General features: G+C 34.7%; 1 protein-coding gene, 1 long non-coding RNA gene and 1 pseudogene across 3 annotated transcripts; 2 read left to right on the forward strand and 1 right to left on the reverse strand.

Annotated features, from left to right (window-relative positions):
* Positions 1-11367: 11367 nt before the first annotated feature.
* LOC127545527 (40S ribosomal protein S29-like) lies at positions 11368-14125 on the forward strand (annotated as a pseudogene).
* Positions 14126-22509: 8384 nt separating this feature from the next.
* Positions 22510-120849, reverse strand: TMEM245 (transmembrane protein 245). 2 transcript variants are annotated; one of them, XM_051966966.1, is made up of 18 exons: positions 118287-120849; positions 111000-111117; positions 109932-110033; positions 97099-97218; positions 94037-94255; positions 92957-93126; positions 90977-91000; positions 84302-84406; positions 83282-83364; positions 81153-81243; positions 73532-73630; positions 72056-72187; positions 65366-65488; positions 61614-61759; positions 42841-42941; positions 37098-37272; positions 31873-32067; positions 22510-29851 (listed from the first exon to the last, which is right to left on the reverse strand). In XM_051966966.1, exons 1-18 carry the CDS (start codon positions 118980-118982, stop codon positions 29818-29820), a joined length of 2733 nt encoding a protein of 910 aa, XP_051822926.1. In that variant the 5' UTR covers positions 118983-120849; the 3' UTR covers positions 22510-29817. The 2 variants fall into 2 exon arrangements, with proteins under 2 accessions (XP_051822926.1, XP_051822934.1); XM_051966974.1 differs by lacking the exon at positions 90977-91000.
* Positions 67766-71503, forward strand: LOC127541755 (uncharacterized). Its single transcript, XR_007948464.1, has 2 exons — positions 67766-67932; positions 71327-71503. It is a non-coding gene; the product is annotated as an uncharacterized LOC127541755 (long non-coding RNA).
* Positions 120850-130427: the final 9578 nt, after the last annotated feature.

Raw genomic sequence — 130427 nt, forward strand, 5'->3', positions numbered from 1 at the left:
TTTATTTCTGGGGAAAATCATACCCTCTGGCTTTTCAAATACCTTTGTTATACACACCCTAACCGGGGCTGAAGGAAAAGTTATTGATTCACTCATCTAACAAATATTTGAACTCCAAGGGTGTAGGAAGGAAAGAAAAAAAAAGGAGAGGAGAGAGAAGGAAGGAAAGAAGGAAGGAGAGAGAGAGAGAGAGAGAGAGAGAGAAGAGAGAGAGAGAGAGAGAGAGAGAGAGAGAGAGAGAGAGAGAGAGAGAGAATAGGAAGGAAGGAAGGAAAAGGAAGTAACGTTTATTTTTGTAGACTAGAATAATTCCTTCGCAAGCTGTTTATTATAAAGGTGTTGGATGGAATTATCTTTAGAATCTCTTCTAACTTGATTTAAGTCGAGGTGGAAGATATTTTTGGTATACCCACTTGAAAGGTTGGACCTGGAAAAGGGGTGTCAATTTCTTAGACTGAATCCCTGTAATCCGGCAACTTCCCTGTAAGAGTAGTTTCCCTACTGCAAAACAACTTGGAGAGCAAGAGGCAGCGAAGTGGAAATGTGAATGAAACACTTGTCCTAAAGTGAGGAAGACCTTAAATTGAAATATTGCCCCAGACACTTACTAGCTGTGTGATCTCCAGTTAAATCCCTTAACTTGGTCAAGGATCCAAGGTTTTAAACAGCAAGCAAATAAGTACAGTACACTTTTACTTAGTAATTTTTATTTTTTATTTTTAAACTACCAAGTCAGTCAGTTCTAGAATCCGAGTTTCTTTTAGGTTCTTAAATTATATGTGCATATATTTGTTTTAATCTACCAAAATCTGTCTTCTCTTCCTTTTCTCCCAACTCTCTTACTATAAAGAACACAAGAAAATCAAAAGTTATTACAAAAATGTAGATTCAATTAAGGCAAATTTCCACACTGCCTACATTAAAAAAAATATATATATCATGTCTCAGTCCTTCACCTCTCTATCAGGTCGTAAGTAGCCTGTTTTTTCATTAGACCTCTGGAATTTTATTTGGTCATTACATTGCTAAGAGTTTAGCACAATCATATTTAAATACAAAATAATAAATATATTCCATGATATTTAAATACATAATTTATTTATTCAGTCTACAATTTATGTGGACTTAGATTGCCATTCTTTTCCACCTCAAAAAGAACTATAAATATTTTTGTGCATCCTTAGAATTCCCTTTATCTAGGATCAATCTCTCCCTTAATTTACCTTCCCTTTAATTTACCCATCCCCTTTTCTTCTATTTTCTTGTTTAGTGAAATGCCTTTCTGTATCCACCACTGTGTGGGTATAGTCTTCCTTTTTTTGATCTGTTCAGATGAGAGTGAAATTCAAATCCCAATCACCTCCTTATTTGTTTCTATAGATACCTATATGTGCACCCTACTTATTTGAGATAATTTCTTGAATCTTCCTTTCCTTTTCTTCCCTTTCCTTTCTCCCCCACATCAGTATATTTTTATTCTTAAAATCATCAATATATAACTATTTTCAAGCCCTCTCTAATTGAATCCCCTGTATGAATTCTGATAATGACAGGGATCAGAGGGGACACATGTATCATTTCCCCATATCTGAATATAAGCATTTTTTGCTTGTTTAGCCCTTTATTATTGTTCATTCATACTAACTTTTTATATTTCTCTTCCCTCCTAGATTTGAATGTCAAAGTTTCTCTATAGCTCTTGAGTTTTTATCAGACACACTTGGAAGTCTTCTATTTCATTAAAAATCCACTTCCCCCATAGCATTATACTCAGATTTGCTGGGTAGGTTATTCTTGACTGTAAGCTCATAGCCTTTGCCATCTGGAATATCATATTTCAAGCTCTCTACTCCTTTATAATGGTGGCTGGTAAATCATGTGTCGTCCTCACTGTGGCTCTTCAGTACTTGAATACTTTCTATCTGGCTATTAGCAGTATTTTTTAACTGAACTGGAAGCTCTGGGTTTTGGCTGTCATATCCCTGGGAGTCTTCATTTTGGAATTTCTTCTAGGTGGTAGCTGATAAATCCTTTCTATTTCTACTTTGCTCTCTGGTGTAAGAGATCCAGGCAGTTTTCCTCTAAGATTTTCTGAACTAGGGCAGCTAGATAGCACAGTGGATAGAGTACCAGCCCTGAAGTCAGGAGGAATCTGGCCTCAGACACTTAATACTTCCTAGCTGTGTGACCCTGGGCAAGTCACTAAACCCAATTGCCTCATAAAAACAAAACAAAACAAAAACAATAAGATTTCCTAAAACATAGTCTACTTTTTCTGTCATGGCATTCAAATAGTCCAAAGTTTTAAAAAATTTTTCTCCTGAATCTGTTCCCCAGGTTTTTGCTATAAGACGCCTTATATTTTCTTTATTTTCTTTTCCATTTTTTTGACTTTGTTTAAGTTTTGACTTTTGTTTTGGTCTTTTGATTTCTTGTTGCTTCATGTAATCATTAGCTTCTTTTTGATCCATTTGAATTTGGGGTTAGTTTGTTGCTTGGATAAGGTCTTTTGAATCTCTTGTGACAAGCTATTTATTAGTTTTCTAATTCTTTTATAGTACTTATTCCTTTTACACTTTTCCCCCTCAGGAAGTTAGAACCCCTGGGGTCAATCATGGACACAGGAAGATTTTTTTTAAAGGTCAATGAGAGGATATAGATCAGTGTGGTGGGAGAGACCCTACATTGGGGTAGTATACTGTCTGACAACCTGCAATAACAGTCATTGTCCTGAAAATGGCAAACAATGGAAAAGGGGAATCCTACAAAGCAGTGGTAGAAAGTATCTGTAGTGTAGCACCTAAAATGCATACCCTTGATGATTTGATTAGATGAAGAATACAGAGAAAGGAATGACCAGATGATTATAAGGGTCATGAGGCAGAATGAGGATCTAGAGTAAATAAGTAATGGTCTAGCTCAGGACAATTTTCAGCAAAGTTAGCCAGGATATTTTGGGATTTGCATTTGTAGCACAGGGATTTGTCATCAATTAGACTGTGGAAGGCCTGTTAATTTTATAGATGAGGAAATGAGGTTCTGTCTGATGTATTATTGTAGCTGCCAGCTCTTATCTGGCTAAGCATTAGTTTACATCCTAATACTTTTGTTCATTAGCAAAAAAAAATATTTTGTCCAATGATACAATAGTTCATGGAATATTAGATATAAAGGAATAAGAGCAGGTAGGTTTTTTTAATACTGTCCTATAGTATCTAACTATTTTATGTAATAAACTTCACTGATCATTATGTTTGGCCTCAAGTATAAAATATTCTGTATTATGTGATAGCAAAAACTTCTGAGTTGCCATTATAAATGCCTTTACTTTAAAAATAAAAAAAAATCTGTGTAACTCAAAATAAAAAATTAAAAAAAAATTCCCCCTCAAATGTTTTCATTCCATTTATAAACACATTAAAAAAAAAACTCTTGCTTCATTTTTTCCAAGGATTTCTAGTTGAGTTTGTATCCAAGCTATGTTTTTCTCTGTGGCATTGCTTTTAGATGTTTTAAAGTCATTCTCTTCTTCAGTTTGTATTCTTATGCATCCCTGCTACCACAATAGCTCATTTTGTTGGGATTCTTCCCCCTGCCCCCGCCCTTCACATTCTTGCAGCTTACTTTCTGACTTCATATTTGATATTAGAGTAAAGTTATGCCTCACTTATGGAGAGATGGGCTAGGCTGGCCCTATTACTACTTTATTGTGTATTGCACTATTACAGAGTCTCATGGACAGCAAATTTTCAGTACTCCCAAAGTGGTCTGATTCAGGATAAAAAAAGTTTTCTATTTTCCTAGTCTGAGCTCTGCAAATTCTTGAATTGGGTTTGGGTCTGTGCAAGAGTAGATTGCTATTGGACTTTGTCCCTATTAGCCAGCTGGAAAGTTTTGTTGGTTCAGACTGGCAAAATTGTAGATTCCTCTTTGGTCTGCAGGTTATTGCAGGTTATTCTTGGTTATTCTTGTGCATGCTGAACTAGATTCTGAAAGTGAGACAGGACTCTACTCTTAGTCCAAGAACTCAGCCCTATTTTGGTTACTGTTGCTTTGGCTTATGAACTTTCTCCACTGCCAAAGGGCTCCCTACCCAGGAATGCTATTACCCTGTACAAGTCCCCTGTGGAAGAATAGAGAAGTCTATAGTGAGTGAATGTCAGAGCTGGAAGAGGAATGGAGTGAGCATGGTTGCCTGGGTACTTCCTTAAAATGGGGAACCTTTTAGGAGAAATTTGCCAAACAATGGAGGGATAGAGAGTAATGGAAAGATTTTTAAGGTTGAGAAGATTGAGTATGCTTCTTACTCCAAAAGTGAGAGCTGCTAAGACATAGAGGGGAAGTCCAGAAAGTCAAGGATAGATCTGAGAGAAGAGTAAATTATATCTTGAGTTAGCTAAAGATTTTTATAGAAGGTATTTCATGGACAAAAATTATGTGACTGTTGAGGAAACTTGCTGTAGGAACAGAGGATTATGTGGAGGAATAATAGGATCAGCTTGTCAGAAGAAGAATTTGGACTTAAACTTATGTTACAGGAAATCATCATGGATCTTTAAGCAGTGAACTCAAGTTCTCAGAACCATAGCCTGAGGGTTCACAGTAAGACATTCTTTAAGGTATACAAAACTATTTCCTATCTAATTCATAAATCTGTTATTGTCTACTTGTACATAGTTTATATTTTCACAAATCTTCATCACTAGTGGTGATTTTTTTTTTAAGAGAATGGTCTGTTGTCATTCTGATAAGTTAATAAGAGGAAGGGGTTATAGCTCTAGATCCAGGAAAGGTCTCAGATTCCCTCTTGTTCATAGCCTGCTAATTTTATAGATGAGAAACTGAGGCTCATGACCAAGGTCACAGAATTGGAAGCCAGAGCTGTCTGATTCCAGAAACAAAATTCTTTCTACTATACCATGTAAGGGGAAGGTTTATGTTTTGTCAAAACCACATTGTTTAGCTATTTGTCCTATGTATATCTTATATTGCAATATTATTTCATCTGTGTAATTCTTGTCTCAATAAAACAGCAATTTCCATTTTTTCTGGTCTTACTGCTTCAAGTCTCTTTTCACCTCAATCCCTCCTCCATTCATCTATCAAAATGACCTTTCGAAAGCACAGATCTAACTATGTCAGCCCCTTTCTCTAGCCCATTCAATAAACTCCAATGATTCCCTGTCACCTGAAGTATCAATTTAAAAATCGTGTTTGGATTTAAAGCCATTTATAATCTGCCCCTTCCTATCTTTCTAGTCTTTTTTAGCCTTACTCCTCTACACATACTCTGATTCAGTGGCACTGACTCCTTGCTGTTGCCTCTCACATTACACTCCATCTTCTTACTACCTGTATTTTCATTGACTGTCCCTCAGGCTTAGAATTTTCTCTTATCTTCTCCTTGTTTCTTTGGCTTCCTTCAAGCCTTAGATGAAATCCTTTCTTCAAGAACACTTTTCCCAATCCTCCTTCAAATTAGTGCCTTTCCCCTAGGACTACCTCTGTTAGATTATCATCTCCTTCAAAGCAGGGACTCTTTTGCCTTTCTTCATAACTCCAAGACTTAACATAGTCCTTGGTAGATAGTAGATATTTGCTTGTTCATTTGAGTTGAGGGTAGGGACTGTGCTTTAACTATTGTTGTTTTAATATCAGCTATATACTTCTACCATAGCCACAGCAAAAGAACTCTATTCCCTTGAGAAGTATCAGGGAATTTATTGAGCTACAAAGTTTCCTTATCTTAGTAGAATAAAGCAAGCAACCAACAAGTAGTTATTAAGTATTTACTATGTACCAGGCACAGGGAAAATAAAGACAAAAATGAAACAATTGTTACCATCAGGAACATATTTGTTGTCATTTCTTCAGAACCAATTCTTTGTGACTCCATGAAATACTGTCCATGGGGTTTTCTTGCCAAAGATACTGGAGTCATTTACCATATTCTTCTCCAGTTTATTTTACAGATGAGGAAACTGAGAAAAACAGGAGTAAGTGACTTGTCCAGGGTTACACAATAAACTCATCTTCCTGACTCCAAGCTTAGTACAATATCCATTGAGCCACCTAACTGCCTCCAGAAATATATTACATTTTATCATAAAGAGGCTGTTTTAAAATGTTTCACTGAATAGCCATCAGTTATAGTTAGTGAAAACTATGTTAAGTCTTGTGGAGAAAACTGTCTCTTTTCTTCTCCAAAGTATTCAGAACTCTATTCTAGAAAAACTCTATTCTATTCAGGTAGATTTAAAATGTCCAAAACAAAATCAAAGTCAAGACTTTTTAAAGAATGAACCTCAGTTTCCTTATATGTAAAATGAGGAGTATTTGGATTAAATGATTTCTGATACATACCTATGATTTGATGATTTTATGTTCATGTGATAAGAGTTAAAATTAGAAGTATATCTCTGGCAAGGTCTAGCTTGTAAAATTGCAAAGCTTATTAAAAAATTATTCTCACTGTAAATTAGGCTTTGATGAAAAATGAGCTGTTTGCCTTAGAAGAATGGTTGCCAGAGTAACCCTTTCCTGATTAGAAAAATGTCATTGTGGACTTTACACAGATCCAGAGAAAGTTATATGACATAATCTTTCTCTATTTTTTCTGCTTGGTTATGAAAAGGAAAAAATTATTATTAATAATAGCACATATATATACATATATATATATGGAACACAAGTTTTTGCAAAGATGACTGTTGAAAACTATCTTTGCATGTATTTGGAAAAATTAAATATTAAAAAAAGAAAAACAAAATCTTTGCTCTAAATATGTTTAATTAAAAAAAAACCACTTTTCTACTTTGGATATGTTTGCTGTGATATAGTGCAGTAAGTGGATAGAGTGGCAGGCCTAGAATAAGGAAGATAAGTTCAAATATGACTTCAACACTTACTAGCTGTGTGGTCTTGATTTAATTTAACTTTAAAGTGACTTAACTTCTGTTTGCCTCAGTTTTCTTGACTGTAAAATAAGGATAATAACAGAATCCAACTCAGGTCCCCCTTTTAAACTATGGGTAATTCCATAACTAGATTAGAAAGAAAATAAATAGTGTGCTTGATTTAGTATGTTTGGTATTAGCTGAGTAGTAATCAGCCATGGGAAAGATAAATCTGAAATATGATCAGGAGTTGTATCTATCCCCTGTGCTAGTGCTCTCTGCAACAGTTTTTTTCCTTTTTCTTTTTTTAATGGTATTTTATTTTTCCAAATATACGCAAAGATACTTTTCAATATTCACCTTGGCAAAAACCTTGTGTTCCATAATTTTCTCCCCTTCCTCCTCCTTTCTCCCCTCCCCAAGACAGCAAGCAAGTGTTTGCAATATTTTTCTAAGCCAACCTAAGATGATAAGTAGGAGAAATGAAAGCAGAGAAAGATTTATAATCTAAAACCATAAATTTTCCCTAGGTCATTGTTGCTGCAAGCCAGAAGTTGATAATGAAGAGGGAGAAGAAAATATTTTTGTCATATGGACTATCTTCTGTGTTTTGCTATCCACTTCCTTCTGTTTTTGCTACCTAGGAGGTGTATCTGTGCTACATAAAAAAAGAAAAATTGAGAGAGAAAGTACTAACTGGAAGGATTATGAAGGAGGTGACCCTTGAACTAAATCTTGAAGAAAGACAGACTTTGGGAGGCAGATGAGAAAGGATGCCATTCTAAGCATAAAGTGTGCTTTGTATGGATGCATGAAGGCAGGAAATGAAGTATTTAACTTGAGGAACAATAAGCAAAATATTTCTAGTTTGACTGAAATGTAGAGTTCATGAAGGGCAATACAAAGAAATAGAATTGTAAAGGTATGTGGAAATCAGATAACAGAAGAAACTATAAAATTTTTCCAGTCTGGGAGACAAATTAGGAGTCTATTACAGTAATTTAGGTAAACATTGATATGTGTTTAAACTAGAATGGTAGCTATATAACTGTAGTAAAATATAAGAGATATGGAGATAGAATTGACAAGACATGATAACAAATTTGATATGGGTGATGATGAACATGGAAGAATGAGGGATAACTCCAACTATAGGAATCTAGGTGGTTGAACCTCAATAAAAATAGAAAAGTTTGGAGAAGGATAAGGAGGAAGATGAGGTCAGGAGAAGGGGAAGATATTTCCAGGTTTATTTTATCTAATCTCAACTGAATCTTCATGCATGGTGAGCCATTTACTCTTCCTTGGTTGACTCTCTGTCCCACTCCTCATGATAATCACTTCAAACTCTTCTCTGCTGCTCCTCCTCCTTTTCCCCCTCTTCTTCTTCTTCCTCCTCCTTTTCCTCCTCCTCCTCCTTCTCTTCCTCCTTCTCCTCCTTCTCTTCCTCCTTCTTCTCCTCCTCTTTCTCTCCTCCTCTTCCTCCTCCTCCTCCTCTTCTTCTTCTTTTCTTTCTCTTCCCCCTCCTCCTCCTCCTTTCTTTTTCTCTTCCTCTCCCCCTTTCTCATCTTTAGCCTTTTCCACTGACTTCTCTACTGCCTTCAAATATGTCCAGGTTTTGCCCATCCTTAAAAAAACCTTTTTTGTATCTTAGCATGTCATATCTTTTCTCCCTTCATGAATAAACTCCCAGAAAAAAAAGAAGTTATTTGTACTTGTTGCTTTTACTATCTCCCATTCATTTCCCAGCTCCTTACAATCAGCCTTTCCTTCCCAATGTTCTCTCCAAGGCCACCGATGATATCTTTATTGTTAAATCCAATAGCTTTTTCTCTCTTCTCATCATAACTTCTTTGTAATGTTTGGTGTTGCTGACTACCTCCTCCTTCTGTATTCTCTCTTCCCCATATTTTTGTGACACTGCTTTGTCATGGTCCTCTTCCTACCTGCCTAATGATTCTTCTCAGTCACTTCTATAGCAGCATTATCCATGCCCCATCCTGTAGGTATATCCCAACCAATTTCTTGGGTCCTTTTTTCTCTTTACATTCTCTCATGGTGATCTAAGCAATTCTTATGGATTAAGTTATCATCTCTATACAGATAACTCTCAGAACTGTATGTCCAGCCCTTATTTTTATGCTGAGCAGGACTATATCTTTAGTTACTTGTTACTTGTTAATAATCTCCATCTAGATTCTCATAGGTTTCTCAAATTCATCATGTTCAAGACAGAACTCATTATCTTTCATCCTAAACCTATTTTCTCCTAATTTTTCTATTTATTGAAGGTACTGACATTCTTCTAATCACTCAGACTTGGAATAATTCCTAACTTTTCACTCCCACTTATTACCATCTCCCCACATCTAATCCAATCAATTACTAAGTCTTATATATTCTGCCTCTTTACCACTTTTTACATCAATAATCCTTCCTTTCCACTCACATCACAGCTATATTCAGACCTTCATTTCCTATTACTTAGACTATTGACTATCAAATGAAATAACTGTGGTAAAGTACTTAGCACAGTTCTTGGCACATAGCAAATGTTATATAAATGTTTTTGTTATTCAGTAGGTTTTAGTCACTTCTGACTCTTTATGACCATATTTCAGGTTTTAAAAGTTTATTTTGTTTTGTTTTTGCAAAGATAACTGGAGTGGCTTGCCATTTCCTTCTTCATCTCATTTTACAGATGAGGAAACTGAGTCAAAGAGGGTTAAGTAACTTGCTCAGGTTCACACAATTTTTAAGTCTTTGAGGCCAGATTTGAACTCAGTAACATGAGTCATCATGACTCCAGGCCCAACACTTTATCCACTAAGTTACTTAGCTATTACCTAAGAAAGGCAGACTATAAAGAGATGGGAAATTAATGGGAGATACAATAGTAATATATAAATATAAATATTAGCTATTATCATCATTATTATTCTATTTGGTTTTCCTGCATCCAATTTTTAGCCCTCTTTAATTTAGGGCTTCTTAAACTTTTTCTACTCTTGACCCCTTTTTACCTAAGAAAAAGTGTGTGTGTGTGTGTGTGTGTGTGTGTGTGTGTGTGTGTGTGTATGTGTGTGTGTTTGTGTGTGTATCTATATATATATATATGGTATCTAGGTACATAAACCAAACATTTGCTGACAATAAAGCATAATTTTATAACCCCTACATTTTATTATAAGACCTTATATGGGATCACGACCCACAGTTTAAGAAGGTAGACTATAATTTATTTTTCATAAAGCTGCCAAATTTATATATCTAAAGCACAGAACTGACAATACCTTACTCCTCTGCTCAAACTGCTCTAGTGCTCTAGTGTAGAGTGCTACAGACTCCTTTATTTGACCTTTAAAGCCCTTCACAATCTAGCTGAAGCTTATATATATCACCAGGCTAATTACACATCACTGGCCCTCACAAACTCTTTGATATATAGCCAAACCAGTCTGCATGCAGGTATCAGGGAAGCTGCTTGAGGGCAAGAACTGTTGGTTTGTTTTTTTTTTTTTTATACCCCAAGCCCCCAGCACAGTGCCTAGCACCCAGCATTACTGACCTAAGCAGTAGAGCTTAATGTCTTTGTTTGCTAAACACATTATATATATTAGCTCATTTGATCCTCACAACAACCCTGAGAAATAAGTACTATTATCCTCATTTTATACTTGAAGAAACTGAGGCAGGTTAAATGCACTTTTCCCTGGGCTTTGTATATGCTTGTGAGGGAGTGTCACAGATTTGTAGGGGCAATATCTGTAACAAATACATTACTTTAGTAACACTTTTCTGGAAGCTAATTATGTCTGACTGATTGAATCAATTGATACTCATGAGGGAGGAGAAGCACACCAGAGAAGGTTCATTAGAAAGATATCTCAACTCCCTCAAGGATATTCTAGAGCCAGATTAAGACTTAATAGCAATGCTCTGGAGCTTTGACTCATCAGTGTGAGTTGGGATAATACATGCACTATATCCCTCTTTCTTCTTGTGCTTCTGATCTTATCTTTGATAAGAGATGATTGACTATGCAAGACAACTGACTCAAGGATAACTCCTACATGGAAGAGAATGAAAAAAGCCTTCATTTAACTGTTACTATGTGCCAGAAATTGTGCTAAATTCTGGGGCTACAAATAGAAAATTGAGATCATATCTGTTCTCATGGGACTCAATTCCTAAAAGAGTGAGACATCACTTGAAAGAGGTTTCAGTTTCATGGTAGATTGAGAGGTCAGAAAGTACTTAGATTTTTCAGTCAAAATATTAGGGTAGATTTCCAGGCTCTGAGAATTTTGGGGAGCAACATCAGGACAGATGGTTCTTGACTAAGGGGATGGTGAATCTGATGTTACAAGGAAAGAGGAGTCACATCCTTCTCCTGAACTTTTATACCATCTGAGAGATATAAGGACAGAAAACTGACAGAAGTAAAGAAACCCTTGAGGCTAGGATTACCATGACAATGGTAGCCCACAGCAACTCGTCCCTATTTTCGGGCTTCTTAAATAGCCTACAGTTAATTATGCCCTGACAGGTACAGAATCACCAAGTAAATGGCACCTGTGCCCTTTTTTGCTTTCCTGCTTAGTGTTGGCTTTGTAACTTATGTCCTTGGCTCTATTCTTTGACCATTTTATGGTAGGTCATAGAATGGCAAGATGGATACATTCTAAAACAATGCTTGGAACCTAGAAGGTACTTAATTAATATCCTGTACTCATGCCTTTTATAACTCTAATTTCCTTCCAGTCCCCTAGAGTACTGGTAAAATCCAGATCCACCAAGTTCTCCTTTAGGACTATAATATTTACAAAAAGAAATCCCATTGCAAACACATGAGTTTATCAGAACTTCCATTTATCCAGCACTGTTCTAATTACATGTTGTCCAGCAGGGACAAATTATAGGAATATAGATTTAGAATTTGAAAGGATCTTAGAGGTCATCTATTCTAATCCCTTTCTTGTGTAAATGGAGAAATTGAGACTCAGAATATTTAAGTGACTTGTTCAGGGTCACACAGTAACAAGATCTGAATTTAGGATTTCCTGACTTTAAGTTCAGTGTTCTATCTAACACACTATCATCTGCCAATCAATTATCACCTACAAACATATCAGAAACCAATATGATTTTATTAATGGAAATGATACTAAAGAAGATACAGTATTATCTGTTTTGCAGCTGCATTCTAAGGACACCTTTCCACCCAACTTGTAGATGAAGCCTATATGTGTTGTTTCCCTCATTAAAATGTGAGCCCCTTAACAGTAGGGATTGTCTTGTTTCTCTATTGTTATATCCAGCACTTACTACAGTGTATAATAATTATATAATAATTACATATAATAAACACTTAATAATGTTCATTTATTTGTTTTTTTCCCCTTCCTACCTACAAGTGCTTTTATAAAAGCCTGGAGCTTCTCCAATTGATAAATGGTCAAAGGATATGAACAGACAATTCTCAGACAAAGAAATTGAAACTATTTCTAGACATGAAAAGATGCTCCAAGTCATTATTAATCAGAGAAATGCAAATTAAGACAACTCTGAGAGACCCCTACACACCTGTCAGATTGGCTAGAATTACAGGGAAAGATAATGCGGAATGTGGAGGGGATGTGGGAAAACTGGGACACTGATACATTGTTGGTGGAATTGTGAACACATCCAGCCATTCTGGAGAGCAATTTGGAACTATGCTCAAAAAGTTATCAAACTGTGCATATCCTTTGATCCAGTAGTGTTACTCCTGAATTTATATCCCAAAGAGATCATAAAGAAGGGAAAGGGACTCCTTTCATATGCAAAATGTTTGTGGCAGCCCTGTTTGTAGTGGCCAGAAACTGGAAACTGAGTGCATGCCCCTCAATTGGAGAATGGCTGAATAAATTGTGGTATATGAATGTTATGGAATATTATTGTTCTGTAAGAAATGACCAGCAGAATGATTTCAGACAAGCCTAGAGAGACTTACATGAACTGATGCTGAGTGAAATGAGCAGGACCAGGAGATCATTATAGACTTCAACAACAATACTACATAATGATCAATTCTGATGGACGTGGCCCTCTTTAACAATGAGATGAAGCAAATCAGTTCTAATAGAGCAGTAATGAATTGAACCAGCTACACCCAGTGAAAGAACTCTGGGAAATGAATATGAACCACTACATAGAATTCCCAATCCCTCTATTTTTGTCTGCCTGAATTTTTTATTTCCTTTACAGGTTAATTGTACGCTTATTTCAAAATCTGATTCTTTTTATACAGCAAAATAATTATATGGATATGTATACATATATTGTATTTAACATATACTTTAACATATTTAACACGTATTGGTCAACCTGCCATCTGGGGGAGGGGATGGGGGAAGGAGGGGAAAAATTGCAACAAAAGGTTTTGCAAATGTCAGTGCTGAAAAATTACCCATGTATATATCTTGTAAATAAAAATCTACAATTAAAAGCCTGTAGCGCATATACTGGACCTCCAGTTGGACCACAAACTAAGGGGACATTGAAAGTTGTATGACATACAACAAAATCTCCATAATAATAAAGGACTTGAATCAATGTTCATAGGTCTTGCTGCAACCATCAACAATTCATCAGATGATCAACTGTGATGGCCTTGGCTCTTTTCAATACTGAGGCTATTCAGGCCAATTCCAATAGACTTGTGATGGAGAGAGCAAAAGGGGATTGGGGGGAGGGTTGTGGATCACAACATAGTGTTTTCATCTTTTTTGTTGTTTTTCTTTCTCACTTTTCCTCTTTTTGATCTGATTTTTCTTGTGCAGCATGATAAATGTAGAAATATGTTTAGAAGAATTACACATGTTTAGCCTATATTACTTTTGTCTAATGGGGGTAGAGGGAAGAGAGTGAGAAAAATTTGGGATACGAAATTTTGCAAGAGTGAATGTTGAAAATTATCTTTGCATGTATTTTGAAAACAGAAAGCTATTATTAAAAATAAAAAAACAAACAACAAAACAATTCATCAGAGCCTTTTGCCTCACATCTTTGGTAGAGGCACCTTGGAACACCAGCAGCTCCACTGGAGCCACCCTCAGCCAGGAGACTCAGTCATGCTGTGTCTGCCTGAACTGGCACGGTCAGGTCCAAAAGTACGATCTGAACTCATGTGCTGCCAGTGCTTCCAGCAGCACATGAAAGAAATCTGCTTCATCAAGTTAGACTAAACTGTATTTATAGACTCACTTCTGTGATTACTTTGATCAATAACTGTTTTACTGGACTCTAGACAACCATCTGATCTATCCCTTAAAGGTGGATCCTATTGTGCATGCTATGCTAATTTACATATGTAATTTTAAAATGTCATTCTCAGGTGTGATTTAAAAAAATTCATCAGAGATAATATTTCATCATTTCCACTGTGGATTTCTCAATGCCCCTGATGCTGAATGAGGTTCACCTCTTCACCAAAATGGCACCATTTATCACAATACACAGATTCCAAAGGACTCAGCACATGTATAGCTGCATGCGGCTTTTACTTGCATGGGTTTTCTGAAAATTTCCAAAGTCCACATTTACTTTGAGCTTCTGGAGTAGGATAGGATGTGTGTGTATATATATATATATATACACATAAATGTATATATAGAGATACAAATATATCCTCCTCTTACCCCACCCCTATATGTATATTTGTTTAAATATACTAGCCACAAGTGAGTGGACAGATGGATAGAGTAAATCAGATGCTTGGGCTTCCTGAAGGTGTAGGCAGGATGACTGGTCTTACAGAAATTTATATAATATTTCACACATACCCTTCATAGTTCCCTCACCTCATTACCCCCTCCCCCCTTTACAAACTACAGTTTTCATCCTCCAAAGTATCATGTCTGATCTCACAGAATTACTCATGTGGCAGAGCAAGGAAAAGGTGTGGCAAGCATGCTGGCTTACAGCCAGAACCTGTTAAAAGAACACCGCCTCGGGGAAGGAAGTTGCATCAGACAAAACATTATTTCACCAACACCTATTGATTCCATTTTAACTCCCTCAGTCTCAGACTACCATTTTGTGTCCCCTTTCCCCTAGATTAGGCATTTCCAGTACTCTGGTATGTCCTTTCATTTATCCTTTCTCAAATAATGGTGTGGACCACATCCCTTTTTCCCATGAGAGGATCTTTCCTCTGGTGCTGGTGATTGTTTCAGTAACTGTTATTTTTTAACCTCTTTACTTTGTACTCACCTGTCTGAGTCAGGAATCTCATATATTTTATTCCTTCCATCTGGCCCTTTATTAGTTATTGCTGCTGTGAGTTGTGGGACATTCATTCAAGACTGATCCAACAAATGGAAAAGTGAAAAAGACCTATGTAACACAGGCCAGTTTGCAACAAGGCTATGGTTTTCTTTAAGAAGTATTGTCTGGCTGTCTCCAGAAGGATAGTGACTCAGGAACTCAAAATATGAATCCTGCCCATGACGTCTTTGACTACAACATCAGATTCCACTTGAAGATTCCTATAATAGGAAACTCAATATTCCATGAGGAAGACCATACTATTCTTGGACAGCTTTAATTGTTAGGACATTTTTTTTTCTTTCTGAGTCAGAAAGGAATACTTCCCTGCATTTTCTACCCACTTTTGTTAGTTCTTCCTCCTGGATTTAAAAAGAATGAGTTTAATTCTTCCAAAAAACAAGCAACTATGTCCTTCTTTAGTCTTTTTTTAGACTACCTATCCTAGTTAGGTGGTACAGTGAATAGAATGCTGGGTCTGCAGTCAGGAAGACTGAGTTCAAATATGACCTCAGACATTTACTAGTTGTATGACCCTGTTTGCCTCAGTTTCCTCATCTATAAAATGCGTTGGAGAAGGAAATAGCAAGCCCTTCTAGTATCTTTGTCAAGAAAACTCCAAATGGGGTAATTAAGAGTTGGACATGACTGAACAACAACTTAGTCATTATAATTATTGCGAAAGTAGCCTTTTCCATCTGTACGACTGTCACTGCTCTTACACGGTAGCTTGAAAAGGAGTCACGATAAACTTAAGTGTGGTTTGTGGATGCCTCTTTTTTGTGTTTCTTTGGCTGATTAATGAAGATTCTTTGCAGTCTAGATTCTGACTTCATCATTCAACTTCTGGTAACTTCAAAGTTACCAATGATTTTTTAATTGCTAAATTTAGCCTTTTCTGAATCCTCATTATTCCTGACTACACAGCCTCTTCTCATTGATATTCTCTCTATGTTTTTGGGACAAGGGTTCCCTTTGGGACCTGGACAAGCCAGGATTCAGAATGATAACAAAAAGCACTCGAAATCTCCTCTGTGACTGTTGACTTGACTGAACAGTAAGCCTAAAATGGATGTGACTGGGCTTGAAGGCAGCCTTGTGAATGAGAGTGTGAGATCGTGGGTCCTCATTTGGTGATGGTTACATTGTAGCAGGCATCCTTTCTATATCCATTACAGAGGACTCTATTATATGGAGGAGATGGCATGAGAATGAGCCCAACCTTTGGTCTAGTTTGCCTGAAGATATATGGACATAGTGGGAACTATTTGGACTGTGCAAAGGTAAGGTGAACTGCCATGTTCCATTTCAGTAGTTCCACAAATGACTGTTTTTATGGTTTATAAATAATTACTGCTGCTTCTTCAAGGCATCTTATCAATATGTGCTTGAGAATGTTTATTATTTCTTTGTGTTTATTATGTTAAGATAATAAACAGTTGTCCTATACCAAATTTCTACTGACCATTTTATTCCCCAATTTTAGGAAGATTATAGCCAAATGTAAATTTTAAGTAATTTTTCCTGAAGCTTTGGATTCTAGAGTGTGATGAAAGGAGCTTAATCTCTCTTTATGGACTAGGTGTAGTCCTAAACCTAATTTGGGACTATTGAGTGTATCTGCAAATGTGTGGGGTCACCTACCAGAGACAGAGAGGATAAAAATTTGAGGGCCCTTGAAACCAACAGCAATTATAATTATATAACTAAATTGTATAAAGCTTGAAGTATAGTAAATAATCCTTCCTTTATTTTAACTGAATTTGTTTCCATGTCTTGTATTATTTTCAGGTTAGAAAATAAACAGTTGATAATACACCTTTGAGGTGATTGTCACTGGCATCCTGTTTGTCCCAGGTGCCATAGCTCTGAGACTCATACACATGTGTGTACATCTGTTATGTACACACAAACCCGTATACAAATGTACATTAATTATAATCCAGCTGTAATTTAAATAGATTCATTTTTTGCCCCAGAGGTCATCATGATATGCATGATAATGTACAGATACACAATTAAACACACACACACACACACACACACACACACACACAACTTTAACCTTCTGGGATAAACACATGTTTATTTATATATAAATATAAATAATATATCTCTAATATCTATGTCATCTAAATACATGTATATATACTTATACATGTACACATTCCTATTTAAATAGATACAGATATATAGATATGGAGAGAATTGGTTCCAGATTTCCTCATCTGAAAGTTCCCTATTTTAGTGCAATGATAGATCTAGGCCCTTTGCACATCCTTATACATACTCTCCTCCCAGCAACATATAATGTATATAATAGATATGCTATAGATATTGCACATGTTTATATATGCATATACATAATGCACATGCATATGTATATATATATATATATATATATATATATGGTATGTGAATGTATATGCAGATGCATATAGATATGTCCAAACCTGTGTATGTCCTCTTTCTCCCCATTTTTTGTACATAATACAACATACACATACACACATACATTTACGTGTGTGTGTTTGTGACTGCTCACCTGGACCTGTTACTACACTGGGATAGTGAATTTCCAGATAAGGAAATGAAGAAATCTGGAACTAATTTAGATAAGCTCCATCTATACAATTTATAGCACTTGAAAGCACTCAATAAAATTAAGAAGTCATCAGCATTGATTAGATATTTTCCCAAAGTCACAAAGCCAGTATATATTAGATGCAGGAGGCGTAGCTAGAATGCAGGCTCCAAGGGCAGATTTTTGTTTACTATTCCATTCTGTTTCTCTCTAGAGATAAATACATATAAGTATTTACTTATTTTAGGTCTATTATAAATATACTGTGAGTTAGTAGGCTGAAAGTTCTTCTCCACTGCCGAATGCCATTTGGATAATGTTAGACTAAATCTTACTTCTGTCCATTAAAGTGAATATCGAGAAGATTAGCAACTTCTTTTGGTGTGATTTTTAGTGCATGGATACTATTTACAGGAAATGAATCATTGGAAGAACAAGCCTTACAGAAGTCATAGGACAGAGCTAGAAGAAAGCTTAAAGATTTAGTCCAACCTCCTCATTTTACATAGTTTATAAATGTTCAAGAATTCAAGAGCTTGGAATAGTTAGAAATAGCTGAACACATTTTTTTTCTTCTCTTCAGAACAATTGTTAATTGTATGTCAGAAGAAATACTCTACAGAAGTGCTTCTAATAGCATTGAAAGAGGCATGTGGGAAGCCAGTCCCATTTTACTCATTAAAGGATCCTTTTACCATGGCCAACTCTTAAAAATGACAAGCATTTAAAAGAAAATATAAAACAGCAATAGGTAATACAACAAAGTTATTGTTGTAGCTGTGAAATTTGACTGAAAGCAAGGTTTTCAAATTCTAAAGGGGTCACGATTTCCATATTTTAAGATGTAACTATTTTCATCAAATAGCAAAGCCACTGTAATTTTATGTGAAAGCTGTTCTATTTTCCTTTACAGTGTTCAACAGGAAAAGTAGCAATGTGTCTAGTCTCTTTAGTTAGGCTGAATAGGGAATCAACAGTTTTAGGTTTGCCATTTAGGGTTAGTGCAGCAGATAGACAAAAATATAGGGAGAGGAGGTCTTGCAGACTCGGTCAGACAGGATCAAAGGAAAGTCAGTTAGCAACAAGATGAACTAGTGTAGTTCCTATGGGTTGAATAACTTAGGTTTCTTCCAACTCTCAAACTTTGATATTCTTCAGGGCTGAATAGGGATTTAGGATGATGTAGAGGGTCCTGGTTTGCCAGAGAATATGAATTGGTAGAAAGTGAGGAACCACTAAAAATTCTTCAACAGAGGGGTGACCGGGTTAATATATCAAAAGATTAATTCAGTAATATGAAGGATAGTTTGGAAACCGGAGGCAGTGAACAGAAGACATGGTATGAGGCTACTACAATTACCCAGCTAGGAAGTGATAAAAGCCTGTAACAGAAGGAAGCGGACATATGTGAAAGGGATTATGAGGTAGAATAAATTAGGACTGATTGCTATAGCAGATAGAATGAAAACTTCTTGAGTTTGAGTTTAGAAAGGAAGATGCTTGCTTAGTTTCTCTTGTCACTTCAATTTCTTTATTTGCAGTAAAGAAGTCATCTATAAAATCACTAGGAAGATAAAGGCTTGCATAAGAGTTATGTGTTAAATTATTTTTTATTAAAATATCTTATGTACAGCCTGAACAAGGCAGGAAATGAGAAGGGGATGCTGTAGCCTTCAAATCCATGTCTAAATTGGAGTGCTGACATGATAACTTCAAAGATGGCTTCCCAGATTTCTCTTTTTAATACAAGAAAAATCTCATTTCTAATCATTGTGAAGCAGAACAAATCCTGTTCAAATCTTAACCATGCTTTGAGATTTTAAATTTGCTAATGCTTTCAACTATTTCTAAATTATAAAATCATTAAGAGCTGATATTCATGAGTATTTTACATATATTATTTAAGTTTTAAAATAACTTTCTGATGTAAGTAACGTGAGTATTATCAACTCCATTTTAGAGAAAACTGAGGCTCATAAAGATTAAGCCTATGGTTACTTAACTAGTTTCAGATGCAAGATTTGAAACCACATTTTCTTGCCTCCAAATCCAGCACTCTTATTGAATACCACTACAATTGCAATGCTCTAGTCCTGTTTCCTTTCCTTTGAGTTCAGTATATGTGTGTGTATATACATATATATATATGACATTTAAAAATAATTTTTTTTTGGTCTAGGTCCTCAAAACGTATGTTTACTTTTATACTTTGGTTCCATCATGTCTTTGGAATTATGGTGGGCCATTGTTTTCATCAGAATTCTTAAGTCTTTCTTTAAAGTTGTTTTTCTTTAGTGTTTTGATGCTGTATAAATTATTTTACAGATTCTGCTACTTCATTGTATCAGTTCATATCTTTTCAGATTTCACTGAGATTATGCCTTTTTATCATTTTTATATTATAATATTCCATATATTATCCACAATATATTTAGCTTTTTTCCCTTTGTGGGCATCTTCTTAATTTCCAATTTTTCTTATAGTAAAAAGAGCTGCTATATTTTTGTAAATATAGGTTCTTTTCCTTTTTATTTGATTTCTTTGGGATATAGGCCTAGTATCAGTTATGGAGCATAAATAATTTAATGACTTTTGGGGCAGTTTTTTTTCAGTTGAATTAAAATGAAATTTTATATTTTCCCAAATTACTTGTGAAGACATTTTTTAAAACGTTCATTACATCTTTTTTGTTTTAATTCTAAATTTTCTACCTCCCTTATCTCTCCCCTCCCTGAGATAGTAAATAACTTGATATATGCTGTGTCTTGCTTTCTAGAGTCCTCTCCCCCTCCCCCCCTCCCCCCGGGGTGATTAAAATATCCCTTAATAGTGGAGAAGTGATGAGGCAGGACTCCTGAGGATAGTGGAAAAATGGAGTCAATTTATTAAAAGGACTTTCCTTTTTTTATAATGTAACAAAAACAACTCTGAGCACATGGGACCACATGAGCAACTTGCTATTGTACTTAGTTTGCTACCTTGTATCACTTCCATCTGGTATCACTCTGCTTCAATCTCAACAAAGGTTGTCACCACCCCAACTTCTCCGGAAGGCTGAGAGTCCTAAGGGGAAGATGGGAGCCAAACCAGACATTGTCAGCAGGTTCCCTCTGGGTTGGAGGGTCTTATATCTTACCCAGAGTTTCCCCACTGTCTGTGACCCTCTACAGATATAGGTTATACGTGGGGTGGGGAGAGAGGACAGTTTCAAATTGTTTTCTAGAAAGGCTGAAACCAATTTAAGCCTCTAAGAAGTGTACTTATTACCAAATCCTACCAACAACTGTCATTTTCCTTTTCTATCATTTTTGACAGTTTTACAAGTGTGGAGTAGAATCAAAGAGTTTAAAGTGTATTTCTCTAATTCATAGTGATTTGGAACATTTTAAAATATTCTTACTGGTGGCTTAGACGTCTTCCTTTTTACAACTGTCTGTTCATATACTTTGACCACTTATTGGCTATTGAGGAATGGCTGCCATTTTTATACATTTGAAACAGTAGAATATGAAACTTCAATCAGAGAAACCTGGTATACAGATTTTGCCCATTTAACTATTTCCTTTCTAATTTCAAATGCATTGATTCTGTTCATGCAAAAAGTTTCAACTTTATTTAATCAAAGTTGTCCATTTTATTGTGTTGAACCCTATCTTTGATCATGAACTCTTTACCTAATTTTCTTCCTTGCTCCTCTAATTTATGATGTGACCTTTTATGTCTAAATCCTATATGTAAAGAAATTATATGTAGTGTGAAATCCTGTTCTAAAAACTCTAATTTTTGCAGACATTTTTTCTTGTCAATAATTACCCCAGTAGTCGAAGGCCTTGACTCTACTACACTATGCTACTGTTTTATTTGCTTTGGTTTGCTGTTCCATTGCATGGCTATTTTTTTTTCTTTTTGCCAGTATAAATTATTTTTAATCATGGTTGCTCTGTAGTTTGAAACCTAGTACTGCCAGAGTTGCCTACACTTCAGTGTCTTGGATCGCATGCTTTATTTTCTCCCTTTATCTTTTGCATCGCAGCACAATACATATATGCACCCTGATGAACAGGTGCTATCCTAACCAAGTTACTGTGTTGAATGTGCTTTGTCTGATTTCTGCTCTGAAATGCTTTCTTCCCCAATACCCATTGAAATTCTAACCATTCTTTAGTTTTTCCATGAATTGCTACTTACTGATGAAGCTAGAGAGCCAGCTCAAGATTTCAAAAAGGAGTCCTTTAATTTACATCATCACAGGTTGGTTGCAGGGTAATAGTTTGGCTGCAACTGACTTGCAGAGGAGGTACAAAAAGCAGACATTAGTGAGACCAGGACTTGAAACTTAACAAGTCTTCCTTTAATAGACTAGGCTTTTTTTTTTTTGGGGGGGGGGAGAGAGATGTCTTATCTTCTTGGGTACCTAATTATAGTGTGGTGCTATACACTCAAGAAATGCTTAAATGGAAACCCCAATTTCTCATGAGTTTCCTCCCTTCAAACACCCCAAATCCATCCCCAAGGCTTTCCCCTTCTACAAAGTCTCTGCCAAAGTTCTTGGACTACATACATGGCTTTCTTAATCCTCATAACCTCCTCCAAAAGATTTCTATGTTAAAAAAAAGAAGTCATTTCCAATCACTAAATATAACAAGAGTGTTGGTGGAGTGGGAGATAAACAAGATGAAAAGTCAACACGGGGCTAAAAAAGACAGAAAGACAGATGCATTTGTTTTAAGCTTTTCTTCATTATCCATATTAGAACGGAGTTCTTTTTTTTTTTTTTTTTTGCCACTTGATACAGATACAATTTCATTTAAATCACTAATCGTATTTTAAACATTCAACACTGATAAATTTATTTCAAAATATAGTTTTCATTTACAGAGAAATGACATTGGCACCTTGTCAAAAGATGAAAGCTAAGAAATTATCATCTGTGTAAGAAAGAGTGCTTTTGCTACCTCCATTCTGCTTTTGTTTCTAATTTCAGACTATTTCTGCTTTGTTTTGAAATATGCTGACTCAGTTGATATTTTCAAGTTGTTACATATGCCGTTGCTGCTACATATCTTGATTCCAAAACCAAATGATATGTATGAACATGAAATACAAGGGTGTCATTGGAATGGACAACAGATTTGCTGAAAACAGACACAAGGACTGATACACATACTTGGTCACCAAAAAATTGGGAATTCTGATGAACTAACTGCACTTGCGATTGAATTCCATGCCATTTGTGGGCCTTTATTTGGAGATGAACAAAAGAATAAAGTATGCTGGAGAGGTATCATGGTATAGTGTAAGCCGTACAAAATATTAAATCAGATGTCTATGTTCCAATTCTAGTTTAATTCATTAGTTTATTAACTTTAGACAAGTTATTTCACTATTCTTGTTTCTTCATCTATAATATGAAAACATAATTGAATCAATCTAACTCATGGGCTTGTTATGAGACACAAATGAAACTATGGACATAAAAGTGCTCTGTAAACCATGAAGGTTCATAGAAATGAATTATTCCTAAGCAGCAGTGAGCACAAAACTATTTTATTAAAAAGGGCTGAAGTGTTCAAGTGTTCAAAATTTTAGGAGGTTACAAATTTCTTTAACAACGTCAAGAGGAACAAATTGAAAAAGGACAGCTAGAAACAGAAATAAAATATGTAGCACCAATATACAAACTTTCTTCTGGGTAAAATTAAGGATTCTGCCAATTGTGGTTGCTAGTGGTGAGGGACTGTGTGTGGATATCATACTACTTCACAGGAAACATTCTCTGTCGTCACTATTAACAGTATTCATATGGGTGGGCCCGTTTTCTGCTCTTCTATGTAAAAGTTACATGAATACATTCCTTCTAGCTCTAAAATACTACTCTATTAGTATGCTAATAGAATTTGTTCCTTTAAGACACATAAGATTATTCAATACTTGTAAAATCTATAATGTCATACTTCTAGTCTAGGATTCCTAGACATTTGGGGGATTCTCAGAATAATTTCTAAAAATTCATAACTAAAAGATATTCTTTATTTCAATTAGAGGTTCATTAAAAATGGAAGATATAATAAATTCATAACTAAAAGATATTCTTTATTTCAATTAGAGGTTCGTTAAAAATGGAAGATATAATTTTTCTTCCTATCCAAGTTCATGGGGATTACTTGAAACCTATCCATGGAGGTTTATGGATCCCAGGTTAAGAGTCCTTATTCTAAATAGGCTTTTTTTGTTTTTGTTTTTAAAATGTGGAAACCTGTGTTTAAATCTGATTGATTCAGGTATTCTGGTAGTACTACATTTTAAGGGAGCTTTCTGTAGTTATACACAGATTTAACTAAATCTTAAAAATTAAATTTGATGTTAAAAGATATTTGTTAACTTTCTTTTATCCTTTCTTTTAGAATTTATTCCAGTTTGGCAGAGAGCTTCACAACCATGCATTGCAACCAAATATCCAACTATCTTTCCCCCCTCAAAAGTTAGCACTAAATATAACTTAGTATGTTTTCTTACCCTACCATCTAAAATAAAAATCTGTTATCTCCCTAACCTGGAAGATCATTTAGATAAAGACCAGAGAGACAAAATTACTAATGTGGAAGACTTGAGTGGACTGTTAGAAGCTCTCTAGAGTAAGGGATAAGTTTCTTACTTTAAAATAATTTAAAAATCCACATTGATATTCTATATATTTTAGTTGCATTTTCAAAAGGAAAATTCAAATGTTAAAAATGGAGATTGACTGTCAGAAGCACTCTTCAGTTTTAGTAATTTATAATGAGAAATTCCATTATATTTGGTGTTTTGGGATACCATATTTCACCAAAACAATGATAATTTTACTCAAGAAAAAAAAAAAAACTAATAAAAACCCACAAGGTTTAGGGTGTTGGTAGGGCGAGAGGTAGAATGTCAGCTGTCCACAGATTAATAAGTGCACTGGTAGACAAGGCAGCAGCAGAGTGTAATGGGCAACAATACTGGACAGGGAATAGGCTTTGGTCCTAGTTCTGGCACTTAGGCAAGTTATGAACTCTGTAAGGAGAGATCAAATGGAGATAATGATACTTGCCTTACTTGTTATGAGGAATAAATGAGATAACTAATGTGTATAAGTGGGATATAATAAGTTATCAAGTTCACATGGTAGGGTTATTGTTAGGCAAAAATTCAACACTTCAATAAAAGTACCTTGCATATAATAAAGCAATTGTCCTTCATAATAACTTAAGGATCTAACAACCAATATGAAACTTAAATTATCACCTGTGAAATCTATGAAATTTACTGAAGAATTAATATATCATAGTAATGTTTTCACTGACTCACATTTCATATATATATCTCACAAAAGCCTGATAAAAGCTTATTTTAGAAAGATACAAGGCATTCAGAAGGAGATGTATTTTGGCTTAAAATAGTTTTGATTATTTTAAAAAACCTAAGCAAAGAAAGTATTTATTAAATGCTTAGTATGTGCTAGAACTAGGTATCTTGATAGTTGGAAGGGACTTTCAGAGGTCATAATGGTAAAGCCCTTCTACACACTGAATCTTGTCTAGATCACCTCCAAAGAGCATGTCACACAGCTTTCTCATGAAAATCTACAATGACAGGAAACCTACAATTACATAAGGCATCCAATCTCATGTTTGGGCAGTTCCAATGTTTAAGAAGCTGCCTACTTAAGAGATTCTTTCTATTGGTCTTATTTCTCTTCTCTGGGGCCAAAAAGACTCTCATCCTTCTATATAATAACTCTTCAAGATTTTTTCTTTGTTATACCTTATTGCTTGGTTTTAAGCATCCTCACTATCTTGACTACTCTCTCCTAAGCACTCTTCAGGTAAAATGTGGTCTGAATATGGGAGAGTTCAGGGAAGTAATCATCTTCTTTGTATATTAAAAAAAGAAGATGCCTAGTGGTTTTAGATACAATATATTTTCAAATAATTACCTTCAAAAGAAAAAAAAACATTTATTAAGCCTAAATATATGACATTAATTAAAAATAAAATTATAAGGTTATTCCTCATTAGCTGTTACCTAAACTACAAAGCACTGGGCAGAAGATACTTCCATTGGAATACAAATCCTAGCATTAGGAAGGTTTAGCAGGCCCACAGAGGGATTAGTTTATGATATGGACAGAACACTGGGTGCTTGAGAAGATAGCCTATCCAGAAAATCAGAAGTGGAAGCCCATCACCTTTCTTAGAATCTAATATTAAGAACCAGGTATTGAATATGTCCATATCTTCTGATAGGTGGGTAATTCTGAAGCTTAGAGTAAATTAGACATAAACATGGAGTTATTTTAAAAAATAATATAGTGGATATAGTTGATAAACACATTTTTGGTATTTCTGGATAATCAAGAAATAATGGTCACTATGAGTTAAACTACAGCAATAATAATAGCAGTAACAATAACAATACTAATATTGTATATCTGTAACAGTGCTTTACAACTTATAAAGTGCTTTTACAAATACATTTTTCATTTGAATCTCATGAAGACCCTCAAAGACAGAGAAGGACTAGCTTTAATTTGTAGATAAGGGATCTGAGGCTCAGAAGTTAAATAATTTTGCCTAAGTTTTGCTTTGGAGCAAATGACAGACCTGGGATAGGAACTTCATTTATAATTACTGATACTTCACAGCTATTCAGCTCTCTTGAAAGAGGATTTGGAAATTTTTGATAAAAGTAAATGAAAGTCTTATGAAAATAATAACTAATAAATTATTAGTTAATGTAGAATAGGGCTCAACTATTAGAAGATGGGCCATATTTACTTAATGTGGGGCTGAGCACAAAGGTATTCATCATCTTCTTCTTCCCCAAGCTACCATGCTGTATTAGAACTTTCCTATCTATCTTGTTAGAACTTGTATTATACGTCCTTGTGTACCAGTTTTTCTCAAATTGTAAGCTCCTTGAGGGTAGAAATGTGTTTTAATTTCTGAATTTAGCTCAACACTCAGTTCAGTGCTCTGTAGACACGTGGTAGGAACTTGATAAACAGGTAGACTGGTGCTGTGATCTCACTGGTATAGAGATCTTCCAGTTCAGGATGATGTCTTCTTTGTAATTTATGGTCTCATGAAAATTTAAAGAACACTAAGTGATTTGCTCAGGGTCCTTAGAGCATAATACCAAAGGCGACCTGAACCCAGGTCTTCCTGGCTTCAAAGCTTATTGTTTCCTCACTATGCCAGGATGCTTCTTAATAAATGCTCAATTAATATAACCAATGTTGTGGGGGTAGCTATTGCCATCTGTTTTATTAGAATTAAATGAAATTGAATAAATCTTAAATAGTAACAGAAATTGTTTTTGCCTAATCTCTGGTTGTACATGTACATGTGTGTTAATCACCATTACAGAATCATCTGTAGTCACTGAACTAAATATTTGTGCTTCAACCTTATTTGTATAGAAAAAAAAGTTTGTCATGGAGAAAGACTACTTTTAGATCAGAAACTCTTTGAGGACAGTTACTTTTTATTTATCTTTGGATTTTTTTATCCACTAACTCAGGCCATGCACTAGCTGAGTTTATTCAAAAACAAGTTGGAGCTCATTAAATGAAGAATGAAATGTGAAAGATGAACAGACACTGAAAAGACTTTGAGGAGATTTCTTAAAATTTACTCATATCAAATCAGTGTAAAGATGTGTGAGTGTGTGTGTGTGTGTTTTTCAGAGTAAAAATACAAGAGTTGAAAAGCTCCAAATCATATACCTCAAAAAAATGCACACCAACAACTTTTGGCTGTTTTTAAGAAAATTAAACAATTTCTTTTCTGCAAAGCATAAAGGCATGTTTAACTGCTTCTTGGTGAGTTCTGATATATCAATCATGCCATCATTCTTATTTTAAAAAATTTTACAAGGAATTCACAATACTTTTAAAAGTCTGTTCTTCTTTTATCTTGACATAAGAACACTGAAGACATATTTTGGGCCACATATTAAGGAGAGAAAAATGCCAATTAAACAGCAGAGAATCATTGAAACTAGAGATAAGAAATCATATGATTAATTAAATTACTTCATTTTACAGGAAGTGGAGATTCAGAGAGGTAATATTACTTGCCTCAGATAATGTAGGCTATAAACAAAAGAGGCACAAATAAGAATATGAAGCTGCAGTCAGAAAGATCAGCCTACTTCTCCTATAGTTGGGGACCTCTAGACAAATCCTTAATGTAACAGAAATTGTCTATATCCTAGTTTTGTGCAAATTTCAAGACAGCAAATGAAATACTTACTTGAACGGTTTTTATTTTGCCTGTCATTTATTTGATAGTTTACTTGAAGCCTAACCCACTCATGACTGATGTACTAAAGCTGGATTACCTTTTGTGATTTCTGTATTCAATGGAATATTATCTAGCTTGGAAAATAATAGCCATCTAATGAAATCTGGTTTAATGCTGATATCAAAGGAGTAAATGATGAAGCAAGAAAAAAATAACCACAGGCTTTATAAAATAACTTAAAATATTGTAAAAATGTCCTTTCCTGAAATCTTCTACCTTCATTCCATTATGGTAAGGAGATGACCCTGACTCTGAAAGGCTATACAAATGGAAGATAAACTCTGAAAGGATTTAGCCAAACAAAGACAAGCTCAACTAAATTTATAGGGGTTGATCATCACCAGAAATTTGGCTTCTAGCTAATTAAAGTTTTATGGCTATAATTCAGGAAACTCTTTTAATAAAGACTAAGGTGTAGAAGTGTTATAAATTTGCAGGAAGTATCCACATTAATTAAATTATAGATTTGGAAGCATTCACTAGGCAGTGTGGTACAATAGAAAGTACATCAGATTTTTTGCGTCAGAAGACCTGGATTCCAATCCCAACATCACTACTTTATCACACATGAGAGGTTGGGCATGCCATTTAACTATTCTGGATCTCAGCTTAAATGACTGAGATCTCTTCTAACTCTAAAATGATGCATAAGACCATAATATTCTAATCGGCAAAACAGGGACAATAATACTCGTTCAGTCTGTGCAGGTGAAAAATGGTTAACAATAATAACTTTAAAAAGTTAAATGTGTCCCATAAACTTAAGGCATTATTATTAAAAATAAATAAATGATGTGAGCAAAATTTCAAATGTGAAGAAAAGCTGGAATTAGAAATCAAACCATTATTGTACTTGACATCTACACTTAAAACAAAGGGGGGAGAACATGTAATTGTGCATCCTATTTTTAAAAATAACTGCAGGGCTAGCAAAAGCAATCAAACAAAGTAGTTCATTTCAATGTCAGGAATGTGGCTATGTTTTTATCCTTAGGAATGTCTTTCTGGGTCACCCAAGGGTAAAATCTAAATTCCAAGTCAGCTGTTTCTATACAGTTTGTTCTTTCTTAACAAAGGTAAGAAAGCAGGAAAAGAGGATGGAAAGATCATTATCCTTCTTCATACAGTTGAATACTGCAACTCTCTTAAGTTTCTTGAAAGCACTCTTCATGGAAAAGTAGTTATATAAATATGTTAAAACAAATTTTTTAAAGCAGAATAAATTAATTATATGCACTTTTAATAACAGGTACTTTAGAGCTCTTAAAATTATTGTAAGCACATATATCCTTCATTTTCCTGGACACTTTAGGAAAAAACAGCTATGATTTTGCCTGTTTCAAAGCTATTTGAACAAAACCGATTACCATAGAGGAAAACTTCCAAGTCAGCTGTTCCAACAGGTAACAGTCAGTGAATAACTTAAAACTTTTCAAGGTCATTTTCTAAAAAAAAAAAAAAAAAGTCATGAAACAAGTTTCTCTGCTGTAAGGTTGCATATTAATATACAAATCCATCAGCAGCATTTGTTCTTTCTTGCAAATCAAAGTGCTCCATATGTAGGCCAGCAGACACATTTTCTTTCCAAAATGCTACTTCACTGGGCCTTTCTTGATCATTACAGCTGGAAGGACAGAAGTCCATCGCTGTTCTAAACTCATTGGAAGGAGAATTTCTTAAAGAAGTTGGTACAACATCACTCTGTTGATTTTGGATCTTCAGAAATTCCTCTGAAAGTAGTAAAATAAGAAAATGTTTTTACTTAAAGGAAAATAGCTTATTTTTTTCATGAGAAAATCTAATTGCAGGGAAAGAAAGTCACTTATATTATTACACTTACATTTACCTAGCCAAAAAATACCTAGCCAAGTTTCTGCACCTATAAAAATATAGAGGTGGATTGAACATCTCTTCATCTCTGAAATTATGAATCAATTAAAAATGTATAGTTCTAAAGAGTATTAAAAATGGCAACTTTTAGATGGGTAGGGGGAGAATTTTGAGGATGTACAGGACTTCTTGTGACTTTAGGAAAGGGTTAACTTGCCCTTAGCAATCATTCTTAGTACAGAGAAAGCATTTGTATACTTGTTGCTACTTGTCCAATAGTCCTTAATGCCCTCCCAGCACAGCTGGTGGCATTTTCAGCATAGCTCCATTTCTTTGCCTACCTTCAGGTAGGGTGAATATGCTACCACCCAAGGATCACAGTTCTGATTTAATGTTAATATCCCTAAGATCCTCCCCTGACTGAATTTTGTATCCTTTCACATTTCCACATTCTGAAAAAAAAAAAAAAACCCTAGGAAACTGTTCATGTTTTGGGAAAAAAAAATCCTATTTAAAGAGTTCTATTTCTGTAACTAAAAGCAAATCTACTTAAAAATTCTATATGGATTTTGGGGTACCATATCTTTGGAGAGCTTAGAGTAACACCTCTTATTATCAATGGCATTTCTAGATAAAAGCACTTTTCAGGCACTCTTACCTTTGATGCCTTTTGAAAATTGTAATGAAATTGAACATAGGTGTTAATTTTGACATTCACAGGTATTCCATTTGTCTAAGAGATAGATAAAAAAAAATCCTGTTTGGGGGTAAAGATGTAGGAAGAGATTGATATAAAACATAAGAGACTTCATCTAGGTCATCTGACAATCTTTTTGGAAATATTAACTTATAGCTAAGCACAAAAGGTAGGTGAATAAAACATAGAATATTAAAGGAAGGAATTTCCTAAAGAGGAGACTAGAGGGAAGATTCTTACTCAATGTCATTCTTGGTAGAATCGTGACAAAAACCAGTTCAATATTATTTTTCCTTTGCTACTTCTTCCAATATACTATACTGTCTTTCATCCCTTTTACCACTACAGAAATTTGAAATCAAATTGAAGCAAACTATTAAGATAATTTGACCTAACTTCAAATTCATTCTCAAGGAGCTATGAATACTCAACCTAGCAACAGCACCCTGCTCAACTTATTTTTATGCAAATTAAATGCACTTATCAGAGCAGCCAAAAAAAAAAAAAAAAAAAAAGTGTGGGTGTGGGAGTGAATGCCTAATTCTTAAGAAGCAACTAGATAGTAGATTTCATGAATTTTTAACTCTTTAGTTAAGTTACATAGGTAAGCTGATTAAAGTCTTTTGCAAAATTATTTTAATTTCAACCCCAAACTTAGATAACAGCGTTTTAGGTGTGTTTTTGGGATTTCACTTGTTTGACCAAAGCAAAAAAGACAAGATTTATAATTCTCTTAAATGGGAAAAAAAAGCACATCTTATTTTATTGTCACTATGAAGAGGCAAAAGCAACAAAAGGACCAGGTGTGAATTAAAGCAAGAGCTTTTTGACCTGAATACTTCCTTTCTTTTCATTCTTTTAAAAAGAAACTTCCTGTAGAACCAAATCTAAAGCTCTAATGCAAACTGCTACCTGCTACATACATGGGATCTTTACACACAATAAACATAAACAGACATATATACATAAAAAGAGCACAAATTTAAGAAGATTTTAGAATAGCCTCACAACAGATCTGTCTGGTTTGACTGTAAATTCCTCAAAGGTAGATCTTGACTACACAGTTTTCTCATATTCCCTACAACTCTGAATACAGTGTAGACACTCAAATATTATTATTTACTATTTGACTGACTAAATCAAACTGCATGGAAAAAAGGAAAAACATCAGTTATATTTTAACATTCACACTCAATGTAGAGACATTTTTCTCTCTTAACTTACCTTTGTGTCTGTAGACACCAAAGTGTCTGACTTGGAGTGGGTGTAGGGTTTGTAGGACTTAGTAACATGGCACTATAGATATTGGAGGCAACTACGAGAATACAGAGAAGTATGGGACCAATGATGGCTCCTTCCAGGCCTAGGTAGTATGCTCCACCAGCTACTGCTAAACCAGTCAAGTAAGGATGGCCTCCTCTGGAATAACAACACAAAATTATACATTATTATACATGAAAGAATATATTTGTGACTTTTAAAAACTTGACAACTGAAATATCTAAAAGCTGACAAACTGTTAAAAAATCAAAATAACAATTTCTAATCAATAAATGGTCAAAGCAAATGAATTTTTTAAAAAATGGGCCATACTGATGATTACTAAAAAAAAAAAAAGCTCAACTTGATTAATAATCACAATAATTCATATTAAAACTACTCTGAAGCATCACATCACTCATCAAATGGATAAACATGCTGGCAAGATTGAAGAGGAACAGATATACTTATCTACTGATGTTCTAACTTCACATTTTAAAAATCTTTTTGGACAGAAATCTGGTAATACATAATATAAGTTACCATATTAATCAAACTTTTTTTTAGAAATAGCTCAAGTGGAAATGTTTTGCATGTATGATGGGTATCAATGAGTAGGGGAGGAGGTTGAGAATGGGAGAGAGTTTGTTACTGAAAATAAAATTAAAAATCACATTCTAACACAATAATTCCATGGTTGATAAGATATCTTTACAGTATAATAAAAAATTAAAGAACAATCTTTAAAAAGAAAGATTTTCATAGCAATGTTATTTTGTAAAGATAAAAACTAGAAGTAACTTAAAAGTCCAAATGGTTAAATAAATTGTAACACATTACACAGTGGATATTATAATACAGTGGTTCTCAAATGGTGCACATGAAGTTTTAGCTAGGTGTGTGGACATGCTTAAGTCTTCTGACTTCCATATTGTGCTGTGATTCCTATGATCAGTTAATCAATCAATAAATACATAATAAACATATACTATATGCCAAGAAGTATGCTAATCACTGGGGATACAAATAAAAGAAAAAATCCTAATGGAAATTAATACTGTGCTTTGAAGAAAAAAAAATTTTAAACCACTGCTATAGAGTTTATGTACTGAAATTAATTTAAATCTCAATAGTTTAGCTGGTTGTAAATTACTTTGACTTTATAAGTTTGAGAAGTTCATCATTAGAGAAACTGATTATTAACTCCTAGACATTATTTCTATGATCTGGATCCTTAATATCAGAACAAAGAGTGGTGTCTGAGGAATATAGTTGCATAGGCTAATGTGTCAGTATAACAATTCCATTATATTATTGTTAATGGAAAAAGATACAATAATGACCCACAGTCCAGGCAAGTCTTTAAGGTTGTAAATGAAGAGCAGATATATTATTAGAGGGAGTTTATTCATTTGAAATTTTCTATGCTAAAGAAATTGCAGGCTCAGTGCATTCAAAAACAAAAAAACAACCTCCACCAAAAAAAAAAACAACAAACAAGTAAAAACACCCGTGTCCCACTTTTTTGGTGATCAGACTTCTGGCAATTTGAACCATTCAGGATCAAGTAATGAAATTGAAGCTAAGTGTGAAAAAGTCTTCAATGTAAATGACCCAGTACTAAAAAGCTCAAGTAATCTAAGAAGCTGAGGTTTGCCTCCAGTGAGTTACTCAGACAGTAAGTGACAGAGGCTGGATTTGAATCCAGGTCAAATCAAGCTTCAAATCAAGGGCTCTTTCCAGTGGCAAACATGGCATTACTCAGGTATGAGCACTCTTCCTGGAGCATTATTCCAACAAAAGTGTGTAAAATAAGTTACGAATTATGACACTTGGCCACACAGCACACTGAGTAAATAGTGGACAATAGAGAGAAGGAAGAACTATGGAAAACATTTTTCTGTAGGTTTCCTATCTCACTGGATCATGCCAGTCTCTTGTAGGCAGTGTGGTGAGATAGAAATCATAATGAACCTCAGAGTCAGGAGCTCTAGTTTCCCATTTTAATTCTGACAGTTAATTCCTAGGTCATCAAAAACGAGACAGTGCATTGCTCTGCACCCTAGTTTCCTCTTCTGTAAAAGGATAATTTACTCTCACAAAACTGTTGTGATGAAAGTTCTTTTTAAACTGTAAAACACTCCTACAATATGTCTACATCTTTAGAACAAAAAGTTGAAACAATTTAAGTAGGCCTTATGAACCAAGAAGATACTACTATATAGTAGAGGCAACTTGTAGCACAGTGAACAAAACAATGGAATCAGGATGGCCTGAATTAAAATCTGGCTTTAGACACTAGCTGTGCAATCCTAGGCAAGTCACTTAGTTTGTTTCAGTTTCCTCCATTAAAAATAAAAAAAGATATTATCTTATTTTGTAGGATTGTTGTATGGATTAAATGACATATTTACATATATATGTATATATATATGAACACACATATGTATAAACACCCTTAGCACAATGCTTGGAACAGAGAAGGTACGATATAAATGCTTATTTCCTTCTTGTTTCTTCCCTTCCTTCCTCCTCTCCAAGATAGCAAGCAATCTGATCTAGATTATATACGTGTATACACACACACACAAAATCATTTTAAGCATATATTCATGTTGTGATAGAAAAATTAGAGCAAAAGGGAAAAACCACAAGAAGGAAAAAACAAATAACAAATAGCATTCAGTCTCCATAGGTCTCTCTCTGATTGTGGATGGCTCTTTCCATTACAAGTTTATTGGAACTGTCATAAAACTACTGTTGTTAATGCTAATCTTTGAGGTATCAAAATAAGATTATATTTAGTATACTCTATATGAGAAAGCAAAGTTGTGTGTAATGTACATTTTGTATAAAGATTTTCATGAACCAGAGTGAAATAGTGCTTAAACAGTTGAAACTGGGAGTCAAGAAGTCTATATGTTCAAATTCCATCTTTGTCATATACTGACTGTGTGACCTTGGTGTAAGCTGCAACTTCTCAGTATCCCAGGTAATTAAGACCAAAAGCTAGAGGTAGGTTAGCCATCTGCATAAGTAGGGGGAGTTTTCTTATACTAATGAAGTTACAAGTGTGGAGTAAAAAAACAGATTTCCATCAAAAATGGAAATTAAAAAAGACAGAAAGCTCGAAAGAATATATTTTAATTACACAGAAAATTCATACATGTAAAATACCTCATTCCCCAATACTAGCCAAATGAGATTTTATTTTAAATATCTTATTAAAATAACAGAATAGGTATTTACTATTTTCTAACTATAAATCATGTGATGCAAAATTAAAAGTAAGATTTGAGGATATGTCAAGGTAAAAATGAAACATCCTTTCCCAGTATATTTTACCTATTAAATATCATTGCTACCATTTTAGTTCTTTGTATTTTGTTGTAAATCTGTGACTTCTCTTGCTGTGATCTTTATTAGAACAATTTAGCAGCAAGAGTTTTGATTAGTTTATTTCTAACTTCTTGGAAAGAAGTCAAGGGATTGATTTGCCTCTAGTTTTCCTAGCCAGCTTGGAAGACTCTTAAATAGGCATCGTTTTCTGGCCTTTATCTTAGGAGAAAAGGATTCTTCTTGTATTTTCTTTTCATGTTCCTTAGATATAAAGAGGATTAATTATAATTGTGTATGCACATACATAGACAAGAAGTTGTGTAGGCCTCCAGATGAAAGCAAAACAAAGTAGCAGTCTTTTTATAATCAAAAGAGCTGTTTCTCCATCTTGAACATTACATCAGTTTTAATCAACCCCCTTCTCTCTGATTAATACTCAATTGACATAGGAAATGTTTTCTTTGTTATAGCAGATTTCAAAAAGAATTTACAGCTTGCCATAGACTTTTGAGATAAAATACATTAGAAGTTCTCTGCCTTAAAAAATCCCCATATCTTAACATTTACAAACACTGAATAGGAAAAAAATTTTTTGAGACACATACACACACATTTTTTATATTTCTTTTTCCTCAAAAGGTACATAAAGAAGAAAATGGGCTGAAGTGAAATTGCTACAAAGGTTTATGTTGAAACCAAGATGCAGAGTGATATAATCAATAAAAGACTAGCCACAGAATAAGGGAACACTTGGGGCCTTCCTCTGTGACATGAGCAAACTACTTAACCTCTGCTGCCCTGGGCCCCTCTAACACTGCAAGTAAAATTGCTGCTCTGCATCAATGGAATTCCAACATAGCTATTTCATCACAAGTCAGGACCAAAATCAAACAACAACAAAAAAAAGATGAAATTATTAGAAAACACAAGGAAAATTACTTAAAGATGTAGATATTTGATTTTTGAAAGCTTCTTTTTTAAATGCAGAAGTTCTGAAATAGAACATTAATTCTTTATTTTGGTACATATCTACTAATATTTCTTTCTCCATATAAGATACCACTAAAACATGTGTTTGCTTGAATTTTATTTATTCTGAAATTCAGTAACATACTTCCTTAACTTTAATTCTTCAGTGGATCCGTGATCACACTGATGTATGTATTGAATGCAGATCACAACTCATTCCCATCTTTTAAACTGGACAATTTATATCTGTATCTTCCTTTACAGAATCCTTATTGTATGCCTCCTTCCCAAATTAAAGTTGTTCCTCTGGGTCTTTTAACATTTTATAGGTTAATGGTTGTACCCAATCTGTTGTTTCTCACTCTTGGCACATGGCTGGCTAACTTTGCTTTCCAATTCTGACACAGAGTCTGGCACAGAGTAGACATTTAATAAATCCTTATTGGTTCATCATACAGATCCTCAATTTTTTTTTTGAGGGAATTGGGGTTAAATAATTTGCCCAGGCTCACATAGCTAGGAAGTGTTAAGTGTCTGAGGCCAAATTTGAACTCAAGTCCTCCTGAGTTCAGGGCTGGTGTTCTACCATTGTGCCTCAATGATTTTTTTTATGTCAATTCTGGCACATCAATAAGCATTTATGTGCAGCATACTTATGCACCAAATATATATATCTCTTCAGTAACATAAACCACCTTATTTTATGAAATCAGTTTTTATTAAAGTTTTACAAAGGCAAAAGAACACAAAGACTGCTTGAGTAAGAAAGCCTAAAAGAACTATAAAAGTCAGCCAAAAATGATTTAAATTTTTTTTATCAAGATATTAAAACATTGATATAATTACAACTAATACTGCTTATAGTTTTGTTAAATACTTACCCTGATATATCAGAGTAGATTGCAGTATCTACAAAGTAGGTTGGCAGGAGGTGAAAAACCAGAAGCAAGATGGCTTTACATCCTTCTCCTTGAGTAAGCCATAGGTCCAGGACTGCAGGTATTGCTGCCCAATATGTTCCCAGAAATGGTACTGCTCCAAGTATTGCTGCTAATGCTAATAAATTAAAAAAAACTTTATATCATAGAAAAATAGTCAACAAAAGTGGTAATTCTTTGCAATAGTAACTCCTCCCCCCAAATTCACATACAGTAAAATAACACAAATTCACTGGAATGTTCAAAGAATGTTGTGTACTGGCTTAATGGATTAAAAAGTAAGTGAAGGTTAAACTGATTAACTGAAGTCAAGCTTCAGTGAACTGGAGGAATAGTGTTTACTGAAGAATTCCCACACACAGAACCTGTTGAAGTGGAAAGAACACTTGGATTACATTTTAGTCTCAGCCTTGACACTAAATCACTGTCACCCGTGTAAGTAACATCACTTCTTTAGGACTTAAGTTTCTTCCTCTCTGAAATAGAGACAACACTCCCTGCCATATCTATCTTAAAAGGCTTTTGAAAGAATCCAATGAGAGAAGCACTTCTGGGACTTGTAACAAATAGGAGAGGTGTCAACCATAATTAAATGGCAAAGACAATTTTTTCAGCAGTAACTTCCTGGCCAAAGTGCTTAATGACCAAGTTTCTTCCCTAGGCCTAGAGGCTGCCAAGTAGGTAGATGGCACTATTCTTTCACAAGTGACCCCAAACTAATTTCTGACAAAGGTGAAGATATGTTCAGAACATGGAAAGGCCCAGGCATCTCCTCTTAAAAGTAATCCCCAAGAGCTACCTTGTCTTTATTTACCTGGGGATGTAAGGGAACAGAAAAAGGGTCAGGACTGGGGTCCTGTGTCAGTCTGAAACTGGGAAGGTAGAATGTGCTTTTAAACTTTAAGCCAATGTGGAATTTAAGGTTCCGTTTGGAGGTGAAAGTTTATAGCTCATCTAATTCAACTTTCTTATTCTACAGAGAAGAAAATGGAAGCTCAGTGATTGAAGTTATATAGACTCAGGAAATGAAGAAAGTTTGGCACTAGACAAGAAGTTGACCTAGGCTGCAAGGATGAAATGACTACTAGACACCTGAAAACTAATTACCAAGCTGTAGTATATCTGGTGTCATGCTATGGTCCTAAGCAAGAATTTTTGAAATGTTTAGTTCCATGTGTCCAAAGGGCTGTCAAACTGTGCATACCCTTTGATCCAGCAGTGTTTCTACTGAGCTTATATCCCAAAGAGATCTTAAAGAAGGGAAAAAGACTCACATGTGCAAAAATGTTTGTGGCAGCCCTGTTTGTAGTGGCAAGAAACTGGAAACTGAGTGGATGCTTATCAGTTGGGGAATGGCTGAATAAATTATGATATAGGAATGTTATGAATATTATTGTTCGGTAAGAAATGATGATTTCAGAGAGACCTGAAGAGACTTACATGAACTGATGCTGAATGAAATGAGCAGAATCAGGAGATCGTTGTACATAGCAACGTGATTTTATGATGATGAATGTGGCTCATTTCAATAATGAGGTGACTCAGGCCAATTCCAATTGACTTGTGATGGCAAGAGCCATCTGCACCCAGAGAGAGAACTATGGGGACTGAATATGGATCACAACATAGTATTTTATTGTTGTTTGGTTGAGTTTTTTCCCTTTCTCATTTTTTCCTTGTTGATCTGATTTTTCTTGTGCAGCATGATGAATGTGGAAATATGTATAGAAGAATTGCACATGTTTAATATATATGGAATTAATTGCTCTCTGGAGCGGGGTGGGAGAAAGAGAGGGAGAATAATTTGAAACACAGGGTTTTGCAAGAGTGAATGTTGAAAATAAAAAGTTATAATTTAAAAAAATGTTCAGTTCCATAAATCTGATTCTGTTTTTTCTGATGGCTCCTCTCTTGGTTGTTACCTTTCCCCATCCATCAATTCTCATTCTCTCTAATCTTCAATCTGTCCATATCTGTTGGAAAACTTCCAGGCTGCCTACACAAAAGTACAGGGTTCCTCCATCCTTATAAAATTCTCACTTGAATCTATTGTCCCCTCATGTTATGTTTCTTTCTCCTCCTTTTTATAGCCAAATCATCAGAAACCCCTAATTTTACTCAAAGCCTCTTCTTCCTTTCTGAATTCCTTGTAATTCTGACCTTATGATTTTCATCACCTCACAAACTTCTTTTTCCAAAATGACCAATGACAGCAGTTACCTTTTCTCAGTCATTTTTCTTGATGTTTTTGTATGAAGCATTTGATCCCAAAGACTATTCTTTCTCTTCCTAATTTATCTCCTGATCTTCTCCCCTCTGTGTTTTCAAGATATTCTCTTGCAGTTCTCTTTCTATCTATCTGGCTGCTCCCCCACTGCCTATATGTGTAGATAGTCCCAAGTTTCTGTCTCTCAGATGATTTTCAAATCTGTATGTACAATCTTAGCCTCTCTCCTGAACTCTAATCTCTCACATCACCAGCTGACCACCAGACATTTCCAACTTCATGTCCTATGGACACTTCAAATTTAATATATCCCAAACTAAACTTATCTGTTCTTCTCCCCCCAACCCATGACTCTTCTGAACTTCCTTATTTATGTCAAAAGCACTACTATGCTTCTAGATATCTAGTTGCACAATTATGGAGTCATTCCTAATTGTCCCTTCATGCCAAATGTTCACTCATTTTTCAAAACCACATCTCTTGCATTAGTCTTTCTTTACTTTCAAGGTTGTCAAGCTAGATCAGGCCCTTATCACCTGTAGCTGGAATACTCCAACAGCCTTTTAATTAATATCTCTTCTTCAAATCTTTCTCCTCTGTAATACAGTTTTATGAACTGAAGTGGTATTTCTAAAGTTCAGATTTGACTATGTCATCTTCATGTTCAAACAAAATGTCCCTCTCTTATCTCTAGAATAAAATACAAACTCCTCTGCTTAACACTGAAAGTTTTTCACAAATGTTGCAAAATTATAAATAATAAGACTGGCTCTAAAGAAGACATATTAGAAGACACTCCCACCTCACCTTTTGCAGAACTGGGAGGTACCCAAATGTTGCACATTGAATATATTCTCAGACTTTTTCAATGTATTGTTGTGCTGATTTTCTTCACGCTTTTAAAAAATACTGTTTGTTACAGGGAATGGCTCTTTGGGAGTTTTAGAGAGAAGGGTATTGAAGGAAATTATGGCAATGTCAAAAAACACGTCAATTAAAAACTTTTTTTTAAAAAAGCAGCTTTTTTGTAATCTGGCTTTGGTATTTTCTAGGAATAGTGCACCTTTCTCCCTGCCACATCCAATTTTGGTCAAATTGATCTTCTTGATACATATGATATTATGTCCCGTCTCTGTGCATCTGTAGTCTGTCCCCATGTCTGAACAGCACTGTTTTATTTTTGTCTTTATATCCCTAATACTTAGCACGTAGTGAGTGCATAATAAATGCCTGCCGATTGATTCTCCTCTCTCTCTAATCTTCTTTTGAGTTTCTGTCTATTTTCTAATCTCTAAATATGGATTTTCCCCAAGGGTGTATTGTTGGTCCTCTTCTACTTCTATATATTTAATCTATCCTTTCAGCCCTGACCTCTCTTTATGAGGCTCAGGTTAACATTTCTGGCTGCTTTCAGATTAACTGGGCCTAGATATCCTATGGACACCTCAAGAACAACACATCTAGAAACAAGTTTTTTATCTTTCTAAACAATGAAGTTATGAACTTGCCTGTGAAAAAAAATATTCTGATGACTACTTCGATACTATTATTTTTTCAGCTGTTCAATCATGTCCAATCCTTCTTGATCCTGTATAGAATTTTCTTGGCAAAGAACTGGAAGGGTTTTCCATTTTCTTTTCCAAGTAGATTAGGCAAACAGAGATTAAGTGGCTTGCCCAGAGTCACACAGCTAGTGAGTGTTTGACACTGGATTTGAACTCAGGTTTTCCTAAGTCTAGGCCCAGAGCTCTAGCCCTGAGATACCTAACTATTTCCAAGGCAAACAGAGAGGATGGATTTGAACTGAGGTCTTCCAACATTCTACTCACTAGACCAACCTAACAACACAATATAATTCCATGTATTTTATTCATTTAAAAATATTTTCTTTACTAAAAGAAAATATTTTTTCACTAGTGAGTAGAGTACTGGCCCTGAAGTCAGGAGGATCTGAATTCAAATCTGACTTCAGACACTTAATATTCCTAGCTATGTGACCCTGGGAAAGTCACTTAATCCCAACTGCCTAAGCATAAATAAATAAGTTCCCCCCCACCCGGAAGGGATATATAGGTTTCATCAGACTGCCAAAGCACCAAGAAATAAAACCCCCTGACTTAAACCTATTTTTCATGTATATAATCTTAGGGTGACCTTTTATTCCTGTTCCATGTATCTTTTTTTGGATGTAGACATCCATGCATCTCTAAATATAATCTTTTCTAATTTTTACTCTTTCAGTAATGGAAATTATTACTAGATATGGTAATATTTCTAAGTATTTAGCACAAAGTGAGGAAATTACTATTTTACCAGTATGTGATTATAATTTAAGGTAATGCCCTTCTTATTAAAGAATATTAAAATTAGATTACTATGAAAAATAAAATTAATAGCCCCTTTTAACTACCAAAAAATCAAAAGGTTTCTTGATCAGGATCTCTCTTCCAGGGTTAGAAAGCAAAGATCAGAGCAGGATAATACAAAGACTTGAAACCATGTCACAGGAATACTGGTTAAGGGAATGGGAATATTTTGTTTGCAGAAGAAAACACTTGGGACCGGGACATGGAAATTGTCTTCAAGAAAAAGGTCCTTGATCATGTGGCTCCCGAGGGAACAATCACAATCAACGAATGGAAGTTAAGTAGAGGTAGATTTTGATTTAATAAAATAATTTCTTAACCATTAGAACTGCCTGGAAATAGAATGAACTGACTGATGAGATAGTTGAGTTCTTAGTTCTATGTATCCTTTGGTTAAACTAAGATGGAGTTATCAACCACACTGTTGAGTATGGATAAATAGGGAAAGAAGGTATCAGTGACAAGGCAGCTCTAGGCAACATCTCTTCTGGATGACAAATATCTACAGAAAAGAAAAAAAACCTATGAGAAGTGAGATAAAAAGCTAGTGAGGATATGTGGCATAATGGACAGAAATTCAACTGGGAAATCAAAAAAGGTTATAGTCTCAGTTCTTCCACTATCAGGTTATATATAACCTCATCCTTCTAAGTCTTAGTACCCTCATCTATAAAAATGAAGGGCCTGAACCAGATCATCTCTAACTTTGTAACATACAGAATGAATCAGAAAAGAGTTCAAGTACAAAGAGGGTGCTAACTGGTTCCAAAAATTAGAATTCAGAGAAGATATATGGATACTTCAGGTAGCAGTAGAGAAATTCTGGTCCCCCCAAAATAACAACAGTAACAACAACACTCTGTATAATATTTACAAGGCTACAAAAATGTTTGCAATAATCACAACTGTTTTAAAATATATGTCAAAACACACTCTGAGTCCAACTCTCAAAAGATTTCTGAATCAGAATTAGAAAAAGTAATTCTTCAAACTTGGGGATTAACATATGTCCCTAACCAAAACATCAATTTTCTATAAAATATTCTAAATATCTTTAAAAAGAGTACAGCTGTGTTTATGGTATGATGGTTACCTGATGGGATGAAGACAATATTGATTCCAAATATGGTATGAGTCAACCAAGTATACAATCCATAGAACCCAGCCATTTTCAGGGAAGCATCAAACACACCTCTAAAATGACCAAAAAGAAAGCACAGTAGATAAAAACACTCACACTGTAACTTGGAAAATTCAATCATAATTAAGGTTAATGCCCTTATTGTTAAAGCGTGTCAAAGCCACATTACTATGAAAAATAAAATAACCCCATTTAATTAATTTAAAGAGTTATCTAGGTAATAAGATGGATTTTCTAGATACAGGGTTTGTAGTTCTTATTCCAAGATTAAAAGTCTTAATTACTCTTCTTCTCATGTATCAATGGCAATAACTCATATTGTTGTCCAAATACTTGATATTATTTTCTAAAGTCCAAAGATTCATGTTTATTAGATTGTTGCTGCATTTTGTTTTTTGTCTTATTTTTTGGCAACTTTACCTCATATGTGAGGTTAACTCTTCTTAAAACTTATGGCCTCCATTCTGAAGATCTACTCTTTTGCATCTTGTGGTTTATTATTAATTTCATATAATGTTTTCTTATAGGCTAGGTCATATTCTTAGTATGAAATGAAAAATAAAAACAAAAACAAGGAAAAGATTCAACAGGGGTTTGGCAGTAATTGGTTCTCTGCGGCTACTGGTAAAATAAATCTTTACAGCTTCTCTAGGATCTTCTACCTTAAATTCTACCTTGGGTTGCATTACCTTTGACTTTTGGATTATTTTGTTTTGAACATTTGTATTTTGGCACCCCAACGTGAACACGGATAATCAAAAGTTGGCATGAAGAATCAGTCAAAGGATGCAATATAGAAGACATAATTTCTTATTTTAGCGTTATCATTAATTACCAGCTAAACATTTCCCATAGCTCTCTGGGCTTTCTTATTCTTAAAATTCAGATTTCTCTGAATTTTTTCTATGTTTATATTTTTAGATGATTTTGTTATGAGGTCTCTCCCAGTTCTCATAATCCGTGATGTAATGACAAAGAATCACCAATTAAATATATTGATTCTTTATACCTAATTCACTTACCTTGTTTTCATCCCAGCATTTATTTTATTGCCAAAATTATAATAAAATTTTTTAATGTGGGTAACGATGCTGACGACAGAGATGATCCTAAGGGATCCAGTCTGCAATATGTTACCCAAAGCAAGGAAAAAGATGAATGACACTTAAACATTTCTCCTTTTATTATCTAACTTTGCCCACAAAATTAATTTAGGTTAGAAAACAATAAAGTAATTGTCTACCAAGTATAAAAATCACGTGGAAAATAAGGGAAAATCTCATGAATTTAACAGATTAATTGAAGTCAGTCAGTCAATAAACATTTTTTAAACACTTATGTACTGGGCAGTTTGCTAAGTGCTATGGAATACAAAGAAAGTTCAGGGATACAAAGGATAAAAATATGGTCACTGCCATTAAGGAACTTATACTTTTAATGGAGAGACAATGTACAAACTAAATATGTGCAAGGTAACAAAGTAGATGAAAGCTAATCTCAGAAGGTTTGAGAAAGCACCAAGAAAAGTCCCTTGCCAAGGGTGGGATTTAAGTTTAGTTTTGAAGGAGGGAAGAGGGAAATAGAAGACTAGAGAGCATTCTGGAAATAGGATACAGCCAGTGAAAAATCATGGAGTTGGGAAATAGATTTTTGTGTGGAAGGAATAACTAGGCCAGTGTACCTGAATTGTAGCGGTGGCAGAAAGATAGAATGTAAGACTGTAAAGGAAGAAAAAGGCCATTGTGAAGGGCTTTAAATGTCAGAGGACCTTATATTTCATCCTGATCATGACAGGGAGTTATTGGACTTTATTGAGTAGGAAGTGACATGATCAGACTTAAACTTTAGGAAGATCACTGTGGTAGCTGAGTGGACGATGGACTAGAATGGGGAGAGCCTTTAAGAGCCTCATCCTAAAACACAGAATTATGGTTTGGACAAACTGGAGCAAAAAGCCCCACGAACTAAAGTTAGAGAGACCGGTAAATCAGAGAAAACATTCAACAGTAATAAAAATTATTGCAAATTTTAAAATCCCCCAAAGAGTAACTCATAATAAGTGAAAATAGAGACTAAAGGAAAAGTGGATTTTTTACAAGGATTTGTTGTTGTTCAATCATTTCAGTCATGTCTGACTCTTCATGATCCCATTTGGGGTTTTCTTGGCAAAGATTCTGAAATGATTTGCCATTTCCTTTTCCACCTTCTCATCTCCTCCATCATCAACAGATTTAAGTAACTTGCCCAGGGTTACACAGATGGTAAGTGTCTCTGAGGCTAGAGTTGAACCTAAGAAAATGAATATTCCTGATGCTAGAATTGGCACTATTTATTATGCTACAAAGCAGTCCTCTATAGGGATTACATGAATACCTAAAAAAACGAAGCAAGAGAAAATATGAGGAAAGAGTTGGGAAGATAATAAGGAGCTTAAAAGAGAAAAAATGATAAACCTAATTCAGTATTGGATTCCCTAAAAATCAGAATAGACCAAACAAATCAGTAATGGATTCCTTAAACAGATCAAACAATCTAATGACTCTCTGAGACAGCAAGAAATATCACAACAAAAGAAAATGACTGAGAAAAAATCGAGCTGCTATGAAAAACTGATCTGGAAGAAAGGACAAATCATTAGATTATCTGATAATCATAATGAAAGAAAAAAAAAACATGAACATTTTCTTTCCAGAATCATAAATGAAAACATATTAAATATAATAGAATTTGAGGAAAAAGTTAAGATAGAAAGATTCCCCAATTACCTTTGAAAGGAACTCTAAAAAAAAAAAGTCCCAGGCATGTTAGTCAAAGCCTCCGTGGGCTCCTTCCCACATCCAAAAAAAAAAAAAAAAAATCGCAAGCAGCCAGAAAAAAGAATTTCAAATAGGAAGGGACCATAAATAGGATAATATAAGCTCTGGAAGCTTCTACTAAAAATGAATGGAGATCTCGTAATACAATAATCCAAAAAGCAAATGATATAGACTTATAAACAGGAGTAATTTATCCTGAACAATGGAATGTAATCCTATAGGGAAAAAAATTATCTTTAATTGAACAGAGGACTCTGAACTACTTTCGATAAAAAGACCAGTAGTGAGTAGGAACTTTGAAATGCAACACCAGAGTCAAGAGAAACCTGGAAAAGTCAATGTATCTAAGTAACTGGTAAGAGTTGTATAATGATATGGTACTAACATTCTAAGACAGAAGAAGAAGAAACAAGTATTGCTTTAGGACCTTAAAAATCTTCAAAAGGTACTGAGGGAGCTAAATTTAAAAATTACGAGTTAAACGAAAAAAGAAAAATCCCACCAGCCATTTCCTGGGAATAAGGATTTGCCACAGTTAATTCTTTTCCTTGTGACAGAGATCAGAAGTGGAAAATCAGAGGATTTGAGCAGCAGCTGAGCATCAATGAAAGAAATTTCAATGAAGAAAGGCATGAGATAATAATGGAAGGGAAAATAAGTCTGTCTGATATTATTGGGCAGTAGGAAAAGAACAAACCAATCCCTACCCTTTGCCTCCAAATAGAACACACCAACTCCTGAACTGCTTCATTAAGACATACTCATATCACACTCATTGATAAATACCTTCAAAGTATCCTGGGAGAATAATGTGACATAAAGTTTAATTAATCTTCATAGCAAATCATGGGTTCCTAACATTTTCCTGATGAGAAACAACTTACAGAAGTACCATCATGTAATGAAAAGAATGGCAGATCTACAAAGTGACCTGGACTCTCTTCCATTTATTTCTTTTGTCACTGAACTCATGAGCTCATCCTCTGAGCTTCAGCTTGTTCATTCAGAAAAATAAAGGATGGGCCAGGTCAGAAGTCAGCAAACTACTGTCTGGGCCAGACTGGCCTTTATCCTTCTGTAAGGCCTGTCCCATTTTCTCCTACAATTGAATTCCTCCTTCTGGGACATTTAGACTTCCTCTGAACTTCAAAAAATCATCCCCTTCCTTCCTTTTCAAGAGCCATCTTCCTCTTTTAGAACCTGTTGAAGATAGCAATTATTTTTCTTTTTGCTTTTATCTGTATCTCAGTGCTTGGGACAAAGTGAACATTTAAATAAAACAAGCACTTATTAAACCTATTAAATACTTGCTAAGTATGAGGTATTGTGCTAAGTGCTGAGGATACAAAGAAAGGCAAAAACAGTCCCTGCCCTTAAAAAGCTCACATTCTAATAGGAGAGATCTCATGTAAATGACTTGGTAAGTGCATGATCAAAACAGAGTGGAGAAGGGCCACTTTCTGAGGGAAGGCACTGGCAGCTAGAAGGATGAAAGAAGCTTCCAGGAAAAGCTTCCAGCAGAAAGTGGGATATTCTCTAATAGTTGGAAAATTCTTATTTTTGCTAAATCAAAACTTGTCTTCTTGTAGTAGAAAATTTACTACTAGATGAAGTAGCCCATTTCATTTCTATGTAGCTTTGTTATAAAGTTCTATTACTTATATGTTAAACTGATCTATTTTACCACGACATCCCACTGTTCTTAGTCATGCCTTTCTACTATGGCATACTTGCAAAGATGACTTCCTAACAAGGAGTATATTAAAAAAATCAATCAAGAAATGGAGTAGAAGAAAAGGACGGTTAAATAGTGTGGGTTGAGAGATAACATATGGAAATGCCAAATATGCGTATGTACTCAAGGAAAATTAAAAAACTTAAAGGAAGGCTCCTATCACACTAGACTACAGTAGATTTAAGGGAGGACACATAAAAGAAATGCACATTAAAGCGTAGATGGATTATGATCTAAATTGTTGGAGGGATCACACATATTAATAGGATCATGAAACTCAAGAATATTAGTAATGAGATGGAGGACAACTTTATTTTCTTTAGAAAATATACTAATGTTTCACAATATTGTAGTCTATTTAAATTCTTCTTAGCACCAACTTTAGTAGTTAGGAAAATATTATATTTACTGATCTAATTATTTTAAAATAATTTCACTTCATTAATTTTCCCATATTATTAAGATTTTTATACTATTCCATCACTGTTAGAAGAGATACTTGTTCCAATGAATTGGTGCCTATTTCCTTGCTGTTTTAAACCTGCCGTTTACATTTCAATTTATCTAAACTTTACCTAGTATTGTGTTTCCTAAATTTTTTAAAATGAAAGCTTAATTTGCCCTAAACAGAAAGCAAAAACCTTTATTTCCTATCCTACACTAAATGCATAATAAAAACTAAATACTCTGACTCAGAAATGGAAAAACAAACCCAAACAATAATTTTTCAAGTAAAAACGTTGTCTTAACAACATTTATATTATGTAATATATATTTCTGGTAAGTTCCAAAAGTTACAGTATAAATATTAACCAGAAGACTATACAATGCTTTAATTTGATTCATATAAGCAAATTCCAACTCCCCCAACAAAACCCAAAAGCTACAATAACTTTAAGCCACAGCCATACCCGTGTGCATGCACTCATGTGAAAATATCACACATACTAAATTGCACTAAGGCCGTGACAACATGCAACTTAGTAATGTGCAATATCTCCACTAGAGCAAGCAGAATGAGAACATCAGGGAAGAAGGGCATGGTATGCACATTGAGGACAATGACATGCTTCTAGGGGAAAGGAAAATGGCACAGGCAAAGATGTACATGCCGCTAATTCAGGGAAATCCATGAGCTCAAAATCAAATATCATCTTCATTCATTCAGCAAACTAACAATTAAAAAAATTAGAATAAATTAAGATTCAAGATTCTATGAGATTAGTGAGTCTATAAAATAAACTATGTACTTCAGAATGGAAAGCTTGAAGTATAAAGAGCTTTCAATATCTGGTAATGCTATTAACTCCCAATAATAATCCATTCCACTTAAATTATTATTGGCTTACAAATAATTCAGATTTTTCTACTTTATTAAAACATTAGGATTAATAACTGATTATGCACATCTGATTTTACATTCTAAAGCCAAATTGTATATTGGAGAAATTACAATGTTAATTATCTACATGATGTTTTTAAAGTCATATTTCAAGAGTTCTTTTTCCCCAACTTAAAATGATGCATCACATAAATGTTTCTATGAAGGAGAATTAGATTTCTCTTGAAAATGGATCTTCTTGCTATCCTGGCCACAAGAGAGTTGTCAATGGTATGGAAGAAGGTGGTTCAGTGACACCCTTAATCTTCATGACACTGAAATTTTCCTAAATTTATTTTGTTTGTATAGCCAGTGAAAACATTAACTTAAAGTCTTAAAGACTGCTAAAATGATTTTTAATTACAGTTCTGAGATTTATACAAACTTGAAAAATCTGTCTTAAATTTTTTTTAAAATTATTATCAAGATGCCCAAATTTTACAATGCTTTCTGAATAACACAGATATATCTAGTATAAATGAACATCATTAATTTAGGGAAATACATTTGGTTATATTTTAAATGTTTATTAAAAGTGAACTGATCAAAGCATCAGAGGATTTTGCTTTGATATAACATGTCTTGAATATAGGTTAGTAGAGTTAAACTTCATTTTTGGTATATGTAATTGTATTGTGCAGTTTGGATAAATTATTTAGCATTTATAATATTACTATATTAATTGAAAAGAATTAAAAAAAATCTTATTTGTCCCTTGTTTCTCATCTGAAGGGAAATCTCTGGAAAAACATGGAATCTACCAGAGAAGGGAGACTTTGCACTAAAAAACTAAAATACAGCTTCATTTTGAAAAATAATGAAAAAAGTTAAAACTTCATTTTCTACTAACACAGTACTACTTTTTAATAAACCAAAATTTTAGAAAAGGTCATTAATTGTTCATTTCAGCTTAGTGAGTAGGATAATCTTTGGTTTCCAAATTTTCAAGCTGACTCTTAAATGTTATTTTCATGTAATCAAAATGACCAAATATCTATCACAAAATATTGTATGCAACTAAAATCTTGCTTCAAGATCCTTATACAGAACATACATTTCAGTGAACCTGGCTTTTCTATATATTTAATATTTGTGATGTGCCCTATTTCCTCTGTTTCATTTATCTGAATCCCATCTTTTATGTCAAGGTCTATATGAATCCTTTTTTCATGCAAATTTCAATCAATTTTTTTTTTTTCACTGAGATCACCTATTGAACTTCTACTCAGTCTTTGAAGTACAATTCAAATTCTACCTCCTAAGTGAAGCTATCTCTAATTTTCCCCACTGGTAATACTGTTTTTCTGGGGACTGTACATAAAACTTTTTTTCCTGTTAGATACTCTAATGCAGTCTTAATGTGATATCTTATATTTAACTACTTATATATAAGGGTTATGGAGATAGAGACTATGTATTATATAAATCTGCATTTCTTCCATAGCTTATCATGGTGTTTTGCAAACAGTAAGTGATTAATAAATCAATTAATAAAACTAAGCACTGCCCCCCTGAGGAAACGTCTCCCACATCTCTGATTTGATGTTTGGCTGTATGGAGTAGGAAAGAGGAAAGAATAAAAAAGTTACTTTGGGGGAGATCAAGAAGACTCATTCAATTAGTAATAACTGATGCTCTAGCCCCAGCCCTTTTCAGAGGATGTATTTGGAATCCTCCTCTCTTCCTTTGGAAATTTTTGTGGCAAAACCTACTGACAAACATCTCAGTCATCAAATCACCTTAAGAAAACTCAGCCACCAGCTCTCCATTATGAAGGACTGTCTTGGCTGATGGAAGACAGATAAATGGTAATAGACTTTCATATAAGGGACAGAACCCATTCTTCCTGGTGCCTGCCACTATTGTATTAAAAAAAAATGACCTAAACCAATCCATGACCTCTTCATAACCACTAAACACTCAGGTTCTTGCATGTGGATGGAGGAGGGAACTACAGCTAACACTCAGGCCTCTTATCAGGAACTCAGGAATACACATGCAATCCTAGAAACTCTCAGAGTCTACATGTGGACACCAGCTTGCTCAGGAATCTACTGCCATATTCAGAAGCACAATCTTTTTCACCTTGCTTTATCAAACCATTGAATAATAACGTATCAGCTCTCAAGAAATGGTGAATGTCCATGCTGGGCCTTTTGTTGTCAAGGTCCCATCCAGGACAAGATGTTGTACATCAGGTCCAACTAATTTGAGAAATAAAAGGAAGAAGAGAAGGAAGGAGGAATGAAGTAAAGGAGGGAAGGAAGGAAGGAAGGAGAAAGGAAAAGAAGGAAGAAAGGAGGGAGGGAGGGAAGGAAAGAGGGAGAGGTAGAGAGGAGAGGAGGGAAGAAGAGAGGGAGGAAAGGAGGAAGGGAAAGGAAGGAAAGAAAAAGGGAAGGATGGAAGGAAGGAGGGAGAGGAGGAAGGGAAGGAGAGAGAGAGGGAAGGAGGAAGCGAAGAAAAGAAGGAAAGAAGGAAGGAAGGAGGGAAGGAGAGAGAGAAGAAAACCAAACCCAAGAGTTTGGCATTGAGTAAGAAGAATTCCTTTAGATCCAAGCACTTACCAAAAATTGATGCAGGATCTTATGCCCTGCTGCCTGCCTCTAATCTTCTGTCCACTTTTGTGTGAAGAGAGAAAGAATTTCATTCCTCTGCTATCACAGGCCCCCAGGGAATAAGATCCTCAGTCTCTTGTATAGTCTTATGACTAACAAACTCCCCCATTCTTCATCCTTTATACATGGTACTGAGAGGCAAAATTATCTTCCCTGCTACCATTCCTTGGCTCTCCTTCTCTGTCTCTTTCTCTTATTCTATCATTAACAAACTCTTTTCATCATCTCTCTTCCTTTGATATCCTTTCAACCTTGCTTTTTTTTTGGTGTGTGTGTGTGGTTTTTAAAATTTTATTTTATAATAACTTTTTATTGACAGAATCCATGCCAGGGTAATTTTTTTTTTACAATATTATCCTTTGCACTTGCTTCTGTTCTGATTTTTCCCCTCCTTCCCTCTACCCCCTCCCCTAGATGGCAAGCAGTCCTATATATGTGAAATATGTTGCAGTATATCCTAGATATAATATATGTTTGCAGAACCAAACAGTTCACTTGTTGCACAGGGAAAATTGGATTCAGAAGATAAAAAATAACCCAGGAAGAAAAACAAAAATGCAAATAGTTTACATTCATTTCCCAGTGTTCTTTCTTTGAGTGTAGCTGCTTCTGTCCATCATTCATCAAGTGAAACCGAGTTAGGTCTCTTTGTCAAAGAAATCCACTTCCATCAGAATACATCCTCCATACAGTATCGTTGTTGAAGTGTATAATGATCTCCTGGTTCTGCTCCTTTCACTTAGCATCAGTTCATGTAAGTCTCACCAAGCCTCTCTGTATTCATCCTGCTGGTCATTTCTTACAGAACAATAATATTCCATAACATTCATATACCACAATTTACCCAGCCATTCTCCAATTAATGGGCATCCATTCAATTTCCAGTTTCTAGCCACTACAAACAGGGCTGCCACAAACATTTTGGCACATACAGGTCCCTTTCCCTTCTTTAGTATTTCCTTGGGATATAAACCCAGAAGTATCACTGCTGGATCAAAGGGTATGCACAGTTTGATAACTTTTTGGGCATAATTCCAGATTGCTCTCCAGAATGGTTGGATTCGTTCACAACTCCACCAACAATGCATCAGTGTCCCAGTTTTCCCGCATCCCCTCCAACATTCATCATTATTTTTTCCTGTCATCTTAGCCAATCTGACAGATGTGTAGTGGTATCTCAGAGTTGTCTTAATTTGCATTTCTCTGATCAATAGTGATTTGGAACAGTTTCAATTTCATCATCTGAAAATTATCTGTTCATATCCTTTGACCATTTATCAATTGGAGAATGGCTTGATTTCTTATAAATTTAAGTCAATTCTCTATATATTTTGGAAATGAGGCCTTTATCAGAACCTTTAAATGTGAAGATGTTTTCCCAGTTTGTTTCAACCTTGCTTTTAAAGAATATCTCTGGAAGATACTACATCCTTGGTCATCCCTTAAAGCAGGGCTTTTTAACCTTTTTTTTCATATTCAACCCCTTTTTACCTGAGAAATTTTTATGTGATCCCAGGTATGTAAATAGATAAAATAGATATATAAATCAAATATTTCCTGTGCAACTCCCACATTTAGTTATGAGACCCCATATGAGGTTGCAAACCACAGTTTAAGAAGGTGGGGACACAACGGAGTAAAAAAGGACAATAGTATGCTCCTCACTGTCAATTTCCAGAGCTTTTCTATAACTATCATTTCTCTTTTGAGATTCATCAATCTCTGTCTCCCTGTTTGGATCATATTGTACTCTAGTGGCCTCTGGATCACTCTCTTACTCCTCTCTGCCAAGTCTAGAATCCAATTTTCATTTTCTCTTTCCATCCCAACTCCTAAAGTTGTAATATATACTAACATTCCCTAAAATACTTTGGTTTCCTAGTCTATTAACCATTAATCTGTGAATCTGAACTTTGAAATTCCTTTCTCTGATCATAATGTCCTATTTTCCCTATCTCATTTCTCCTAAACCTCTTCTTCACCCATAACATGATTTCTAGCACTCCATTCCTATACTCTCAGCTCTCCTACTTTTTGTCATATTAGAGGTTTATTTTCCATTCCTTTGAGCCCCAACCCTGTAACTGATTAGGTAAACTATATATTGACTCTTCCTACTCTTGAACTCCTCCTGCCTCTGCAAGTACTCCACAGAGTTCTTGTCTTGGGTCCTCTTTCTCCTCAAAGCTGTCTCTCAGTAACCTGGTTAGTTTATCTAGTTAAAATCATCTCTAAGCAGATAAGTCCTAGAATTATGTATTTAACCTCAGTCTCTCCCTGGAGCGTCAGTCCAACTGTTAAATGGGCATTTCAAAAAAGTTCATCTTAAATGCAACATGTCTAAAACAACTTATTAGCAACTTTCTTAAAGTATTACTTTATTTTTTAAAGCATAGTGACTTTTTAAAATCCTTTTTTTTTTTCAATTTCAAATTTTTTCTCCCTATACCTTTTCCTACCCAATGAGAAGGCTAGAAAACTCAAACCTATTACAAATATGTATAAATCATGCAAAATAAAGGCCCATTTTAGTCATGTCCCATCCTATTCCACCCCTACCCCCCCCTCCAAAAAAAAAAAAAGGCTAGGAAAAATATGCTTCAATCTGTAGTCTGAATCTATCAGAGTTCTCTCTCTGGAGGTAGAGAGTATGTTTCATCATGAGTCCTCTCAACTTGTGATGGGTTATTATGGCGATCAGAATTGTAAAATTTTTAAGTTGATTTTCTTTACAATATTACTGGATTGTTCTCCTGGTTCTGCTCACTTCACTTTGCATCAGTTTATAAAGGCCTTCTCAGATTTGTCTGAAGTCATCCTCTTCATTAATTCTTATAGCATAATTGCTTTCCATCACAGTCATATATCACAACTTGTACAGCCTTTTCCCAATTGATGGGCATCTCCTCAGTTTCCAGTTCTTTGTTGAAACAGCTGCTGAAAGCATTTTTTGGTAGATAGGTCCTTTCCCTCAATTTGTTCTCTTTAGGGAATAGCCCCAGTATGGTACTTCTGGGTCAAAGGGAATGCACAGTTTAAAATAGCCCTGGTGGCATACAAACTTGTTATCTTTCTCCCTAAACCTCTTCTCTGTTTAAGAAGATTCTCTGAATAAGAAACCTTATTTCTTTTTAAGGCACCAATGTCCTACTAATTTCACAGGCTTATCAAAACTTGATTATTGTTCTTGACTCCTCACTCTACCTTACTCTCCATATCCCATCTTGCTATGTCTCCTGTTACATCCCTTATATTCAACTCCTCTCTCTTTATACAACTAGCTACCACCTTGTTTCAGGCCCTCCTCCCCTCTGATCTAAAGTTTTACAATAGCCTCTTGGCTCAAGTTTCATTCTACTTTATGCTAAACTCTTCAGCCAAAGTAATTTTCCTTAGACATAGTTGTGACCAGGTAACTTTCCTACTCAATTCTACGGGTTTCCCCATTGCCTCTAAAATAAAATATAAATTCCTCTGATTATCTTGTAAAGCAATGAACAACCTACCTACCTCACCTACCTTTCAAAACTCTCTGACACCACTTGAACAACTTCAATCTGCAACCCAGTCAAGTAGCCTGTGTTCCTCACTTACAACACAACATTTCCAAACTCTGCTTCTTTGTACTGGGTGTCCTACATGGACATGCAATCTTTCCTTCCTTCTGCCTCAGAATTACTGTCTTCATTTAAGATTTTGCTCAGACACCATTTTCTGCATAAAGCTTTTCCTGATCCCTTGAACTATTAGTTCTCCTTTCTCCCAAGATAACTTTTATTCAACTATTTGTCTCTGTAGAATATATTTATTAACTTTATATTTATGTTAGTTATAGTTATATGTAGTCAATCCATAAGCATTTTATTAAGTACCTATGTCAGATACTCTGCTAAGAGTTGGAAATACAAAGGAAGTTTAAAAACAATCCTTGCTCTTAAGGAATATGTAGTTTAATGGGATATGTATAATTTGTTTCTTCCATTAAAATGTTAGCTCAATGTGTAGATGTGTAGAGATGGTTTCTTCTTCTTCTTCTTCTTTTCTTTTTATACTTGTATCCCTAGTACCTGACAAAAAATGCCTCACACATACCAGGCAAATAGATACTTGACTGACTGTTTTTGTTTCCTACTCCTATTAGCATTTACACCTTAACCCAAAACTCTCAGTTACTTCTTCTATCCATTTTCTCTTATCCTTGTTTTGTATGCTGTTAAATTGTTTTGGAAGAAGTCATATAATGACACTAAATGGATCTACTATGAAATTATGTAACCAAATAGCACCTGGATCCTCACTGATACATAACAATGCTTAATAATTGACTGACTATCACATTCCTCCACACAGCTGCTCCAGATCTCCAACAACACCATTTTTACACCATCTCCTTTTTGGTAGGATGCCTTACCTACTATTTTTGTGAAGATTGAGACAATCTACTGAGTGGCCTTTTTCCTACTCCATACCTCAAAATTCTTTTGTATCATTCTGTACTATTTCACACCTCTCATATTGGCTATGCTGACAGGAAAAGAAAATAATAAGTGTTGGAAGGGATGTGGAAAAACTGGGACACTTAATAGATTGTTGGTAGAATTGTGAACTGATCCAACCATTCTGAAGACTATGTGCAAACTATGGAACTATGTCCACAGGGCTATAAAACTGTGTATACCCTTTGATCCAGCAGTGTCTCTTCTGGGTCTGTATTCCAAAGAAATCATAAAAGAAGAAAAAGAGCCCACATGTGCAAAAATGTTTGTAACAGCCCTTTTTATAGTGGCAAGGAACTGGAAACTGAGTGGATATCCATCAGGTGAAGAATGGCTGAATAAGTTATGGTATATGAACGTTATGGGATATTATTATTCTATAAGAAGTGATCAGCAGATGATTTTCGAGAGGCCTGGAGAGACTTACATAAACTTATGCTAAGTGAAATGAATAGAATCAAGAGAACTTAGTACACAGAAACAAGAAAATTACGTGATGATCAACTGTGATGGACTTGGTTCTTTTCAATGAGGTGACTCAAGGCAATGCTAACACATTTGTGATGGAAAAAAGCCATCTACCTCCAAAGAGAGGACCATGGAGATTAAATGTGGATCAAAGCATAATATATATTTTTTTTACATTTTTGTTGTTTGTTTGCTTGATTTTTTTCTTTTTCTCCCCACCCTTTTGATCTGCTTTTTCTTGCACAGCATGATGAATATGGAAAGAAGAATTGTACATGTATAATCTATACTAGATTGCTGTGTAGGGGAGGGAGAAAAATTTGGAACACAAAGTTCTGTATTCACACAAGTGAATGTTGGAAACTATCTTTGCATGTATTTGGGAAAATATTTGGAACATGTCTCCTTCTCTTCATTTATATAATCACTATTATTAGTAGTGCATTATGTGGTGATCAGATGTCCAATGAAATAGTGTTTCTTGTGGCTTCTGAGCACTGAATAAAATCCAGTCCACAAATTCTTTGCTTTGCTTCCTTAAAGACTGATTACCCATGAGACCTACTTCCATTTAGCAATTCTTCCTTGTTTTAGTATGATTTATATTAAGAATATCAAGAATATTATTATTGACTTCTTTTAGCAATGTCTGTTCACTCATCACTGAGCAAGGACCTCACAATTCCTTGTGTTTGGAGTATCAGAAGGCAAAGTAAAATTTCTTGATTTAAAAACTAATTCTTGGCATTCTCCCACATAGTCAGTGTCACCATATAAGTGAGTGACTCTAAAAAGCTATCCACTAATACTTATCCCATTGTGGGATAAGAATGTGACCCTGAGTGCTCATAAAGTATTTATGTGGGGCATAAGTTGAGGTTGGTCTTGTAAGACTGTAAAGTCTTTGAGTATAATCCTCACAACAGTCTGTTTTTTGAGGAACAAGCAAGCTACTAACTGTGAAAAGGCAGATTATAATAAAAATAAGGGTAGTTACCTGGTGATAATTTTCTTTTATTTTTCCCCCATAGCAACTCATGCAACAGAAAAAACAGTAAAGAGCTAACTGATATTGTTATGTATAAGAAATTAATTCACTAAAACATATACTTTTCCTTAACTATGGAATGTAATAACAGTTCATTGAATAGAGATTCTAAGATAACTAATAGAAATTCTAAGATAACTAAGATTATTTGTGAAATCCATCAAATTTTTTGTTATGGAAATATGGAAAATGAACTCAGATGGAAACAAAGTATCTATGTAAAGTTAGTTTCTTCCCTCTATGTTGAGTAGCTTTCTGGCTTCCATTGGCTATGGGAGTAAAGATGTCAAATTTAAGCACATGCGCTAAAGAGGCTTTTAACTTCATCTCATGCATGAAAGGATTAACAGAAATAGTGACAACATAATAAAAGATTTACCAAGAAGAATATCAACATAAAAGGACAATTTGCCAAGGATTAGTTACAATGTAAGCAAAGAACTGAGAAAGCTCTATTGAAGCTTGGCTCTGTTCACCTTGAGACCTGACACTAGGTTGTCAAGAAAGAAATATTTATACCAACTTGTCTTGCCTTATACATTGTGAAACTCATGGTCAAATTATCAATACAAAACATATAGTAAAGATACCCTAGCAGAGATCTGAAGTAATTATATATAATTTAGTTGTTTAATATATATTTCAGAGGGGCTACAATATGAAATGGATATATATGACTGAGATTTTCATGATAATAGCCTTGTTACCTAATGCTCACTGTTGCATACATAAGCTTTTATTACAGAAAGACATTGGAAGTGTGTAATTATTGGTCAGATTTGATGGCAGTATGACTTTTTCATTCTACTCACACTCTTGAAATTAAGTGTCAAGACCCTGTAAAGTTGTCATAAGGGTTGCCACAGATCCTGGTGAAGAAACGAGATGCCTGTTTTTTTCTGTATTTTATGCATCACTCTTCTAACCTTGTACTTCTTTCCAACCAATTCTTTTCTTTCATCTCTTGTGGAATATCATAGTTAATAAAAGAGCCGAGTTAGGGGGAGATTATAATGAGACTCACAACTACTTTTAAAATCTTCCTCTTTCACAAAATGTTTCCAGAAAGACTTTAATCTTTTAGCTCCACCTGTCTAACTCCTGTTTATCCTGACCTTTTCTGACTTATTTACCCTGAAATGTCATCTCTTTCACAGAACTGTATTTATGTTTATTAATGAAGCTCACATTGTTTTATATCACAACCATTGTATAATCTTATCTCTCATTCTAAATTGCAAATTCTCTGAAAGCAAGAATCATGTTTCTTTATCCTGTATTCCCCATAATAACTGGCACATGATGTGAGTACTCAACTCCACAGTAATTTAATCACACACAAATATAAGCTTTTACCTCGTAGTCAGGACAGAATAGTCTAATTGGCCTAATATTTGAATCCTTCTATAATATGTACATCCTCTATCTCTTTAACATGGCCTATTTCCCTATGTGAAACCGCTATTTAGGCAAACTGGCCTATTTCCTGACTCCAGAAATTGTCCCGAATGCGCAAATCTCCATGTCTTTGTTCATGGTATTCCTCTAGTTTGAAAAGATCTCTTGTTCCCTTTGCTTATCTAAGCCTTATCTTTTTTCCAAGGCTAACACAAGTTCTAGTTGCTACACAAAGTGACTAAAAATCCATTGGCCTCTTTTCTGAAATTCAATAGCCTTTATTAATTATAATTACTCATTTGGTATTCAGTACTGTCTATCTCATATTGTTACTTCTCTTTTCTATCTTTATCTCATCTTCCTCTCTGCTCCTTGAGGGCAGAGGATGTTGTTCAAAAGTTCTCAATAAATTATTTATTGTTGATGTTGATGGAGAGATCATGACCATTACATTCTCAGGTGACATCATATTAAGACACTTCTATCTTGCACAATAAAATATGAATATAAATGACCTTCAGTGGAATAAATTGTTAAAAGTAAACATATTAAAAATACTATTTGGTTGTTTGGGCATAATTGAAAACAATTTATAAGTTATAAGAAAAACTAAGCTGATCAATTTGCCTCTAATTTTTAAAAAAGTAAATTTGATAGTTTGAGAAGATAATGACTACTATAGTTAATTTTGGTAAAAATCTTAGTATAAATATCAATGTCCAATTCTGTGTTCCCATAAAGGCTTAAGGAGAGCAAAAAAAAGATAATCAAAAAGAACTGACACATAGAACTAAGAAGGAGTTAAACAACTGAGGTTTCTTAAGTTGAAGAAAACTCTGAGGAATGACTCAATAATAAATATGGAAAAGATGTGAGCTATCTGTTCCCTTCCTATAAATACAAAAAAAAAGAATAGATTATAGAAAGAGGAATTTGGATGTTAGGAAGACATTTCTCACAGTAAGAGAGTAATAACAAAATATCCTGATTTTAAAAAATGAAAATCTAGTGTATAAACTATTTGTCAGGGAATTTGGCTTCCACTATAGTGGCAACATTTTGGAATGGATTACTTTAAAATTAGTTTTTTAAGTGACCTTTTGTGCTTTATATCACACTTTTTTTTCTTCCTTGACAGTCTTTTGTGTTTTCCCCATAGACAAGATGGGGAGGTCAAAGTTAGACAAAAAGTACAGTTTGTTAAGTTTAGAGCTGACAATGACTAGATTAAAAACAATAGACACAAATTGGGTGAATGTCAATTTGGAGAAGGTCCATAAAAAAAATTTCCTTAACTATGCACTAATCAATTTTTCCAAAATCAATAGTTTAGACAAACATTAATGGAATACTTATCAAATATGTAGAGCATAGGAAACAAGGAAGTATAATTAATAAGTTGGATGACAGAATAAGGATTCAAAATATTGGAGCATACATCATAGGACTGAATCAAATGAAATTGAAAAGAGAAAAATGTAAACTTCTTTTGCTTGGGTTCAAGCAAATAATTTTAAAAATATCTGAGAACTTTAACGAACTTCAAGATTAGTATGAGTCAAAATTATAATACGGCAACCCAAAATGCTAATGCAATTTGATAAAGTATCAAGAAAGGCATCATGTCTGCAATTTGAATGGTGATATCCTTAATTCTTTGTTGCCCTAGTCAGACCACACCTGGAGTACTTGTTCAGCTGTAGGCACCCTATTTCAGAAATATTAAAAATTGGGGAATATCCAAAAGAGGACAATCAGGATGATGAAGGAGGCCATAATGTATGAGTAATAGGTGAGGGCACTACAGATCTTTACCATAGAGAAGAGTCTTAAGAGGAAAGGAAATCAAGAGAAGAAAAGACTTAAAAAAAACTTTTAATGATAATTTTTAAATAACTGAAGAGTGGAAAAAAAGCTAAACTTGGTTTACTTGGTTACAGAAAACACAGAGATAAAAAAGACAGAAGCTGCAGAGGGGAAGATTTGAGTTTCATACAAAGAAATTTTTCCTTAAAATTAGAGCTACAGGAAAGCAAGATAGATTGCCACAAGAGGTAATCGATTTCTCTTTTTCAGAGATCTTCTAAGGAAGAATGGATGACCACTCAGATATATTGTATTAAGGATTCTTGTATACCCTTTCAATTCCATGAAATGGCATATTTAAAAAAAAAAAATTATGGTGCTTTCTTTTTGGTAACCCTTTAAAGACAGGGCAGATTCTCATTTGTCTAAGAGCTTCAGACAAAAGAATATTCTAGATGATTTGTTTACATCCCTAATGTGAGTTCCACAAAGGCAGGGATTGCTTTCCATTTTTGTCATTGTATCTCAATAAGCTAGGGCATACTCTTGCTCTTATTGTCTGTTGAAATGAATACTTATCTCATGAAATGTTAATGGCCTTCACCCTATCATGGTGCTATTTACTTTCTGAAACTCTATTTTCATTTTCTTGTTAGACAAATGTTAAAAAAGATAACTTTCTTCTAATACAATGTTCCCCATTTTTTTCAGTATTAATGGCAGAAGTAGCTAATCTCTTGACTAATTAATAGCAAATCTAGCAGAAAAATGAATTGTGCCAAACTTTTTTTTCCATTAAAGTTTTCATTTCTCATTCTATTCTTTTACCTGAATGATTTTGTAAATACAGCATAAAACTGCTCAATATAAGAGTAATAATAAGACAAAGTAAAATAAAATGAGTTTCAAATGATTAAGTAGTTTTTGAATGTGATGAGAAAAGCAGATATTATCTTCCTTACCTTATGGCTTCTTCCACAGATTGACCAATTATGTTAGATGAAGGGCCTGGCTGAGACAGTGGTGTCAGACTAATTACCCATTTCACTGGTTTATAATATTCATCACTGGAACTTAATAAATAAAATAGTGTGGTCAAGAAAATTACCTGTAAAACAAATAAGAGTTTTTGAAGACACGATGAAAATAATAATATGAAAATAAACAGACCACTTAAGAGAGTCAGGAAATGTCTATAATGTAACAGCCATTTAAAATTATATGCCTCAAAGGATTTTTGAGCCATCCTAATGAATTCCTTTCTCTATTCTTTCAGAGCTATTAACGAAAAAAAATGCAAAGAACTTTTCAAATCTCAAATATTGTGATTATATGAAATTAAAATAATTATGACCATCATATTACACACCCAACAAATGGGCAAAGATGGAAATTGTCAATTCTGGAGAGGCTGTAGGAAGAGAGGCACAATAAAATATTGTTGCTGAAGTTGGTCTAATTATTCTAGAAAACAGTTTAGAATCATGTAAGGAAAATTACTAAACTTTTTTTAATTCTCTGAGTGATTTCACTACTAGACATAATCCCCAAGAAGGTCTGTGAAAAACAGAAAAAGTTTCACATATTCAAAAACATTCATAACAGTATTTATTGAAATTTCAAAAAACTAGAAACAAAGTGATATGTCTACTAAGGTATATGAATCATGAATGTATCAGAAGACAATTGTGCTTTTAAAAAATTAAATATGAAGAACTTAGAGACACATTGGGAAGACCTGCAAAAAATGCAGAATGAAGAATTAAGAGCACATACACAAATCCCTTAAATAATACATATGAAGACAAACACTAAATGACAAAATTCAAAATTAAATAGGATGTTCAATATTTTAAAATCTTGTAAATTGATGCTTTTTGTCTTTTTATCATGGTTATTTTGAGGAACTACTTTCCCTTCACCAGATTAAATCTATTTCATGAAACCAAGAAAAACAAATTAAATAAACTTTTTCTTATTTATAAGAGACTATTAAGTCTAGATAGGAAAGAGGTTCAGAATAAAATTGGATCTTCTTAATGACTGTGATATAAAGACAAATGACACCAACAAAACAGTTTTATTTATTTATTTTTGCTGAGGCAATTGGGGTTAAGTGACTTACCCAGGGTCACACAGCTAGGAAGTGTTAAGTTAGGAAGATTGTCACTTTTAAACAAAATGGATCAATAAAACAAACAAAAATGAGAGGAAAGGAAGGCAGAGGAAATTGTTTTTGTTGAGGCAATTTCGTGAGTAGACCCTAAGCCCTGAATGACTAATTTTCAGATTGAGGATTAAAAAATACCCCAGCTAAGGATTCTTTTAATTCTGGCTTTGAAGCCTCTCACAACATAATGAATTCTGATTTAGCCTCAAATAGAACTTTCTGAGTATCCTCAGATACTGGCCTTTTTAATCAGATACTTGGCCCTTTTACCTATTCTGAACTTTTCAAACATTCTTCTTTTCTCTGACTTCTAGGGATATTAACTAGACTATTACTTGTTCTGTGGTAGACTAGCAGCAAATATTGCTAGATTTCTTTTGTAAATTGGCCAGCAAATGGCAACCAGCAGCTACCCACCTATGCCTTTGTCTCCATGACCCCACACTAGGCCCTGCAGCACCAACCCAGCTACAAAGCAGAGGCAGGAGCAACCAGGTGTCAGAGTCATTTTCCTTTCCTTAGTCTGTACATTCAAGGACTTTGTTTTGCTGTTCTTCTTATTATACTATGAATCCTTCTTTAAATACTTTCTTTCTTGGGTTTTTTTGACATGTGGAAAGAAAACCAGTCCTAGAATCAGAACATTGAAGTTCAAGACTGAATGCTGATATTTACTAGGTATGACGCCAGGCAAGTCCCTTAGCCTTTTGAGCATCACTTGTTTCATTTGTAAAATGAGGTTTTACTTACTTCACCACCACTGTTGTGAAGAAAGTGCTTGGTAAACCATGCATTTGTTTTCCAAAACTCTTAATCTGGTCCTCTCTTAACAGGGCTCCCTTCTAGCCAACCTCTAGTCTTTCTTTCCCTCTACAAGCTACCCTATGGACCGTTGTCAGATTAATCCAGTCATGCTATTCCCTTGCCTTAAAACCTCAATACCCAAAGAACATGCTGCTATTTACTTCCTGTGTGATTCTGGGCAAGTTTAATCCACTTCCCTTTACTAACTTTAGTTCCTTATCTTAAAATAAGAGATCTGAACTATTTGGTTTTTAAGATCTCTCCCAGCTCTAAAGTTAGGATCCTATGATATTCTTCAGGCTGACATCCAATGTTCTCTGCAATATGGCTCTAGTTTTACTTCCTACTACTCATTTAAAGTTTCAACAAATTGCCCCAACTCATTATTCTCTGAATAAATCCTGTGCTGTCCAGTCTTTATTGATACTGTTCCTGCATCCTGTCAAAAGATCCAATAGTGACCTTTCTTCATGAAGTTTTCCCTGAATTGGAAAGGACTTCTTCTCTTTGAAGGTATAAATGATATTGTTCTGTAGCTCTTCAATGGCACTCAATGATCTGTTTTGTACTTTGTCTTTACTTGTCTATTTATTTATTCTTAAAAAAACTAAACTTTTGAGGGAAAGAGCTCTGTGTTAGGATTCTTACAAGTTGCTAATTAAGTGGAATTGAGGAGACAATGGTTAAATCTAGTTTAGCATTGATTTAATCCTACAACAAATAATGGTTTCTTAGTGATATAATGATTAGTATATACTCAGTGTGGGATATATAAAGAGTAGCTGTCAGGGCCAGAAAGGACAAGTCCATTAGAAGCTTTCTGAGGCTGAGACAGATTCACTCCATCTTCCACCTTTGTGCTGGCTGGAGGCTGAAGCTGGCAGAGGCAAAGGACTAGTGGCAGGAGCTCTCGGAACCAAGGAGAGAAATAGGCCTCTAAGAAATCTAACTGGGCCCAAGGAAGGAGATAAGACATAGAAAGAGACAATAAAGGATTTGGATTTTAACTCCTGGCTGCATTTGGAGGATTAAACTGAATTGAAACGAAGGCTGCTTCCAGAAGCTCCCCAAGAAACCTGCTCCCAGAAAACATTATATTTTAGAGAAGAACATTACAGCTCTGCATCCCTCAGGATACTAAGCAAAGTAATCTTTGTATTGAATATCTACATAATAAAGTCACTCTGAGATGTATAGTACACACTTGACTTAAGAGTTCAAAGTCCTGGATCACAGTCACAGAAAATTCTGACCCTTTCTAGCTCTATGATGACGAGTGGCTCACCCAGACTCTCTAAGACTTTTTCTCCATTTGTAAATTGATGATATTAATACTTGTATAACCCAACAAAGCCATGAATCAGAAAGTTCCTTTTAAGCTATAAAGAGATATGCAAAGCTTATAATAATTATGTCTTACTAAGCAGTTCTATAGCATTATTTTTAAAAATTCAGACCTTCCAAATATTTGGATAACATCCTGAAAACTTCCAGCAGATAATAAATTTCAAAAGAAATTTGAATGGCAAACCTTTGGTTAAATCTTCAATTTAATACTTCATACTAAAATTGAACTAAAATTTGATGGCCACTTCCTTTTCAAATTTTAGTGAGCTGAAGAAGTAGAGAAAATGAAAAAAAATTATCTTTTAAAAAATAAACAAATGTATTTGGAAAGAAAATGAAGGCCTATAAGAAGAACAGTGTAGACTGAAAAGGAAGTGTGGGGAATATACATACCAAAGATAGCACAAAATTGAGAAGGGCTGTCCCACTATAGAAAAGAATCGTCAGTAATGTTGTAACTGTGGTAAAAAGCAGGCTCACATTGCGACTCATCACTATCCACAGGGATTCCAGAATCTAGAAACAGGAAGGTCAAATGTTTGAATTCAGTCAGCAAGAAATTTATTAAAGCTTTTCCGTGTACCAGGAACTGTGGATGTACACAGTATGCATGCACACACACACACACACACACGTGTGTATACATACATACATGCATACACAGTACATAGTAAGGTAATCTGAAAGGGGAAGGCATTTATCAGCAGATTTTCATTGCTTTTAGTATAAAATAATGTACAGAAAATCACATATTAAGGAATGCTGTCAATCAAGAGTTCTACACTATGCTGAAACTGGCTCCAAAAAAAATTTGTAACTCATAATTTCAATATTATCCTTAATTTACTAACTACAAAATTTAAGTAGAAATTAACTAATAAGGATGAACTGTTCTTTCGGAGAAACATTAGCAAATAGATAAACCTATAAAATCCATTAATTATGACCTGAACCAGTACTCTTATTTATGTCACAAAAGTATTAATTATTATACAAAAAAATGTATATAATATGTAGATACCAAAGCAAAAACACTAGATTTGGAGTTCAGAAGACTTGAGTTCAAATCTGGCCTCAGACATTTACTAGCTGTGTGACCTTGAGCAAGTGACAACCCTATTTGCCTCAGTTTTCTCATTTTGTAAAATGAGCTGGAGAAGGAAATGACAAACCATTCCAATATCACTGCTAAGAAAACCTCAGATGGTATCACAAAGAGTCAGGTATGTCTGAAACAAATGAACAATGATAACAACCAAAACAACAAAACATATTATAGGAACCAATATTACTACTTGTTGACATTAATGGTCAGAAGGAAATAAAAATTAAAATTTAAAAACAAATCTATTGGATATCAGTCTAATTCTCAGATTTAGGACCCTTTGTTACAATTGAAATAATTCGAAGAGCACTAAGACAGAGAGAAGGTGACTTTATGATAGAAAATGAGTAATTATTGAAAGCACTAAACAAGGGAAACAAATACACTTCAACTGATTTATTATATGAATTTCTAGAACCTACTGTAGCTTGCAAATCTGTGGTTTGCAACATTCCAGAGCAACATGTCCTAACAGATTTTCATTGTTTTCATAACCTGAACCAAATATATACAAATAGAATGGTATATAAGGAATCTTGCCTTAAAAGGACACAAAGTCAGGCTCAAGAGTTGTATACCATGCAGATTAGTTTATGGAATATCAAAGACCTGAAAGATTTGGAAAATGGACAAGTGTTTCCCAAAGTTCCTAATGAGTAATGAATTCCAGAAAAAAAAAAATAATACATTTCCCTTCTTAACTTTGTCTATAGCTACTTCACTAAAAATTTTATACTATGTGATTTTATCTATAAACTATCCAAAATCATATTTATCTTAAAATATGTAAGCTTTTTATAGTGAAACAAATGTATTTAGAACATGGCAAGTTATAATAGTGCTTTTAGGTCTTAGCTACATATCTATGTAAAAAAAAAAAAAAAACCAAAACAAGTCATGGCTGCCAATCTAACCAAAATATTCAGTTGCAGTTATCAGAATTAATCAATTAATTTTAAAGAGTTAATGAAAGCATCCTATTAAATAGTAAAGGAGATTTTTAAAAGTGTTTTCTACACTTGAGAAAATGATTCCATTCCAGAAATATCTAAAATTTTTCTGCTGTGTTCTTTTTATATTGTTCAAATTGGAAAGATCCCTTTAAAGAAAATCTCTAAAAAGAACTGAGATTGAAGAGCTATTAGACACTGAAAAGCTGGCTGTAAAATGTTAAAATTTCATGCAGAGAGGACAAAAATCCTATTCTACAGAAGAGAGCTTCTGGATGGTGAGAGAATTGGTAGGATAATTAGGAGGTAAAAGATTTTTCTTTTCAATTCAAAAAACTATTTGAGTACATGTAATACAACTATTCTAGATGATGATGACACAGAGATGAAAAAAAAAGATATCTGTTCTCACAGATTTTATGGTTAAGGGGGGAATAAAAACAAAAAACTATATTACAATATGGAATGCCTTTAAATGAACAAGATAGGTCAAACAGAAAGATGAGAGACAGAAAAGGAGTCATTATTTTTAGCGACTGGTAATTTTATCTGTCTGATGTTGAAGCACTTGATAGTTCCAAGGACTCTAGTGGTGAGAATGTTCTTTTCCGGATCTTCAGAAGCTGTGGTTGTTACACCTACAGTTATAAATACTACCTTGCATAATCAATAGGGTTACTCCTTTGTAAAAAGGCTTGGCTTGAAATGGAACAAAGAAGGGCTAAGAGAAGAGAGAAAGGAAGGAAGTTGTTTAGCTGATCTGCCCAGAGGTGTCAGTGGGGAGGCTGGGCTCTCTTTTCAGAAGGGTTGTTTCCCTGAGCAATGTAGTACAGGAGCCAAGCTGAAAGCATGGAGATCACAGGATACAAGGTCCTGACCAACTCACCCAACGGGCCTCAGGGGAGGTAATGGTAAAAGGGGTAACAGCAATTTGATTTCTTTCTCCTTTAGGATATGTCACAGCTTGTTAGAAATAGCCTGGCACAGCAGATAGAATCAGAATTCTTGGAATCAGAAAAAGTTGCATTCAAATTCTACTTCTGATACATAATTGGCTCTGTCAGTACTATAGTTAATTCTGAGACTCCTACTTATTGAAAGCATTTGCTTTGCTCTGGAAACTCCAACTCTGCGGCTGATTTTAAAGAAAATTAAGCTAAGTATAGCCTCAAAACTGTCCTTAAGATCACTTTTAAAAGACAAATTAACTTCATAAAACATAGAGTTTTAAACCTACCTCAGATACAAATAATTTCCTATTACTAAAACCTTATACAAACACCACCTACAGAATGAAATCACGTCTTAGGACAATAATAAAGCTGAGTAAGAGTTGAACTACAGGAGAGCATAAGGAAAGGAAGTAAATGCCTGCTACCTATTTCTAACTGAAGGAGCGACTTGGGTCATAATATACAATGTCCCCAAATCTTAGTCTTTTTTGTTTTTTAAGCTTTAATGGCTTAAAACTGCGCTAAAATTTTTGAGATACTGTGTAAAGATAAATATGTACCTAGTAAGAGAGGGTGAGAAGTAAATGGTTAAAGCAGTCTGTCTTAATAGATACCATAGAAGAAAATTCAAAAAAGGCCGACCCTTCCTTAGAAAATGATTGGTTTATTTTTGTAAACATGAATTATTCTTGAGCAATTTTTAGTTTGTTAGATAGAAATAGTTTTCTTCCATATCAGCATGAAAACTGTTTCTATTCACCTATATCTGGGTGATAAATCTGACCAGTCCTTCTGGAAATCATTTTGCTCTCTCTTTTCCTTTCTATAAGAATTTAAACACTTTTACAAGCATCATTGTCTAGAGCCTGCATAAATGAGAAACTGTATCCTTGAAAAAGGAGAATTATGTAACTATTAAGTGCTAAGGAAATCGACCCTGCTTGGGCTTGATTCTTTTACCTAACGACTGACTTTGACAACTTACTTACATTCTTCCTATAGATACCTCAATTACTCTGTAAAACATAAAGAATATCTGTCATATTGCTGACAACAGTTTAATTCTTACTGTTGGATGTGGAGACAAAAACTGTATTCAAAGGTAAAAATAGCGGCTTAGTTTCTCCTTGGCTACTACTTCTGCAACTAAGCACAGTGCCACCAGATGGTAGTAGTGTTTTATTAACATACTATCACCAGGCCATAAAGCTATTTTTTCAGAACTGATATCAGAAAAGGGTCAAAGATAAATCTTAAGATTCAAATTTTCTATTAAAAATTGCATTTTAAATATATTTCAAAATATTTAAATAAAATATTTCAAAACAGTATGAAACAGAACTTTCTCAGAGACAAAGACAACATCCTTAAGAGCAAAAATTAGAGGAACTAAAATTATACTTGGGTACTGTAGGGGTACCTAATTATAAACTATTGCAATTTAATTAAATCTTACTTTTGTTCACACTGGAAAACTATGATTTTTCTTTCTTAAACTATTGTGAACGTAAAACACCAAATGAGTGTTTCTAAATATGAAGTAGTGCAAATAATGAGGACTATCTATGAAATTCTGAATCTTTGTTTTGTGCAATTTGATTATTCCTTTTGAGTTTATGATCAATTCAATGTTTTATTTTCAAAACTGTCTTGCTTGTCTGTTTCCTTCTGTTCACTGCTGTGTACTTAAAAAAATGCTTCAATAACTCTCCCCCCCTTTGGTTTGACAATATTGAAGATGATGAGAAACAAAAAAATTTGTAACAATTATTTATAGTCAAGCAAAAAAAATGCATCCATTTATTATGTCTAAAGATATGCTCCTTGAGATTATCACTTTTTGGTAAGGAGGTCAGTTGCATGCTTCACTCTGGCATCATGATTGATCATTTCATTAAATCAAATTTCTTAAGTGTTTCAAAAACCTGTTTCTTTATAATATTGTCATTTCTGTATACTGATTCTGTTACTTCATTCTTTATTAATTCATACAACTCTTCTCAGATTTCTCTGAAGAAGTCCCTTTTATTATTCCTTACAGGATAATAATACCCTTATCATAATTTGTTCAATCATTTCCCAATCAATGGGTACTCCTTAGTGTAATGACTGCGTATTTAAAATCAGCTGGAGTCAGGAATTCAGGTTAAGGAAAAATCTTCAATCTTTATTGAAGTGAAGAGGTGAATAAGGATTGCGATAGCAATATGGGCAAGAAAGATTGTGATAGTAATATGGGCAGCTGCGACAGGAAGCCAGCTAACAGAGGGGGATCTGAGCTGAAAAGCTGTCGCAATCGCAATGTTAGCAGTCTCTCCTTCCCCTTCCTTTTTCACTCCCCTGCTTCTACCCACCAAAATCGTCATTTCCTATACAACACATCAGGACTTGCACAAAGAGTGGGCGGGGGCCATTCTTTCTCCAAGCATATATATTAATAGAGTATGATCCAAATACTATTTAGCCTCATGTACTTGGGACCTCAGTGCATCAACTCAAGCCTCAGCCCATTACACCTTAGCTTCCAGTTCTTTGGTATAATATAGAGTTGCCATAAATATTTTTTGTATTGATGAGTGTTTTCTCTCTTTGGAGTACTGGCATGACATTAGTATTGCTGCTACATTCATCATTCTCATTAGAACTTATTTTCCTCTGTCCTAAACTATTTTTCCACCCAGAAAGGCAAAGTGCTTTCATGGGCTTCCTAGATGGAGGATAAAAGGTAAAAGGCAAAGTGCTTTGCCTAGATTGTCAGAAAACCTAGATTCAAAAACTATTTCTGACTACATTTATGGAAATATCTAATGTGGTGATCTAATTTGCTTGACAAGACATATTTGTAATAAAGATTTTTTTTTCTGCTTCCTCTCTCTATTAATTTTTGATGGGTAGAGAAGAATGAGAAGAGAATTGGGAATAGGGTTTACTTCCTTTAAAAAAGAACAGAAGGAATCACAAATATGTAGGACATCTTTGAAAGTCATAAGTTACATTTATTCAATAGCTACTAGCATTTATATAGCATATTAAGATTTGCAAATATATACTTAAAACATAAGCAATTCATATTTTGTATACAATCTTCTTTTTCTGTTCTTCAGAAATGCTAATTTTATTTGGAATTTATAAAGTTCAGAATAAAAAAATGAAAAATAAAAACAAATATAATTCCTATTTAATATTCACCAAATCTGTGACTTTGGGCAAATCATGTAACCTCCCTAGGTATCAGTTTCCTTATCTGTAAAATGACTTAGACTAGATGACTTAGGAGGCCCCTTCTATCTCCAGCTCTATGATTTTACTGACTCAAATTCTTCCCTTTCCTTTTTTTTTCTTAAAGCACATCACTGAGAAGAAAGCTTCAAGATCATCATCATCATCATCATCATCATCATCATCATCATCGGCATCATTACACACATATCCCAAATGATCTTTTTAAAGAATTTTTAAAAATGTACCACGCCTTTTTTCTCTGGAATGTCAAACAAATGACCGAATAAGTGGAATTCAGAAACTTTGTTTAAGCAGTTTTGTGTTGATGAATCATTTCATTACAGGGAGGTGGGTCCCTGTGATGTATTTGATGAGCACTACTATTCCTTTAGCTGAGCACTAGCAATAGGATGGGGTCATCACTGACTATTACTAACTACAAGCAGTTAGATCTATAAAAAGAATCTGTTCACTCTTCCAGTGTTTACCAGTATCTTCTGATCAGTTTAAAGATATTTTAGTGTTCTAAATCTCTAAGGAATAAAGGAGATTGTTATAAAAAGTAGTACTATGATATATATGCTAGAACGACTTGTATTATTCCTGGGATTCAGTTCAGTTGAGAAAGTGACACAGGAACTACTTACACAGCTTTCAAAAATGTAAATGCCTCAGCAATAAAAAGCATTTTATTTATACGTAAGTATTTATATATCTTATATATATATATATATATATATATATCAGATCAAATATAACACAGTGAGTAAAAGCCTCTACAAACAGAAACAAGTCATAGGGTAGTTACACTTTTCATTTATATGCACATGTTAACATAAGCAAAATTACTTACAGAAAGAAATGTCTCAATGTTCTCGTGAACAAAGGAAGCAATATCCTGCCAATCCAGAATATCTCCAAGCCAACTATTTTGACGATTTATAGTCATCTTGTGACCTTTATGCCTTCCAGAATGTGTTATATTCTACAAAGAAAAACAGAATATTAAATCAAGTTAAGTTTTTTAAAAAGTTAATGGATTCGATTGTACATATATAAATTTTATCAGATTGCTTATCTTAGGATCTTATCTTATTGCTATCTTAGGAAGGGAGATAGAATTTGCAACTCAAAACTTGAAAAAAAAAACTTTTAAAAAACTGTTTTAACATGTTACTGGGAAAAGGGGTATCATAAAAAATCCATATAAAAATGTTTTTCATTCCAAATTTGTTTGGAAGAAAAATAGCTTTATTAATTTCCTGGCCCATCAGTACATGAGATAAAATGTATAACTTTCTATCCATGAGATCCCAACTCCTTGCCTTGGAATTAGTTGGACCTAATATTAGCACCTCACTACCGCTCTCCAAACACACTTTTAGATAAATGCTATTAAACCAAAAGTAGGTTGCTAAGACAAACAATGGCTTTTATTTACTGCTTCTTTTCTCCCAATCTGATGAATTTACAAAAGCAGAGCTGCTTCTATCCATGCATAAACACTGGAGAAAACTACTCCTTTTTCCATTTTACAGCTTATAATTCATCTATAGCTATAATTCCTGCTTAGATGGACAAGCACATTATCTAATTCTAGTAGTTGCTTCAATGCCACCATTTTTTACTTAGTAATACTGAATAGATAATTTTCTGTTTGTGAGTTTGAAGCTAAACATGAATAAAAGGAAAGGGAGAAATTATGGAAATATGATAAAAAGCTGATTTCAAACAGAGATCCTTGGCTTTTTCCTGTAGGGTATGCACTTTTAATAATATAAATTACATACATATATGTAAATTATATATTATATATAAACATATATAATAAAAATTGACTAAAAATTAATAAATAAAATTTTTTTCTGGTATCAGGAGTAAGGGAAAAATAGTAGGTTGTAAATAAAATGGGAGAAGGGAAGAACTTTACAATTGCTTTTGAAAAACTGCAGACTCTAATTAGAGACCATATACTCAATAAATGAAAAAATTAACTTATTAATTCAACCAGAATCCCCATATGTCAGCAAAAATTTATAAAGTGATTTTATAATTGACATAAGATCTTAAAGGTCAGAAAGGTCAAAAATGAAATTAGAAGAAATCTTAAGAGATTAGCTCTCCAGATGCTATTTGAAAAATGAATACCCTCTACAACATCCCTGGCAAATAATTATATTGACTTGAATGGAATGTTTTCAGTGATATGGAATTAATTATCTCTTAAGTAGTAATTTTCATTTTTGGACCACTCTATTAGGATTTTTCTCCTTATAATGGATCTTAAAAATTCCATATCTTTTTAAAATTACTCACACCAATTACTCACCTTTACAAACCAAGAGTGATACAGTCTGTCCCAGAGTTCTAGTACTTGCTTTTCAATCACAGCAGTATTATTTACTTTATCTCCCAAAATCTTACGAAGCTACAATAGACATAGAGATAGATTTAGTATTTCAGAAAACAATAATATGAAAACAAAACTTACTAGTATCTATTTACATGTTCCAAACAAACCCTGGTATTCAAAATTTTCTAAAAAACATATAAACAGTAAAAATTTAGCATCCCTCAATTCAAAACTCTAAGGTAACACTCTTCCTTTTTTATTATCTGCTTACTGCTATTAATTCATTAGGTATGTAGGATAGTTAGCTTCATTTTAATGAATAAATGAAACATTGTTAAAAACCAAAAAGTTAAGAATAAAAAAATCATATTGACCAGTTAACTTTGCACAGACAAATTCTGCTCCATGGTGTGTTGGTGTTTGTCATTTGTGGTCACTTTGAATAACTATATTATGATATATTCGTGGTTATTACTGTTAGTTTATAAGTAATTGCTATGTAAGTTTATGTATATCTGCTTAAAGAATAATATATTTTCAGTGACATTATAGATAAAGGTGCTTGGATATGTGCATTTGAGTTATCTGTTTTGAACACAAAATAATTCTTATTTGGGAACAAAAGCTAAAGTGTTTTTATAAACAATTTAAAATTGTTTATAAGCAAATGTTAACTATCAAATGAAATTAAGAAACATCTAGTGGAACAAGTTATATAAAATGTCAAAATTATTTTCTGTTAACTCAATCAGTTATTTCATTTATCTGTTAGCCTTAATTTTTTAAAAAAAATCTCAAGTCTTTTTATTTTCAAAACACATATATAGATAATTTTCAACATTCACCCTTGCAAAACCTCATGTTTCAAATTTTTTTCCCTCCTTTCCCCTTACTCCTTCCCCTAAATGGCAAATAATCCAATATGTTAAGTATATGCAATTCCAGAAAAAAACTTTTTATTGTTATGATGTATACATCATAAACACCAAATATGAACATTTCCACATAAAGAAAAAAAGATGGTTCATGAAATCACAAATCTATTAAGTACAGCTTGTATTTTAAAATAATACACTAAATTCAACATGTTTAACCAGTTACTTTAAAGATTATTTTTATATCTAATTATAATCTTATATTTAATCTTGGCTCACTATTCCTGCTTATTTAGGTTTTTTCCTGATTTGAAACTTGATTGTGCCAGAAAAAATCCAGAAGTTTCTGGTCTTTTATGATTCAGAACTCTGATGACCAAGCTTTCTATATTTTCATCCAAATCACTTCTAAATATTGTAGACCTCCCTTTAGTTGACCAATAATTGTTTATTCTGTACTCTGGGGGACAACTGTTCAAGCTATTATAAATCCAAACAATTTTACTTATCATTTCGCACTTATCCATGATAAATTTTTTGCTCATTCACAAAAATGATATATCTATACTTCAACATGTTTATCATGTATGAGATTGCCTGCCATCTAGGGGAAGGGGTGGGAGGGAAAGAAGGGAAAAGTTAGAACAGAAGTGATTGCAAGGGACAATGTTGAAAAATTATCCATGCATATGTTCTGTCAATAAAAAAGCTATAATAAAAAATTAAAAATGACATATCTAGTGTCTTTAATCACTTAAAATCTATAAATTTAATAACAAAACCAAAAACAATTCTTCCTCCCTATATCCTGTTTTTCCTTTCTCCAGTTAAACAGAGAATTACTGGCCTGAAACTGAGGATGAAATAGTTCATACTTTAAAGGAAAAAAATTTTTGTAGTGTAACTGGGAAATACTAATCTCGCCTATATCACTTTATTTTGTTCACAAAGAAACTTTGACAAAAAATGTCAAACATCTTGCTGAAAGCCATATGTAATGCAATAGCCCCTGCCTCTTTTCCATTTTATGTCTTCTAATATTAGCTAAAGGAATCATAATCACCTCAAGGAATTTAACTAAGTTACTGGTCCAATTAGCCTGATTCTCATCCATTATGATACACTGGAATACAAGGGGTTCCTGAAAGGAACACTACCCACTAAAGTACTCAAAAGAAAATATATGTTTCTCCTAGACTACTGACAGTTAAATCTAGGTAAGTATAAGGACATTCAAATACCTCAGAAGTCCAGGAATGATTGGTCAGATATGTTATATGATAACAATAATAAAAATTACTAAGGGAATAAACATTAAGTATTCCCTATATGCCAGGTACTTCATGAATATTATTTCATTTGATCTTTACAATAATGTTGGGAAGAAAGTGAAGAAGCTGAGGCAGACGGAGGTTAAGTGATTTGCCAAGAGCCACAAAGCTAGTTGTTATCTTAGTAGTAAAGTGATGCTTATAAGTTATTATTTCATAAAAAAAATTCATCCCTGTGAGTCTTTTGTGCTTAGTATTAAAAAAAAATTCCAAGAGTACAGTCTGTATTACATATCCACACTGTGCATTAAGTACCGCAATTGTTTCTTTTGGGGAGATCCTTGACAAAAGCCAGATCTAAACTTTAAATTATTTTCCCAAGAGATGCAGAGTGAGGGCATAAAGAATCAGGAATAATGAGTCTCACCTTCTCTTTGAAGGCCTGGATCCCCCAAGACTATAACTGGACCAAGAACATGAGTCTAGAGTGAGAAATGTTCCCTCAGAGGGGGAGTTAGGTACCCTAGCACCTATTGGCTCAGCAACATTTCTGGGCTGTTCTACTTGCCTGGAATGAAAGGCCTCTTCCTTTCAAAGCCTATCATTAGTATTTCTGGAGGTTTCTTTTCCTCTTATCTGCAGGGAGGTGTGAGCTGCTGCTGCCATTATGGAAAGAAACAATGGAGGCTGAAGGAGGGCCAAATTGGAGGCAGCAGCCAGGGAATTAGCGACCCTGGGTATGCTATCATCGTTGGCCTTTTTGACTTGGCACTTTCTGGCCACTCTGCCTCTATCTCCCGAGGCCCCAATCAGGCATCAGCTCTGTCCCAGACCAGCCAATACCTACCCCTTACTTCCTTCCCATTCCCAGGGGATCTTGGAAGAGGAGAATACCCCTTCCCTCATGTTCTCTCATCCTCCTCACCCAGCTCAGTCCCCATTTTCTTTTGCCAACCATCCACACAATTCATCGGCACCAACAAAGCACCACATTGGTGATACAAACAAAAGCAAAAACAAAGACTGTTTTCACAGAGTATGTTGTCTGAAGGAGAAGACGACAGGACAGCAACTCTGTACAAACAAGATAACAAAACAGCGATAAACAGAGGGCATCTTAGAGGGAGGTCCTTAATAGAACTAGTATTAAGAAGACTTGACAAAGGTCTCTTGCAGAAGGTTGGACTTTAGTTGAGATGTGAAGGAAGCCAGGAGGCAGAGACAAGGAGGGAGCGAGAGTAATAAGTAAAATAAGTCAGTGTGCAAAAGGACAGGGGGACAAGGGTCACTGTATTGCAGAGAATGTGGACTGAGGATAAGGTAATTAGAATGCTGCAAGGGCAAGAAGTGAGGTAATAAGGGATTTAAAAGCCAAACAGATTTTATATTTGTCTGTGGAGGTAAAGGGGAACCACAGAATTTTACCAAATAGGGAGATGAAAGGGTTAGACCTTTATCTTAGGAAGACCTAAAAGAGCCTGCACTAAGGTGACTAGTATTTAAAAAGAGGCACATAAAAAATGTAATGAAGATAGAAATGACAGGACTTGACAAGAGACTGAATATTAAGAGTAATAAGTAAAGATAACACTTAGCTTATAAATCAGGATGATTGGAAAAATGATAGCATTGTGGACAGTAACAGAGAAGGGAGGACATGGGGAAGAGGTTTTTTAGGGCAAGATAATGAGGTCAGTTTTGGATATGATGAAATTAATATGGCCATGGGGCATCCATGGGAGATGTCTCCTAGGCAGCTGGAGATGTGAGGCTGTAGGTTAGGAGAGAAGTGTATTTTGAAAATAAAAAGCTTTAAAAAAAATAAATTAAAATTTCTAGTTACATAGAAAGGGGATAGTAATAATAATGATGATGATGATGAAAGCATTTATTCACAATGTTGTTGTAAGGATCAAATGAGAAAACATATTAAAGTACTTTGTAAGCTTGTAAAATATGCTAGTGATTATTATTGTTAGACTGCATCTTTTCAGTCATGAGAGTTTCTTTTCCTCTGGAATAAATTGAATTCTTGACCACTTTTCCTGTTATGTTCTCCAAGCCAAAATTACCCTTTTGAATTATTCCCCCTTCTTTTTGCCTCAGAGATAATTTGTAAGGTATTATTAGAATTTCATTTTTGAGAGCTTTCATCAGCACTGATCTCTTCCTTTAACTTTCTGCAACCCACATTTTAAAATGTGACTGGTTTTCTCCTCTTTGATCATTCAAACTCTGGGGAAGGCCACTTTTCTCCTGACCTTCATGCCACCTCTATTCCATCTATCAGTTCTTTAATCAAAATTAAATGCTACTTTCAATCTAAGCAATGAAATTGTCAGTAAACAAAGCTAAAAGCGATTGTACTCCCAACAACAACCTCTCCAACACTGTACCTCATACGTGGGGTCAATGTAGTGACTGACATGACAGACTGTGATTCCCATCACATACTTCCACAGAGAAGTCATTGCCAGCTCTTTCTCCTTGTGCCCCCAGTCTTATGTTTCCAGGTTTCTATCTTTACTCATGCCCAAAGATAAGGAAAGCAAGATGATATAGTGGAAAAAGCAGCGGGATCTGGGCCACAGGATCCTAGTTTGAGTCACAGCTCTGCCATTTGTTACTTTGGGCAAATCATGCCTTCTATGAGCCTGTTTCCTCACCTGTAAAATGATTCCCAAGTATTCAGTCTTATGAAAACCAGCCAGTTTTTATATTTTTTGACAAATATGGCTAATGCAAACCCTCCTATTAGATTTGTCTTTTTTTTACACCCACAGCCCCCACTTTCTCAGCTTCAATTTGTTTTCCAACTCCTTGAAATCTGATTTCTTTCCTCACTATGTGCCTTATAATGCTCTCTTCAAGATCACCCAAGAACTCATTTTATTATGCAATACTATGGCCATTTCTTGGCCTTTCCCCTTTTCATGTCTATGGCAACTGGTGCCGTGATCTCTCCCTTCCTCAGATTCTGTGGCAACCCTCTGTCACCATTCATTCTTCTCTTTGCTGGGCCATTATGTCTCTATTATCTCATTCTCCTAACATCACAACCTGAGGATCATCTTTGACGCCTTACTCTCTCACCCTACATATCTAAAGTTATTAAGTCCTGTGAGTTCTTCAATTCTTTCTCACTCTCTCTCTCTCGTTTTGGAACCTCCCTTCAACACTTCTTATTTGTGTCATATCTTTCAAGAGATCCGCATGTAAGGTACCACAGTGGAGGAAATGGAGTTTATTCGTTCCAACCTTATCTCCTGGATCTGGCCTCAGTTTCCCATGGGAGTCCTTTTTCTGCTAAGATTTACTAAGAAGATGCTATGCTCTGAGCACAGCAAAACTGCAATGGCTCAAAAGAAGCATAAGATTAACAAATTAAAAGACATTTCCACTCCAAATGTTAAATATAGACTAGAACCTGATTTGTGATAGAGCATTCTGAGCTCAGGCAGATCAGATCAGCCAGTCAGTCATAATGTACCTTGACTCCAACATAATGATGCCATTTTGGTCCTTTTCCAGCATGAACAACAACCACCAATTTACTCTCCAAAAATCTTCCTCTTAATTATTTTAGATTTCTCTAGAATCATCTAGACTTGTTTAATTTTAGTTACTGTGACACAGCAGGGAAATGTCAGTTCTGCCAGAGGAGTCATCTAAAATAATAACTTTGTGTGTCCAAAAGTAATATAAAACTTTTTTTTTTTTAAAGAGACAAAAAAATAGCATGGTGCATAGAGTATTGGGCCTCTATCAGGTATCCTTGAATTCAAATCCATTTATGGTTAGCCAAATACTTTACAAAGATCTCATTTTATCTTCTCAACAATTCTGGAAGGTAGGTGCTGTTATTGTTTCCCTTTCACCAATTAAGAAACTGAGGCTGAAGGACATTAAGTGACTTGCCCACAGTCACACAACTAGTTAAGTTTAAGAATTCAAATCTTTATGACTCCAAATATGGCATTCTATATAATGCAACACTGAGATTCCTCATATGCTTGTATCTGGCTCTTTTGAGGCAGGGACTGTCTTATTTCTTTATTTGTACCCTAAGCACCTAGAAGCACTTGAATGACACAGTAGAAAAAGGCATGGAGTCAGAAAGACTCACTTCTTGGGTTCAAATCTGGCCTTAGACACTTACTAGCGTCTGACCCAGAGTAAGTGACTTAATCCTGTTGTTTCAGTTTCCTCATCTGTAAAATGAGCTGGAGAAGGAAAAGGCAAACCATTGCAGTATCTTTGTCAAGAAAATATCAAATGGGAAGTGAAGAGTCGGACACAACTGAAAACAACTACCATCCTGAATACCTGTATGCAGGGCCTGGCACTGAATAGTTACAAACATGTTTGTAGAAAGATTTTTGAAAAGGTGCATTTTTTCTTTTCCACCTTAAAGTTTTGAATCCCAATTCTTTTAAAGTAACTTTTGTTTCTTGGGCAGATTCACTTTTTTACTGTTTAGAATAAAATTCATACTTCTTACTTTAGCAACAGAAGACAAGCTAAAGCCTTGCCTACCTCTGTATTCTTGGCCATTGTTAGTTCCTGAAATGAACCATCTACTCAAACCGAGTTCATCCACAGGAGCACAAGCTTCCTTCGCTCATACTTGTCCTTGAGTCTGAAATGCCAAAGATCTTTGGTTTCTGTGTAGGTCCTATCCTTTCTTCAAGACCTCGATCAGTTCTAGGATTGTTTCCATGAACCTTTTGCTCAACAGGTCAGTTTCTTGCCCCCCTTTATGTGAAATCTATATCATTTTCATCTGGACCACTTATATACAACTGTACTATAAACACCAAGAGATCAGAGATATAGCAGATATTCTTTGTATTTCCACTGTCAAATGATGTGCTTGATAACAAGTTCTTCTGGGTCATTATTTTTTTCATTTGAAACAATCTTTTAAAAGGTTTTTCTTTTTTGCTTTACGCAATGGCTTCTGCTTCATTTTGGCTTTCCAAACATGTTACCTTAAAATTCTTACTTTTTGTTTCTTTGTTGATTTGTATTTTGCTTTTTGATAGTTTTTGTTATAGGCACTTCAGATGTTTATTGAATAAGTATGATTTCAGGATTTTCACTTATTTCCATTTCTGGTCTAAATGGAGAAGTAAAGTAAGCCTCAAGGTTGCACATGACATAATGGTACTTAATGATCCAATAGACATGAGAGCAAAAATCATTAAGTATCACCATGTCATGTTCTACCAAAGACCAAATCAAAGCATTAAAATATCATTTTAAATAAATTAATATTAAACTATGATCAATAGCAACATTGAAACTTTTATTTCAAGAGTGTTCTCTATTCTCTCCAAGAAGTTGATTAAATTGTATGCTCCATTATTTGCTAATAAAGCAAAGAGTTGCCAAAAATATGGCACACAAAAAGAAAAGTGAAAAAAAAAATATATATCTTTCCAACCTTACCTTATGTGTTATCCATTCTCGTCCGTACTGATAGACGTTATTAGCTGCAGAATTGAGAGCTCTTTGAACTACCTGAGCTTCAGGAAGCCAACTGAGATTTTAAAAGAAAAAAAAAAAAAGGACACAGATTAAAGAATATTTAAAATAAATATCAGATAATTATCACAGTCATGAATGTACATAGTAAACTACTTCAGGGATGGGAATGAAGCTTTATCTCTTCTTTTTTTTTTTTTTATTATAGCTTTTTATTTACAAGTTATATGCATGGGTAATTTTACAGCACTGACAATTGCCAAACCTTTTGTTCCAATTTTCCCCCTCCTTCCTCCCACCCCCTCCCCTACTGGTTGACCAATACATGTTAAATATGTTAAAGTATAAATTAAATACAATATAAGTATACATGTTCAAACAGTCATTTTGCTGTACAAAAATAATTGGACTCTGAAATAGTGTACAATTAGCCTGTGAAAGAAATAAAAAATGCAGGCAGACAAAAATATAGGGATTGGGAATTCTATGTAATGGTTCTTAGTCATCTCCCAGAGTTCTTTCGCTGGGTGTAAGCTTTATCTCTTTTAACCCTATCTCGTAGATTTGGCCTAAATTCTTTATAGGGGTCTTCTGCCCTCCAAGATTTACTTTTCTCTCTCCAAGAATTTCTACTTTAGCTGTCTTTAGATTTTTTTATGGTCACTTAGACTTGTTTAATTTTACTTATTGAGACAGATTAGGGAGATATAAATTCTGCCAGAGAATTTATTTTGAATAATAACTGTATTGGGGAAAGAAATAAAATAAAATATCGATCTCCCCCCCCCTTTTCCCTCTTTTTCTTTAGCGACAACAAGATGGCACAGTGGATAGAGTGCTAGGTTGGGAAATGGACACCTTGAGTTTAAATCTACTTTAGATACCAGTCTTGTGATCTTGGGCAAGTACTTCATTTAATCTGTTTGACTCCATTTTCTCAACTGTACGGAATAATAATGGTTACCTACCTCCTATGATTGTTGTAAAGATCAAATGAGATAATATTTGTAAAGACATAGCATGGTGTCTAGCACATGTTAGAGGCTATATAAAGCTAAAGTAAATTTTGGATTATAAAATTTTTTTTAAATGAAGATAAGGTGGATACCTTATAAACTGGTAAGCATTTTTTATTCTCTCAAAAATTTTTTTAAACAAAGTAAAATCTTTTAAAATATTACCTTGAGTATGATATCAAATCATTTCAATTACCCTAAATTAATCGATAAGTATTCACACTCAAAAATGTGTTAGAAAAATGCCATTCCTGTGCCTTTTTAGTTTTTTAATTGGTGTGTCTTTCTGTAGATATCTGGGGCAGATGTTAGAAGACCTATTCTTATTCTTTTGAATAAGAGGGCATTAAAAGAACTGGGAGAGGAGTACGCAGAGACAGGAGCATTTAAGGAAATTTAATTCCAATAATAGGTGACAGGAATCTTGCAACAAAGTGACAGTATTAACCTGGAATTCATTGTTTTTGTTTTGTGAGAGGCCAGGGAGGAAGGAAGGGCTGGACCTGTGATTTCATTGGCATTGAGAACTTCAAATGAGAAAACCCTCTCTCTTAATACATTCTGGCATGAGTTCTGCAACCTACAGTCTTAGATTTATTCTGGGTCAGAGGTAGATGGAAGGCCAGCTTCGGTGTGAAGAATATCTGGATTTTAGTTCTACTTTTGACATATACTATCTTCACAGGCCACTGGGCAAATCATAAAACCTCAAAGTGCTCTAGGCTCTAAGCATGAAGCTGCAGACAGGATGTCAGCTGCCTTAGTAAAAAAGAGGTGAAATTTCAAGCCTAGGACCTGTCTTTGTCCCTTATGTTCAAAGTGAAAACATGTAGCGAGGTCTTCAATAACTACTAGCTTTAGAATGGATCACTTCTTACAAAGGAAGTAAAGATTTCCAAGGTCTCTGATATCTAGGAGAGAGCAATTTTTATCATTAAATTAGCCATTTCTACACAAAGCAGAGTCTATTCTACTCAGTTTTAAAAAAAAAGTCTTCTTATCAAGGGAGGAATGCCGAACCTCATTCACCATTCCTACTACTCTGGTCAAACCTCAGACTTCAGGAAGTGGCCTTACTTCGCCCATTCAGGGTGGTTGGCAACAGTCTCATTGATTAAGTTGCTTGTGACTTGAATCATATGTACACTCTCTTGATGCACCTAAGTTAGAAAGAAAGACTTTGAATGAAAAGAGAATAATGTTAAACTTTTTTAAATGAACAACTACTAGCAAAAAAGTTTCAACTTAGAATTGAGCTTGTATCAATCATTCAACAAATAAAAGGCAATGTGACATGAAACAGAGGGCTAATTTTGATGTCTGGAAAACCCCAACTCAAATTCTGCTTCTGACACAGGTGGGTGGGATAGCACTGAAAAATCATTTAATATCTCAGTGCCTTGGCAGCTCTGCAAGACTTAAATTTCAGAGAAGCTTTCTACTTCTAAAATAAAGGAAATTTAGATTTCTCTTTAATATGTCATTGTTTAGTCATGTTGCTGGCAGAGGTAAGAAGAGAGAACTCTGTTAATGTGCACAATCATTAATGATATTTCCTAAATGTGAGCTGCAACCTAGTAAATTTCTCCTTTTAAAGGGTTGAGAGAAGGATTCATATGCCATGTGCAACCCAATGAGAGCAATAAAGAAGATAGACATGGCAGCACTAGTCCCTTAATCCTAGGGTCCTCTTTTAAATCTGCCAATAGCAAGGGAGAGACATAAGGGTCAGAAGTTTGTGGGTGCATTTTGTGTGAGGCTCAGCAAGGAAAAAAGCTAGATTACAGCCAACTCTGGTCCCAAGAATCTAGATCTGAATAAAGACAGTAGGAAACAGAAAGCAACCAAACTAGGATAAGAAAAGTCAGAGAGCATTTAAAAGCTATTTTAAATGTGATAATAATAAAAGTATTTAATGAATAAATACATAAATAAATTCAATTCAAACATTTACTAAGTGTCTACTATTATGTGTTGCTTACTTTTCTGGTTCAAATTAAAGTAACACTTAGGAATATGCTGATAGCAGTATCTGTGTTACTGTAAATAGTAGTCATCTTCTGATGCTAATTCCAAATAAAATTTTAAGTACAATACCTTTGCTGTAAGGAGTAGAGCCAGAAGAAGGGTCCCTATTACTAGCAAAAATATGATGAAAATGCTGATTATTTTATCTAGCATTTTCTCCAACCATATGATCATCTGTGGGGAAAAAAAAGAAAAAAAAGGATGGAAAACAGGATTTACAAAATTATGTTCTATCGAATTTTGTTTATTTATTCAAATGCAAGACAGACCCCATATTCTTGGCAATACAAAATATGGCATTTGAAAAAATGTTAAAATGTAAGCAATTCTACAAATTAAGTTATTATATATACACCACAGAATTTATGTTGTAAATCCTCCTAACATTCACAAAAAAATCTGCCAAGTAAAATTTGGTACATTTAATTTCCAAGTTTAGCTTTTTATTAACACCTGTAAATCCTGTCTTCCACTTTAATGATTAAATTTTTTTTTTTAATTTTGTGACGCAATTGGGGTTAAGTAACTTACCTAGAGCCACACAATTAAGAACTATTAATTGTCTGAAGCTGAATTTGAACTCAGGCCCTCCTAACTCCAGAGTAACCCTCATACAAACATTTTAAAAATAAACCTAAATCACCGCCAGGTTTTACTAAAGTTTAATTTAAAGAAAATTATATTAAAGAATATTTTTAGTACTAAAATCATGTCTAACCAGTGAAGAGTACAGAATTATTATCTATACTACCTGTAATAGTTGTCTTAAATTAATACAAAGAAATTAAAAGCAACAGGTTCAATGTGGAAACATCTTTTTTAAAGATCTGATTTATTAAAACTAAAAGAATTAATTTATTAAAATGTAGGAAAATCTGATTTATTAAAACCTAGGAATTTAATTATTGACCCGACTGAAAAATGTTTATTAAAAAAGGCTTTCACAAACTAAATGATTTTTCTTTTGGGTTAATGATTTCCTCCCTAATTGCTACTCATTGTGAAAAGCTAAACATACCTCAGTTTTCTGAAGTTTGCACAAAAATATACATTATTTGTTAAATGATTGTAAAAATATGGCAATGCCTTTACATGTAAAATTTCTGCCATTTATCCCACCAATTTTTTTTAATACATTGAGATCTTGTCTCTTTTTTTCACTAGAAAGGTTATTTAAGAACTAAAATTTTATAAGTGGTGGTTGCTAAAAAGTAACATTTTATTCCCTTCAGAGACTTATTTGCTGAGTAATTTTGCAAGTGAAAACTTTATTTTCCTTCCCCAAAAAAGATAATTAATATTTTAGAAAACAAGATAATTGTGCACAGAGAAGATGTAAGTTTTTTTCCTTAATAAAGGTAATAACTAGTAGTAATAACTAGCCAAAAAGGAGAAAGATTACATACTTCTGAATACTACATTGCTTTAATATTTACAAGTGAGCCAAAAGATTACATCAGTAATGATAGTAATGTTCCCTTTTCTATAGACTTATTATATTAATAATATTTAAATTATTTTATTTTCCCATAAGGCGTATATGGATGTCACCTAAGTTAAATATTGATAAAAAAGTATAATGAAATGTTTTTTCTAAAAATTCTGACAACAAAAAACCAGTAAAAAATAATTTCAATAATAATTATTAGAAAATTATTTATTAACTGGTTTCTAAGTTACCTTCCCCCATTTCTTCCATGTAATTATATACATAACTGAAGTTAAGTAGCTAGATCAAAACTAGATTTATCCTAGAGAATACAGTTTATCTTTAAATGTATTTTAATAAAGCTAATGATATTAAATCATGAGGATTAATTTCCAATGCATGCTGTCAAAACACTTAAGACAAAAGCAACTGTAGGATAATGAACAGACATTTAAGATATGGAAGGTCTTTTAAAAATATTCCAGAATTTGAAATTAATAAAAAAGAAAGTTAAACAACTTTATATAAAACTAAGCATTCTGAAATTGAAGAACTTATGCTATATCTTTATTCAATAAAGCAATGACTTTTTCTATTTTAAAAAGAACAGGCTAGACATTCCTAAACAGTTTTTTTAAAAATAACTTCATTGGGAATTATAAATGCTTATCTATAACAGAAAGTAAATGATCTATAAACAGCATAAATCCCAATTACTGATATTTTAAAATGTACATATTTATAAAATTCATAAAAACTCAATTTTTTATAATTTCCACTAAACCAATCTTAGCATTTAGACTGGATGAAAAAATTTTTTCTCTACCCCCTAGAAAAAAATCAACCAAGAGCCAGCAGAATAAAAAAGTAATAATTTGATTTACTCTTGTTTTTAAGACTTAGAAAACATTTTATTTGTATATTTTAAAACTTAAGAACAGGGTACATAAACTCTGTTTAATGAGTATGTGATTGATAAGCTATTCTTAGGCACAGGATAAATACCTAAGGCCCAGAAAGGGAAAACTCAAAAGGGGAAGAAGAGAATGAAAGTGTTACAAGATAGACGAACAAAAGGAATCCAAAAAATAAAAACTAAAATGGACAGAATGAATCATAGAAGGTTAGAAATGAAAAGGATCTTTGGGAAAAGACACAAAAATAACATCCAAATGCATTAAAATATTTATATCACCTCTTTTAGGTATGTATGGGAAAAGGTGAAGAACTTACAGATTCTAAAGTAGATCAAGCCTTATAGGCCTCAGTTTGGGCTTCTCTGGAGTCACGTGATTTTAGATAAGGCCTGGACTATGTGGTTGAAGAAGGTATATATCATCTTGTCTACTACATTCCACTGACCAACTAGAGGAACAGTAGATTTATGTGACCAATCACAACATATAGAGGGTGGGATTTTGGAAGTTCTTTGTCTGAAATGTATAAAAGCTGTAAGCATTTTCAAGGTTCTGGCCCTATCCTGCTGTGAAAGTTTGCTCACAGACCAGGATAGGGTCCGCTTCTGGAGATTCTAATAAATAATTCTGCTTTCTATGAGTGATCTCTGTAGTAGTCAATTTGGGTAGGTCTATTTGTCCCAAACAGGTAGGCAAAGAACTGAAAAGTAAGGGAGTTCTCTCATCAGCTGAAGAATGGCTAGTTTGGGAAGACATACACTGATGTAGACTGGATATAGCAGAACTAGGAAAACATGGTATAATGACTACATTATAAAAATCAACAATTTTGAAAAAATTGAAATCACTGATCAATGAAATGAATGCTATCCTTCTCCTAAGGAGAATAAATTATCTGCAATTTGATGAAAAGGTTGATTTTTTCCATGTTGAACAAAGTGAACAATGTATCACCAACAAGTGTTTATTAGATAAGCCCCTGCTATGTGTCAGGATTATATATAATCTCATTTTATGCCTTCATTTTTACAGAGAAAAAAACTAAGACTCAAAAAGGCTGAAAATGACAATAGAAAAAAATAGATGGATTTGGAGTTATGGACTTGGGTTCTATGAGTTAGAATCTGTGCTACAATGGACAAATCACTTCATCTCTCTGGGTCTCAATTTCTTCATTTAAAAAACAAGGGAGATGAACTTTGGTCCTTTTCAGCTCTAGGTCTGCAATCCTATGACTCACCAAATAGTAAATAGTGGTTAAATAGTAGCCATATCTTCTGATGCTAATTCCAAATAAAATGTTAAAGGGTTTTACAAAAATAGTCCTTTGAACTCTGGAAAAATCAAATTTAATTTTGTTCTATTTGGATCCTACTGGAAGTAACAAATTGTGGGAAAACAAAACAACTGCTGGGGGAAGGCAAACTAATCAGGAAAAAGGTTGAGTATGAGCTAAAAGTAAACATAAAATGAGTAAATTATTTAGTCCCACTTAGGACCAACTAGACAAAATATTATTTTATCCTCAAAATGTAATGCAGCTTTTGTTAAGTATAACCCATTTTGCCACTACTTTTGGATATTTTCATTCATTTTTTCAAACTGAAGATAATTTTGCCCTATAAATTTGCTTCATGGTATACACAAAAGGGGAGAGTTGTCATTTTGGATAGTTTTTAAAAATGACTAACTGGGCAGGTACTCAGAAGTAACTACTGATATAGACTAGAATGTCACAACTAATCTAGTCAAATTAACTGTGACATCCCTTCAAAACCACACAATTTAAATCAATTAAAGAAAAATCCTCTGCTTTAGAATTATAGAAACAACTTCTTTTCAAGTTATACCATAAAGGTAAATACTTTTTAAAAATGCCATTTAACTACATATAAATATGGAGAAGAATTCCCACAACTTTTACAAAAAATGAAACTTCAATGTTTATTTAAATTGGGAAAGAGAAAGATTGCTTTTTTGGGCAGATTCCAGGCATAGGCCAATATTGCCATAATAAATTATAAATTAAATATTTTTACTACCTAAACAAACTTTAGAAGTTGAGGTGCTCATGATATCTTCACTTTTACTTTATTTTTTAACCAAATATATTCTTATCTTGCAGTTAAAAGGAATACTGTCAGTGACTAATGTGTCTATCCTAGAACCTAATAAAGAATTTCCAAAAAAGTGTATTACAATTATGCTATATTTATCTAAAATAATACATCTCAGTTATTGGAGTGGATTGGATAAAATTAGATTCTGCAACACCAACTACCTGCTGGCCATTTCAAATGGTGTATCTCAACTTCAGTGTGTTTTAAACATCTCTATTTCTCTCCAGTCACACCCCAAGAGAATCCATCAATCTAACCAAACTGATCTTTCTTCTAAACTTTCCTATTTCTGTCAAAAATAACTTGCAAAGTAGCAGTCGTACCTACCTGTGACCCAGGTTTGCGGTCCTGGTGTCATTTGTGAATCCTCATTCTTCCTTAGTCTACGTAACTAATCAATCAGAAAACATTTATTAAATGTCTACAATGTGCCAAGCATTGTGTGAAGCACTGGGAATATAAAGAAAGGTCTCTGCCCTCAAAGAGAATGTAGGGGTAATACATAAAAACAACCATGAACACAATGTAAACAGATAAAAGATAGTAAGATTAAAAATGATCAGAAAAGACTTCTTGCCAAATGTGGAATTTGAGTTGAGACCTGAAAGAATCCAGGAGTCAGAGATGAGGAGGGAGAAAATTCCAGGCAAGGAAAACAGCCAGGAAAAATGCTTCCAGTTGGGAGATGTCCAGTGTGAGCAATAGAAAGCCTGGGTCACTGGATCACAAAATTTGTGGAGGCGAGTAAAGTGTAAGAAGACTAGAAAGGTGGGAAAGGGCTTTAAGAAGGATTTTTTAAGCTATAGGATTTTATATTTGATCCAGGAGATAATAGGGAGCTACACTCAAGGAACTGGGGTGATAACATGTATGCATATAAATACACACAGAATAAATACAAAATAGTTGGGGAGGGGAAGGCAGTTCTTGTGACTGGAACTCCCAAGAAAGGAGAGTATGAGCTTTGGCTTGAAGGCAGAGAGATTCTATGAGATGGAGTGAGGCTTTCCAAGCAGAGTAGACTGAGAGTGCAAAGGTAAAGAGAGAAGGAAAGAGCTCCTCTGTAGGAAGAATAGAAAGAAGACCAGTCTGGTTCAACAGCAACTATGGAAAGGGAAAAAGCAAGTAAAGAGGCTGGAAAGTCTGTGGAGGTCTTTTTTAAAAAGCTAAACAATAGATTATGGTAAATGAACATGTGGGATGTAATTATTATTATTATTTTGCTGAGGCAATTGCCCAAGGTCACACAGCTAGGAAGTATTAAGTGTCTGAGGCCACATTTGAGTTCAGGTCTTCCTGACTTCAGGGCTGGGGCTCTATCCACTGCACCCCCTAACTGCCCCCAAGGGATATTATTTGTACCAAAAGAAATGATGAAAAGGATGGTTTTAGAGCAAACTGGAGAGATTTGAATGAAATGATACAATGAAGTGAGCAGAATCCCTAAAGACAAACAACTGTCTCTTTGCCTTTGCACTGGCCTTTCCTCATCCCTGACATGCACTCACCTTCAAATTCCTTAATTCTTTTCAAGATCCAGCTGAAACATCACCTCCTCTGTGAAGCTTTTCCTGATGCCCTCCAGATAATAGTACCCTCCTTTCTAATCTATTTTAGATGGGGCACAATTACTAAATGTATAACTAGAAGCTCTGGATTAAAATGTGTCCCTGATGCTAATTCCCTGTTTGATCTTGAGCTAATCATCTGACTTTACTGGGTCTCAGTTTCCTTAACTCTGACATGAGGAAATTGTACTAGATAGCCTCTGAAGACTTTATTGGAACTAAATAGATGATCCTGTGGTTCCTGTTGCCTTGTCAATAAACTATATTCTTTGAGGGCAGAAACTCTTTAATTTTTGTCTTTTGTATACCCAATATTTGGCATACAGCACATAGCAAGCATTTAATAAAGCAACTATGTAATTAAAAAAAAATAACATCAACAGAAGGGCTTGTTTCCTTTCCAGTAAATGTTGTTTAATATTTTTAATGTATTCCCAATTTGTGAACCATTTTATGGATGTGAGCTCCTGGCTGGTCATGACAAAGCAAAGAATTCTAAAGCTCATTAGAGATGGGGATTTTATCACATCTCTAATTTTTAAAAAATTATCATGAACATTATGACAATTTTTATATTTTATGACCTTCCATAGCTTATACAAAAAATTATGGTGACAGTTGGGAATTCTGAAGGAAACAGACTTGAAAAGCAAGTTAGGGAAAAAAACCCAATGCATTATTAGTATCAACCAATATGTGTATTTATTTACCTTCTTATTAAGCCAATGCCAGAGCTTGGAGATTGGAAGGAAGAGGGAAAATGAAAAGAGAAGAACAGTAGAAGATTATTAGAGAATGCAATGGAGGGAATAGATAAAGAAATTTGTCCAAAACATAAGAATATAATTGTTCCTGAACAAAGAGAAACTAAGAACGAATAAAAAAAAGTAGAGAAATTTTTAATTCAATATTTTCATGTCCAAAAATCCACAACATTCCACTAAGTGAATGTTGACAGTAAAATGTTGCTAGTACAATTAAATATTTTTAAAGGCATAAATGAAATATTTGAAGATTTTTCTTTTTATCAATTAGATTAAAATTCCAAAGATTAGATTTACATTTGTGAAGGTCATTTTTATAAGTAATAAATCAAAATAATCCAAGAAATTTATGAACTGATAATTATATACTGTTTTTAAAGCATTTCTACAAGTACAGATATGCTTCAACCTGTTCTGTATTATGAATAATAATTTCATGCATTTAAAAAACCTAAATGAATCTAAATAATGCTACTTTGGTTCCCATAGCACTGGCTGGAAGATAAGGGAATAGGAAAGCATTTCAGGAATGCTTTTATAATAAATATGCAAAAGATATAATGTAAACTTAATTCATCAAAAATATTATGATACCTATGATACAAAACTTTCTAAAAACATCTGAAGAGGTGAAGAAGGAAATCTGAGTATTGCTGGGTATTAATAACTTCAAATCTGGAGTCACTGCTAAGATTAAATCTACATAAATATTCATGAAAAGTGAAGTAAATAATGAATTTTGAGTGGTATAATAATCAAATGTGTTAAGCGTGTTCAGTGTTGACTGAAGTAATTTGAATCTTGAATACATGCACTTCATATAATGAAAAGCGTTTACTTATGTGCCTAACAATGAACAAAAATGTTAAAAATTAGATAAATTTGTTTTAAATCAGATAATTTATATATTTCTACTGTATTTAATGACAGACTTCCTCCTGGTTAAAAATAACCCACAAATAGATGCAAAAATTAAAAACTTAATTTATAGATAAGTTAATTCCCAATTATCTGAATATGTTTTGATTTAAAAGACAATAATATACTCTTTTAATATGTTACAAATGAAGACGTAATATGAATAATAATGATGATGATGATGATGATGATATAAACATAGTATTGTCTGTTTACAAATGCTAGCTTTATAACAAGTCTGTCAGGAAGTCTTTGTAAGCATTATTATTCTCATTTTCAAATGCATAAAATGAGGTTCAAAAAGATTAAGAGCATAAAATTAAGAGTCAGGAAACTTGGCTGTGAGTCTCAGCTATGACATGATCTACTTGGGAATAAAAGTCCAGCACCCTAAACTTCTGTTTCTTCTTCTGTGTTTGAAAGTGAAAAATAATTAGGGAATAGGATGAGATTATCTTTCAGCTAGGAATATGAATCAAGAATCTTTTCAGTGTCACAGAATAGGAGGTAAACAGGACAAGTCTTCTGACTCCAATTCCCACACTTTTTCCGTTACACGTAATGTTTTTCCTTAAAAGGTGCAACATGGACCTTTAAAAATGATTCCTATGTCTATTTCTGAGCTTTAAAGAAAAGATATTAGGAGTTTATCACAGAAACAAGACTGAACTTTTGCAGGAAAGAAAATGAAAATAGGCCTTTTCTGGCTTGTGACTGATATAAAGTACTTCTCACAGAAGTCACATTCATCTGTAATTACTGACATTAAACATTCATATCATAACTCGATATTGGGTTTGCTATTCCCTTGTAAAGGAGATGCTCAATATATCCTAGGAGAAATTAAATGTAAAATCAATGACTACAAAAAAGAAAGCATTGATTCAACATTGAACTCATTTAACAATACTTCTGAAATTGTCTTTCTAGTAACAAAATATGTTATTTGAAATGTCTTTTAAAAAAATGATACTATAATAAACACACCCCACACTTGAAATAGCATACCTTACTATCAACTTTTAACATGAACTTTCCAAGCCCTATAATGGGCCATGGTGTGAGAGCTTCTTGCCGTTCCTTCAAAAACTTTTCCAGAACTTGCCACCAACCATAGCAACGTTTCTTTAAGAAGTTGACAACTCCAAAGTGTATAATAAGTTTTTTGAGTATCCAGACTGTAATCAAAAAAAAAAAAAATAAAAAAATAAAAAAGATTAAAAAAACTTTACTTAACTTTTATTCTAGAGATTACTGGAAAAATAAATGACTACATTCATGTACTTAATAGAATCTACTAAAATCATTTTATAGATTTCTATAATGTCTTTAGAACTACCCTAGATCAGAGACTCTAAAGGTGAAATCTATGAATTTATTTTTTAAATTGTGATTATATTTCAATATAATTGGCTTCCCTCCTAATCCTTTGTACTTTATTATATATATTTAAGAGCATTAGTCCAAGAATAGATTAATGACAGTAGAGCCTCATTGCAACAGAGTACTGGATTTTTTTTTTTTTTTTTTGCTGAGGCAATTGGGGTTAAGTGACTTGCCCAGGGTCACAGAGCTAGGAAGTGTTAAGTGTCTGAGGCTACACTGGAACTCAGGTCCTCCTGATTTCAGGGATGGTGCTCTATCCACTGCACCACCTAATTGCCCATAGAATACGGGAATTTAACTATGGAACCATGTATAGTAAAGCGTTTTGGTGACCTCAAAAATTCTTTCCAACTAAAATTCTATTTTCACATTATAAAAATCTTATGAATTTAAAGTGACAGCACTTTTATTCTGTGAAATGCAGTCTGCCAACAGAAATAGAAATCATAACAATCAGATAATTTTGGCAGCAATTAATACAAATCATGTAGTGGATAACCTTTGTTTACATGTATAAAGATGTTTTCTAAAAATCAGACTGATATAGACACAATTTTTACTGATATAGTGTGTAGGTTATTTGTTGATTATCCTATTCCTTATGCATAATATCATGTTGTACATAAGCATAAATAATCGGGCTTCTTTATGATTTCTAACATCCTGCACACTGAAAAATAGAGCAATAAACTATATAATGACCTGCAACAGGCACGGGAAGCAATTGGACAATCCACAAATTTAACCATATCTGAACTATAATGATAGCCCATACAAGGGTGACAAAGTAGACATCACTGGTTTTTTTCTTTCTGAGAAATGTTCCAAGCTCAGCCCTTTGTCTGTTCATAGTGGGAGATGGGGAGGATGCAGAAGAAGACGACGAAACTGGACCAGTAGGCTCTCCATCATTTGAGGTTTCTATGAATGGAACAAAATCAGATACTTGATTAATTTTGACTAAATTCCATTATGGGCAACTGGTCAACCTATTCCATTTTTAAGTTTTGAAAACATATATACATGTTATTCAAATCATAAAATAAAAGAATTCTAGTATTATGCTATACAAACCACAAAAGATAAATTTCTATTAGGTGTAGTAGACTGGCATAGTATTAGCATTTATAAACACCAAGCTTTTAATATTTGGCCTTATCTTTACTTGAAATGTTCTGTTTTGTTTCTGTCAAAACAAAAAAAAATCCTCATGGCATTTAGATCTGTTTATGTCACTAACAATGAAACTTTGAGCAACTTTCAAAATTTTCCTGGGTTTCAGTCTCTTCATTAGTAAAATAAAAAGGGTGGCCAAAATTATTTCTAAGATTCTATCATTCTGTGATTTTAGTAAACAATTTAAAGTAAACAAATTACTATACCTATAAAACATTTATTAATGGTTTAAAATGTCAATTTATCACATATAAATTTTCAAGTGGCTTATTCATTTCTTTAGAACATATGAATTTCTAAGTAGAGTATATTGTAATCCTGTTGTTAAGTCTTGCCTTCCAAACCATAGTGATAAGAATGTTTGGCTGAAGTAGTAATCAGGACTATAAACTTTTGACAAATCTGCCTCCAATATAAATGGAATCCCTAAAGATCTGTTTCCCATATAACATTCTATAGGTTTTTTTCTTAAACTTCATTTTAACTAATTACTTTTTAAGAGATAAAGGACCATAAAAATTTAATATAAAATTATTAAAAGTTTTCTTAAATTTAATACCTGTCATATCCCTTAGGACAAAGAGTGAAATATAATTAATGTTTTAAAATCAGCATTAAATTATAAAAAAACTTAATTCATTTACAGATCATACAATAAAACCATGCCTTATTTGAATGTGTCTGATTAGGGAAAATCTTTTTGGATAGAAGGATGTTTGTAATACCTTCACTTGTAACAATATTTTTACCATCTTTACACTTAAACTACTTAGAAATTTGAATTTTTTTTACTTAAAATCCAGATTTTTTTTTTTTACTTCAACCCTACTTTATGCAAAGCTTTGTGTTACTGAGAATAAAAAATAAAATGGCAATAATTTCTATCCTCATGGAGCTTCAACTTTACTTGAGAGTAGGGAATCATATAATGTATATGCATATAAGTAGAAATAAAGATATTATAAAAGGGAGAAAGTAATAACAAATGGAGGAGTAAATTATTTTCAGATGTTGGAGACTCCATATGTAAAGACATTAAAAGATTTAAGATTCCTATGGGATTCAGTAGTCATTTGAACGGTCTTAGGGAGATTCTGAAGATGACCCAGCAGGATAAGATGCCAAAAATTGAGATCCTTTCTCAACTAAACCTCCAACATTCCAGCCAACATTCCAACTCTACTGTGGAGAGCACTGGACTGGCCCCATTGTTCAAATGCCAAATTTAGCTTTGCCAAAAATAAAATTTTATGGAAAATTCACACAGGGCAAGTGATCAAATAGTGATCAGAAGAAGCAGTACAAAGATAGTCCAAGGTCTCTCTCAAGAACTTTAGAACTGATTGCACAATATGAGAAACCCTGGCACAGGATCACCCAGTATGGTATGCCCTCATTTAAACAAGGTGCTGTCCTCTACAGAGAAGGGACGAGTCTCAGAAGAAACTCCGAAATGTGCAAATTTAAAGAATCCACCCCAAATGTTCATATTGTCTGATTCCAAACTCATATTGTCTGATAAGTCAGAGCTGGACATGCTGCAACTTGACTCTACAAAGTGATGTCATTTTCGTCCTCTTCAAAGGATCAACCACTATTCTGATCACCTGAGTTACTCTCTTTTTATAGTCTCTCTCTCTTTTTTTTTTTTAATGTTAATGGACCTTTCTTTCTATAGCCACGGAGACCACTGTGTAGGCTTTGGGGTCAGAGTTGTCTGGCCCTGTATAGCCCTTCTGCTGGTGCTCTGAAGGCTATAATCAGCTCCCAAATGTCTCAAAAACTCTAATTCTCCCTTATAAGTACTTAGGTCTAGGCTACAGAGAAAAATACAAGTAGAAAAATCAACAGAGTTTTGGATAGAGGAACCAGTATATGTCTGTCTAAGCCCAGGAAGCAGAAATTATGATGTTGCCAAAGCTCCAAGTGAACCACTAGGGAAACTCATTGTAGTTAAGAATCAACAGAATCACTGGCTTCATAGAAGTATCAACAGTAAAATCCCCTTCCCCACTCTAAAAAAAAAATAGGTAAAGAGAAAACATCCACAGCAGATGATGGGATATAAGTGGAGATGGAAGGGAGGGGAAAATGATGGAAAAAATCAAGAGTGAACAGATAAAAAGGAGTAAAGAAAAATAAAGAAGTAAGTTAAGAAGGGGGGGGGGCGGGAGTAGAGAGAATCCAAGGAGATGAGCAATTACAAAACAGAATAGAAAAAAAGAATAAAGATGAGAGGGAAAAAACTCTGAGACATAAAGAAAGGATAGCAAAAAAATTTCAGAATTTATCTATTAAACATTTTTTAATGAGACAAAATAAAAAAGGAAATGAGCAAAAATGAAGAAAAAGAGAAAAAAGGAAAAGAAGCCATAATAGAGGAGGGGAGGAGGTAAATAGATAAGAATGTAGATATGGAACAAAAGAATGGATATGCAAATATTCATCTATCCATCCATAAGATTATGACTAAGAAAAAAATTTTTAAATGGAAAAATAAGAAGAAAAGTCAAGATAGTTTATAAATTCCACACACATGATGATAAGATGTTATAAGTTTATATTGTATTCTTACACAGTTCAGTCACCTGTGGGTTGCTGGGCTGAATTATGTTCTTCCTGACCTGGTTCATATCCTGTGATGGATATGGCAAATGTGGCCAATGTAGAAGCAGCAATAGAAATCACCTGACCAGGTAATTCTGTTCCTATAAAATAAATACATTGCTTGAAAAAAAGGAAAGATTGTTTCAAATTAGAAATATTTTAAATGTGTTTTTACTGTTTTAAATTAAACTTTACACCAAAACAATGGATATTAATATACAAATTAAAATAGAGAGGTTTAAGAGTTTACATATCTAGAAATTATATATTTAAAAAATTCACTTCAAAATACAATAAAATATTGCTATGTTTTAATTTATGTGGACTGCACTAAGATATTTAACAAATGGCACTGTTTTAATGACACACTGTTCTATTAGATGTTAGCTGCATTATTTCAGCCCAGATGCCTCCTGGTAGAAGCCCAGCTTACTTCAGACCACAAGGCCAGAAACCAGAAGGATCAAAATATAAATTCAATCTCACAAAAATTTTGTGCTTAAATGATGATAAAGTCATAAAGGAAACCAATCAATACATCAGAGATGGAAAGAGAAGCCATTCTTCTGCTCTAGGCCCCATTTTGTCACAGTGTTTCCTAATTTGTCTCAAAGTTAAAAATTTTTACTGTGCTTTCTTGGCATTTAATCCTATATCTGCTCCCTCTGCTTCATTCATTCCATTAGATTTATTTGTTGTATTCCACATTGCTATTAGTACCACCATAGATTTGTGAAATTTCATTACAATCAAACCTTATCATAACATCAAAAAAACTTTGCTAAATTTCTTTTAGTCAGTGATCCAAGACACATTCCTATCTAAAGTAAAGCTGTAAACAATCTTGCTTCACAACTGACTGAAAACAATAGAAAATTCTTTGGCTGAAAGTTTTCTCTACACTAGGAGACTAAAAGCACACCATAACAGCATCAGATGCCTCACTAGCAAAAGAGCATTCTTAGGGCATTCTAATCTAATTCGTTCAATCAACAAACGTTTGTTAAGGGTTTTGTTTAAGATGCCAGACACTTCTCTCTTCAAGGAACGAACTTTCTAATAGAGAGGCAACATATAAAAACATACACATAAAATACATAAAGAAGAATGGAGGAATAAAGTATAAATTAACATTAGAAAGTACAAATAAACTACGTATAAGATAAACCAGAAATAATCAATAGAGGAAAGGCACTAAAATTTAGGATGACCAGGCTTCTTTTCAGAAAAGAGATTTTTTTTTTTTTTTTTTAGATTTCTTAAGCCTTTTTTAACTTTTTTTTTTTTTTTTTAAGAATACTTGATGCATATAGTTTTTAACTAAAGACCAAAGAGTTTACATTACCTCAGAATTCCATTTGGACTTCATTTCAAGATGCCAGGTAGTTGAGAGTACCTATTGTCTATTTAACCTGACATTACTAATACATGAATGTTTGACTATTTGTGAACATGTTAATAATTGTGGACAGAGATGAATGACTAAATGGAAGTATCATCTTACAAAGATTAAATGGCTTGGGATCTTGAAAAAACTAAAATCATAAATGAGACAAAGTTTGAGAGATTGAAGCAAAACACCAGATTCAAAATGATTGAGGATATAATCTTTCTGCTCAAAGAATAACTAGACTTAAAAGGACTAGGAAAATGGCCCAGAATTGTCTTAGAGGAAGAATAATATCTTTTAAAAAAAAGAGTTAGATTTGGAATTAGGAAGCCCTACATTTAAATCCTCCCACTGACAATCTACTACTTGTGTAACCATGGATAAGATCCATCCATTCAGTGAGCTACATTTTCCTTATCTCTAAGATAAGGATGTTGTTTATAATGCTCACTCTAAAGGTTAGTTGTGAGTTCAAATGAAAAACTGCATATAAAGTACTTGGCAAATCTTTTTTTTTTTTATTATAGTTTTTTATTGACAAAATATATATACATGTGTAATTTTTCAACATTGACCCCTGCAAAAACTTCTGTTCCAACTTTTCCTGTCCTTCCCTCCACCCCCTTCCCCTAGATGGCAGGTAGTCTCATACATGTTAAATATGTTAAAGTATATGTTAAATACAATATATGTACACAAATTTATACAGTTGTCTTGCTACACAAGAAAAATCAGATTTAAAAAGGAGGTAAGAATAATCTGGGAAGTAAAACAAAAATGCAAGCAAAAATAACAAAAAGAGTGTAAATGCTATGTTGTGATCCACACTCATTTCCCAGTGTGCTTTCACTGTGTATAGCTGGTTCTATTCATTACTGATCAACTGGAACTGATTTGGATCCTCTCATTGGTGAAGAGAGCCACATCCATTAGAATTTATCCTCATACAGTATTGTTGTTGAAGTGTATAATGATCTCCTGGTTCTGCTCATTTTACTTAGCATCAGTTCATGTAAGTCTCTCCAGGCCTTTCTGAAATCATCCTGTTGGTCATTTCTTACAGAACAATAATATTCCATAACATTCATACACCATAATTTATTAAGCCATTCTCCAATTGATGGGCATCCATTCAATTTCTAGTTTCTAGCCACTGCAAAAAGGGCTGCCACAAATATTCTTGCACATACAGATCCCTTTCCCTTCTTTAATATCTTTTTGGAATATAAGCCCAGTAGTAACACTGCTGGATCAAAGGGTATGCACAGTTTGACAACTTTTTGAGCATAGTTTCAGATTGCTCTCCAGAATGGTTGGATCCATTCACAATTCCACCAACAATGTATCAATGTCCCAGTTTTCCCACATCCTCTCCAACATCCATCACTATCTTTTCCTATCATCTTAGCCAATCTGACAGGTGTGTAATAGTATCTCAGAGTTGTCTTAATTTGCGTTTCTCTGATCAATAATGATTTGGAACACCTCTTCATACGGATAGAAATAGTTTCAATTTCATCATCTGAAAATTGTCTGTTCATATCCTCTGATCATTTATCAATTGGAGAATGGCTTGATTTCTTATAAATTAGAATCAATTCTCTATATATTTGGAAATGAGGCCTTTATCAGAACCTTTAACTGTAAAGTTGTTTTCCCAGTTTACTGCTTCCCTTCTAATCTTTTCTGCATTAGTTTTGTTTGTACAAAAGCTTTTTAACTTGATATAATCAAATTTTTCTATTTTGTGATCAATAATAATCTCTAGTTCTTCTTTGGTCACAAATTCCTTTCTCCTCCACAGGTCTGAAAGGTAAAATATTTTATGTTCTTCTAATTTATTTATAATCTCATTCTTTATGCCCAGATCATGAACCCATTTTGATCTTATCTTGGTGTACTCGGTTAAGTGTGGGTCAATGTCTAGTTTCTGTCATACTAATTTCCAATTTTCCCAGCAGTTTTTGTTAAACAGTGAATTCTTACCCCAAAAGTTGGGATCTTTGGGTTTGTCAAACATTAGATTCCTGTAGTTATTGATTATTTTGTCCTGTGAACCTAACCTATTCCACTGATCAGCTAGTCTATTTCTTAGTCAATACCAAACGGTTTTTGTGACTGCTGCTTTATAATATAGTTTTAGATCAAGTATAGTTAGGCCACCTTCATTTGATTTTTTTCATTAGTTCCCTTGAAATTCTTGACCTTTTCTTCTTCCATATGAATTTTGTTGCTATTTTTTCTAGGTCATTAAAATAGTTTCTTGGGGTCTGATTGATATAGCACTAAATAAATAGATTAGTTTAGGTAGTATTATCATCTTTATTATAGTTGCTCAACCTATCCAAGAGCACTTAATATTTTTCCAATTGTTTAGATCTGATATTATTTATGTGGAAAGTTTTTTGTAGTTTTGCTCATATAGTTCCTGACTTTCCCTTGGCAGATAGATTCCCAGATATTTTATATTATTGACAATTATTTTAAATGGAATTTCTCTTTGTATCTCTTGCTGTTGGGTTTTGTTAGTGATGTATAAGAATGCTGATAATTTATATGATTTATTTTGTATCCTGCAACTTTGCTAAAGTTGTGGATTATTTCTGATAGCTTTTTAGTAGAATCTCTGGGGTTCTCTAAGTATATCATCATATCATCAGCAAAGAGTGATAATTTGGTTTCCTCATTACCTACTCTAATTCCTTTAATCTCTTTCTCAACTCTTATTGTCAAAGCTAGCATTTCTAATACAATATTGAATTATAATGGTGATAGTGGGCAACCTTGTTTCACTCCTGATCTTATTGGGAATGGTTCTAGTTTATCCCCATTACATATGATGCTTACTGATGGTTTTAAATAGATGCTACTGACTATTTTAAGGAAAAGTCCATTTATTCCTATACTCTCAAGTGTTTTTAATAAGAATGGATGTTGAATTTTATCAAATGCTTTTTCTTCATCTATTGAGATGATTATATGGTTTTTGTTAATTTGGTTATTAATATAATCATTTATGCTAATACTTTCCCTAATATTGAGCCAGCCCTGAATTCCTGGTATAAATCCTACTTGGTCATAGTGTATTATCCGGGGATGATTTTCTGTAATTTTTTTTGCTAATGGTTTATTTAAGATTTTTGCATCAATGTTCATTAGGGAGATTGGTCTATAATTTTCTTTTTCTGTTTTTGTCCTACTTGATTTAAGTATCAGTACCATATCTATGTCATAAAAGGAATTTGGTAGGACTCTTTCATTCTCTATTTTTTCAAATAGTTTATATAGCATTGGAGTTCATTGTTCTTTAAATGTTTGGTAGAATTCACATGTAAATCCATCTAGTCCTGGGGATTTTTCCTTAGGGAGTTGATTAATAGTTCTATTTCTTTTTCTAAAATGGGACTATTTAACCAATTTAGTTCTTACTCTGTTAATCTGGGCAACCTATATTTTTGAAGATATTCATTCATTTCATTTAAGTTATCAAATTTATTGGCATAAAGTTGGGCAAAGTAACTCCTAATTATTGCTCTAATTTTCTCTTCATTAACAGAAAGTTCTCTCTTCATTTTAAGACTAACAATTTGATTTTCCTTTTTCTAACCAAATTTACCAAGGGTTTATCTATTTTGTTGGTTTTTTCATAGAACCAACTCTTAGTTTTGTTTATTAATTCAATAGTTTTTTACTTTCAATTTTATTAATCTCTCCTTTTATTTTTAGAATTTTAAGTTTAGTATTTGATTGGGAGTTTTTAATTTGCTCTTTTTCTAGCTTTTTTAACCTCCCCCTGCATGTGCATGTACGAACAAAAACAGACCTTTTCTGGTAAATTTCAAGATTATTTTCTGTTGGTAATGTGTTGTACTCCCAATATTTGTGGGTTCTGACAGTCAAGCACTAATTCAGAAGTTGAATTTCATAAACAGTGTGAGGGAAGCAGGAAAGCTCGGAAAAATGTGTGTGTCCCCTCTGCCATTTTGGCTCTGCCCCACCTTGGCAAATCTTAAAGTGGTATATAAATGGCTCATAGAGCCAATTCCAATAGATTTGGGATGGAAAGTGCCATTCTCTCAAAGAGAAGACTATGGAGACTGAATGTGAATCACAACATAGTATTTTCACCTTTTTTGTTGTTGTTTGCTTGTTTTTTTCTTTCTCATTTTCCCCCTTTTTATCTGATTTTTCTTGTGTTACATGATAAATGTGGGAATATGTTTAGAAGAATTGCACATGTTTAACCAATATTGGATTACTTACTGTCTGGAGGAGGGAAAAGGTGAGGAAGGAGGAAGAAAATTTTACAACACAAGGTTTTGTAGGGGTGAGTGTTGAAAGCTATTTTTGCATGTATTTTGAAAATAAAAAGCTATTATAAAAAACCAAAAAAAATCTATATTTATTTATTACTATTCAGAATAATGTAATTATTGCGATAATCAGGAGAATTGACTTAAGAATAACAGTTCATTAATGATTTGCCATGGAGAAGAGTAATGGGACAAAATGATTCCTACATTCCTACCTGTGGGTATGAGCTCCCAAGAATTTTTGTGACAGTAGAAAAGAGATGTCATTAACAGTCATGGGACTGTGGTACTATTTAGTTTATGACTAGGAAAATATGAAAGAAAATTCAGGCAGAGTATTAGAAAGTCATTCCCTAATTTTTCGATGCCAAGATTAACTGTATTTTTTGTTTATAGACTTTTCCTGTTACTACTGCTTTTCCTTTTATTTTGGAGTGTTTTCTATTTTTAATTGATTTTTTAAATGTACAGAAACCCATTCTTGCTCCCTCCCACCCTTTACTCCACTGGAAAAAACCAAAAGCAAAATCTTTGTAACAAATATAGTAAAGCAAAACAGATTTGCTCATTGGCTGTGTCAAAAACAATTTGTTTCATTCTGTATACTGAATCCACATGTCTCTATTAGGATGTGGATAGCACACTTAATCATCACTTTTTGTTTTTATAGTGATAATTATTGTACATATTATTTTCTTGGTGTTGACGATTCAATTTTTCATAATTTTATACGTCCTCAGAATTACTCATTTTTATAATATTGTTATTATAAGTTGTACTGGTTTTGCCAAATCCATTCTGCACCAGTTCAAAGTTTTTCCATGTCTCTTCCAAATCATCCTTCCCTGCTTCTACCATTTTTTTATTGCAAAATATTTTCCATTACATTACATACCACAATTTGTTAAGCCATTCTCTAGCTGATGGACAGTTTCCAATTTTTTGTCAAAACAAAAAGAGCTGCTATAAAAATTTTTATATATTTTATACATTTGGGACCTTTTCATCTCTGATATTTTGAAATATACCTACCAGTAGTATAATGGAGTCAAAAGGAATGTTGTTGCTTTAGTTATTTTTTGTAATTTCAATTGCTTTCCATAATATGCCTGGTCCATCAGCAGGGCATTAATGTTTTCCTACGGCCCCTCCAAAATTTATTATTTTTCTTTTTTTTTTGGTAATTTTTGCCAATATAATGGTGTGAGGTAAACCTCAGATCTGCCATTGTGTGCATTTCTCTAAGACTTTACAAATCAAATAAGAGTGAGGAAAAGTTGGGGGTAAAAATAAGAGCAATGCAAGAAAATAAAGAAAATTATGAAAAGAAAGTCAACCAACCTGAAATAGAGAATCAAAAACTTAAGGAAGAAAAAAGTTTTCTTGAAAACTAGAATTGGGCAAGAAGAAGCTAATGATATTCTATGACACCAAGAACTGATAAAATAAAAAAAATGAAAAAAGAAAAGAGAAAGTTAACCATCTCATCAGAAAAACAAATAATTTGGGACAGATAGAATAGTTGGACAACCTGAAAATTATGATAAAAAAAGAATCTTAATACAATATTACAAGAAATTATCAAAGAAAATTGTCCTGAAATTCTAGAACAAGAAGGCAAAACAGAAATAGAAAAAACCTACTGATCACCATCTGAGAGATACAAGGAAGAAAACTTACAGGAATATCATAGTTAAGTTTCAAAACTCCCAAATTAAGGAAAAAATACTGGAAGCAACAAGAAAAAACAATTTAAACATCATGGAACTACGAAAGTATTACAGAAGACCTATTAGCTACTAATAATAAAGTAAAAGAGTTGGGGTTGTGACAAAGAGTAACTTACCCAAAAAAGTTAGTTATAATTCTGAATGAAAAAAAAAAAGCTTTAACAGACTGAAAGATTTTTATATATTTTTATGTATTTGTGACAAAAACTTCAGAACTTAATGGAAAATTAAATATAAGATATCCAGGAGAATATAAGGTAAATATCAAAGACCAATTATAAGGGACTCAGTAGGTGAAATTGTTTACTTCTTAGATATAAAAATATTGGTAATATTCTTATTACTGTTATCATTATTTGGGCTGTTGGAAAGAAAAATTGGGATTAAGCTGTGTATGATGGGGTGATTCTAAAAAAACTTTTTAGGGAAATATAAAAAACATTATTTCATACAAGTGAGACATAAAAAGAAAAATTGACATAGAAGTTAGTGGGAGAAGAATATTTAAATAGTGCTAAAACCTTAGCTAAAACTTTCAAATGATTCAACGAGGGAACAAGATATATAACTATACCTATAAACAAAAAGAGAAAGAGGAAGGAAAGAGGAAAAGGGGGGGGGGAGAGAGAAAGGCATAAAAGTTCTAAATTCAAAAAGAAATAAGAGGGCAAAGATATAATCTTGGGGGGAAAGGATAAGGACGGGACTTTTGGAAGGTTGGGTAGGCTAAGGAAAAGGAGGGCAAGGTAGCAGGTAGAAGTAAAGCAGAAGAGTAAGGATGGACAGGGTAATTACAATGAGAAGGATAGTGAGGAAAAATAGACAGGAGGAAAATTCACAAGTAATTGTAAATTAGAATGTAAATGGGATGAATTTATTCCTAAAACTTTAACAATAGCAGAGCAGAAATTTGATTTCAACAATATGTTGCTTTTAGGAAACACTATAATGAGAGATACATACAAAGATAAAAAGAGTGGGACTTAATTAGGTTTAAAAAAAGCAAGCATAAAAAATGTTTGTGGCAGCCCTCTTTGTAGTGGCTAGAAACTGGAAACTAAGTGGATGCCCATCAACTGAAGAATGGCTGAATAAATTGTGGTGTGTGAATGTTATGGAATATTATTGGTCTGTAAGAAATAACCAACAGGATGATTTCAGAGAGGCCTGGAGAGACTTATATGAACTGATGCTGAGTGAAAAGAGCAGGACCAGGAGATCATTATATACTTATATGATGATCAATTCTGATGAACTTGGCTCTCTTCAACAATGAGATGAACTAATTCAGTTCCAATTGTTCAATATAAAGACAAGGAGCTACATCCAGTGAAAGAACTATAGGAAATGAGTGTGAACTACAACAGTATTTCCACTCCTGTTTTTGTCCACTTGCATTTTTGCTTTCCTTCTCAGGTTATTGTTACCTTATTTCTAAATCTGACTTTTCTTGTCCAGCAAGATAACTGTATAAATATGCTGTGTTTAACATATACTTTAACCTATTTAACATGCATTGGTCTACCTGCCATCTGGGGGAGGAGATAGGGGGAAGGAAGGGAAAAATTGGAACAAAAGGTTTTGCAACTGTCAATGCTGAAAAATTACCCATGCATATATCTTGTAAATAAAAAGCTATAATTAAAAAAAAAAGTTAAAAAATAAATTTAAAAAAATCCAACCATGATCTTAAATAAGCTGGAAGTAATATCTAAATAGCTTGCTCATGCATAAAATCAATATAAATTTTTTAGGTGAAACATGTGCAAATATTCTAAACACATTTCTATATTCATCATGCTGTACCAAAAAAATAGATCAAAAGGGAAAAAAAAGAGAAAAAAAACAAGCAAACAACAAAAATGAAAAAAAAAAAAACTATGCTTTGATCTACATTCAATCTCCATAGATTCCATCTCTCATGTCCATCTACATTCATCTCCCTCTGGATGCAGATGACTCCCTTGATCACAAGTCTATTGGAATTGCCTTGAATCATCTCTTTTTTTAAAAGAGCCAAGTCCATCACAGTTGTTGCCATGTACAATGACCTCCTGGTTCTGCTCATTTCATTTAGCATCAGTTCATGTAAGTCTCTCCAGGTCTCTCTGGAATCATCCTGCTCATTTCTTATAGAACAATAATATTCCATAGCATTCATACACCATAACTTATTCAGCCCTTCTCCAACTGATGGGCATCCACTCAGTTTCCCATTTCTTGCTACTACAAAAAGAAAAAGAGCTGGATAGTTTGATAGCCCTTTCAGCATAGTTCCAAATTGCTCTTCAGAATGGTTGGATCATTGCATAATTCTACCAACAATATATTAATGTCTTTAATTTTTAATTCATCTGAAAATTGTCTGTTCATATTCTTTGACCATTTATCAATTGGAGAATGGCTTGCATTCTTATAAACTTGAGTCAATTCTCTATATATTTTAGAAAAAAAGGCCTTTATCAGAACCCTTTGATTTAAAAAATTTTCCCCAGTTTTCTGCTCCTCTTTTAAATCTCAGCTACATTGGTTTTATTTGGACAAAATCTTTTAATTTAATATAATTAAATTATCCATTTTGCATTTCATAATGTTCTCTATCTCTTCTTTGGCCATAAATTCCTTCCTTCTCCACAGATTTGAGAGGTAAACTCTCCTTTGTGCTTCTAATTTCTTTATAGTATAGTAACTCTTTATGTTTAAATCATGAACCCATTTTGACCTTATTTTAGTATAGCGTATTTGGTGTTGGTCAATGCATAGTTTCTATTATACTATTTTCTAATTTTCCAACAATTTTTGTCAAACAGTGAGTTCTTATCCCAGAAACTGGAATCTTTGGGTTTATCAAACACTAGATTACTACAGTCATTATGTCTTGTGAATTCCACTGCTCAAGTACTCTATTACTTAGCCAAATGATCACTGCTTTATAATATAATTTTAGATCTGGTACAGGCAAGTCAACTTCCTTTGCATTTTTTTTTCAGTAATTCCCTTGATATTCTTAACTTTTGTTCTTCCAGATGAATTCTGTTATAATTTTTTTCTAGTTCTATAAAGTAATTTTGTTGCCAATTTGATTGGTATGGCATTGAATAAATAGGCTAATTTAGATAGAATTGTTATTTATTAGTTCAGTCTACCTATGAGTACTTCATATTCTTCCAAATGTTTAGATTTAACTATTTATGAGAAGAGTGAGTTAACAGAATTTTTAAAATGCCAATTTTGCCTAACCTATTTATTCAATATTATCCCAAAAATTACTAAAAAATTACCTTATTGAGTTAGAAAAAAATAATAAAGTTCACTTGAAAGAACAAAAGGTCAGGAATTTCAGAGAAACTCAGAGGAAAAAAATATAAAAGAAATGGACTCAGTAGTACCAGAGTTAAATTTATTATTATAAGGTGAGAGTACTGTTGGATAATTTGCCATGTTCATTCATTTAAATCATAAAGATTTAAATTACTTGATGCAAAATGAAGTAATGAGAACCAAGAAAACAACATACACAATGACAAGACCAAAAATGACTTTGAAATTTAATAATGTGTAATTATAAGGTAAGTCCCAAAGAAACAATGATAAAATGATGGCTTCTGGGAAATCTTCTCATTCTAGATATATGATTCTATCCCTCCCTCCCTTCTCTGCTTAATTATGAGATGGTGAATGAACATGGCATATTGAAATGGATAATTTCAATTATTTTAAGTTAAACTTTTCTTGTATGAATAAAATCTATGTAGGCAAGAATAGAAGGAATGTAGAATATTGGGGGAAATTTTTCATAAGCAATTTCTCAGATAAGATGACACTGAATTGGAATATTACTATGGTCTAAGAAATAATGAGCTACATGATTTAGAAAAAACATGCAAAGCCTCGGACTTATAGTGAAGCAAGATACTATCCGTCAGAAATGACAAGTGGAAATAAGCATAATGTAGTCTTACATATTTATAAATATCTCTGTGTATATAAATATACACACACACTTAATTGTAGCCTTTTTTAGGGTGGGAGGTGGGGGAAAAGTAAAAAAATGTACAGCAGAGAATAAAATAAAACTCACAAGAAGGCAATAAAAATCTGGGCACCTTTGAAAATAATATGTAGTATTCATTACATAGATTTTTTTGAAATGGAAATTTATTGTCTTATATGGAATCTTCTCATGTTCCTCTGTATACATGGCAATGTTTTTTTTTTCCCCTTTTCTCATTTTGTACCTAAGCTTAAAATAAGTAAATTTACCCTCCAAAAAAGTCTACTGCTTCAAATTGATTATCCTGCCCAATCCTTTGCTCACATTAGGCCTTTTTTGAATTACATCTTATATTCTATAAATTTTTTCTATGTGATTATTTAGTTCAATGATTTAGAGTTTAATAAAGTATATAGATTTTATGACAATAATTCATTAGATAAGCAATTAAAAAGTTTTTTTCTGGTCAAAGATAGAAAGAAAAGTTCCATATATATGTTAAAATTTTAAGATATTTATGGTAGCATTTTTTGTAAATTAAGGAATGGAAAACAAATAGGTATGTGTTAATTAGGGAATGGCTAAACAAATTTTTGGTTCATGAGTGTAACGGAGTATAACTATTCCACAAAAAATAATAAATATGAAAACCACAGAGAGGCAGAGAAAGATTTAAATTACTTGATGCAAAATGAAGTAATGAGAACCAAGAAAACAACATACACAATGACAAGACCAAAAATGACCTTGAAATTTAATAATGTGTAATTATAAGGTAAGTCCCAAAGAAACAATGATAAAATGATGGCTTCTGGGAAATCTTCTCATTCTAGATATATGATTCTATCCCTCCCTCCCTTCTCTGCTTAATTATGAGATGGTGAATGAACATGGCATGAATGCTGGCAGACTTAGTTGGATCAGTGGGCTGGTTTTGATGAACGGCTTTTCCTCCTTTTATCATTTGTTGTGTAGGATGGTTGTCCTTGGTAGGGAGGGACACACTCCCAGGTGATAGTAATGTAAATATCAAAGATGATAATAAATTTTAAAAATTAAATTAAACTGTGTTTCAAAGATCAATTAGTTGCATAAATGGTTGTTTACCATAAGTCTAAGTTCCAAAGTAAGAATATTTCTGACCTCTCACAAATGGTACTCTCCCTAGCAAGCACAACTTTTCTGAATTTCTATAAATACAGAGAGAATGCTTTAGAAAGATAATTCTTTAAATTGACTTTCTCAAAGAGTTTGCATCATTACCAACATAAAACTTTTAAAAATAATATTTTGAACAGAAAATACAGCAAGTTTTTTGTTTTACTATAATTTGTTTGGCATTTAATCTCCAAAATACTTCATGGAATACAATTAGTAAAGTTCTTACCAGAGGAGATTTTTTCATTCTGCTTTTCATAAAGAGTGCCTACAGACATCAGAAAAACTATGACCAGGAATACTGGAATCCTCCAGGAGCCAGCCAGAGATGCTGAAAATAAAAGTAAACAAGTCTAAGCCCTCTAAAACAATCAATGTAATGGATCTGAATGGACAGTTACTACATGTACGTGTGCTGTGTGTATTTAATCAATCTACACTGTAGACTAGGTTTGGGGGGAGGAGGAGTATGGAAAGTGAAATACTCTGACTCAGCTCTAGGAATGCAGATCCCAATCCAGAGCTTTCCCAAGAAACTAATTCTAACTTTAGGAGATTCATACTGAGCAAACCCAGAAGTTATACCCCAGAACCTTTTAAAGGATTCTAATTAATTCCTCAGTGATAATAAAAAAAAAAAAAAAAAAAAAAGTCATTCCATAGCAGGACCAAAAAGCTAATCATCTAAGTCAAAGCTTCTATTTGTCTCTTCAAATATGGGGGACTTGGTAGGATTTCCTGGAGCTTCATGAGCTCACTCTGTTCTGAATTCCCAGAAGAGGGTGAGGGTAGGTACAGATAATAAACTACAACATTCCTCTCTTTAATGGATGAGGTTTAGATACTAAGGGGTTGCCAGGATACAAATCTGTTTGTTCTCCTCAATCTCCCAAATTTAATGTAGTCAAATTAAAATAAATCTCCAAGAAATAAACAAGAACATGGAAGTCATATTTTAAGGATCATAAGAGGCTCTTACATATAAACTTGAACTTTATTAAAAAACCATTGACCAAAGATGTCTTACAAAAAAAATATGGAAAAATGAAATGGTAAAGCAATATATTTTTCTAAAAAGCATTTTAAATGTTGTGCTGTTTTAGGCTATATGACTGTTTTTAATTGTAAAAAAACAAAATTCTAAAAACGTGCATTTAACAAAATAAAAAGATGAAAAACTGAAAATGTAGCACTTAGAAGTTAAGGTTTCTAAAAATCTAAGAATTTTTAATAAATCTAGAAATATTTGCTTTAATTTACATGGCACACCTCTTGGTATCAAAAACAAGTGACCCACCTAAATGGAAAAGTAATATAATCCAGACAGGAATTGAAACTGCTCTCAAGTAGCGTTCAGTACTCGCATTCCACTTGAATAAAACAGCCAACACATAGCCAACTACCAACGTCCAGATCTTTAGGAATAAATGAACAGAAAATATAAGGTTGAAAAAACATAGATATGTAAATAAACATAAACATACCTTTATTATGTAAAACTTTCAAGTATTTGTATTTTTAAATTGTTATGGTGGTAGTTCTCTACTATACACATTAAATTGTTAATCATTCTTTTAACTGTCAGATGTTTAAAAATGTAAATTTTTCGGTGTAAAATTCTCAGATTTTTTTTTTAACAGTAGTTTTAACTTAAAATCTGTTAACAATAGAAGATAATTCGTGAGTAGGAATACCAAGTTCTAACTAGGTATTATTAAAAACACTATATTTAACAAGACATGTTCTACATAAGAAGTCTAATATGGGATTCCAAGGTTTCGCTGCAGATTGGTCAAAAAAATTTCTACGCTGCAAAACAGTGCTCATGAAATCTAGATCTCATTAAAATGTAAAATGGGAATATGTATATATAATACAGTGTAAACTTGAAAGCACTATAAAATATTACTGCAAAAAAAATATTCACAAAAAGTGAAGAAGACAAATATCAGAATCTTGGTGTACACCCAAAACAAAGGTGACTGAGGAATAGTAAAACAGAGAGAGTTGTCTCACAATGACTGGGAAAGGAGAGGGTGGTCAGCAATGTCTAATGTTGTAGAGAAGTCAAAAAGGATGATGACTGATGACAGACCACTGAATTTTCACAATTAATCTTGATTTCTGATCACTGGTAATTCTGGAAGACAGAGTTTCACTTGAGTGACCTGAGATCAGAAACCACTTCGCAAAACAATGATAACAGTGAAAGTAAAAGAAGTGCATGTAATGAGTGTACACTGTTTCTTCTACAAATCTGATTATGAAAAATAACTCACAGGAATAGTAATTAAGTAAAACTCTCTTTCCAGAATGGGGGAGACTGGGCTTATTTGTTGATAGCAGGGAATGAATCAATAGGTAGGAAGAAATCAAAGACTACAGAAAGGGGGGGTGGAGGATTTTTGTAGGAAGTAATTTGCCAGACAAAAAAAAAAAAAAAGGAAAATGGATGAAAATGGCACGAAGGTTACCTGCAGAGATACTGATAGAGTGTCAGCCTGGTTCACTATGGTTGGGGGCTATGGATTGATATTCCAGAAGGAAAATGCAACAAAAAAAATCACAAAAAGCTACATTTTAGTTGAGTTAAATAATTATAACTGCAACAGAAAAACTATGACTCCTGTGAAAATAATGGATAATAAAATAGCACGTGATAAAATCATGTTTTAAATTAGCACAAAAATTACTATAAGTTTCAACTTATTTTTATGGGTGTAATTAACAAAAGGCCTCCTCCATTCTTTAGCCTAGAAGATCTCAAACTTTTGGTTTCAGGATTTCTCTACATTCTTATTTATTATTTATTTTTGAGAGGCAATTAAGGTTAAGTGACTTGCCCAGGGTCACACAGATACTTAGTGCTAAGTGTCTGAAACTGAATTTGAACTCAGGTCCTCCTGACTTCAGGGCTAGTGCTCTTATCAATTGTATCTAGGTACTCTCCTCTCCATACTCTTAAAAATGACTGAAAACCCCAAAAAGCTTGTGTTTCTTGTGTTTATGTGGGCTATATCTATCAATATTTATCATTATTAGCAATTAAAACCAGTAAAATTTTAAAATTATGTATTTCCTTACAATAACCATAAACTCATCACATGCTAACATAAATACATGTTTTAAAAATTATTTTCAACAGTAAAAAATTAGTGAGAACAGTATTATTTTTCATAATTTTCTAAATTTCTTTAATGTCTGATTAGAAAACAGATGGATTTGTGTATATGCTTTTACATTTAATCCGTTCATTATCTTGGTTTAGTTGAAGCATATGAAAAAATCTGGCCTCATAGTAAGAAGCTGGAAAAGGAAGGAAATATTTTTAAGTAGTCAAATGATGTTTTAGTCTTATTAAGAAAATAGTTTTGACCTCTAAGACCTGTTGAAAGAGGTCTTGAGGACTTCCATGGGTTTGCAGGCCACACTTTAAGAACCATTGCTTTAGACAGATATTATGCACTAAAGTGGAAAGTAAAATAAAATATAGAGAAATGATTTAGAATAAGAATACTCACAATGGAATTTCCACTCTGATACTAGTTTCCTATCATATAGAGAAAATCACCTACTCTTATCTCAGTTTCCTCATCTGTAAAATAGAGATACTGCTTACTTACCCAATAGTGTTATGGGGGGCTTGAAGAGGAAGAGGACAATTATAAAACTATGAGTTGTTTTCCTGGGACATGTTTTTCCTTTAACTATGTGCCACTAGTTGAAACCAGGTTTATTTAACAATTCCCTTCCTATGAAGAAAACTAGCAGCCTCATCTTTTAGCTTGATTAAAGCCTGTCCCCTCCTCACCAAGGTCAAAAAAGTTCCAATTCTTGGCAAAGTTTGATCATAAATCCTTAAGATTTATTAAACTGAATTAACTTAATTCCATTAAAATCACATAAAGGTAAGTTCGAACTTTTGTTACAAACAATCTATCCTTTCAAAAATCTGGATTAAGTCCAACAGGCTTGGAGCTTAGTTGTCAAAGATGACGGTTTCTATGGACCTGGAAACCTGGCTGAAATTGTATAGCATTCTATAAAGGGTATAAAAAAAGCACAAGTCTCTAATTGTGATTTTATAAGCACTATGACAATTCTTACATAATTTGTGTTTTAGGGCCTTCCTTGGTTGATATGCAGTAAGAGAAGATTCTTGGTGTGTCTCTATTATTTATTTAGAAGCTGTCCTAAGGCAGGGAGGTGACAGTGGAAAGAGCACAGAGCTTAGAGTTAGGAAGAACTGCATGCCATGTGACCTTGGGCAAGATCTTGTTTGCCTCAGTTTCCTCAATGGTAAAATGCAGATAATAATAGCATCTAATTCCCTGGATTGTTGCAAAGATCAAATGAATTTGCATACTCAATTGTCTACAGAAATGTAATTTATCCAACAGGGCAATAAGAGGGAAAGGGCAATAAAAGAAAGGGTGAATTAAGGGAGGAATGGTTAGAAGCAAAACAGAGAAAGACAGAGACAAAGAGAAAGACAAAAAGTAACAGGATAGAGGGAAATATAATGTTCATAATCATAATTGTGAAAATGGGATGAGTTCATGATGAGATAGCAGAATGGATTAGAAACCAGAATCCAACAATATGTTGTTTCTAAGAGACAATTCAAGCAGATAGACACACACAGAGTTAAAATAAAGAGCTGGAACAAAATGTAATATGTTTCAGCTGAAGTAAAAATGGCAAGGGGTAGCAATTATGATCTCAAAGAAAAATAAAAAATAGACCTAATTTAAAAAGATAATCAGAGAAACTACATGATGCTAAAAGATGTCATAAACAATGAAACAACATAAAACTTTTTCACAGCAAATTTCTCTGATAAATACCTCATTTTTCAAATAGAAAGGAAACTGAGTCAAATTTATAAAAATAAGAGCCACTCCTCAATTGATAAACGGTTCAATGGAAGTTTTCAGAAATCAAAAGATCTCTAATGTCATATGAAAGAATGCTTTAAATCATTACTCATTAGAGAAAGGCAAATTAAAACATCTCTAAAGGAATGTATCACCTATGAGAAATAACAAATGCTAGAGTGGATGAGGGAAAAATAGATACACTAATGCATTGCTGGTTCAGTGAGTAGTGAACTGGTCAAACTAATTCTGGAAAACAATTTGTTATTACACCCAAAGTACTATTTAACTGAAAACACTGATCCAGCAACACCACTATTATGTCTGTATCCCAAAGAGATCAAAGGAGGAAAAAGATCTATATGTACAAAAATATTTTGTGGTGGCAAGGAATTGGAAATCAAGGGGGTGTTAAATCAAATGGAGTAGGGTTGAACAAGTTGTGGCATATGATTCTGATGGAGTACTACTGCATTATAAGATATGAGAAGGAAAGGGGGTTTCAGAAAAATGAATTGATGCAAAGTGAAGTGAGAACTGGGAAATCATCATTCCCAGTAATACAGCAATATTGTAAAATGGTAACTGTGAAAGGCTTGACTGCTCTGATCAATAGAATGATCAGAGACAATTTCAAAGGATTAATGATGAAAAAATGCTATCTAACTCCAGAGAGAGAGAACTGATGAATTATGTGTGCAAACTAAAGTATAATTTTCTGACTTTTTATTTTTGCTTTTTTTTTTTTTTTTTTGGAAATATGGCTACATTTTGTCTTCTCAGTGAGTGTGGGGGGCAGAGAATTTGAAATTCAAAATTTAAAAATAAGAGAATGCTAAAAATAAATAATACATTATAAATTTTTTGAAACAAAAGGTCTTTTAAAAATGATCAAAAAATTCTGGGCAGAAAGTCAATTTGTATACAGATAGAAAAGCTCCAGAGTAGACCATAAAAACTCTACATGAAAAAGGACTCTGTGATAAAGAATACTATGATTAAGGGGAAAAAAAGATAAAAATCTTGATTTTGGAAGTCTGATTAAGTACTTTACCTAGTTTTTGGCTTTAGTTTTATTGTAATTACCTACAGTCTATCACCAACATTTACTTGGCTTTCCTTAGCCATTCAAAGCAATTGACTTACCTGGTCTCTTAGTGTTTCTACCTGTCATCCCCCTTACAAATAGTATTTCAAGCCTGGTTCTCTTAAGACTTTTGAGTATCTTTGATGAAATCTGCATACTGACTTATTTTTAGTTTTTCCCACAACACCTCACTAATGCCTTTGTCCAGGTCTCTACTTAACTCCCTTCAGGATATTGACATTGATTGTTTAGCTGGGAAATCTGTTCACCTCCTTCCCACTCAATCCCACTCAGTGACCTCATTTCAAGAGGTTAAGGTACAAAAAGGTACATAAAAGGTAAGCTACTTGTAACAAGAATATATTCAAAAATTCATTTACAAGGAAGAAAGGGCTTGTTTTCAGTTGTTCTTGAGTTATTCTTTTCTACCAAGTGACTGAAACTAATCATGTGAAGACCCACATTTTCCACTAAACATTAACGCATTTGTTAGATTTTTCACACAGCTATAGAAGCATTTGTGTTATCTTTTCTGTTTTTCTAGGTTTGGTGTCATTCCCTAAATAATCACATCCGGAGGCCAGAAGAAGGGCTTCTCAAGGATTTGTATATATTTATCTTCCATATATACACTACAGTCATTTTGCCACAGAAACTATTTTTACTGTGCATTTTCTCTGAATCCTAGTTCCAAATGCTGAGAAGTCTTATTAGGTATCATGTGGTGGTGTCCCAGGTCATTTCGAAGCAAGAAAGGAACCTTATAATCCAACAGTTTATTACATCTTCCCCTCAACTCCAAATCTCCATCAATACCTCAAAAACACAAATCTAGGGGCAGCTAGGTAGGGCACCAGCCTTGAAGTCAGGAGAACCTGAATTCAAATTTGACCTCAGACACTTATCTGAGGCCAAATCTGAATTCAGATCCTGACTCCAGGCTCTATGCTTTATCTACTGCATCATCTAGCTGCCCAAATTCTTAAATAATACTTGTTTATTTAATGAACGTTTTCAATTCATAAATTTCACTCTGACCTATGAAAAATGTGATTTAAAAAAAATTCTGAGGAGATTTAGGCAAGATTAACGTACTCAGAATTTTGTCAGATAGGTATGTTGAAATCTTCCTATATCATACAATCAGCAATAATTCAACAGTTATTTTTAAAGAATATTAATGCTTAAGTCCCTCTCCCAACTTCTTCCTCACCTCCACCTCTTGGAATTCCTGGCTTACCTCAAATGCATAGCTAAGATACCACTAGGACTTTCCAAAATACCCACAGGAAATTAAAGTACCCTGCATATACTTCCTATATACTTTTATGTTCTCTCTCTCTCTCTCTGCCCAGCCTACCCAAGCCTTCCTCCCCAATAGAATGGAAACTCCTTACAAAAAGAAGCTGCTAAGTTTTGTCTTTGTATCTCCTCAATACCAAGAACACTACTCAATGAAATTCTGTAATTAGGGAGCAGAAAAATAAGTAAAATGATAAACATCAATACATAGTGAGGAGGAAAACTTGGAGCAAAATCACTAGATTCAGCCCTTATTTCCACACTCATATGTGAAGATCTGAGATCATCATATCTCCAAGGCCGGAAAGGCTCTCAGAAGTCATAAATTCCAATCCCTTTATTTTACAGTGAGAAAACTGAGAGCCAAGGAGGTTAAGGAGCCTATGCAAGTTGCATAGATGTTTTAACTGTTATTATTTAACATTTTTATGTTATGCTCAACAAATCTATCCATACTAAAAGCTGGGAAGAATAGAAAATCCAATGGCTGACAGAATACAAAAGGAATATTACAGGTTAGAACATTGGGTCGAACCTAACATTAGATAAAGTTCAATAGGGATTAATTTAAATTCTTGCACTTGTGTACCAAAAGAACCAAGACACCACCACCCCCCCGCAAAACAAACAAACAAACAAAAAAAAACCCCACCACCATAAATATGAGACCAAGAAGTTTGACAGCAATTGTTCTGATAGCAGTCTTTAAATATGTGAAGATCTGTCACGAGGTGGAGGGATGCAGGTTCTTTTTGACCCAGAGTATCAGATCTGGGAGCAATGAGCAACAGGCAAATTTAGGCTCAAACTCCGGGAAGAGGAAAAAAGAACAACTTTCCTAATTGTCCAAAAGTGGGACGGGCTGTCACAAAAGGCAATCTAAAAATGAGTTTGAATCCAACATCAGACAGTAGTAAAACAGACGTTGTCTGCTTCAGTTTCCTCATCTGTAAAATAGGGATAATAGGATAATAAAGGACAATAACCTTCCGGGGTTGTTGGGATGATCAAAGGAGCTCACCCAGGTAACAGTGCTGTGCAAACCTTAGATATAAATTGGTGTTCCTTTGGAATCTAAAGCATTTTGTGAGTAGCTCAAAGGACCAAAAGGTTTAAGAACCTGGAGATCTCTCCCAATGAAATGCCAACTTTTACAGATAAAAATGATAATCACAATACTTTGGGGGAAAGGATTGCAAAATCAAACGCAAAAGGTGCATCTACCAGGCCGTCCTTGGGCCAAGGGTCCCTGGGAAGAAGTGCAGAGAGGAAGGGGAGGGGACGGGGGCATGCCTCGGGGGGCCTCCGGCTCACTCACCCACAGGGTGTTGAAGTACTCCAGCCCTTGGCAGATGAGGGAGCAGGCGTAGGCCAACAGCACCTGCACGCCCAGGTAGCTGCCCAGATGATAGAGGGCGTAGACCAGAGGCGCGCCCGCGCCCAGCAGCAGCAGCAGGCGGCGGCGCCGCAGCACCTGCTCGCCCAGGGCCTCCACTCCGTAGTTGGCAAAGCAGAGCGGCAGCAGCAGCGCGGCCAGCACGATGGGCGTGTGCGCGCGGTGCAGGCGATGCAACCAGCGGCGGCCCAGGCGCGTGAGGGAGCTCTTGAAGGGATGCAGGAAGGTGCCGCACAGCACTGCCCACAGTAGCGGCCGGAGGAAGGCCTCGAGGATGAAGTACACGAGCACGGCGGCGCCGCAGCACAAGCACACGAACAGCACCGCGCCCGTGTTATAGAAGGCCTGCTTGATGGGCTTGTCGAAGCGCAGCGCCAGCCCGCCAGGAGGGACCCCGCCCCCCGCCTCACCAGGCGCGGGAGCGGGGCCCCTCCTCGGACCTTCCCGCAGCGGCAGCGGTAGTGGTGGCGGATCTCGGGCCACTGCCCCTCCGCTCACGCCACCCGGAGCCGGAGCTACGGCCACCCCAGCCACGGGACTCTCTCCCTCTGGCAGAGGCACTAGAGGACTGGAAGAACCCAAGGTCTCCTTGCCTGCAGAGCCTCGGCTGTCAGCCATGGTGGCGCCGCCTCGCTGGCTGGCGGGGGTGCTCTGGAGAGGGTGCAGGAAACGGTTTTGGGCCGACCACGGCAGGCGCGAGGCTTCTTGGGACTTGTAGTTCTCGGCCTGCTCGAATTCCTGAATGGCTGGGAGCGAAACTGCCCCTTCCTAGAAGCACGCATAACCTTGTATCTCTTGTCCCGTCCTGTCTGCTGTCAATTAATTCCCTAGGGCCAATGAAAAAATTCTGGAAGATTTTATATTAGGGTCTACGGTGGGGTCGAGAAGAGGGAGGTAGAACTCCAGTCCTGGGGCTAATCCAGAATAAATGACCTTTCACCTATTTTCTAAAATGAATTGATCCGAAATGATTAATTAGGCAACAATTAAAGAGTAACTAACATTTAAATATAGGATCTTTACACAAAAACAATAATTAAAATTGTTCCCTAAGCAAAGGCAAAAAATTAAATTGTGGGTCCCTAAACAAAGAAAAAAATTAAAATGTGGGTCGCTAAGCAAAGGCTTCTGAAAGCATTAGTTTGGGAGTCAGAAATTTAAGGTTCTAACTTTTATGACCTTGAAGGAGTTGGCTCAACTTGTGGACTTCAGTGTTCTCATTTAGGAAAGAAGGGGATTGGAAAAAATTACATAAATTTACAGCTTTAAAGCCTGCGAGCTTTTGATTTTAAACAATAGCAGCAAAACTACTGATCCTGAACGCCGATATCCTGACTGAGATTGTTTGGGTAGAAAATAGCAGGTCTTAGACTAAACCCCATTTCTTTCACTTAAAGGTTTACTCTGATAGTACTTACTCCTATGAAGAGGCCCAAAGTAAATAATACCAGTAAATAACTGCCTCAAGCCTGGTCCTGCTTGTTTTTGCACATTCCAACAGTAGAGACCAAAGAGTGAAATTTTACTCAAAGCAACAGTAGACTGCCCTGGCAATTGCTTTCTTTTCTTTTTCTTTTCATAAATATATGTTATTCAAGCAGCCTTTGTATGGGCATGGGAATCCAGAAAAGAAACGCAATGTCTTTGCATCTATTTTGTATATAAGAATGACAGGATTGTTGAGGACCTCTCAAATCTAGGACTGTTTGTCCCACTAATTATTCCTAAAGCAGAAAGAAGCAAGCACACAAATCCTTCTTGGGGAGGAGTGGGGGGCAGTGAAGGAGATAGACGTCCATGTAGTTAATTGAGAGGAAGCTATTCTCTAAGTAGATCCTTGGAAAGCTCCAAGTATATCAGAAAAACTTTCTGAATTCAGGGCTCAATTCAAATACCATTTTCCCCAATTTAGTGTTGGGGTTCAAAGGGTACCCCCAAAATGTTGGTGTGCAAGACCTATGTTGCAAAATATCTCAAAAGAATTTGCAGGCTTGGACCCATCTCCAAGTCAAGGGGCAAAGTTTATTATAGTTGTAATGCCAATTAGAGTAGGCTAAGTTCCAAAAGAATTTAGCAAAGAGCCAGGAGCAAGAAGAGAAATTTATAGGAAAAAGTTAGAGACCAGGTGCTTCATGTCACTGATATGCTAATTTTATGACTTACAGGTGGATTTGAGGAGTGGTCTGCTTTGTACCTCATTATTGTCTCAGAAACTTACTTACTGACCAACCATAATCTGACAATCAGCAATGTTTGTGGAACTACAGCACTCTCAATGCCAATGGACTTTAGAGTTATTGCTACATCTCTCCTAGAAGCTGCATCTTATTAGTTAGGACTCCCCCTATCTTCCCAAAACTACTTTGCACTTATTTGTATATATTTTATACAGACCTCTCTGTGTACCTAGATTTAGCACAGTACATGTTGACTAATTCACATGCCATTTTTACTCCCAATAAAATGTAAGCTCTTTGAGGGCTGGAACTGCTTTGTTTTTGTCTTGTATTAATGTGACTGTAGTAATCTCAGGAATACTGTGGCTCCAAGTTGTCTCGTTCACTTTCATCCACTTTCATTTTTGACTCCAAGTTGGGCTGAATCAATTGGAATGTGCAAGAACAGGCAGGACCAGGCACGAGGCAGTTAGCTGCCCTCCCAGGTATTTATTTTTGGTCTCTTTATTGTAGTAAGCATCATCAAAATCAAAATTAGGAATACTGTATTTTACCTTTAGACAATTTTAATTTATAATCATACTGACTACAAAAGAATGCTGGTTTTATTAACTTATTTTATGGCTGGGATGCTGGCTCTGCCTAACTCCTCAACTAACCTTTAAGCCATAAAATGAGTATATATATTGGTAGGCATCCAGGAACTGAGCTATTAACATATCAGTAGTTTACTTGTAAGATCAGTGCTCTATAAAGGCACGATTTTTTCCTAACTTTTCTGCTAATTTCTCTTGGAATTTAGCATGTCAGTCAATGGCATAATAAGATTTTTGCCTTTTGATTTGGAAATGGTCTAAGCCTACAAATTCTTTTGAGACACTTCATGACACTGGCCTGAGCCCCCAAAATGTTTTGGAGTTCAACTTCTAAAACCCAACAGCATCATTGTAACTTGCACATACTAGATATTTAACAAATGATAACATTTACATAGCACTTTAAAGTTTTCAAAGCTCGGTATGTAGGCAACCTCATTTGATCCTCACAACCACTCTGTGAATAGGTGCACCTATTAATTCCTGTTTCACAGAAGAAAAAACTGAGGTTGAGAGAATGTTAAGTGGCCTGTTCAGGATCACACAGCTAATAAGTATCTTGAGTTGGGATTTGAATTCAGGTCTTCCTAAGTAAAATTGTTATTGAAAATTAGGATAATTTTATTTTTGTTCTTTTTCAATTTTAAACTACTAGGAAATTTTTTGGGGAGAAAAGCAAAGTAAAGGCAATTTGGTGTAGTGAGGGAAGTTCTGGCCTTGGACTGACTCTGAAATTTTTAAATGATGTAGCCCAGATATTTTGAGACAGAACAGAAATGATTGCTATTTATACTTAATCTGAGTCAATCAGGACATACACAATTACCAAATTACATTTACAAACTGAGTTTGTAAATTCTTTCACCATACCTGCCACTAGGGGCTCCAATATTGTTGGGGTATCTTAGGCCTCAACATTTGGTAGCCTATAGAGGGAGCCCCAAATTTAACATCCTCCTTGGTGAGGTAAGCCCCTTTCCTTTCCTATCCTACAGCTAGGATACCCCAAGCACTGGGGAAAGCTTGTTTGGTCGTCAGGAGCTGCTTGCTCAGCAAACTTTTCTTGATTGGGGATGCCTGGACTTGGAAATTCTTGCAATTCTTGGCATAGTTCCTTCCTGAGTAGGGATCATCTGCCACCTTTTTACTCTCCCTGGGACAAACTGGAGGAGGTGAGGTGCTAAGCCTTGGCAAAGATGGGACAATGCACCTCTATCCTTAAGGATTCTCCCTTAGGCTGCCTCTTAAAAAATAGAGACAAATTTGGCTTAAAAGATCTTAAAGTTAAGAAACTTATTTTCATTTGCAATACTGCCTGACCTCAATGTATCTTAGAGAACCAAGGAAAATGGTCCATTAATGGGTCTATTAACTATAACGCTATCCTGCAATTGATTTGTTTTGCCGCAGACAAGGCAAATGGACTGAATATGTCCAAGCCTTTATGGCCTTGTCCCAAGATCCTAAATTAAGACAACACTGCAGGATGCTACTAGTAAAATTTATGAGAGGGGAATTGAAAGTAGACAGTGACCTCCTAGATAATCCCCTTTCCCCCCTCCTCCAGGGATACAGTGTTCCCCATCTGTTTCCTCATGCAGTCCTTATCAGAAGCCCTGAGAATCCCTTCTGGGACTATCTCTTTATCAAGATCTGGACTTTATGTCTGCAATGTTTCTTCAACTCAGTCCCCTTCTCATGGTCCTGCTCCTCAGTCCCTCCCATACAAGAAGCAGGACCCCTTTTTCTCTCCCTCAGGATCCTGAGTCAGCACCCCCTCTATAAACTTTGCCCATTGAGAGAAGTAGCAGACTCTCAGAGTAGAACACTCATGGTGCATATGCATTTTTCAGTGTCAGACTTTTCCCAGATTAAGGAAAAACTTGGCCATTTCTTTGAAGACCCTACTATATATATTGAAAGCTTCAAAGCTATCTCCCTCCAATTTGATTTTACCTGGATTAATGTTAATATAATAATCCCTTCTTGCTGCACCAAAGAGAAGAGAAAGAGTATCTAGGATTTAGCCCAGAATTTTGGGGATGATATGGCTGAATCTTCCTCTTCTGGAAGATATCCCACCAGGGGTTATTGCTGTTCCAATTACAGACGTTAGGTGGGATTACCAGGAGGGAAACAGAGATAGGGAGAAGGGATCATTTTCTAATCTGCCTTGAAGGCATGAAGAGGGGAATTAAGACATGGGTTAATCATGAAAAACTGAAGGAAATTACCCAAGGAGCTGAGGAAAACCCCCCTTTTCAGGGGCACTTTGTACAGGCTCTAAAGAAATCTACTTTTCCAGAGGGATCACTGTCCTCAGCATATATTTTATTAATCCGTCTGTCCCAGACATTGAGAGGAAGCTGCAGAAGTTAGCCATGGATCCACAAACTTCCCAGACACAGCTGTTAGAAACAGCCTTTGGAGTTTTTACTAATAGGGACTGGCTCAGATTTTAGCTGGAAGCTGGAAGAGGAGCACTGGAAGGGGAACTGCCCACAGAGGGCAGCCTCTTCCCAATGCTCTGTTCTCTGCCTCCTTGGGACCAGGAGCTGCTGTGCCCAGGATTTAGCCAGGCTCCCCCTCACTCCTTCACTATGGCTGAACCCAGGGTAACTTTGGATGTGTCTGGGAAATCCATTGAATTTCTTTTTGATACAGGGACCTTGTATTCTGCCCTGTCCTGGAATCTCTGGCCCCATCATCTCCTTCCCTCCTAGGAAAATGGGAATTAAAGAAAAACTTAGGAACTGCTTTGAGACCTGCACTCTGCCTTCTCAGTTCGGTGATCTGTTATTCAAACACTCTTCTTATTATCTTCTCCTGTCCTGCCCCCTTGTTGGTGCTGATTTGATAGTAAAACCGAGGACCCAATTTTATCTTCTTGGACCGTCAGGCGCACTTTTTGTGCTTCTCTCAAAACTCTCGCATATCCCATCTGAAATTTGGGAGGAAGCAGATTTTTCTGTCTGGGACCCAGGAATCCCTGGGTGGGCCACTCTGGGATCCCAGCGCGTTTCCTCATAGGTGCCAGTAACCAACGAAGCAACCCCTGAGTGAAAGATTTCTTAAGCACAAGCTTTTGGTTCCTTGACAGTCTCCTGTAATATTGCTGTCCTCCGCATTGGGGAACCAAGTAGGCAATTCTGTGTGTACAGGACCTCAGAGCTATTAATGGGGCAGTTATTCCTGTTTATCACATTGTGCCTAATCCCTATGCTATCCCGACTCAGCTCCCAGGGGACACACAAGGATTTTTCATTTTAGAGCTTAAAGATGCTTTCTTTTGTGTACCACTGAATAAAGACTCACCATTTCTTTCTGCCTTTGAATGGGCACTGGGGGAACCTAGCCCCCAACGATTAACACAGACAATGTGATCTCAGGGCTCCTAAACAGCCCCCATTTATTTGGACAGGCACTGGGCAAAGACTTAAGAGACCTGGAGCAGCTTCATAGCAGCCTTATCCATTATGTTGATGACATTCTGATCTGCAGCCCACCCGGGTTCTTCTCTGGCTGCAACTATAATAACCCTTTACTTTCTGGGTTCCCGAGGCTATAAGGTATCTTTGTCTAGGGTCCATCTTGCCCTCAGTATTTGGGCCATGAATTAACTTCCACCTCCTGGTCTCTCTCAGTGGAGAGGAAGTAGGCGATCTTGTCACTCCCTGAACCTGCCTCAAAACACTGGGCACTTTCCTGGGCACGGCTGAATTTTGCAGAATTTGGATACCTCACTTTGGGGTTATTGCCAAGCTCCTCTGTGATTCTATTCTAGGCCCTCCCACACTTCTCTTAACTGGGGCCCTGATCAGACTGGGGCTTTTAAGGCCTGAAAGCTAAGCTGATCTCTGCCTCAGTGTTGGCCCTGCCCAATTTAGAAGAGCCTTTTACTCTGTATATTAACTAAGTCCTAGGGGTCTTGACTTAGTCCCTAGGACCAACCCCAGGCCTGTTGCTTACTTTTCACAGAAGCTCTACTCGGTGTCCTTGCGGTGGCCCTCCTTAGAGCAGTGGCTGCCCCAGTCCTAATTCAGGGGGCCTGCAAACTCACCCTAAGCCAACCTTTGAGGGTTCTAACCCCTCACCGGGTTCAGAGCTTTTGGGAAGCCAAAGGGCTTGCTAGTGGGCGGCTTATAACAGGCTCTCTGGGTGTGTCGCATTCTTAACTTTGCCACCCTGCTCTCTGCCAGCACTTAGTGGGATGACATTCATCATTGTGAGGAGGTTTTGCATTCTGTCTGGTCTAGTTGACCTGACTTGAGGGATGACAACCCAGATGGTGAATGCTTTACTGATGGGTCCAGTTTTCTTGGTAATGGGGAGAGGAAGGCAGGCTATTCTGTGGTGACCCTCAATAGCCCCTGGAAGACTAAGCTACCCCCCAATCTGTGCTCAGGGGGCAGAATTTCTTGCCCTCAACAGAGCTTTAGAATTGAGGAAAGAAGTGAGAGTGAACATCTATACTGACTCCAAACTTTCATGTTTTGCATGCTCATGAGGTATATGGAAAGAACGAGGATTTTTGACAGCTAAACATTCGCTTGTTAAGTATGCAGGGGAAATTCTACAAGGAGTGCAAGCTATCCATGGATAGAGGTTCTCTTATGTTTCATAAAGGAAGGAGGATTCACTTCAAGCCAAGGGAAACAGGCTTGCAGATTCAGCTGCCAGTGCTGCTTCCCATTTGCCTCTGACCATGGCACCTTTGCTTCCCAAACTCCTCACTCCTATACTCCCTCATCGAGCTCCCAGGAACAGGCCCTTTCTAAAGAAAGGGGATACACGGTTTCCTCCTCTGGATGGCTTCAAACAGCCTCAGATCAGCTTCTAATCCCAAAAGCAAGCCAGAGGAAGCTTCTCTTTGGCTTGGGAGAGAATGCCTCCAGTCCCTTGGGAAACTTATTTTCACTGGTCACAAGCTAGGAAGACAATTAGACAGGTCTGCCCAATTTGTGCCCCGGACCAGAAGAGGGGTACATATCCAGGGAAAAACTGGTATATAGATTTTACACATATGCCCCCCCAGGAGGGGTTTCAAACAACTTTTGGTTTTTGTTGACATCTTTACTAATTGGGTAGAAGCCTTCTCTTGTAGAACTGAAAAAGTCCAGGAGGTAAGAAAGTGTTTGCTAAAAGAAATCATACCTGCTCTTTACTGAGCAACAATGGCCTAATCTTCTCAAATAACCCAAGCTGTGGCTGAGACTCTGAAGATTATTTATCTCCATTCTGGCATCCTCAATCTTCTGGGAAGGTGGAGAAAATGAATCATACCCTCAAGCAAGTCCTTTCGGGAGACTCCTGAAGAATGGGTGAAGAATTTCCCATTAGGGCTAGTTAGAGTCCCCATTGCACCTTGGGGAGAACATTAAGCTGAGTCCCTTTGAACTTCTGTAGAGGAGGCCCTTCTTAACCTCTGACATTCTTGTAGTTCCAGAACAACATCTGGTCACTCAGTTTGCCACAACTTGGTCCAGCCTGGAAGGCTCTTTCTGAATTTGCAAATAAACATCTCCTTCAACCATAGATGCTCATGTCCAGACTATCACCCCAGTAAATCCAGGGGACATGGAATACCTGAAATCTTGAAAGGCCCAAGGTATTGACCTCTTGGGTATGAAATGGAAAGAGTTATTCCAACTCCTCCAACTTCAGTTAAACTCAAAGGCCTTCCCTGCTGGACTCAAGTTTCTAGAATTAAAAGGGCTACTCCTGTTGCCTTTTCTCCCTCATATCTTCCTGGATATTCCTATGCACCCATAGAGGACCTGAAACTACTGCTCCGCAGGGCTACTGGAACACTGGAAAAATCATGGAATGTGTCTTCCTTTTCCTTATCCTAGTCTTTTTTGTTGTTGTCATCCCCCACTTTCACCAAGTTGATTGTTTTCTCCCACACTTCTTGTGAGCTTTGTACCTTCCAGCCTCCAGGCCATGAACTTCCAACTACTTGTTCAGCCTGAAGACCATCAGCTACCTAATTCTGAGATTCAGGATCCCCTGAACGCCTGCCGCCATCTTCAAGTCATGTGTCTCCCCTTCTCCATGTGGACTCCGCTAGGCAGGGCCAGCTCCACACCCCTTCTCAGCCTGGAGCTGCTCCAGAAGATGAGACTTTCATAGTTTACCTCTCAGATCTGTGGAGAAGGAAGGAATTTGTGGCCAAAGAAGAACTAGAGAACATTATGGAATGCAAAATGGATAATTTTGATTAAGTTAAAAAGTTTTTTGTAAAAACAAAACCAATGCAGTCAAAATTAGAAGGGAAGCAATTAACTGGGGAAAAGTTTTTACATTCAAGGGTTCTGAGAAACACCTGATTTCTAAATACATAGAGAATTGACTGAAATTTTAAAACTACAAGCCATTCTCCAATTGATAAATGGTCAAAGAATATGAACAATTTTTAGATGAAGAAATTGAAATCATTTCTAAGGTGCTCTAAATCATTATTGATCAGAGAAATTCAAATTAAGACAACGTACTAACTTTCAGACAGATTAAGATGACAGGAAAAGATGATGAATGTTGGAAGGGATGTGGGAAAACTGGGATACTAATGCATTTTTGGTGGAGTTGTGAACTGATCAACCACTCTGGAGAGCAATTTGGAAATATGCCCAAAAGGCTATCAGATGGGGCATACCTTGTGACCCAGCAGTGTTTCTACTGGGTTTATATCCCAAAGAGATCTTAAAGGAGGGAAAGGGGTCCACATGTGCAAAAATGTTTGTGGGAGCCCTTTTCATAGTGGCAAGAAACTGGAAAGTGAGTGGATGCCCATCAGTTGGAGAATGACTGAATAAGTTATGATATATGAATGTTATGGAATATTATTGTTCTGTAAGAAACAATCAGCAGGATAATTTCAGAAAGGCCTGGAGAGACTCACATGAACTAAAGTGAAGTGAGTAGAATTCTTTCAATTCAACTATCACCTGAGATTCTCACACACTTCAGTAGCTTCTCTGAAACTCATATATAAAATATGATGGTCAGATTAGATGATCTTTAAGGTTTCTTTTAACGTAAGACTTTAAAGATATAGTTTAAGGCTGTATATTTACATTTCCTCAAGGATTTATTTAGACTTTCAAATTTCGCATTAGTCTCTGTGTATGTGTGTCTGTATATATGTGTGTGTGTGTGTGTGTGAGTATGTGTGTATAATTTTATTTTTCCCTAATTACATGTTAAAACAATGTTAAAATATTTTTTAAAGTTTTGAGTTCCACTTTTATTCCTTTTTCCCTTCCTCTCTTCCCCCTTTTCTGAAATGGTAAGCAATCAAATATAGGTTATACATGTGCAATTGTAAAACAATTCCATATTAATCATTTCGTACAAGAAGACTCCAATAAAAATAATGAAATAAAGAAACAGAAAAATAGCATATTTCAGACTGTATTCAAACAATATCAATTCTTTCTCTGGAGGCAGATAGTAGCATCATCATTAGTCCTTTTGGATTGTCTTGAATCATTGTATTGCTGAGAATTGCAAAGTTGTTCACTGTTCATTATCATACAATATTGCCATTTCTGTGCACCCCAAACTTTTGTTTCTTCAGTCATTTCATCTTTTATCTGCCACCATTTCTTATATTGGTTTTCTTTTCCTAATAGGAAATCTCAATTATGAATGAATGAATGAATAAAACATTTATTAAACACTTGCTATGAAGCAAAAACAAAACAAAACAAAACTCAAAACATAGAACTGTATTAATAGCTGGGGATGTAAATAGAAAAGTAAGACAGAGGAACTCTCTTCTGAGTTCTTCTGAAGTCTTCAAGCAGGTCTTCTGAGAGGAAGAGACAAGACAAAACCCACTAAGTATGCATAAGATATATACAATGTAAATGGGAAGTAATTTTGGAGAAAAGGCACAGGGCCTTACGTCTAGTGCTGAGAGGTACATCTAGTACAATTCTTCTTCATTTTATAGATGTGCCCAAGGTGACATTGTTATGCCACAAGTCCCTGTAATTGTTCTACCTCAGTTTCCTTGAATTGTTCTGCCTCAGTTTCCCTGAATTGTTCTATTTCAGTTTCCTCAATAGCAACTCCCTTCTTGACCATTAGAACTGACATAAATTAGGGCTGGGAGCTTGGACCATTATTAGCATTCCATAAAGCCATAAATTGCAGATAGGTTATTTAGAGATAGGCAAGCATATTCTATTTCAGACATCCTGGCTCCTAGGTCCTCCCCCGTTTATAAGAATTTATGGTCCTCACCCCCAACCTGTTAGAACCGAATTTATAGTCCATTCCTGAAAAGTTCTGGCTCACTAGTGCTCTCCGCCTTCTTCTGCCTTTATTTCCCTTATCACTGAAATCTTATAAAAATCCCTGGAATTCTTCACTCACTGCTGCATACTTTGAGACTTATTCAGCCCTGGGGGCAACATGGATCCTGTTTTGCCCCCAGCAAATATCTCCCTCTAAATAAATTACTAAAAACTCTAATCTCTATCTTGCCTTGGTTTTTCCACATTACATTTGGAGGCCCCAAAGAGATATGAGAGCAGAAATAGAGATTAGAGACCCTCGGGTCTCTGCCTTGGGCCTTGGGGCAGCTGAGGTCTGGGCTTTTGCTTGGAGAGACTGGCCCTCTGGATCGCTCCAGAGTTCCTGGGAAGAGAGTCGTTTTCAGCCGTGGCAAGGCTCATTGTGGACACATTCACCTGGCCATAGGAGATTCCACTTTAAAATCCCTGCAGGGGAAATGGTTTTCTTTCTGTTCTGTTCTGTTTCACTAGCATTTTGGGCCCCAGATGATAGGCTGACGAACCAATAATCTGGGAAGTACTCAGTGGGACACCACTCAGGTGCCATCTGTTCTGGGTGTCTATTTCAACATGTCTGGTCTGAATATATCTTTGGATGATGAATCTGGGTATTTTTACGCACTATCTGGTTCTGGGTGCCTGTGGGCACTATTTGGTTCCCTCTGAGCACTTTCTGTGAAGACAGAGAATGCGCCAAACTGGAGTTTGGAAGCCTATTTAAAAAGGTTCCATTTGAATTTCTGTGAGGGAAAAGATTGTCACCCTTAAAAAAAGCTCCTCACAGCATTCCTGAGATAACAGGAGTTCTCCCCTATATGTTAAATGTTGTAATTGTTCAATCTATTTTTGTGACTTGTCCATCTGTTTTGATTTAAAAAGCTGTTAAGTTTTAAGAACAATGATTAAGAAATTTGGTAATTGGTCATTTCAATGTTGAAAATGTGTTTAGCATAATAAAAATTGCTTGTGATTTTTAACTTCTTAACC

Source organism: Antechinus flavipes, chromosome 1 (assembly GCF_016432865.1).
Source record: "Antechinus flavipes isolate AdamAnt ecotype Samford, QLD, Australia chromosome 1, AdamAnt_v2, whole genome shotgun sequence".
NCBI lineage: Eukaryota > Metazoa > Chordata > Mammalia > Dasyuromorphia > Dasyuridae > Antechinus > Antechinus flavipes.

Bases quoted from the DNA above. Each gene is read 5' to 3' on its own strand.
- TMEM245 (XM_051966966.1), bottom strand. From the start codon at position 118,982: ATGGCTGACAGCCGAGGCTCTGCAGGCAAGGAGACCTTGGGTTCTTCC. The intron at 97,219-109,931 runs GTAAGAACTTTA...TTTATTTTATAG, and splicing joins GAATGAAAAAATCTCCTCTG to GAACAGAATTACCTGGTCAG. The intron at 94,256-97,098 runs GTGACTGAACTG...TTCCATTCATAG, and splicing joins TTCAGCCCAGCAACCCACAG to AAACCTCAAATGATGGAGAG.